The following is a 144,179-nucleotide window of genomic DNA, read 5'->3' on the forward strand; positions in this document are numbered from 1 at the left end:
CTTAAGAGATATGCAAATATTTTCAATTGATTCTTGTTCAGGGCGTCGTTGACTATGACTGAGTACAATTTCAAGACATTCCAACATACTTGGAATGTCCAAGTGCATGGATCGCTTTTCGGATTTTCAAAAATTCATTTAAAATATTCTTCAAGAGATATGCAAATATATTCAACATATTCTTGTTCAGGGCATGCTTGACTATGACTGTGTACAATTTCAAGACATTCCAAGATACTTTTGGGGTCTTTTTTGACAAAAAAGTTTAGTCACTGCCTAAGTGCATGGATCGCTTTCCTGATTTTCAGAAATTCTTTAAAAATATTCCTTAAACGATATGCAAATATTTTCAACGGATTCTTGTTCAGGGCGTCGTTGACTATGACTGAGTACAATTTCAAGACATTCCAACATACTTGGAATGTCCAAGTGCATGGATCGCTTTCCTGATTTTCAAAAGTTCATTAAAAATATTCTTCAAGAGATATGCAAATATATTCAACGGATTCTTGTTCAGGGCATGCTTGACTATGACTGTGTACAATTTCAAGACATTCCAAGATACCTTTGGGGTCTTTTTTGAATAAAAAGTTAAGTCACTGCCTAAGTGCACAGACTTTCATCATTTTCAAAAATTCATTAAAAATATTCCTTAAGAGATATGCAAATATTTTCAATGGATTCTTGTTCAGGGCGTCGTTGACTATGACCGAGTACAATTTCAAGACATTCCAACATACTTGGAATGTCCAAGTGCATGGATCGCTTTCCGGATTTTCAAAAATTCATTAAAAATATTCTTCAAGAGATATGCAAATATATTCAACGGATTCTTGTTCAGGGCATGCTTGACTATGACTGTGTACAATTTCAAGACATTCCAAGATACTTTTGGGGTCTTTTTTGACGAAAAAGTTAAGTCACTGCCTAAGTGCATGGATCGCTTTCCTGATTTTCAAAAATTCATTAAAAATATTCCTTAAGCGATATGCAAATATTTTCAACGGATTCTTGTTCAGGGCGTCGTTGACTATGACCGGGTACAATTTCAAGACATTCCAACATACTTTGAATGTCCAAGTACATGGATCGCTTTCCTGATTTTCAAAAGTTCATTAAAAATATTCTTCAAGAGATATGCAAATATATTCAACGGATTCTTGTTCAGGGCATGCTTGACTATGACTGTGTACAATTTCAAGACATTCCAAGATACTTTTGGGGTCTTTTTTGAATAAAAAGTTAAGTCACTGCCTAAGTGCACAGACTTTCCTCATTTTCAAAAATTCATTAAAAATATTCCTTAAGAGATATGCAAATATTTTCAATTGATTCTTGTTCAGAGCGTCGTTGACTATGACTGAGTACAATTTCAAGACATTCCAACATACTTGGAATGTCCAAGTGCATGGATCGCTTTTCGGATTTTCAAAAATTCATATAAAATATTCTTCAAGAGATATGCAAATATATTCAACGGATTCTTGTTCAGGGCATGCTTGACTATGACTGTGTACAATTTCAAGACATTCCAAGATACTTTTGGGGTCTTTTTTGACGAAAAAGTTAAGTCACTGCCTAAGTGCATGGATCGCTTTCCTGATTTTCAAAAATTCATTAAAAATATTCCTTAAGCGATATGCAAATATTTTCAATGGATTCTTGTTCAGGGCGTCGTTGACTATGACCGAGTACAATTTCAAGACATTCCAACATACTTGGAATGTCCAAGTGCATGGATCGCTTTTCGGATTTTCAAAAATTCATTAAAAATATTCTTCAAGAGATATGCAAATATATTCAACGGATTCTTGTTCAGGGCATGCTTGACTATGACTGTGTACAATTTCAAGACATTCCAAGATACTTTTGGGGTCTTTTTTGACGAAAAAGTTAAGTCACTGCCTAAGTGCATGGATCGCTTTCCTGATTTTCAAAAATTCATTAAAAATATTATTTAAGTGATATGCAAATATTTTCAACGGATTCTTGTTCAGGGCGTCGTTGACTATGACTGAGTACAATTTCAAGACATTCCAACATACTTGGAATGTCCAAGTGCATGGATCGCTTTCCTGATTTTCAAAAGTTCATTAAAAATATTCTTCAAGAGATATGCAAATATATTCAACGGATTCTTGTTCAGGGCATGCTTGACTATGACTGTGTACAATTTCAAGACATTCCAAGATACCTTTGGGGTCTTTTTTGAATAAAAAGTTAAGTCACTGCCTAAGTGCACAGACTTTCCTCATTTTCAAAAATTCATTAAAAATATTCCTTAAGAGATATGCAAATATTTTCAATTGATTCTTGTTCAGAGCGTCGTTGACTATGACTGAGTACAATTTCAAGACATTCCAACATACTTGGAATGTCCAAGTGCATGGATCGCTTTTCGGATTTTCAAAAATTCATTAAAAATATTCTTCAAGAGATATGCAAATATATTCAACGGATTCTTGTTCAGGGCATGCTTGACTATGACTGTGTACAATTTCAAGACATTCCAAGATACTTTTGGGGTCTTTTTTGACGAAAAAGTTAAGTCACTGCCTAAGTGCATGGATCGCTTTCCTGATTTTTTAAAAAATTCATTAAAAATATTCCTTAAGCGATATGCAAATATTTTCAACGGATTCTTGTTCAGGGCGTCGTTGACTATGACTTTGTACAATTTCAAGACATTCCAACATACTTTTGGGGTCTTTTTTGACGAAAAAGTTAAGTCACTGCCTAAGTGCACAGAAATTCCTCATTTTCAAAAATTCATTAAAAATATTCCTTAAGAGATATGCAAATATTTTCAATAGATTCTTGTTCAGGGCGTCGTTGACTATGACTGAGTACAATTTCAAGACATTCCAACTTACTTGGAATGTCCAAGTGCATGGATAGCTTTCCGGAATTTTAAAAATTCATTAAAAATATTCTTCAAGAGATATGCAAATATATTCAACGGATTCTTGTTCAGGGCATGCTTGACTATGACTGTGTACAATTTCAAGACATTCCAAGATACTTTTGGGGTCTTTTTTGAATAAAAAGTTAAGTCACTGCCTAAGTGCACAGACTTTCCTCATTTTCAAAAATTCATTAAAAAAATTCCTTCAGAGATATGCAAATATTTTCAATTGATTCTTGTTCAGAGCGTCGTTGACTATGACTGAGTACAATTTCAAGACATTCCAACATACTTGGAATGTCCAAGTGCATGGATCGCTTTTCGGATTTTCAAAAATTCATTAAAAATATTCTTCAAGAGATATGCAAATATATTTAACGGATTCTTGTTCAGGGCATGCTTGACTATGACTGTGTACAATTTCAAGACATTCCAAGATACTTTTGGGGTCTTTTTTGACGAAAAAGTTAAGTCACTGCCTAAGTGCATGGATCGCTTTCCTCATTTTCAAAAATTCATTAAAAATATTCCTTAAGCGATATGCAAATATTTTCAACGGATTCTTGTTCAGGGCGTCGTTGACTATGACTGAGTACAATTTCAAGACATTCCAACATACTTGGAATGTCCAAGTGCATGGATCGCTTTCCTGATTTTCAAAAGTTCATTAAAAATATTCTTCAAGAGATATGCAAATATATTCAACGGATTCTTGTTCAGGGCATGCTTGACTATGACTGTGTACAATTTCAAGATATTCCAAGATACTTTTGGGGTCTTTTTTGACAAAAAAGTTAAGTCACTGCCTAAGTGCATGGATCGCTTTCCTGATTTTCAAAAATTCATTTAAAATATTCCTGAAGCGATATGCAAATATTTTCAACGGATTCTTGTTCAGGGCGTCGTTGACTATGACTTTGTACAATTTCAAGACATTCCAACATACTTTTGGGGTCTTTTTTGACGAAAAAGTTAAGTCACTGCCTAAGTGCACAGAAATTCCTCATTTTCAAAAATTCATTAAAAATATTCCTTAAGAGATATGCAAATATTTTCAATAGATTCTTGTTCAGGGCGTCGTTGACTATGACTGAGTACAATTTCAAGACATTCCAACTTACTTGGAATGTCCAAGTGCATGGATAGCTTTCCGGAATTTTAAAAATTCATTAAAAATATTCTTCAAGAGATATGCAAATATATTCAACGGATTCTTGTTCAGGGCATGCTTGACTATGACTGTGTACAATTTCAAGACATTCCAAGATACTTTTGGGGTCTTTTTTGAATAAAAAGTTAAGTCACTGCCTAAGTGCACAGACTTTCCTCATTTTCAAAAATTCATTAAAAAAATTCCTTCAGAGATATGCAAATATTTTCAATTGATTCTTGTTCAGAGCGTCGTTGACTATGACTGAGTACAATTTCAAGACATTCCAACATACTTGGAATGTCCAAGTGCATGGATCGCTTTTCGGATTTTCAAAAATTCATTAAAAATATTCTTCAAGAGATATGCAAATATATTTAACGGATTCTTGTTCAGGGCATGCTTGACTATGACTGTGTACAATTTCAAGACATTCCAAGATACTTTTGGGGTCTTTTTTGACGAAAAAGTTAAGTCACTGCCTAAGTGCATGGATCGCTTTCCTGATTTTCAAAAATTCATTAAAAATATTCCTTAAGCGATATGCAAATATTTTCAACGGATTCTTGTTCAGGGCGTCGTTGACTATGACTGAGTACAATTTCAAGACATTCCAACATACTTGGAATGTCCAAGTGCATGGATCGCTTTCCTGATTTTCAAAAGTTCATTAAAAATATTCTTCAAGAGATATGCAAATATATTCAACGGATTCTTGTTCAGGGCATGCTTGACTATGACTGTGTACAATTTCAAGATATTCCAAGATACTTTTGGGGTCTTTTTTGACAAAAAAGTTAAGTCACTGCCTAAGTGCATGGATCGCTTTCCTGATTTTCAAAAATTCATTGAAAATATTCCTGAAGCGATATGCAAATATTTTCAACGGATTCTTGTTCAGGGCGTCGTTGACTATGACTGAGTACAATTTCAAGACATTCCAACATACTTGGAATGTCCAAGTGCATGGATCGCTTTCCTGATTTTCAAAAATTCATTAAAAATATTCCTTAAGCGATATGCAAATATATTCAACGGATTCTTGTTCAGGGCATGCTTGACTATGACTGTGTACAATTTCAAGACATTCCAAGATACTTTTGGGGTCTTTTTTGAATAAAAAGTTAAGTCATTGCCTAAGTGCACAGAAATTCCTCATTTTCAAAAATTCATTAAAAATATTCCTTAAGAGATATGCAAATATTTTCAATAGATTCTTGTTCAGGGCGTCGTTGACTATGACTGAGTACAATTTCAAGACATTCCAACATACTTGGAATGTCCAAGTGCATGGATCGCTTTTCGGATTTTCAAAAATTCATTAAAAATATTCTTCAAGAGATATGCAAATATATTCAACGGATTCTTGTTCAGGGCATGCTTGACTATGACTGTGTACAATTTCAAGACATTCCAAGATACTTTTGGGGTCTTTTTTGACGAAAAAGTTAAGTCACTGCCTAAGTGCATGGATCGCTTTCCTGATTTTTTAAAAAATTCATTAAAAATATTCCTTAAGCGATATGCAAATATTTTCAACGGATTCTTGTTCAGGGCGTCGTTGACTATGACTGAGTACAATTTCAAGACATTCCAACATACTTGGAATGTCCAAGTGCATGGATCGCTTTCCTGATTTTCAAAAGTTCATTAAAAATATTCTTCAAGAGATATGCAAATATATTCAACGGATTCTTGTTCAGGGCATGCTTGACTATGACTGTGTACAATTTCAAGATATTCCAAGATACTTTTGGGGTCTTTTTTGACAAAAAAGTTAAGTCACTGCCTAAGTGCATGGATCGCTTTCCTGATTTTCAAAAATTCATTGAAAATATTCCTGAAGCGATATGCAAATATTTTCAACGGATTCTTGTTCAGGGCGTCGTTGACTATGACTGAGTACAATTTCAAGACATTCCAACATACTTGGAATGTCCAAGTGCATGGATCGCTTTCCTGATTTTCAAAAATTCATTAAAAATATTCCTTAAGCGATATGCAAATATATTCAACGGATTCTTGTTCAGGGCATGCTTGACTATGACTGTGTACAATTTCAAGACATTCCAAGATACTTTTGGGGTCTTTTTTGAATAAAAAGTTAAGTCATTGCCTAAGTGCACAGAAATTCCTCATTTTCAAAAATTCATTAAAAATATTCCTTAAGAGATATGCAAATATTTTCAATAGATTCTTGTTCAGGGCGTCGTTGACTATGACTGAGTACAATTTCAAGACATTCCAACTAACTTGGAATGTCCAAGTGCATGGATAGCTTTCCGGATTTTCAAAAATTCATTAAAAATATTCTTCAAGAGATATGCAAATATATTCAACGGATTCTTGTTCAGGGCATGCTTGACTATGACTGTGTACAATTTCAAGACATTCCAAGATACTTTTGGGGTCTTTTTTGACGAAAAAGTTAAGTCACTGCCTAAGTGCATGGATCGCTTTCCTGATTTTTTAAAAAATTCATTAAAAATATTCCTTAAGCGATATGCAAATATTTTCAACGGATTCTTGTTCAGGGCGTCGTTGACTATGACTGAGTACAATTTCAAGACATTCCAACATACTTGGAATGTCCAAGTGCATGGATCGCTTTCCTGATTTTCAAAAGTTCATTAAAAATATTCTTCAAGAGATATGCAAATATATTCAACGGATTCTTGTTCAGGGCATGCTTGACTATGACTGTGTACAATTTCAAGACATTCCAAGATACCTTTGGGGTCTTTTTTGACAGAAAAGTTAAGTCACTGCCTAAGTGCATGGATCGCTTTCCTGATTTTCAAAAATTCATTAAAAATATTCCTTAAGCGATATGCAAATATTTTCAACGGATTCTTGTTCAGGGCGTCGTTGACTATGACTGAGTACAATTTCAAGACATTCCAACATACTTGGAATGTCCAAGTGCATGGATCGCTTTCCTGATTTTCAAAAGTTCATTAAAAATATTCTTCAAGAGATATGCAAATATATTCAACGGATTCTTGTTCAGGGCATGCTTGACTATGACTGTGTACAATTTCAAGACATTCCAAGATACTTTTGGGGTCTTTTTTGAATAAAAAGTTAAGTCACTGCCTAAGTGCATGGATCACTTTCCTGATTTTCAAAAATTCATTAAAAATATTCCTTAAGCAATATGCAAATATTTTCAATGGATTCTTGTTCAGGGCGTTGTTGACTATGACTGAGTACAATTTCAAGACATTCCAACATACTTGGAATGTCCAAGTGCATGGATCGCTTTCCTGATTTTCAAAAGTTCATTAAAAATATTCTTCAAGAGATATGCAAATATATTCAACGGATTCTTGTTCAGGGCATGCTTGACTATGACTGTGTACAATTTCAAGACATTCCAAGATACTTTTGGGGTCTTTTTTGAATAAAAAGTTAAGTCACTGCCTAAGTGCACAGACTTTCATCATTTTCAAAAATTAATTAAAAATATTCCTTAAGAGATATGCAAATATTTTCAATGGATTCTTGTTCAGGGCGTCGTTGACTATGACCGAGTACAATTTCAAGACATTCCAACATACTTGGAATGTCCAAGTGCATGGATCGCTTTCCTGATTTTCAAAAGTTCATTAAAAATATTCTTCAAGAGATATGCAAATATATTCAACGGATTCTTGTTCAAGGCATGCTTGACTATGACTGTGTACAATTTCAAGACATTCCAAGATACTTTTGGGGTCTTTTTTGAATAAAAAGTTAAGTCACTGCCTAAGTGCATGGATCGCTTTCCTGATTTTCAAAAATTCATTAAAAATATTCCTTAAGCGATATGCAAATATTTTCAACGGATTCTTGTTCAGGGCGTCATTGACTATGACTGAGTACAATTTCAAGACATTCCAACATACTTGGAATGTCCAAGTGCATGGATCGCTTTCCTGATTTTCAAAAGTTCATTAAAAATATTCTTCAAGAGATATGCAAATATATTCAACGGATTCTTGTTCAGGGCATGCTTGACTATGACTGTGTACAATTTCAAGACATTCCAAGATACTTTTGGGGTCTTTTTTGAATAAAAAGTTAAGTCACTGCCTAAGTGCACAGAAATTCCTCATTTTCAAAAATTCATTAAAAATATTCCTTAAGAGATATGCAAATATTTTCAATAGATTCTTGTTCAGGGCGTCGTTGACTATGACTGAGTACAATTTCAAGACATTCCAACTAACTTGGAATGTCCAAGTGCATGGATAGCTTTCCGAATTTTCAAAAATTCATTAAAAATATTCTTCAAGAGATATGCAAATATATTCAATGGATTCTTGTTCAGGGCATGCTTGACTATGACTGTGTACAATTTCAAGACATTCCAAGATACTTTTGGGGTCTTTTTTGACGAAAAAGTTAAGTCACTGCCTAAGTGCATGGATCGCTTTCCTGATTTTCAAAAATTCATTTAAAATATTCCTGAAGCGATATGCAAATATTTTCAACGGATTCTTGTTCAGGGCGTCGTTGACTATGACTGAGTACAATTTCAAGACATTCCAACATACTTGGAATGTCCAAGTGCATGGATCACTTTCCTGATTTTCAAAAATTCATTAAAAATATTCCTTAAGCGATATGCAAATATATTCAACGGATTCTTGTTCAGGGCATGCTTGACTATGACTGTGTACAATTTCAAGACATTCCAAGATACTTTTGGGGTCTTTTTTGAATAAAAAGTTAAGTCACTGCCTAAGTGCACAGAAATTCCTCATTTTCAAAAATTCATTAAAAATATTCCTTAAGAGATATGCAAATATTTTCAATAGATTCTTGTTCAGGGCGTCGTTGACTATGACTGAGTACAATTTCAAGACATTCCAACTAACTTGGAATGTCCAAGTGCATGGATAGCTTTCCGGATTTTCAAAAATTCATTAAAAATATTCTTCAAGAGATATGCAAATATATTCAACGGATTCTTGTTCAGGGCATGCTTGACTATGACTGTGTACAATTTCAAGACATTCCAAGATACTTTTGGGGTCTTTTTTGACGAAAAAGTTAAGTCACTGCCTAAGTGCATGGATCGCTTTCCTGATTTTTTAAAAAATTCATTAAAAATATTCCTTAAGCGATATGCAAATATTTTCAACGGATTCTTGTTCAAGGCGTCGTTGACTATGACTGAGTACAATTTCAAGACATTCCAACATACTTGGAATGTCCAAGTGCATGGATCGCTTTCCTGATTTTCAAAAGTTCATTAAAAATATTCTTCAAGAGATATGCAAATATATTCAACGGATTCTTGTTCAGGGCATGCTTGACTATGACTGTGTACAATTTCAAGACATTCCAAGATACTTTTGGGGTCTTTTTTGAATAAAAAGTTAAGTCACTGCCTAAGTGCACAGACTTTCCTCATTTTCAAAAATTCATTAAAAATATTCCTTAAGAGATATGCAAATATTTTCAATTGATTCTTGTTCAGGGCGTCGTTGACTATGACTGAGTACAATTTCAAGACATTCCAACATACTTGGAATGTCCAAGTGCATGGATCGCTTTTCGGATTTTCAAAAATTCATTAAAAATATTCTTCAAGAGATATGCAAATATATTCAACGGATTCTTGTTCAGGGCATGCTTGACTATGACTGTGTACAATTTCAAGACATTCCAAGATACCTTTGGGGTCTTTTTTGACAAAAAAGTTAAGTCACTGCCTAAGTGCATGGATCGCTTTCCTGATTTTCAAAAATTCATTAAAAATATTCCTTAAGCGATATGCAAATATTTTCAACGGATTCTTGTTCAGGGCGTCGTTGACTATGACTGAGTACAATTTCAAGACATTCCAACATACTTGGAATGTCCAAGTGCATGGATCGCTTTCCTGATTTTCAAAAGTTCATTAAAAATATTCTTCAAGAGATATGCAAATATATTCAACGGATTCTTGTTCAGGGCATGCTTGACTATGACTGTGTACAATTTCAAGACATTCCAAGATACTTTTGGGGTCTTTTTTGAATAAAAAGTTAAGTCACTGCCTAAGTGCATGGATCGCTTTCCTGATTTTCAAAAATTCATTAAAAATATTCCTTAAGCGATATGCAAATATTTTCAATGGATTCTTGTTCAGGGCGTTGTTGACTATGACTGAGTACAATTTCAAGACATTCCAACATACTTGGAATGTCCAAGTGCATGGATCGCTTTTCGGATTTTCAAAAATTCATTAAAAATATTCTTCAAGAGATATGCAAATATATTCAACGGATTCTTGTTCAGGGCATGCTTGACTATGACTGTGTACAATTTCAAGACATTCCAAGATACTTTTGGGGTCTTTTTTGACAAAAAAGTTAAGTCACTGCCTAAGTGCATGGATCGCTTTCCTGATTTTCAAAAATTCATTAAAAATATTCCTTAAGCGATATGCAAATATTTTCAACGGATTCTTGTTCAGGGCGTCGTTGACTATGACTGAGTACAATTTCAAGACATTCCAACATACTTGGAATGTCCAAGTGCATGGATCGCTTTCCTGATTTTCAAAAGTTCATTAAAAATATTCTTCAAGAGATATGCAAATATATTCAACGGATTCTTGTTCAGGGCATGCTTGACTATGACTGTGTACAATTTCAAGACATTCCAAGATACTTTTGGGGTCTTTTTTGAATAAAAAGTTAAGTCACTGCCTAAGTGCACAGACTTTCCTCATTTTCAAAAATTCATTAAAAATATTCCTTAAGAGATATGCAAATATTTTCAATTGATTCTTGTTCAGGGCGTCGTTGACTATGACTGAGTACAATTTCAAGACATTCCAACATACTTGGAATGTCCAAGTGCATGGATCGCTTTTCGGATTTTCAAAAATTCATTAAAAATATTCTTCAAGAGATATGCAAATATATTCAACGGATTCTTGTTCAGGGCATGCTTGACTATGACTGTGTACAATTTCAAGACATTCCAAGATACTTTTGGGGTCTTTTTTGACAAAAAAGTTAAGTCACTGCCTAAGTGCATGGATCGCTTTCCTGATTTTCAAAAATTCATTAAAAATATTCCTTAAGCGATATGCAAATATTTTCAATTGATTCTTGTTCAGGGCGTCGTTGACTATGACTGAGTACAATTTCAAGACATTCCAACATACTTGGAATGTCCAAGTGCATGGATCGCTTTTCGGATTTTCAAAAATTCATTCAAAATATTCTTCAAGAGATATGCAAATATATTCAACGGATTCTTGTTCAGGGCATGCTTGACTATGACTGTGTACAATTTCAAGACATTCCAAGATACCTTTGGGGTCTTTTTTGAATAAAAAGTTAAGTCACTGCCTAAGTACACAGACTTTCATCATTTTCAAAAATTCATTAAAAATATTCTTCAAGAGATATGCAAATATATTCAACGGATTCTTGTTCAGGGCATGCTTGACTATGACTGTGTACAATTTCAAGACATTCCAAGATACTTTTGGGGTCTTTTTTGACGAAAAAGTTAAGTCACTGCCTAAGTGCATGGATCGCTTTCCTGATTTTCAAAAATTCATTAAAAATATTCCTTAAGCGATATGCAAATATTTTCAACGGATTCTTGTTCAGGGCGTCGTTGACTATGACCGAGTACAATTTCAAGACATTCCAACATACTTTGAATGTCCAAGTACATGGATCGCTTTCCTGATTTTCAAAAGTTCATTAAAAATATTCTTCAAGAGATATGCAAATATATTCAACGGATTCTTGTTCAGGGCATGCTTGACTATGACTGTGTACAATTTCAAGACATTCCAAGATACTTTTGGGGTCTTTTTTGAATAAAAAGTTAAGTCACTGCCTAAGTGCACAGACTTTCCTCATTTTCAAAAATTCATTAAAAATATTCCTTAAGAGATATGCAAATATTTTCAATTGATTCTTGTTCAGATCGTCGTTGACTATGACTGAGTACAATTTCAAGACATTCCAACATACTTGGAATGTCCAAGCGCATGGATCACTTTTCGGATTTTCAAAAATTCATTAAAAATATTCTTCAAGAGATATGCAAATATATTCAACGGATTCTTGTTCAGGGCATGCTTGACTATGACTGTGTACAATTTCAAGACATTCCAAGATACTTTTGGGGTCTTTTTGAATAAAAAGTTAAGTCACTGCCTAAGTGCATGGATCGCTTTCCTGATTTTCAAAAATTCATTAAAAATATTCCTTAAGCGATATGCAAATATTTTCAACGGATTCTTGTTCAGGGCGTCGTTGACTATGACTGAGTACAATTTCAAAACATTCCAACATACTTGGAATGTCCAAGTGCATGGATCGCTTTCCTGATTTTCAAAAGTTCATTAAAAATATTCTTCAAGAGATATGCAAATATATTCAACGGATTCTTGTTCAGGGCATGCTTGACTATGACTGTGTACAAATTCAAGACATTCCAAGATACTTTTGGGGTCTTTTTTGAATAAAAAGTTAAGTCACTGCCTAAGTGCACAGACTTTCCTCATTTTCAAAAATTCATTAAAAATATTCTTCAAGAGATATGCAAATATATTCAACGGATTCTTGTTCAGGGCATACTTGACTATGACTGTGTACAATTTCAAGACATTCCAAGATACTTTTGGGGTCTTTTTTGAATAAAAAGTTAAGTCACTGCCGAAGTGCACAGACTTTCCTCATTTTCAAAAATTCATTAAAAATATTCCTTAAGAGATATGCAAATATTTTCAATGGATTCTTGTTCAGGGCGTTGTTGACTATGACTGAGTACAATTTCAACACATTCCAACATACTTGGAATGTCCAAGTGCATGGATCGCTTTCCGGATTTTCAAAAATTCATTAAAAATATTCTTCAAGAGATATGCAAATATATTCAACGGATTCTTGTTCAGGGCATGCTTGACTATGACTGTGTACAATTTCAAGACATTCCAAGATACTTTTGGGGTCTTTTTTGACGAAAAAGTTAAGTCACTGCCTAAGTGCATGGATCGCTTTCCTGATTTTCAGAAATTCTTTAAAAATATTCCTTAAACGATATGCAAATATTTTCAACGGATTCTTGTTCAGGGCGTCGTTGACTATGACTGAGTACAATTTCAAGACATTCCAACATACTTGGAATGTCCAAGTGCATGGATCGCTTTCCTGATTTTCAAAAGTTCATTAAAAATATTCTTCAAGAGATATGCAAATATATTCAACGGATTCTTGTTCAGGGCATGCTTGACTATGACTGTGTACAATTTCAAGACATTCCAAGATACTTTTGGGGTCTTTTTTGAATAAAAAGTTAAGTCACTGCCTAAGTGCACAGACTTTCCTCATTTTCAAAAATTCATTAAAAATATTCCTTAAGAGATATGCAAATATTTTCAATTGATTCTTGTTCAGGGCGTCGTTGACTATGACTGAGTACAATTTCAAGACATTCCAACATACTTGGAATGTCCAAGTGCATGGATCGCTTTTCGGATTTTCAAAAATTCATTAAAAATATTCTTCAAGAGATATGCAAATATATTCAACGGATTCTTGTTCAGGGCATGCTTGACTATGACTGTGTACAATTTCAAGACATTCCAAGATACTTTTGGGGTCTTTTTTGACAAAAAAGTTAAGTCACTGCCTAAGTGCATGGATCGCTTTCCTGATTTTCAAAAATTCATTAAAAATATTCCTTAAGAGATATGCAAATATTTTCAATTGATTCTTGTTCAGGGCGTCGTTGACTATGACTGAGTACAATTTCAAGACATTCCAACATACATGGAATGTCCAAGTGCATGGATCGCTTTCCTGATTTTCAAAAGTTCATTAAAAATATTCTTCAAGAGATATGCAAATATATTCAACGGATTCTTGTTCAGGGCATGCTTGACTATGACTGTGTACAATTTCAAGACATTCCAAGATACCTTTGGGGTCTTTTTTGGATAAAAAGTTAAGTCACTGCCTAAGTGCACAGACTTTGATCATTTTCAAAAATTCATTAAAAATATTCCTTAAGAGATATGCAAATATTTTCAATGGATTCTTGTTCAGGGCGTCGTTGACTATGACCGAGTACAATTTCAAGACATTCCAACATACTTGGAATGTCCAAGTGCATGGATCGCTTTCCGGATTTTCAAAAATTCATTAAAAATATTCCTTAAGCGATATGCAAATATTTTCAATTGATTCTTGTTCAGGGCGTCGTTGACTATGACTGAGTACAATTTCAAGACATTCCAACATACTTGGAATGTCCAAGTGCATGGATCGCTTTCCGGATTTTCAAAAATTCATTAAAAATATTCCTTAAGCGATATGCAAATATTTTCAATTGATTCTTGTTCAGGGCGTCGTTGACTATGACTGAGTACAATTTCAAGACATTCCAACATACTTGGAATGTCCAAGTGCATGGATCGCTTTTCGGATTTTCAAAAATTCATTAAAAATATTCTTCAAGAGATATGCAAATATATTCAACGGATTCTTGTTCAGGGCATGCTTGACTATGACTGTGTACAATTTCAAGACATTCCAAGATACTTTTGGGGTCTTTTTTGACGAAAAAGTTAAGTCACTGCCTAAGTGCATGGATCGCTTTCCGGATTTTCAAAAATTCATTAAAAATATTATTCAAGAGATATGCAAATATATTCAACAGGTTCTTGTTCAGGGCATGCTTGACTATGACTGTGTACAATTTCAATACATTCCAAGATACTTTTGGGGTCTTTTTTGACAAAAAAGTTAAGTCACTGTTTAAGTGCACAGAAATTCCTCATTTTCAAAAATTCATTAAAAATATTCCTTAAGAGATATGCAAATATTTTCAATAGATTCTTGTTCAGGGCGTCGTTGACTATGACTGAGTACAATTTCAAGACATTCCAACTTACTTGGAATGTCCAAGTGCATGGATAGCTTTCCGGAATTTTAAAAATTCATTAAAAATATTCTTCAAGAGATATGCAAATATATTCAATGGATTCTTGTTCAGGGCATGCTTGACTATGACTGTGTACAATTTCAAGACATTCCAAGATACCTTTGGGGTCTTTTTTGAATAAAAAGTTAAGTCACTGCCTAAGTGCACAGACTTTCATCATTTTCAAAAATTCATTAAAAATATTCCTTAAGAGATATGCAAATATTTTCAATGGATTCCTTTTCAGGGCGTCGTTGACTATGACCGAGTACAATTTCAAGACATTCCAACATACTTGGAATGTCCAAGTGCATGGATCGCTTTCCGGATTTTCAAAAATTCATTAAAAATATTCTTCAAGAGATATGCAAATATATTCAACGGATTCTTGTTCAAGGCATGCTTGACTATGACTGTGTACAATTTCAAGACATTCCAAGATACTTTTGGGGTCTTTTTTGACGAAAAAGTTAAGTCACTGCCTAAGTGCATGGATCGCTTTCCTGATTTTCAAAAATTCATTAAAAATATTCCTTAAGCGATATGCAAATATTTTCAACGGATTCTTGTTCAGGGCGTCGTTGACTATGACCGAGTACAATTTCAAGACATTCCAACATACTTTGAATGTCCAAGTACATGGATCGCTTTCCTGATTTTCAAAAGTTCATTAAAAATATTCTTCAAGAGATATGCAAATATATTCAACGGATTCTTGTTCAGGGCATGCTTGACTATGACTGTGTACAATTTCAAGACATTCCAAGATACTTTTGGGGTCTTTTTTGAATACAAAGTTAAGTCACTGCCTAAGTGCACAGACTTTCCTCATTTTCAAAAATTCATTAAAAATATTCCTTAAGAGATATGCAAATATTTTCAATTGATTCTTGTTCAGAGCGTCGTTGACTATGACTGAGTACAATTTCAAGACATTCCAACATACTTGGAATGTCCAAGTGCATGGATCGCTTTTCGGATTTTCAAAAATTCATTAAAAATATTCTTCAAGAGATATGCAAATATATTCAACGGATTCTTGTTCAGGGCATGCTTGACTATGACTGTGTACAATTTCAAGACATTCCAAGATACTTTTGGGGTCTTTTTTGACGAAAAAGTTAAGTCACTGCCTAAGTGCATGGATCGCTTTCCTGATTTTCAAAAATTCATTAAAAATATTCCTTAAGCGATATGCAAATATTTTCAACGGATTCTTGTTCAGGGCGTCGTTGACTATGACTGAGTACAATTTCAAGACATTCCAACATACTTGGAATGTCCAAGTGCATGGATCGCTTTCCTGATTTTCAAAAGTTCATTAAAAATATTATTCAAGAGATATGCAAATATATTCAACGGATTCTTGTTCAGGGCATGCTTGACTATGACTGTGTACAATTTCAAGACATTCCAAGATACTTTTGGGGTCTTTTTTGACGAAAAAGTTAAGTCACTGCCTAAGTGCATGGATCGCTTTCCTGATTTTCAGAAATTCTTTAAAAATATTCCTTAAACGATATGCAAATATTTTCAACGGATTCTTGTTCAGGGCGTCGTTGACTATGACTGAGTACAATTTCAAGACATTCCAACATACTTGGAATGTCCAAGTGCATGGATCGCTTTCCTGATTTTCAAAAGTTCATTAAAAATATTCTTCAAGAGATATGCAAATATATTCAACGGATTCTTGTTCAGGGCATGCTTGACTATGACTGTGTACAATTTCAAGACATTCCAAGATACTTTTGGGGTCTTTTTTGAATAAAAAGTTAAGTCACTGCCTAAGTGCACAGACTTTCCTCATTTTCAAAAATTCATTAAAAATATTCCTTAAGAGATATGCAAATATTTTCAATTGATTCTTGTTCAGGGCGTCGTTGACTATGACTGAGTACAATTTCAAGACATTCCAACATACTTGGAATGTCCAAGTGCATGGATCGCTTTTCGGATTTTCAAAAATTCATTAAAAATATTCTTCAAGAGATATGCAAATATATTCAACGGATTCTTGTTCAGGGCATGCTTGACTATGACTGTGTACAATTTCAAGACATTCCAAGATACTTTTGGGGTCTTTTTTGACAAAAAAGTTAAGTCACTGCCTAAGTGCATGGATCCCTTTCCTGATTTTCAAAAATTCATTAAAAATATTCCTTAAGCGATATGCAAATATTTTCAACGGATTCTTGTTCAGGGCGTCGTTGACTATGACTGAGTACAATTTCAAGACATTCCAACATACTTGGAATGTCCAAGTGCATGGATCGCTTTCGGGATTTTCAAAAATTCATTAAAAATATTCTTCAAGAGATATGCAAATATATTCAACGGATTCTTGTTCAGGGCATGCTTGACTATGACTGTGTACAATTTCAAGACATTCCAAGATACCTTTGGGGTCTTTTTTGAATAAAAAGTTAAGTCACTGCCTAAGTGCACAGACTTTCATCATTTTCAAAAATTCATTAAAAATATTCCTTAAGAGATATGCAAATATTTTCAATGGATTCTTGTTCAGGGCGTCGTTGACTATGACCGAGTACAATTTCAAGACATTCCAACATACTTGGAATGTCCAAGTGCATGGATCGCTTTCCGGATTTTCAAAAATTCATTAAAAATATTCTTCAAGAGATATGCAAATATATTCAACGGATTCTTGTTCAGGGCATGCTTGACTATGACTGTGTACAATTTCAAGACATTCCAAGATACTTTTGGGGTCTTTTTTGACGAAAAAGTTAAGTCACTGCCTAAGTGCATGGATCGCTTTCCTGATTTTCAAAAATTCATTAAAAATATTCCTTAAGCGATATGCAAATATTTTCAACGGATTCTTGTTCAGGGCGTCGTTGACTATGACCGAGTACAATTTCAAGACATTCCAACATACTTTGAATGTCCAAGTGCATGGATCACTTTCCTGATTTTCAAAAGTTCATTAAAAATATTCTTCAAGAGATATGCAAATATATTCAACGGATTCTTGTTCAGGGCATGCTTGACTATGACTGTGTACAATTTCAAGACATTCCAAGATACTTTTGGGGTCTTTTTTGACAAATAAGTTAAGTCACTGCCTAAGTGCATGGATTGCTTTCCTGATTTTCAAAAATTCATTAAAAATATTCCTTAAGAGATATGCGAATATTTTCAATTGATTCTTGTTCAGGGCGTCGTTGACTATGACTGAGTACAATTTCAAGACATTCCAACATACTTGGAATGTCCAAGTGCATGGATCGCTTTTCTGATTTTCAAAAATTCATTAAAAATATTCTTCAAGAGATATGCAAATATATTCAACGGATTCTTGTTCAGGGCATGCTTGACTATGACTGTGTACAATTTCAAGACATTCCAAGATACTTTTGGGGTCTTTTTTGAATAAAAAGTTAAGTCAATGCCTAAGTGCACAGACTTTCCTCATTTTCAAAAATTCATTAAAAATATTCCTTAAGAGATATGCAAATATTTTCAATTGATTCTTGTTCAGGGCGTCGTTGACTATGACTGAGTACAATTTCAAGACATTCCAACATACTTGGAATGTCCAAGTGCATGGATCGCTTTTCTGATTTTCAAAAATTCATTAAAAATATTCTTCAAGAGATATGCAAATATATTCAACGGATTCTTGTTCAGGGCATGCTTGACTATGACTGTGTACAATTTCAAGACATTCCAAGATACTTTTGGGGTCTTTTTTGACAAAAAAGTTAAGTCACTGCCTAAGTGCATGGATCGCTTTCCTGATTTTCAAAAATTCATTAAAAATATTCCTTAAGCGATATGCAAATATTTTCAACGGATTCTTGTTCAGGGCGTCGTTGACTATGACTGAGTACAATTTCAAGACATTCCAACATACTTGGAATGTCCAAGTGCATGGATCGCTTTCCTGATTTTCAAAAGTTCATTAAAAATATTCTTCAAGAGATATGCAAATATATTCAACGGATTCTTGTTCAGGGCATGCTTGACTATGACTGTGTACAATTTCAAGACATTCCAAGATACCTTTGGGGTCTTTTTTGAATAAAAAGTTAAGTCACTGCCTAAGTGCACAGACTTTCATCATTTTCAAAAATTCATTAAAAATATTCCTTAAGAGATATGCAAATATTTTCAATGGATTCTTGTTCAGGGCGTCGTTGACTATGACCGAGTACAATTTCAAGACATTCCAACATACTTGGAATGTCCAAGTGCATGGATCGCTTTCCGGATTTTCAAAAATTCATTAAAAATATTCTTCAAGAGATATGCAAATATATTCAACGGATTCTTGTTCAGGGCATGCTTGACTATGACTGTGTACAATTTCAAGACATTCCAAGATACTTTTGGGGTCTTTTTTGACGAAAAAGTTAAGTCACTGCCTAAGTGCATGGATCGCTTTCCTGATTTTCAAAAATTCATTAAAAATATTCCTTAAGCGATATGCAAATATTTTCAACGGATTCTTGTTCAGGGCGTCGTTGACTATGACCGAGTACAATTTCAAGACATTCCAACATACTTTGAATGTCCAAGTACATGGATCACTTTCCGGATTTTCAAAAGTTCATTAAAAATATTCTTCAAGAGATATGCAAATATATTCAACGGATTCTTGTTCAGGGCATGCTTGACTATGACTGTGTACAATTTCAAGACATTCCAAGATACTTTTGGGGTCTTTTTTGACAAAAAAGTTAAGTCACTGCCTAAGTGCATGGATTGCTTTCCTGATTTTCAAAAATTCATTAAAAATATTCCTTAAGCGATATGCAAATATTTTCAACGGATTCTTGTTCAGGGCGTCGTTGACTATGACTGAGTACAATTTCAAGACATTCCAACATACTTGGAATGTCCAAGTGCATGGATCGCTTTCCGGATTTTCAAAAATTCATTAAAAATATTCTTCAAGAGATATGCAAATATATTCAACGGATTCTTGTTCAGGGCATGCTTGACTATGACTGTGTACAATTTCAAGACATTCCAAGATACTTTTGGGGTCTTTTTTGAATAAAAAGTTAAGTCACTGCCTAAGTGCACAGACTTTCCTCATTTCCAAAAATTCATTAAAAATATTCCTTGAGAGACATGCAAATATTTTCAATGGATTCTTGTTCAGGGCGTCATTGACTATGACCGAGTACAATTTCAAGACATTCCAACATACTTGGAATGTCCAAGTGCATGGATCGCTTTCCGGATTTTCAAAAATTCATTAAAAATATTCTTCAAGAGATATGCCAATATATTCAACGGATTCTTGTTCAGGGCATGCTTGACTATGACTGTGTACAATTTCAAGACATTCCAAGATACTTTTGGGGTCTTTTTTGACAAAAAAGTTAAGTCACTGCCTAAGTGCATGGATCGCTTTCCTGATTTTCAAAAATTCATTAAAAATATTCCTTAAGCGATATGCAAATATTTTCAACGGATTCTTGTTCAGGGCGTCGTTGACTATGACCGAGTACAATTTCAAGACATTCCAACATACTTTGAATGTCCAAGTACATGGATCGCTTTCCTGATTTTCAAAAGTTCATTAAAAATATTCTTCAAGAGATATGCAAATATATTCAACGGATTCTTGTTCAGGGCATGCTTGACTATGACTGTGTACAATTTCAAGACATTCCAAGATACTTTTGGGGTCTTTTTTGACAAAAAAGTTAAGTCACTGCCTAAGTGCATGGATTGCTTTCCTGATTTTCAAAAATTCATTAAAAATATTCCTTAAGAGATATGCGAATATTTTCAATTGATTCTTGTTCAGGGCGTCGTTGACTATGACTGAGTACAATTTCAAGACATTCCAACATACTTGGAATGTCCAAGTGCATGGATCACTTTCCGGATTTTCAAAAATTCATTAAAAATATTCTTCAAGAGATATGCAAATATATTCAACGGATTCTTGTTCAGGGCATGCTTGACTATGACTGTGTACAATTTCAAGACATTCCAAGATACTTTTGGGGTCTTTTTTGAATAAAAAGTTAAGTCACTGCCTAAGTGCACAGACTTTCCTCATTTCCAAAAATTCATTAAAAATATTCCTTGAGAGACATGCAAATATTTTCAATGGATTCTTGTTCAGGGCGTCATTGACTATGACCGAGTACAATTTCAAGACATTCCAACATACTTGGAATGTCCAAGTGCATGGATCGCTTTCCGGATTTTCAAAAATTCATTAAAAATATTCTTCAAGAGATATGCCAATATATTCAACGGATTCTTGTTCAGGGCATGCTTGACTATGACTGTGTACAATTTCAAGACATTCCAAGATACTTTTGGGGTCTTTTTTGACAAAAAAGTTAAGTCACTGCCTAAGTGCATGGATCGCTTTCCTGATTTTCAAAAATTCATTAAAAATATTCCTTAAGCGATATGCAAATATTTTCAACGGATTCTTGTTCAGGGCGTCGTTGACTATGACCGAGTACAATTTCAAGACATTCCAACATACTTTGAATGTCCAAGTACATGGATCGCTTTCCTGATTTTCAAAAGTTCATTAAAAATATTCTTCAAGAGATATGCAAATATATTCAACGGATTCTTGTTCAGGGCATGCTTGACTATGACTGTGTACAATTTCAAGACATTCCAAGATACTTTTGGGGTCTTTTTTGACAAAAAAGTTAAGTCACTGCCTAAGTGCATGGATTGCTTTCCTGATTTTCAAAAATTCATTAAAAATATTCCTTAAGAGATATGCGAATATTTTCAATTGATTCTTGTTCAGGGCGTCGTTGACTATGACTGAGTACAATTTCAAAACATTCCAACATACTTGGAATGTCCAAGTGCATGGATCGCTTTTCGGATTTTCAAAAATTAATTAAAAATATTCTTCAAGAGATATGCAAATATATTCAACGGTTTCTTGTTCAGGGCATGCTTGACTATGACTGTGTACAATTTCAAGACATTCCAAGATACTTTTGGGGTCTTTTTTGACAAAAAAGTTAAGTCACTGCCTAAGTGCATGGATTGCTTTCCTGATTTTCAAAAATTCATTAAAAATATTCCTTAAGCGATATGCAAATATTTTCAACGGATTCTTGTTCAGGGCGTCGTTGACTATGACTGAGTACAATTTCAAGACATTCCAACATACTTGGAATGTCCAAGTGCATGGATCGCTTTCCGGATTTTCAAAAATTCATTAAAAATATTCTTCAAGAGATATGCAAATATATTCAACGGATTCTTGTTCAGGGCATGCTTGACTATGACTGTGTACAATTTCAAGACATTCCAAGATACTTTTGGGGTCTTTTTTGACGAAAAAGTTAAGTCACTGCCTAAGTGCATGGATCGCTTTCCTGATTTTCAAAAATTCATTAAAAATATTCCTTAAGCGATATGCAAATATTTTCAACGGATTCTCGTTCAGGGCGTTGTTGACTATGACTGAGTACAATTTCAAGACATTCCAACATACTTGGAATGTCCAAGTGCATGGATCGCTTTCCGGATTTTCAAAAATTCATTAAAAATATTCTTCAAGAGATATGCAAATATATTCAACGGATTCTTGTTCAGGGCATGCTTGACTATGACTGTGTACAATTTCAAGACATTCCAAGATACTTTTGGGGTCTTTTTTGAATAAAAAGTTAAGTCACTGCCTAAGTGCACAGACTTTCCTCATTTCCAAAAATTCATTAAAAATATTCCTTGAGAGATATGCAAATATTTTCAATGGATTCTTGTTCAGGGCTTCGTTGACTATGACTGAGTACAATTTCAACACATTCCAACATACTTGGAATGTCCAAGTGCATGGATCGCTTTTCGGATTTTCAAAAATTAATTAAAAATATTCTTCAAGAGATATGCAAATAAATTCAACGGTTTCTTGTTCAGGGCATGCTTGACTATGACTGTGTACAATTTCAAGACATTCCAAGATACTTTTGGGGTCTTTTTTGACGAAAAAGTTAAGTCACTGCCTAAGTGCATGGATCGCTTTCCTGATTTTCAAAAATTCATTAAAAATATTCCTTAAGCGATATGCAAATATTTTCAACGGATTCTTGTTCAGGGCGTCGTTGACTATGACTGTGTACAATTTCAAGACATTCCAACATACTTGGAATGTCCAAGTGCATGGATCGCTTTCCGGATTTTCAAAAGTTCATTAAAAATATTCTTCAAGAGATATGCAAATATATTCAACGGATTCTTGTTCAGGGCATGCTTGACTATGACTGTGTACAATTTCAAGACATTCCAAGATACTTTTGGGGTCTTTTTTGACAAAAAAGTTAAGTCACTTACCTAAGTGCATGGATCGCTTTCCTGATTTTCAAAAATTCATTAAAAATATTCCTTAAGAGATATGCAAATATTTTCAACGGATTCTTCTTCAGGGCGTCGTTGACTATGACTGAGTACAATTTCAAGACATTCCAACATACTTGGAATGTCCAAGTGCATGGATCACTTTCCTGATTTTCAAAAATTCATTAAAAATATTATTCAAGAGATATGCAAATATATTCAACAGATTCTTGTTCAGGGCATGCTTGACTATGACTGTGTACAATTTCAAGACATTCCAATTTACTTTTGGGGTTTTTTTTGAAAAAAAAGTCAAGTCACTCAGTGCATCAGGGCAAATGGATCGTTTCCTACGTCTCACCTGATATCCTGCTGTGTGATCCACGGTGTCCAAACGTTTGTTTCCAGCGACTGGACGACATGGATGAACTCCTGCAGCTTTAATTCTTTAAAAACAACCCAAAAACATCAAAAGTTAAGTCACTGCCTAAGTGCATGGATCGCTTTCCTGATTTTCAAAAATTCATTAAAAATATTCCTCAAGAGATATGCAAATATATTCAACGGATTCTTGTTCAGGGCATGCTTGACTATGACTGTGTACAATTTCAAGACATTCCAAGATACTTTTGGGGTCTTTTTTGAAAAAAAAGTCAAGTCACTAAGTGCATCAGGGCAAATGGATCGTTTCCTCCGTCTCACCTTATTTTCTGCTGTGTGATCCATGGTGTCCAAACGTTTGTTTCCAGCGACTGGGCGACATGGATGAACTCCTGCAGCTTTAATGCTTTAAAAACAAACCAAAAACATCAAAAGTTAAGTCACTGCCTAAGTGCATGGATCGCTTTCCTAATTTTCAAAAATTCATTTAAAATATTCCTTAAGAGATATGCAAATATTTTCAACGGATTCTTGTTCAGGGCGTCGTTGACTATGACTGTGTACAATTTCAAGACATTCCAAGATACTTTTGTTTTTTTTCTGTTAAATCAATCAATCAATCAATCATTTTTTGTATAGCCCACAGTTTACAAAACATAGTTTGTCTCAGGGACTTCACAGGGTTGGTAACATCCTCTGTCCTTAGACCTTCGACCAGGGTAAGGAAAAACTACCAGCGAAAAAACTCTTCTAACAGGGAAAAGGGTAGAAACCTTAGGGAGAACCACAGTTGAGGGATCCACTCCCTGGACGGACAGACGTGCAGTAGATGTTACCAAAAACATACAATACACAATGACAAAGAATAAAAAGTGAAAAGTCTTTAAATGCCAGGATCATCTGTCACAGCCTGTCGTGAAGGCTGTTGTGGTCAGAGACTTGAAGATGACGGAGTCCTCTTTCCTGTCCTGACCTCATGTCGTTCACTGGTGTCAGCAGAACTGTAAGAGATTAAACATCAGTTAGAGAAGGTCTACATGTGAATTTATGGTCTACATGTGGATTTATGGTCTACATGTGGATTTATGGTCTAAATGTGGATTTATGGTCTACATGTCATGGGGGACATCGGGTAAGTGGTGAGGGTTGAGAAATTGAGGACGGGGTAGAGAAAGTGCGGCTCGTGCAAAGTCTGTGTGCTCATCTAAGTGCATGATGGGAAATTCCTCCAGCAGTCTAAGCCTATGGCAGCATAAGATAGACTATTCTAATCAGGACATACCTGATCTAGCTTCGACTATAGTCTATGTTAAAAAGGTAGGTTTTCAGTCTCACCTTAAAGGCAGAGACAGAGTCAGACTGTCTGACTGAAAGCAGAAGTTGGTTCCACAGGAGAGGAGCCTGGTAGATAAATGTTCTACCACCGATTCTACTTCTAGTTATTTTAGGAATAACCAGTAGACCTGAGTTCAGGGTCTATTGGGTTGATATAAAGTGATTAAGTCACAAATATAAGAAGGTGCCTGATTATTCAGGGCCTTGTATGTGAGTAGAAGTATTTTAAAATCTATTCTACTTTTCACTGGGAGCCAGTGAAGAGAAGCCAAGACAGGAGTTGTATAATCACGTCGTCTGGTTCCAGTCAATATCCGTGCTGCTGCGTTCTGGACAAGTTGAAGGCTTCTCAAGGACTTACTAGGACATCCAGACAGTAAGGAGTTACAGTAATCCAGCCTAGAGGTTATAAAGGCGTGGATAAGTTTCTCAGAGTCTTGTCGTGATATAATATTTCTAATTGTCTTAATGTTGCGAAGGTGGAAGAAGGCTGTTCTACATATATGCTTAATATGTTCATCCAGTGATAAATCCTGGTCAAACAGGACTCCTAGGTTCCTTACTGTAGTGCAAGGGACTGAAGTGTTACTGCCTCGGTTTAGAGCTCCACTTAAAAGTGCTGCTCTTATATCTTTTGGCCCAAGGACCATGACCTCAGTTTTTTCTGTGTTAAGCATCAGAAAGTTCAGAGTCATCCACGTCTGTATGTCTATGAGACAATCCTGGAGTTTTATAGATGGGTTTGGGTCATCCGGTCGTACAGATACATATAGCTGGGTGTCGTCTGCATAACAATGGAAATCTATGTTGTGTTTCCTGATAATGTTGCCTAATGGCAGCATGTACAGGGTAAAAAGAATAGGTCCGAGCACGGAACCCTGAGGAACTCCGTAGTTGACCTTAGTGAATATGGAGTAGTCCTCGTTAACACTAACAAACTGAAATCTGTCCCATAAATAGGACTTGAACCAGACAAGTGCAGATCCTCTAATCACAACATCTTGTTCTAGTCTATGTAGCAGGATCTCATGATCTATCGTATCAAATGCTGCACTGAGATCCAGCAGGACCGATCTGGCGTTGTCTGGTAAACCAGCAGATGGCAGCAACTTTCAAGAGACCAGCTTCTCCATCTCTGAGCCCAGTAATGTTCAGGTAAGGCATTGGATATTTGAGATATTATTCAATAGAATCTTCCTCTTACTTCTAATCTTACTCTACGTATGTAGAAGATGTTTCTCCTGCTTTGATCTATTCTCTCTCATGCTCTGCTTCATCAATGAAGAACGAATTCATCGACAACATCCTTTCAGCTAATGTTCTACCTTAAAAACATCCCTACAGTTTCTTCCTTTCATCACAGTGACTCAATAATGATGGATTGTCATGAGTGAAAGTGGCTTCAGCTGCTTTTCCTTGTGTTTCAGGTCCGTGGAGATTTGAGGCCGAGGAGAAGCGAGCCTGGTGATGAGTCCAGAATCCCTCAAGGCTCCATCACACTTCCCTCCTCTATCACAAAAGTCACTTTACATGTAGAGGGAAAAAAAAGAAAACAAAGTCACACATTCATCCAACAAAGCAGCCTTTCAGCACCACGGACAGCGCCCGAAGCTCCACAGTTACCGTAGCGACCCGCCCTCACCTATTCCATTCTTACTCACACACACAGGGATTGGATTGGAACAGAATGGCTACTTGAACTTTTTAAATGTTAAACTTCAAAAAAACATATCTATATTATATATTTTATAAAATCTAAAATAAAATGCTTGAGGGGCTTAACTGGGGCTACACAGATGTTTGACGGTGTAGCGTGTTCGGTGTGAGTGAATGGGGCGATGGAGGAGGTCTGAAGGTAAGAAGGATTTGTAGGTGGTGAAGAGGATCTTGAAATGTGTTTACATGTTGAAACTGCCCTCTGGTGGACACGTTTGACATTACATGTAAGGTCACATGAGATTTAGAGCTGCTAAACTGGTGAAATAAATAGTAACTTTTGTGAGGGAAACAGTTTTATGTTTAAGACCCTGCCAGGCCATAAGTAATTCATCATAAAACAGAACTGCAAAAACCTGACCTCCAGTGGACAAAGGTGACATTACGTGTAGATGAAAAATGTATTCAAAGCTGCTGAATTTAAGTCACTGCCAGCCCATAAATAACTTGAGAAAACATTCAGGGTTCAGGCCATACAGAGTTTCACGAGGGCCAGACTGTGGCACACATTTGTTCAGCCAGTTCAGCAGAGTGAGTGTGAGTGAAAGAGCGAGAGACTTCAAATAAGTGACTTATTTATTTATTTAACACAAAAGATTCAAGATGGAAAAAACATCAACACAAAGCAGAAAAGAAACAAAACGGCATCAAAGAAACATATAAAGGTTAAGTAGAAATTAAAGTCAAACAATCACAGGCTCTTTTCTTCAACGCAATAAAACAATACAGAGAAGAAAATACAGTTAGCTTTAAATAACAATAAAAACAAGAACTTATTCTTCATAAACCCTGTTGGCTTTAAACCCCACTTACACTGTGAATTAGAAATGGAAAAGAAAAAAGACTCAGCTTCACCCACTGAGGCTGAAGTGGCTGTGACGCCCCCTGCTGGTTGGACTAAAACCTCATTTAATCAGAAAAAGGAAGGAAGCAATAAAGTCCATTAGAGAAGGAGAGAACACAGGGATGGAGGAAATGGCAAAAAGAAAGGGCTGAAAGACATGAAAAAGAATGGAAGGAAAGAGAAAAGGAAAGCAATAAAAGGACAGCAAGGAAATAAATGAGTTTGTCGACTCACAGGGAAACCACATCAAGTCCAGTCGGTGAAATCCAGTCCATGTTTTGCTGCCGTTTCTGGACACATGAAAACACATGAAGTGAAAATTAACTTGACTATCGTCACAACAATGACAAACATTCAAACACATTCTACACATTAACATTTACTCAAAAAGATCAACTTTTCAAATAAGTCACAAATGTCCGGGTAAACTTATCGTTTGCCGCCGTCGTTAGCGTTACCCAGAGTGCACCACGTGGAGGTGACAGTCGGACTTGCACTCCTTTTTTTTTTTTTTTTTTTTAATCATTCATAATATTAGAGAGAAGAGAAACCCAACAATTCACACAATGAGCAAGCAATCGTGGCAACAGTGGAGAGAAAAAACTCCCTTTTAACAGGAAGAAATCTCTGGCAGAACCAGACTCAAAGTGTGCGGCCGTCTGCCTCGACCGGTTGGGGGGAATGGGAGGGGAACAGAAAGGACAAGAGGTGGTAACTTTTGTTAGTCAGTGGTTTTGGTTGGACGACCACAAGGAGGCCATTTTGTGCAGTTCATGTTGGGTTTTTTTCAGATTCTTGTGTTCCGTTCCTCCAGGTTTTGAATCCACTGATCCCATTTCCTCAAAGATCATCATGCAGATCCATCCATTTTCCAAGAGTAGATTCACTGAGGTGAATGAATTCCTCCATTTGCTGCATCATCGTGTTGACAAAGTTGTCCAGAAAGTTACTTTTGCATTTCCAAGCCATGATTCCAGTTTGTCCATCCTTGTGAGCAGATTTTTGTTTTGCTGTCACGTATGGAGAGTTCCGTCCAATCAGAGTTATCAATCCTCCGACACCTGCACCCGTTTACTGTCAACTAAGTTTTGCTAAGTGTACACATTTGTGTAACAACGACAACACAGGAAGATGAAACGACAGACCAAAGTAGAAGTGCATATTGACACAAACAAAAAAACACTCATCTTGTTTTGACAGCCGGTGTTCAGAGTTCGTCTAAGTTGTCCAGGACGTAAGAAGTCCACCAAGTGTTAGGGTCTCAATTCTGGAACAGATTAGGAAAAACAAAACTGAAAAGCAGTAGCAAAGTGTCATTGATGTCAAAAGGAGTCTAATATACTCACCACTGTAGGTTCTTGTGTAGTGGAAGTGGTTAACGAGCTCTGCAGAACTCTGATAACCTGTGCACCTGAACCAGGTGTTTTGGGGATAACTAACTAAGGTTAGCTAACCCTAACCCCCTCATTTGTTCCTTGTTGCAGAAAACGGCCCCTTGCCAAAAACTGCTGTAAAAATATCTTAATATTTATTTCCACTTTAAATGAGTCAGTCTTTTGAAGCTACTTCATCCTGAAATATGCATATCAAATATTAATATTTTTAAAAGGTTCACCTTTTAAAAATAATATTTTTAAAAGGTGAACCTTTTAAAAATAATATTTTTAAAAGGTTCACCTTTTAAAGGCCATATTGTTTACGCACCTACACTGTTTTTATTGGGAAAAAAAAACTACAATAACTTTTGATTCTGATGCATTCTTATTTTTTGCACTGTCAGATTTTTCTAAAAACAGTCTCCTACAAAAATATTGTTCATATTTTTTTCAACTTTAAATTGTCACTCTTTTAACGCTACTTCAGACAGATATACTCATCAAATGCTATTTTTAAAATTCTAACCCTTTAAAGGCCATAATGTTTATGCAACTCTTTAAATCAACAAAAAAACTACAATCCTTTCCAATCAATCATAAAATACCTTTCAAGGACTATTTATTATTATCAGGCCCTGGGATGGGTCAGTGATTGGTAGAAACATTGATTTTGATGCATTGTTAGTTTCTGTAGTGACTTTTTTCCAACTAAATAATTATTACCCTGTTTTGTTTAAAGATAAATAGACAAGAATAGGTTCAACCTGAAAAAATATTTATTTTGCAAAGACGACCCTGAATGATGAAGACTGAAATATAAACATTGAATATGAAACATGGGGCAGTTGGGTGTGTTGTTGGAGATGGGGAGAAAGGAAGAGAGATGGTGAGTGAGTGCATCATGTGTGACTGAGTGAGGGAGTGAGGGAGTGAGGGAGCGAGTGAGCGAGCGAGCGAGAGTGAGTGAGCGAGCGTGACTGCGAGTGAACGAGCGAGATTTGGAGTCTCTGCTCCACCTGAGCTGAACTCTCACATTCACACATGATGAACTCACTCACCATCTCCATCTTTTCCCTTCTCCCCATCGCCAACAACACACCAAACTGCCCCATGTTTCATATTCAATGTTCATATTTAAGTATTCATCATTCAGTGTCCTTTGCAAAATAAATGTTTTTTGTACACTTCAAAAATAATGGAAAAACTAAATAATGAAAAGGGACGAGAGCAGCAGCAAACAAGTAACAATACTCATCTTCTTCTGACAGTTGGTGTTCAGATGTTCAAAGTTGTGCTGGACGTCAGAAATCCACCAAGCCTTGGGTCTCCATCCTGGAACAGATTAGGAAAAACGAAACTAAAAAGCAGCATCAAACAGTCACTGATGTCCAAAGGAATCTGATATACTCACCACTGCAGGTTCTTCTTGTGCAGTGGGAGTCACCGACCAGATCAGGGAAGAGGCGACTGTAGTGTAGAACGTCCACCAAGCACCACCTCGAGGTCGATCATGTTGGGTCTCCCTTCTGGAACAGATTAGGAAAAACAAACAGATAAAAGTGACAAAAGCAGCAGCAAAAACAACAATTAACAATACTCATCCTCTTCCGACAGCTGGGGTTCAGAGTTCTTCAAAGTTGTCCAGGACATAGGAAGTCCACCAAGCGTAGGGTCTCCATTCTGAAACAGATTAGGAAAAACAAAACTAAAAAGCAGCATCAAACAGTCACTGATGTCCAAAGGAATCTGATATACTCACCACTGCAGATTCTTCTTGTGCAGTAGGAGTCACCGATGAGATCAGGGAAGACGCGACTGTAGGGTAGAACGTCCACCAAGCACCACCTCGAGGTCGACCATGTTGGGTCACCCTTCTGGAACAGATTAGGAAAAACAAACAAATTAACAGAGACAAAAGCAGCAGCAAACAATTAACAATACTCATCCTCTTCCGACCGCTGGGGTTCAGAGTTCTTCAAAGTTGTCCAGAACGTAGGAAGTCCACCAAGCGTAGGGTCTCCATTCTGAAACAGATTAGGAAAAACAAAACTGAAAAGCAGTATCAAACTGTCACTGATGCCCAAAGGAATCTGATATACTCACAACTGGAGGTTCTTGTGTTGTAGGAGTCACCGATGAGATCAGGGAAGAGGCGACTGTAGACGAAAGTAGAGGTCAACAACGATGAAGCAAACACAAATAAGAAATATCACCATACTCCTCCTCTTCCGACAGTCTGTGTTCAGTCAATATGCATATCAAATATTAATATTTTTTTAAATGTTAACCTTTTAAAGGCCATATTGTTTATGCAACTACAATAACTTGATTCTGATGCATTTTTTTTTTGCAATGTCAGATTTTTCTAAAAACAGTCTCCTACAAAAATATTGTTCATATTTTTTTCAACTTTAAATTGTCACTCTTTTAACGCTACTTCAGACTGAGATATACTCATCAAATTATATTTTTAAAAATTCTAACCCTTTAAAGGCCATAATGTTTATGCAACTCTTTAAATCAACAAAAAAACTACAATCCTTTCCAATCAATCATAAAATACCTTTCAAGGACTATTTATTATTATCAGGCCCTGAGATGGTCAGTGATTGGTAGAAACATTGATTTTGATGCATTGTTAGTTTCTGTAGTGGCAGATGCAATTTAATAATCTTGTGATATGATGGATTTTGAATCGTCTCCTTATATAAGCAAACTTTTTTTCCTACTAAATAATTATTACCCTGTTTTGTTTTAAGATAAATAAACAAGAATAGGTTCAACCTGAACAAATATTTATTTTGCAAAGACGACCCTGAATGATGAAGACTGAAATATGAACATTGAATATGAAACATGGGGCAGTTGGGTGTGTTGTTGGAGATGGGGAGAAAGGAAGAGAGATGGTGAGTGCATCATGTGTGACTGAGTGAGGGAGTGAGGGAGTGAGGGAGCGAGTGAGCGAGTGAGCGAGCGAGCGAGAGTGAGTGACTGAGTGAGTGAGTGAGCGAGCGAGAGTGAGCGAGCGTGACTGCGAGTGAACGAGCGAGATTTGGAGTCTCTGCTCCACCTGAGCTGAACTCTCACATTCACACATGATGAACTCACTCACCATCTCCATCTTTTCCCTTCTCCCCATCTCCAACAACACACCAAACTGCCCCATGTTTCATATTCAATGTTCATATTGGGTTAGGGTGTCCTTTGCAAAATAAATGTTTTTTTAGGTTCAAACTATTATTGTATGTTTATTTATCTTAAAACAAAACCAGGTTATAATTGGGTTAGTAGGAAAAAAATGTTTTACTTGTAGTCGGAGACCGATTCAAAATCCATCATATATCACAAAATAAGATTACATTGGATCTGCTACTACAAAAAAGTAATAATGCATCAAAATCAATGTTTCTCCTAGTCACTGACCCATCTCAGGGTCTAATAACAACCAAATATTCCTTAAACCACACCAAACATTTCATTTCAAAAATGAAACAAACTTGAACCCTGAGTCTGTTTATATATCAAAAAACAACCTGTGTTTGAATCGTATTCAGTGCTTTGTGACTATAGTGATTTTTGTACACTTAAAAAATAATGGAAAAAACTAAATAATGAAAAGGGACGAGAGCAGCAGAAAACAACAATACTCATCTTCTTCTGACAGTTGGTGTTCAGATGTTCAAAGTTGTCCTGGACGTCAGAAATCCACCAAGCCTTGGGTCTCCATTCTGAAACAGATTAGGAAAAACGAAACTGAAAAGCAGCATCAAACTTTCATTGATGTTCAAAGGAATCTGATATACTCACCACTGTAGGTTCTTCTTGTGCAGTGGGAGTCACCGATGAGATCAGGGAAGAGGCGACTGTAGACAAAAGTAGAGGTCAACAACAATGACGCAAAGAAAAATAAATATCACCATTCTCCTCCTCTTCCGACAATCTGTGTTCAGAGTTCGTCGAAGTTGTCCAGAACGTCCACCAAGCACCGCCTCGAGGTCGACCATGTTGGGTCTCCATTCTGGAACAGATTAGGAAAAACAAAACTGAAAAGCAGTATCAAACTGTCATTGATGTCCAAAGGAATCTGATATACTCACCACTGCAGGTTCTTCTTGTGCAGTAGGAGTCACCGATGAGATCAGGGAAGATGCGACTGTAGGGTAGAACGTCCAACAAGCACCACCTTGAGGTCGACCATGTTGGGTCACCCTTCTGGAACAGATTAGGAAAAACAAACAAATTAACAGAGACAAAAGCAGCAGCAAACAACTACTAACAATACTCATCCTCTTCCGACAGCTAGTGTTTAGAGTTTGAAGTTGTCAAGGACCTAGGAAGTCCACCAAGCCTTGGGTCTCCATTCTGAAACAGATTAGGAAAAACAAAACTGAAAAGCAGTATCAAACTGTCATTGATGTCATAAGGAATCTGATATACTCACCACTGTAGGTTCTTCTTGTGCAGTGGGAGTCACCGACCAGATCAGGGAAGAGGCGACTGTAGACGAAAGTAGAGGTCAACAATAACTCAAACAAAAATATCACCATACTCATCCTCTTCCAACAGTCTGTGTTCAGAGTTCGTCGAAGTTGTCCAGAACGTCCACCAAGCCCCGGCTCGAGGTCGACCATGTTGGGTCTCCATTCTGGAACAGATTAGGAACAACAAACAAATTAACAGAGACAAACGCAGCAAACACAACAACTTACAATACTCATCCTCTTCTGACAGCTGGTGTTCAGAGTTCGTCAATGTTGTCCTGGACATACACCAGGCGTGACCGTTCCATCACAAGGTCCATGTCGGGTCTCGATTCTGGAACAGATATGAAAACAACAAAAACTAAAGCAGCAGCAAACATCAGTGTCTCATATCAGAGGAGGAGTCTGGTTTACTCACCATCTTTGGAACTTGGAGATTGAAGCCATGTTGGGTCCTTGATTCCAAATTAGTTCACCTTTTTATGTACAGCAGGAAAAACCTCACACCAAAATACAAACACTATACAGCACAGTGGTATTTATCCCCACTTTGTCCCATACCAGTGCCCTCTTGTGTTTAAAACTTTAAATACCACACATTTGACACTCAAACCAAAGCCCCTCAGTACGCCATGTAATCAAACACCAAAAGTAAGCAACCTTAAACCAAAATACCTTTGAGATGATAAATCCCATTGAGCAAAATGGCTTTAAGTTGTTTTTTCTAAACCTGGTTTGTACAAACACCAAAAATAACCAAAGTACACCACACATATCAAACCTGTTTGAATGTTATCAAAACCATTTCATTCAGCTTTCAGCCATTTTAAGTTGGTTTACCCAGAGAAAAACCCAGAAAGTAAAAACACACCATTGACACCTTTTGTCTTGAAGACCAAAACCTGAGACCTTTTAGATTTGATGAAACCACTTTGTAGTTTGAACCTTTTGATGCACAACAGGAAAAACCTCACACCAAACCAAAAAGACACAAACCTTTATATACAGCACAGTGCTAAGTCAAACACCACAGTTAAAAAAAACCTTTCAACTCTGGCAAAACCTTGTTTTCAACACCGCACATTTGGCACTCACAGGACACCATACAACATGTTTTATGAAAGAAGTTCAGAGTAAAAACCTTCGTAAACCTCGTTTGTACAAACACCAAAAATAAAACCAAAGAACACAAATCAATGGACCCAAACCTGTTTGACTTGAGGGGCCCCTCTACACACACCTTTGAAATCCTTTCATTGTTTTTAAACCACACCAAACATTTCATTTCAAAAATGAAACAAACGTGAACCCTGAGTCTGTTTATATATCAAAAAACAACCTGTGTTTGAACCGTATTCAGTGCTTTGTGACTATATTCACGTATACAGACACACAAACGTATGTAACACATATACATATAGAGACAGAGAGTATTATATATAGAGATTTTTGTACACTTACAAATAACCTAGAAACTGAGCTTTCTGTTGTACTTACAGCAGAAACCCAAATCCAATCCAGTCCCGTCCATCCATGGAATCCGTTCCGGGTTTTGCAGCAAAGAGCAATAAGCCTGTTCTGGTAAACGGACGATAAGAATGAGAGCAGGAAATAAGCTGAAAAAAAAGCAAATGTGATGTGATACCACAGCACACTGTAAAAATGTTTTAAATACCAAACATCAGTGAGCTAATGCTAACCTGAGCCTGTTTAGAGCAGTGTTTCCTGACCCCGGTCCTCAGGGAACTCTGTCCTCCATGTTTTACATGTTGTCCTGCTCCAACACCTGATTCAGATCAACAGCTCGTTATCAGGCTTCTGCAGAGCTTCATGACGAGCTGAATTTACATGTTTTTACAACATGAAAAAAGTGCAAAACGACAATCTCTGTAGAGTCAAATTCTAAAATGTCACATAACTGGAGATTAGCACTTTAATAAGAGAAGAGAAAGTGCAGAGCAAACACTTCACTCACCATGTGTTGCCTCCCGCTAGCGTTAGCTACTGCTGCAGCAGGTGTGAGGACTGCAAACATCAAAGGTTTTTCATCAAATTCATCTCTAAATTAAGAACATTGTCGCCAAATTGTTAATTATATTTAAACAAGCCAGTCTCAACAGGCTAACTGAAAATGCTAACAAACTAAAAGCTAGTGAGCTAACATACAAATGCTAACATGCTAACTAACCATAGGCTGACATAAATGCTAATATACAACACAAAAAGTTAATGGGCTAATATACAAAAAGCTAATGGACTGACATACAATTCTAAAATACTAACAAACAAAATGCTAATGCTAACATACAAAAACTACTGGGCTAAGATGCTAACAAACAAAAAGCTAATGGGCTAACACAAATGCTAACATGTGACAGTCAGGACTCAAAGTCAAGATCAAACAAACCTCCAAACTGGTGAACTGCTCCAGACTGAGTGAACTGAGTGGAGGCAATCACAGTAACATGCAGCAGGTGAGTTAGAGGGAAACCAGGGAAAGGGGTTTCTCTGGCCAACCTGCAGGGGCAAAGACAAGCTGACACACCCACCCACGGAAAGACACACCCACAGACACACACACCCACAGACACACACACCCACTGACAGACACACCCACTCATGCAGCCATTTAACAGGAGGGGAGGGGGCGAGCACCAACATGACTTTTAAATGCATTTAAATCTTTTATTTCATGTATAAATTCAGTGAACATCTGCTAAACAAACATGATTGTTTATGTTGACTTAATGCTTTTCTTTAATGTTGATGATATTCACTTATCTTGAGTTTTTGTAAAGTCAACATAACTTTATAAAAAGAGCAGAAAAAACATCCATAACTGATAAAAAAAATACAACCTATGCACAACCTACACTGTAATAAATGCTCAAAACATTAAAACTCAACTGTAAAAAATACTTGTCAGATGACCGCACTGATGCCGCGTTCACTGACCATGCTGATGCTGTATTCATTGACCACACTAATGCTGCATTCACTGACACTGTGTTCACTGACCACACTGACGCTGCATACGCTGCATACACTGATCGCTGCTGTTATTTATGGTTGCCGTTCCCACTGGTGGACAAAACTAACATTACACATAAACTGTAATTTACAGAGAATTTGAGATTAAGTTCTTACTCATTGACAATGAAGTCTGGAACTATGTGAATTACAATAAACACATATAAGGTTAATCTTTGACACTGCCCTCCTGTGGGCAAACCATGACAAATCATGGTGAGTTTTCAGCCAGTGCTGATACAGTATTTAAACTGTGCTGCATTGAACTACATTCACTGAAGAATGACAGAGTATTTAACATCCACTAAAGTCTTATCACTTATGGTGCTGGTAAAGAATTAAATGATAAAACTTGAATTATTACAAAAATATGTATCACAAACTTTTTGACACTGTTTTACCATCTTTTGTCAAATGTTTCACAGTCAAAATGTGATTTATTTTAGACAAAAGACACTGTTTTCTTCACTTTAAAGTTTTCACAAAGCATTATGGGTAATGGATTGGTTCACATGGTGTAACAGCTTCCTGGTGAACCAATGTGTTTTTACAAGGAGGGTCACATTTGATTTATGGCTGCTGAATTATTCAGACTGCCCTCTATTGGACAAGTTTGACATTACAAGTAAGGTCAAATCTGATTTATGGCTGCTGAATTATTCAGACTGCCCTCTGGTGGACAAAGTTGTTATTACATGTAAGGTCAAATCTGATTTATGGCTGCTGTGTTCTTCAAATTGCCCTCTAGTGGACAAATTTGATATTACAAGTAAGGTCAAATAAGGTGTTATTACATGAAAGGTTAAATTTGATTCATGGCTGCTTGATTCTTCAGCTGCCCACTAGTGGACAAACATGTCAATTACATGTAATGTCAAATTTAATGTATACATACTTAATTATTTAGACCTCCCTCTGGTGGATAAACATGTCATTAGAAATAGGGTCAAATTTGAGTTATGGATACTAAATTATGTAGACTGCCGTCCGGTGTACAAACATGTCATTACATGTTATGTCCAATCTGATTTGCAGCTGCTAAATTATTTCAACTTCCCTCTAATGGCTAAATATGACATCACATTGAAGGTGTAATATAATTTGAAATCTGAAAGTATTCACATAGAGCACTAGTGGACAAGTACAAAATTAATTGAAAAACATGTAATATATTTATATATATAATTGATGTTGAACACTGCCCTTCTGTGGGGCAAACCATGACATATCATGGTGACTTTTCAGCCAGTGCTGATACAGTATTTAATCTGTGCTGCATTGAACTACATTCACTGGCGAATGACAGAGTATTTAACGTCCACTAAAGTCTTATCACTTATGGTGCTGGTAAAGAATAAAATGATAAAACTTGAATTATTACAAAAATATGTATCACAAACTTTTTGACACTGTTTTACCATCTTTTGTCAAATGTTTCACAGTCAAAATGTGATTTATTTTAGACAAAAGACACTGTTTTCTTCACTTTTAAGTTTTCACAAAGCATTATGGGTAATGGATTGGTTCACATGGTGGAACTGCTTCCTGGTGAACCAATGTGTTTTTATAAGGAGGGTCACATTTGATTTATGGCTGCTGAATTATTCAGACTGCCCTCTGGTGGACAAAGTTGTTATTACATGTAAGGTCAAATCTGATTTATGGCTGCTGTGTTCTTCAAATTGCCCTCTAGTGGACAAACATGTCATTACATATAAGCTCAAATTTGATGTATGGACACTTAATTATTTCAACTGCCCTCTAGTGGACAAGTTTGACATTACAAGTGAGGTCAAATCTGATTTATGGCTGCTGGATTGGTCAGACTGCCCTCTGGTGGATAAACATGTCATTACATGCACGCTCAAATTTGATTTATAGCTGCTAAATTATTTCAACTGTCCTCTAGTGGACAAGTTTGACATTACAAGTAAGGTCAAATCTGATTTATGGCTGCTGGGTTCTTCAAACTGCCCTCTAGTGGACAAACATGTCATTACATGTAAGCTCAAATTTGATGTATGGATACCTAATTATTTCAACTGCCCTCTAGTGGACAAGTTTGACATTACAAGTAAGGTCAAATCTGATTTATGGCTGCTGGATTGGTCAGACTGCCCTCTGGTGGACAAATGTGTTATTACATGTAAGCTCAAATCTGATTTATGGCTGCTAAGTTCTTCAGACTGCCCTCTAGTGGACACACGTCATTACATGTAACGTCAAATTTGATTTATGGCTGCTGAATTCTTCAGACTGCCCACTAGTGGACAAAGGTGTCATTACACGTAAGGTCAAATTTGACTTTTGGCTGCTGGATTCTTCAGACTGCCCTCTGGTGGATAAACATGTCATTACATGCACGCTCAAATTTGATTTATAGCTGCTAAATTATTTCAACTGTCCTCTAGTGGACAAGTTTGACATTACAAGTAAGGTCAAATCTGATTTATGGCTGCTGGGTTCTTCAAACTGCCCTCTAGTGGACAAACATGTCATTACATGTAAGCTCAAATTTGATGTATGGATACCTAATTATTTCAACTGCCCTCTAGTGGACAAGTTTGACATTACAAGTAAGGTCAAATCTGATTTATGGCTGCTGGATTGGTCAGACTGCCCTCTGGTGGACAAATGTGTTATTACATGTAAGCTCAAATCTGATTTATGGCTGCTAAGTTCTTCAGACTGCCCTCTAGTGGACACACGTCATTACATGTAACGTCAAATTTGATTTATGGCTGCTGAATTCTTCAGACTGCCCACTAGTGGACAAAGGTGTCATTACACGTAAGGTCAAATTTGACTTTTGGCTGCTGGATTCTTCAGACTGCCCTCTGGTGGATAAACATGTCATAACATGCACTCTCAAATTTGATTTATGGATACTAAATTATTTCAACTGCCCTCTGGTGGACAAATATGTCATTATATGTTATGTCAAATATGATTTATAGCTGCTTAATTATTTCAACTGCCCTCTAGTGGACAAGTTTGATATTACAAGTAAGGTCAAATCTGATTTATGGCTGCTTGATTGGTCAGACTGCCCTCTGGTGGACAAATGTGTCATTACATGTAAGCTCATATCTGATTTAAGGCTGCTGGGTTCTTCAAACTGCCCTCTAGTGGACAAACATGTCATTACATGTAAGCTCAAATTTGATGTATGGATACTAAATTATTTCAACTGCCCTCTAGTGGACAAGTTTGACATTACAAGTGAGGTCAATTCTGATTCATGGCTGCTGGGTTCTTCAAACTGCCCTCTGGTGGATAAACATGTCATTACAAATAGGGTCAAATTTGAGTTATGGATACTAAATTATGTAGACTGCCCCCCAGTGGACAAACATGTCATTACATGTTATGTCCAATCTGATTTGCAGCTGCTAAATTATTTCAACTGCCCTCTAGTGGCTAAATATGACATCACATGAAAGGTGTAATATAACTTGTAATCTGAAGGTATTTAAATTGCCCACTAGTGGACAAGTACCAAATTGATTGAAAAACATGTAATATATGTATATATATATAATTAATATTGAACACTGCCCTCCTGTGGGCAAACCATGACATAACATGGTGAGTTTCAGCCAGTGCTGATACAGTATTTAAACTGTGCTTTGTTGAACTACATTCACTGGAGAATGACAGAGTATTTAAAGTCCACTAAAGTCTTATCACTTATGGTGCTGGTAAAGAATTAAATGATAAAACTTGAATTATTACAAAAATATGTATCACAAACTTTTTGACACTGTTTTACCATCTTTTGTCAAATGTTTCACAGTCAAAATGTGATTTATTTTAGACAAAAGACACTGTTTTCTTCACTTTTAAGTTTTCACAAAGCATTATGGGTAATGGATTGGTTCACATGGTGGAACTGCTTCCTGGTGAACCAATGTGTTTTTACAAGGAGGGTCACATTTGATTTATGGCTGCTGAATTATTCAGACTGCCCTCTGGTGGACAAAGTTGTTATTACATGTAAGGTCAAATCTGATTTATGGCTGCTGGGTTCTTCAAATTGCCCTCTAGTGGACAAACATGTCATTACATATAAGCTCAAATTTGATGTATGGATACTTAATTATTTCAACTGCCCTCTAGTGGACAAGTTTGACATTACAAGTGAGGTCAAATCTGATTTATGGCTGCTGGATTGGTCAGACTGCCCTCTAGTGGATAAACGTGTCATTACATGTAAGCTCAAATTTGATGTATGGATACTTAATTATTTCAACTGCCCTCTAGTGGACAAGTTTGACATTACAAGTAAGGTCAAATCTGATTTATGGCTGCTGGGTTCTTCAAATTGCCCTCTAGTGGTCAAACATGTCATTACATATAAGCTCAAATTTGATGTATGGATACTTAATTATTTCAACTGCCCTCTAGTGGACAAGTTTGACATTACAAGTAAGGTCAAATCTGATTTATGGCTGCTGGATTGGTCAGACTGCCCTCTGGTGGATAAACATGTCATTACATGCACGCTCAAATTTGATTTATAGCTGCTAAATTATTTCAACTGTCCTCTAGTGGACAAGTTTGACATTACAAGTAAGGTCAAATCTGATTTATGGCTGCTGGGTTCTTCAAACTGCCCTCTAGTGGACAAACATGTCATTACATGTAAGCTCAAATTTGATGTATGGATACTTAATTATTTCAACTGCCCTCTAGTGGACAAGTTTGACATTACAAGTGAGGTCAATTCTGATTCATGGCTGCTGGGTTCTTCAAACTGCCCTCTAGTGGACAAACATGTCATTACATGTAAGCTCAAATTTGATGTATGGATACCTAATTATTTCAACTGCCCTCTAGTGGACAAGTTTGACATTACAAGTAAGGTCAAATCTGATTTATGGCTGCTGGATTGGTCAGACTGCCCTCTGGTGGACAAATGTGTTATTACATGTAAGCTCAAATCTGATTTATGGCTGCTAAGTTCTTCAGACTGCCCTCTAGTGGACACACGTCATTACATGTAACGTCAAATTTGATTTATGGCTGCTGAATTCTTCAGACTGCCCACTAGTGGACAAAGGTGTCATTACACGTAAGGTCAAATTTGACTTTTGGCTGCTGGATTCTTCAGACTGCCCTCTGGTGGATAAACATGTCATAACATGCACTCTCAAATTTGATTTATGGATACTAAATTATTTCAACTGCCCTCTGGTGGACAAATATGTCATTATATGTTATGTCAAATCTGATTTATAGCTGCTTAATTATTTCAACTGCCCTCTAGTGGACAAGTTTGATATTACAAGTAAGGTCAAATCTGATTTATGGCTGCTTGATTGGCCAGACTGCCCTCTGGTGGACAAATGTGTCATTACATGTAAGCTCATATCTGATTTATGGCTGCTGGGTTCTTCAAACTGCCCTCTAGTGGACAAACATGTCATTACATGTAAGCTCAAATTTGATGTATGGATACTAAATTATTTCAACTGCCCTCTAGTGGACAAGTTTGACATTACAAGTGAGGTCAATTCTGATTCATGGCTGCTGGGTTCTTCAAACTGCCCTCTGGTGGATAAACATGTCATTACAAATAGGGTCAAATTTGAGTAATAGATACTAAATTATGTAGACTGCCCCCCAGTGGACAAACATGTCATTACATGTTATGTCCAATCTGATTTGCAGCTGCTAAATTATTTCAACTGCCCTCTAGTGGCTAAATATGACATCACATTAAAGGTGTAATATAACTTGTAATCTGAAGGTATTTAAATTGCCCACTAGTGGATAAGTACCAAATTGATTGAAAAACATGTAATATATGTATACATATAATTAGTATTGAACACTGCCCTCCTGTGGGCAAACCATGACATAACATGGTGAGTTTCAGCCAGTGCTGCTGCAGTATTTAAACTGTGCTGTGTTGAACTACGTACACTGGAGAATGACAGAGTATTTAAAGTCCACTAAAGTCTTATCACTTATGGTGCTGGTAAAGAATTAAATGATACAACTTGAATTATTACAAAAATATGTGTCACAAACTTTTTGACACTGTTTTACCATCTTTTGTCAAATGTTTCACAGTCAAAATGTGATTTATTTTAGACAAAAGACACTGTTTTCTTCACTTTTAAGTTTTCACAAAGCATTATGGGTAATGGATAGGTTCACCTGGTGGAACTGCCCTCCGGTGGACAAATGTGTTATTACATGCAAGGTCAAATCTGATTTGTAGCCTGCTTTAACCAGACAACATTGTCTTCCCTCTGTTGCGTTTCAAAACAACTAATTTCCAATGGAATAGAACTTCTTTGAATGAAGAACTACATCTCCCAGCATGCTTTGTACACCGGCTAGATTGGTCATTACAGAGCAACATAAGCTTGTTCTAATTAGAGAAATTGGAGCAAATGTCAGTAAACTTCTTAGCCCAGATAAACTCACCATCATAAAAAACTGACCTATAATAAATCATGAACCCTTTACATCAAATCTGTTGATCATAATATTCAGCATCACTAAAACAACAATTCATTCTTCTCTGAATAAACAACTTTGTTTAAAAAAAAAGTTAATTCTATTTAAACAAGACAATCTCAACAATCTTACTGCATATTTTTTTCCAGCAAAAAACATTTTTAAAAGTAAATTTTAGAGCAGGAAAAAGTGCAAAAAGAAATCAATGATTGGAGTGTTGAATAATAACATGTGTCCAAAAAAAACATCAAGTTTAAGCATTTTTTTAAAGAAAGAAAGAAAGAAAGTAGAGAAACATTTCACTCACCGAGGGTTAGGGGTGACCCCACTGTGGAGCCAGTGAAAGTGAGTGAGTGAGTGAGTGAGTGAGTGAGTGGTAATCACAGTAATCTGCAGCAGGTGAGTTGGCGTAAACCATGTAAGGGGTTTCTCTGGCCAATTTGCAGGGAGAAAGACAAACAGACACAGATTTACAGAATTACAATCCGTATATTAAGGTTAAATTCACCATGGATCTAAATTCTGTAGATTTTTTGGACACAACCACATTTAAAGGGCCCACTTTTAATCAAACTAATCGATTGGACATCAGAGTTTTTTTCAAAGAGACAGAAACACATGAACTATTGCATAAAACCAGCTTTCACCAAACATACGTACGCAGGTCTAATTAAATCGTTAACCCAGTTTCATTTCCACAGGATCTGCACACAGAAAGAAGATTTTCATAAGGTTTCTCGAGTGCTCTTCACTGCATTGGCCAGCAGGGGGCACTCGAGGACCTTCCTTAGAAATTGTTATTAGAGGTTCCTTCATATTAAACCTCAACCTTGTGTCCTCTGTGGTGCCTTTCATCACCACATATTCACTCCACGGTGAAGCTGGTCAGAGAAATTAGGAAAAACTTTTCTTCTATAACAATAGAACTGTTCTATATTATAATCACAGGATCATTGGATTGTTCTAAAATATGAATCTGGAAACACAATTGTCACCAGACTGATGCGACATAGACAGAATACCTGACGGAGACGCTCACACACTCACACACTCACACACTCACACACTCACCTGATTCACAGAGTCTGATTTTAATCCCACATGTTCTTAATGAAGGATGATTGTGATGAAGTCTAACGACCTCTAATCTCACAGCTGTACATAAATCATCATTTGTCAGGTTTTATTCTTTAATGTTCTTTATTTGTTACTTACACTTAGACATAATGTGACCTTTTTTCTACTGTGACATTTCTCCTTTTATTGCATAAAATGTTCATGCTGGTCAGAAATCAACAATAAATGAAATTCTCTCACAAAGAAACACGCGCACACACACACGCACACGCACACACACACACACAACCATGTCACAATAATCAATAACTGTGATTAAACAGCGATGATGTCACTTTACACTGAACACATTTGAATCACAACACAAAGGTTTCCTGTTTGTTTTTGGACAATATTCAAAAGATAAAATGATACATTTAGTTTTTAACATTATCACCCCATGCTTTTATTTAGAGATTATTTACTTTGACTTTAATCTACCAGACAAATGACTGAGGACGACGTTAGTGTTTCATCGTTAGTGTTTCACTCCAAACGCTGAGTAAAGTTTTCTGGGAAAAGTCCTTTATGAGCAGTAGCTCCGACAGTTAACCACTCACTTTCTTTGATGCCTGTGAGCCAACCAGCATCCTGCAACAACAACAACAACAACAACGTTAACACTGTTCTTTACTTTGTTTCCAGAAGAAGAAGAAAACACCTGCTGCTTTCACCTGATCCTCCACTGACGCTGTAGGAACAACCAGAACGACGTCACCTCTCTTCAACTCAAGCTCGTCTGGATTCGCTGCTTCAAAGTCGTGCATCGTCTCCACCTGCAACACCAACAACTGTCACTCAAAGCTGCTTCACTCATTCACTCATTCACTCATTCACCCATTCACTCATTCACAAATTCACCCTATTACTTTCACTCATTCACTCATTCACCCATTCACTCATTCACTCATTCACACATTCACTCATTAACCCATTCACTCATTCACACATTCACTCATTTACACATTCACCCATTTACTCATTCACACATTCACTCATTAACCCATTCACTCATTCACACATTCACACATTAACCCATTCACACATTAACCCATTCACCCATTCACCCTATTACTCATTCACTCATTAACCCATTCACTCATTCACACATTCACTCATTTACACATTCACCCATTTACTCATTAACCCATTCACTCATTCTACACATTTACACATTCACCCATTCACTCATTCCCCCATTCACACATTAACTCATTCACTCATTAACCCATTCACTCATTCACCCATTCACACATTAACTCATTATATGTTTGAGCTCTCTGAAGCAACGTCAGAGAACATTTAGACCAGCTTTGGTGACAGATTCTCTCCTTCATGCATGAAGTAAAGACACGATTTAACCAACACCGATGACTCCAATGAAATTTCTTTCACACATGTAATAACACCTTTGTCCACCAGAGGGCAGTCTGACCAATCCAGCAGCCATAAATCAGATTTGACCTTACTTGTAATGTCAAACTTGTCCACTAGAGGGCAGTTGAAATAATTAAGTATCCATACATCAAATTTGAGCTTACATGTAATGACATGTTTGTCCACTAGAGGGCAGTTTGAAGAACCCAGCAGCCATGAATCAGAATTGACCTCACTTGTAATGTCAAACTTGTCCACTAGAGGGCAGTTGAAATAATTAAGTATCCATACATCAAATTTGAGCTAACATGTAATGACACCTTTATCCACTAGAGGGCAGTCCGAAGAATTTAGCATGCCATAAATCAGATTTGAGCTTACATGTATGAGTGAATGGGTGAATGAGTTAATGTGTGAATGGGTTAATGTGTGAATGAGTGAATATGTGATGAAAAATCCCAAATCCGGATCAACCTTTATGGAGTAAATAGTCTGCATTTGTATCGCGCTTTTCTCATCTTGATGACCACTTTATACTACAGTTTTCCCATTCACCATTCACTTACACTTTCATACAACACCACTATGTGCAACAAATTTTCTGTCATACATCTTTCATACCTATTCACACACTGCCAGCAAAGCCGTCAGGCAAGTGTCTTGCCCAAGGACACATCGGCAAGTAGAGCCGGGAATCAAACCCACAACCTTACAATTGAAAGAAGGCTTTTATAGAATTAACAGTTTAAGATCCACTCTATTTTAAATACTCAAATTGTGTAAGCCGGATTGTTTGCGGTCAGCTATGTGTATTTGTGATAAAGCTGGGGTTTTTTCTGCTTCCAAAAAAAAACCACACAGTCACACACGCCGAGCATTATAATGATTCTCAGTAAAAAGATGGCAGGCTCTCCAGCACTGCAGAAAAATCTTTGATATGGGACACTAACAAGCTAGGTTTGATGTGATGAGGGGTGTGTGTGTGTATGTGTTGGTGGGACTGGGGAACAGGGGGTTAAAGTACTCCAGACCAATGTATATAAGTATGTACAGCAAGAAACTGGTGGTTCTCGCATAAATACGTGTATACGGCAGAACAGCAGTGACACAAAAAAGCGCAAGTGGAATTAGATAGTGCCTGCGTGTACATAGTTTTTTGTTGTTGTGGTTAGTTCCTTCCATTGATGGTGTTTGTTTTTCAGACTTGGATAACAGCTGATCTCTAACTTCTCAGGTCAAGCTCTGATCTGGTGCAAATTTCACCAAACCGACCAGCTCATCCATCGAAGAAGCAGGTAAGTGGCCAATTAATTGAACAACTTGTATTTTAATTTTATGAAATCTCAGATTTTGCTTGATAGGTCCCTTTATGTTCCAGTATATTGTGCACGGAATGAGTTGAAGGGTGGCTTACACAGAAATGGGATTATGTGTAAAATATACATGAAAAATCAGTCTTGCTTGTTTTGAGAATGAGAGCTTTTCATAAAATGAAAGAAAACTAATGTAAAGATTATCCTCATGCATGTTGTTATGGGTAAATGTCCTATAAAGCAGCAATAGAGGCATATTTATTTTACCTAAATTAATGGCATAATTTAAAAAGACACTTACATACACAATTCAGTCATTTTAAAATGAAATTATATCCGGGTTATTTCTGACTAATGAGAACTACACAGTGCACCCATCATTTCTAACAAGACAAAAAAAACACAATCACACTAGCAGTCAAGATTCACTTTCAGAGGGAACTTGAGGACTCACAAGATCAATAATTATATCAATGAAATTATAACAGCAAGACCAATGTTGGCAGTCATGCTGAGAACATGAACACTGTTGAACCAGCACCTTAGATATGTAATGAAACTGGAATGTTACCGATTTGTTTTTTGTTGGTTTGTATTTTAGGATGTGTGAACAGTTGGTTTTCCCCCGTAAGTCCTTCCTGTTGCTTTATATTTTGGGTATGACCTTGGTGACATCCGCCTTCCCTCAGCGTCGACTACCTCTCAGGTGATTATTCACTATATCTTATAAGTGCAGTTATTATTTGCTACCTTCTTTCTGTGTTCTACTTATTTTTGTATCTGTGTAGAAAACATAAAATGAGCATTTATTTTGTCACCTTATTTGATTCCAGAAGAATGGATGAATCAGAGGAGTCTAAAGAACATGACTGGGAAGTCCTCTTCCCCTCCATCGCCCTCCGTGATTGGAGCATTCAAATGGTGTCGGTGCCCAGCCTCAGATCAGCAGCTGACAGCAAGGCAGGACTGATGAGGAAGGCATGGCTCTTTGCTCCTGGGAGGGCAGAGGCAGGGTAACTGTTTTATTATGGGGGAAATACAGTGTGTTCAGACCTGGTATTAGTAACACATGTCCTAAGAGAACAAAAGGGAACAGGTCTAGGAGCTGGTCTATTGCTGCCTCATTTGGTAAGATATAGAGATAGATATAGTAGAATGAAGCAGACAGATTTTATTAGGTGACCCTTTTTAAAATAGCTGTTTTTCCTTCCGACAAGCACAAAGAAGCCAGCGTAGACTGTGTCCAGAGTCGACCCAAAGCATAAGCAAACTAATTGGCTGCTTGGGGCCCCCTGGTGGTGTGTGGAGAAAAAAACATTTAACATTTCTCATTTAGTGCACATCGGTTCTAGGTTTTAAAAATGTTCAGTATCACCAGTCTAACCCTTAATACAAGGCTTTTGTGATTTTACTGCCCTCTAAGGTTAAACAACTACATCAGTGACACTGTTTTGAAGTAAATAAAACAACTAAGATTAATGCAATTCATAATGTTAACTCTGTAACAATAATAGTCAAACACCAGCTACTCTGAAGAGGTGGGAGGGTAGCCCTTATCAAATTCAGCTTAAAGCCCAATGACCAATGGGCCAGCACTGTGTCAGCACTTCAGACGACATTTCTCAAAACCTGAACAATCCCTTTAACAACATGCATATTAACTATTTCATGTTAAAATGGCTACCTGTGAAAAAAAAGGTCTCTAATTGGACTTTGTACAAGTATGTTCCTTTCTAAACTATGTCCAGTTTGACACGAGGACTCTCATCAGGTCATAGTCACATCTGAAAGAAACTTACAGCAGTAATAGATCTACCAATTTGATATGATATGAACTGTAATGTTATCTACATCAAAAAGGGTGAATATTTTCTGTAATTGTGTTAGTGTGGTACCTGGGTTGTTTTCTGGTCAATAATCTCCTGGTGTTGGTCTGCACGTCGCCAGAATGGCAAAGGCGTGGCCTTCCGAGTGGTCGTCTTAGGGAGTCGGGATGGTGAAGAGGAACATGGTGGTCGCCGACGACGCAGCCTTCAGAGAGAAGAGCAAGCTCTTCACCTCCATGGAGAGACAGAAGTGGCTCAACTCCTACATGCAGAAACTACTGGTGGTTAATTCTTCAGGATGATTTAGTCTTTGCAGCATTTTTTTTTTACCTTACACAAACCAATTCTCTGGGTGAACATACCCAACATACCAAACACATAGAGCAGACATTATATTTTCAAAATTGTTTCCAAGAAAGCTAAATGAACACAACAGAAATATGAAAATAAATGTGTTTCAGTGTAAGGGATAAATAAAGATGCACATTTTAAATGGTTTTAACTTGTGTTTGGGTCCAATCACCAATTCTGATGTCCTGAAAGTAGGGATGGGCAATAATTCAACAACATACTGTGTATCACAATATATTTTCATCATCACAGATATGACAAGGGTGAAACATTCATATAATGTACGCACTGTGCAAGCTAGACAGACAATTGCAGTGAATATTTTCCTTCAGATGTGTGAAAAGTTTCTTTGAATAAATAAAATAAATCAACTTCTTTCTGTCATTCCATTTCCCCCTAATGTCTGTATATAAATATTGTTGACATGACAGCTGCCAAAAGATTTAAATAAAAAAAAAAACCTGCCTCCTTCATATTGGGTGGGATTTAATAAACTAAGTACATGTCATTTTGCAGCATTCTGTATTCAGGATATTTGGCTTTATCTTTTTGTATACATTGTTCATCAGCTTTACCTAAAATCACAGCTCTGTACCTATCACACAAGGATATTTACTATGGTGTCAAACTATCTCTTAAAAATCTCTAAATACATTATACAATATGTCCACACACAAACCAGTGATTCATGCTGAAAGAGTCATATTGTATATAAAATAGAAACACACAATAGTATATGACAGATGTGTCATATACTATTGCAAAATATATAAGTTCAAGTAAAAACAAAACAAAAAGTCTATGGTGGTATCAGCACCAGTCCCTCCAGGTCACCAATCACTTCTTGCAGCTTGAGCCGGTTTTCAAGTCTCAGCCTGTCCCTCTTCTCCAGCAGCTGAGCCTCGGTCTGAAGCAGCAGCTGTGAAGCCTGAGATGCTGGCAGCACGTCTGAAGGTTCAACACCACCGTGGAACTTCTCTGCTGTGTAGCTGTGGCCTCTGACTGGACTCTTACACTGGAGCCTGACTCTGCAGGTCTGGGAAAGGGAAGGCAGGAAGGAGAGAGAAGAAAAAGAGGACGAGCAAAGGAGAAGACATCTAATCCAGTCTTTAAGAGGTTATGCAGGTCAGCTGAGCAAAGATCTTGAGTCTAAGTTGTGTCAATTATGTGAGGATGAACAGATGGAGAAACACTATAGTCTAACGTTCATCTGCACACATTTTGCCAAATGACAAATTTTCTGTGCTATTTGACACACAAACGATGGATGTCTGTGTGAATCACCTGTGCTGTGGGTAGTCTCATTAGCATCTCCTCACATGTCCCTAGTCTTTGGCTGTTGTGATGATACACACTGGGTGTATGTGGAGACTCCTTGGCAAAAGAAGGTATCTGATGGCAGTCCATCACACTGTCCTGCACATAACACACACACACACACACTTCATCAACAAAAGCTTCTACCAAATGAGGTGACACTAAGGCTACGTTTACACTAGCACGGGTATTTTTAAAAACGGAGACTTTCCCCTGCATTTGTGCTTTTCGTTAACACACAAACGGCGATCTCGGCTCTCAAAACGAATATTTCTAAAAATTCCAGCAAAAGTGGAGATTTTGGAAAACTCTGTTTTCTCGTTTGCATGTAAACGGAGAAAAATGGTGGAAAACAGAGTTTTAGGCAACCTACGCTCCAAAAATACGACCTTTTTACATTTGGTTATGATCATTTTTACATGTTTGCATTTGCAAATACAGCTCCTATATTACACAGAGGAGCAGAGACGTATTAGGGCTCGGAGGTGAGCCAGACCGTGTCACCGCCAGCATCGCCGGTTTTGGGTCCGACCTGGGCGGACTGCTGTCTGGTGGGAGAACTTTGAGAATGAGGTTATTAATGAGGTCATGGAGGAGTGGTGTGACAATTTTAGAATGTCACGATCATCGCTGCTGTCACTCTGTCACCTGAATAGTTTCGTTCGTACATCGAGGGTGAGAGGTCAGTCGTTGTTGTTGTTGTCGTTGAGGATTCTGATTGGCTTGTATGGCTTTCTCCTTCCTCTTACACTGCCGCCCACAGGCTTGGCGTTATGATGGCTCTCGACAGCATATTTATGCAGGTTAATATAAACATAAACTTTTTTGAAAATGACGATGTGTGCACAAAGTTATTTAGGAAATGGAGGGAAGAAAATATCCGTTTATAAAAAATATCCAGCTAGTGTAAACGTAGCGAGAAACTACTTCTGTGTTGATTTGTGATCTAATTTTCCTGTGCTGTTTTATCTCACTCACCATCCAGGTCCAGAAGACATTCTCCACCTGTTTCCAGTTCAGATATGCCTCTAGAAGGTCACACAGCTGCCGTATACGAACATAGTCCTACAGGACATACACAAATAAATTTAAAAAAATATATATATACAATTAAAATGTACTCATTCTAACCATAAATCTGGGTCAACTTGCTTCAACTTTAATTATAATAATTATAGTTAATAATTATATGTCAACACACACACACAATTACCTCTTTTAGTGCTGTCGAGCTTTGATTTGAGGAGGAAGACACAGAGGGGGAGTGGCTGGCAGCACAAATCTGAGAAGTTAAAATTTGACAGTCACTCTGTTGCTCTACAACCATATTTGTTCATAATGTTTTGCTAGGAAATAACAGAGTAGCCGCTTGTGGACATGGAAAAGACGAGACTTTCTCACAGTGTGAAGTAACCGAGTCCGCTCTTCCAGCATGGACAGCAAGATCCGCCTTTGGTGTCTCAGGCAGCCGACGAGCCACTGAAGTCTCCGCAGCGAGGAAGAGTCGAACTGGAGCTCATGAGGGACCAGAGAAATCACCTAATACAGACACAGAGAAAAATATGTTTTACAGAATTAACCTTTCCAATGCACTATAGTGGTGTTCATGTTATACCAATGTTACTCACAGGTAAAGACGTGAGTAGAGTCTTGTCGAGTTGTTGTACTCGCTGTGTCAGCAGTGTCTCGAGTGTCCCTGTAGCGAGCAGCCAGCCTAGTGCCAGGAGAAGATCTCTGCTGGAGAAACTCTTTGCCTCCTCTTCTTCTCCCGTCTGCCTTCCGTAATATGTCCAGTCAGCACGGCAGCCAGTCTGCCTGAGGCCAGCAGCCACTGCCTTCCTGTGCTCTGATGCAGACAGGCAAAACCATACACTGTCAGTTACTTTTACTTAATGCAGTTAGAAAACAATGTTTTTCATTAATTATGTGGTACTATTATTGCTGTTGTGCACTTCATTCATTTCTCACTTCAGTTAATGTTTTTCCTTTATTCATTTATCTATAGTGACCTGCTATGATGTATGGCTTGAAGACAGTGACTGAACAAACAGAACAAATACAGCAGGTACGAAAAATCACAGCAGTCCAGGACAAGAGGCATCAACAACAATACACACATCTACAAAAGAACCATGTTACCCACTTCCTCTTGGCTGTCCACCTGCTTCAAGGGAAACAACACCAGTTCTCTGAAGGATGTCGGTGAGGAGCGGCCAAAACTGACCTTCCTAGAAAACAACAGCAACCACAAAGCCTATAATATACAAGCATATTTACAATATCACACAATTACATTTGCCACAGGAATTTTTTTAAATTATTATATATATATATATTTGTTGTTGTTTGTTTGTTTGTTTATGCTATATTGAGAAACATTGAGATTTGTGTGGAGCTGACAGACTCAATCCCCACTGTCTCTTGTGGGACATTTGTTTATATTAAAATGCTAGTACAAACTACACCATTACGTTATTGCAGGTACGACATTGACAACAACAGATATCCAAACGTACCACCTCGAATCCACCACCGAATTTTGCCCGTCTGAAGGTCTCAGGAGTGGGGACAGCGTCCAGGCCGGTGGCGGTGAACAGTCTGCACAGAGTCCCAATCACCTGCTTCACCTCCACATTCACTGACGCTTTTTTCCGCTGCATTACAACCGCGACAAACTACACACACTAGTTACATTACAAACAGCATGATACATGATGTTCCCGTACACACATACAGTCAAATTCCACCTCCTTTATTCTGCGTTTAAGCTCATGGTTTAGCTTAAACTTTTGGTATTTCGCGCCGGTGACAACTTCCGGGTACGACGTCGCGCATAATAACAACGTCACAAGCATGACGTCATCACTCCGCGTTCTACCTTGCTTCCATGCTACTCATGATAGAACTCCAGTTTGGGAATTAAACTCTCGTTTTGCCCACTTGGAGGTTTTTTTTTAATTATTTTTTATTTTTATTATTAAATTGTAATTTGACGCTTTTGTTTGTGTCCACCAAGCTTTTACCTTTGTCACAATGAATTCGGACGCGGAGGACTTAATGCCGAGGCTTCTGCCTGTGGAGTTTGAATCCAGCACAGTGCAGCTGGACCTGAAAGGACCACCGAGGAACCCACAGGAATATCTGCGACAAGTCCAGTGAGTTCCCCTCAGCCACACTCCCCTTTGTCTTTGTATGGACCGTGGACAGCATTTGTCTCATACAGGGGTTGTGTGTTACAGTTAAAATGTTTTCTTGGTCAAGCATTGCTGCATGTATTTTTGTTTTACATGCGTCCTTTATCATCAGGTTGGAGGCATCATTATGTCCAGAGGTGGTAGTTGCTCAGATCGACCCCAAGAAACTCAAGAAACCAACAGTGAATGTATCAGTGAGTAAACAAACATATTAAGGTCTGGTCTTAAAATGGAGAAACACGTATACCACCAATTTGAGGTGTTAAGGAGGCAGGAATTTAACTGCTGCCCCATGTCTGAGAAGCATCTTCTCTGTGTTCCAGGTTCCAGGCTGCCATGCTGCTCCCACAGGTCTTTGCCCCAGTCTCAGTTGGCAGCAGCAACAAGTCGGTAACTTCTCAGAGCTCAGACAGGTAAAAGAAACTAACTCGAGCCGATTTAAAAACCACCACAACCTGAAATTGTTCAGTTAAGAATTTGTTTTCATTTCAGACAATCGCAAAGAACAGAATTCACTGGAGCAGCCAGACTCTGGACGACAACGTGCAAATGGTGAGGACATGACATTGCGAACCATTTCTTTCTGTGGTTAAAACTGTGAAAATACATTATTAGTAGTGACAATAAGAAAAGAGGCCTGTTTGTGTGTGTTTCACAGCCAAAGCTGACAGATGAAGAGGGCTGGAAGCGGTTTTGTTTAGGGGAGAAGATCTATGCGGGCACATCATCCTGTGACACAGAAGTGGAAGCAAAGCCTGGACTGGACTATAGCAAGGTTGTATAGCTTGAGTATGTATATACCACAGAGCCTTGAATGTGACTGGACTAGATCACTGATGGATGCATGTGTCTGTTCAGGTGGGCTTCCCTCCCTTCCTCACCATCGTTAGCAGACTCAACCAGGTAAAATCACCTCCCTGTTTCAGTTTTACTGGATCTTGTCACACACATACATTGTCTGATGTGTTTGTTTTCTTTCCTCCCAGACGACAGTGTTGATGGTGTTGGAAATCCTCATCGGTTGGTTTGAGGAGAGAGAATTTGTTCCACAGCTGGTGAGTTTGGTCGATGAAGTTGTCAATCCTTCTTCTGTGGGTTGCTCGGTTTAGTCATCTACACTTGAAAACACCTGAACTCCACAGGAGTGTGGACACAGAGCATGACAACAGTAATTGTTTGCTGCAGGGTTGCTGGTTGTATGCTTTATTGGCCTGTCTGGAGAAGCCTCTACTGCCTGAAGCACACTCCTGCATCAGACAGCTGGCCAGGAGATGTTCTCAGCTCCGTAGCACACTGGTAGGACACTGATTTGTTGCTTTTTTTTGAGGGGGGGTTCTGTGGATCTCCTTTGCACCAAACTGACTGAGGTGATGGCTTCAGGTGGTCACAAACCCACATGATGACATGATTTTCTGCTCCCATCTCCCACAGGAGAGTCAGGAGGACGAGAAACTGCCTGCCCTCAACCTGCTAATCTGTCTTGTTGCCAGGTATCTATCAAGTCCACACAGGTTTACTTTCAATAGGTTAAATAAAAATAAATCCAGAATAAAGACAGGTTTGTTTGTTTTTAATTTACTGGTCTGACTAAAACCTTTTGAATGGCCCATCAAAAGCCAAAATGTCACATATACAGCGAGTTAGTTTTGTTTTATAATTTACTTCTGTTTACTTCAAACTGACCTGAAAATTGGTTCCTAATGTTTTTTTTGATCCGCAGATACTTTGAGCAGAATGATTTGGCAGATCAACCTGAGTGAATGGTTTAACTGCAACTGATGAACCAGCTGTTACAACCAGGAAGCTCTGACTGATGCTGCATGAAGGAAGCAAACTCAGCAGTCACATACAAGATCTAACACTGGAGAAGTGAAGATCCAACACAGAGAAAGGTGACCAGCCAAGAAAAACCCATCAGTGGAAATAGAGACTTTTACAACGGACTGTGGCTGTACTGTAGGTTAGGGTGAAAGCACAGAACGAGGTCAGAGTGCTGTGATCATAAATCACTTCATCTTGAGTTGTTTTTTTAAATTGAATATTTCAGTGAAAGGTAATTGAATGTTTTGTCTAACGAACCGATTTGTATATATGTTGGTCTAAGTGTTTTAAAGCTGCCACAATAAAGATGCAAAAATTACATTGAAGTCCAACTTTTGATTTCAGATCTGATCATTAGATTCAGTGCGACATCAGCAGCTCATGTACTGACAGACTGACTCCACTGGCCATTGACAAGCTGCAGAAAATGCACTAAAGCTTAATTCATCATTGTAAGCATTTAAAACAAAATCGAAGGTCCACATGGTGGTGTAGTGGCTCTTTGCAGAAAGATAAAGGTCTTTATAGAGGTTTGCATGTTCTCCCGGTGTGGGCATAGTTTTTTTTCTGGTTTCGTCCCACAGTCCAAAAACATACTGGAGGTTAATTGGACACACAAAATTGACTGGGTGCGAGTGAGAGAATGGATGGTGGTTTGCCCTGTGATAGACTGGTAACCTGTCCCCATGTCAGCTGGGACTGGCTCCAGACCCTCATGTGAAGGTCTGACACCAAACAGATCAAATGACACAGATTTCCACCAATACCTCACCTTTATTTTAAAGTAGATCAGTCAATACAAAAAAAATTGAGCGTTTCAAAAAGCATTTTTAAGCATATCACAGACATGATGAAAGACCATGACATCAAACAGTATCATTTTAAGTGTTGTCACATCAATTTGAAAACATCTAATGCTCACAGCTACCGTAACTGCCAATGTTTCAACCAGTAGCACTGTGATTAGGATTTAAAAACAACAAAACATTCAACACTTTCTTTTCATACTCGCGTCCCACAGACCTCTGTAAAATCCAAATGTCAGATCATTTGATTTTAAAATGACAAACAAAAGTGTACAGTATGCTTCTCCTACCTCAGACCTGTTCAGTCAGGAGCCCAACTAGAAATGGCCAGATGCACCACAGTGACTAGAAAGTCAAGTTTACACTTCAAAAAGTAAAAAAAAAGTTGTAATGAAAAACAGCCAGTCAGTAAGGTTTTCAATTTTGACATGACCATTAAAGCTACACAAAATCCTCCTGCATTACAACCTTCAAGGGCCTTATGTGAAAACTAATTTTACGAACAGTTAAAACTGCTGTCATTGAGCGAATGGCTGGAAGTTTTTTTTTTAACCAAATAAACAGAAGCTGGATTACAACCATATTAGCGTCTCTTGTCTTTCCTGTCTCTATCTTTATGCGCCCTGTCGCTCCGGGACGACCTTCCCCTTCCTTCCTCACTTCTCTTCCTCCTCTCTTTCGATCCCTTCGAGTCCCTTCCTCCTCCACCACTCCCTCCTCTCTTACGATGACTTCTGTCTTCTCCTTTCTTCCTGTCCCTGTCTGACGGCCTCCTCTTGCGCTTACTGGCATCGTGGCTGTGACTTCGGCTGCTGTTAGATGACGAAGATGATGAGGACGATGAAGACGAAGAAGAGCGGCTCGACCCAGAGGACGAAGACGAGCTGCCGCTCGAGGATGAGCCAGAGGTAGAAGACGAGGAGCTGTTACTGCGACTGCTGCTCTTCCTTGAATGCTTTGCCTTCTTCCTCCCTCTCACACCGTCACCCTCCTCCTTAGAGGGAGCAGCAGAGATGCTGAGCGCCTCCTGACTATCAGCCAGTTTTTGTGGAGCTTCGGGCTCTGATTTCTCTTCTGCAGGCTGGTTCTCTGCTGCAGAGTTGTGAACCTCTAAGCCAGGAACGACGGGATCTTGCGCTAACTCGGTGGAGGCAGGTTGGGGTTCTGGTGTGGGAGAAGACCCTCGAATCTCTGGGGATTTTACGGACTGTGGTGCTGGTTCCCCTGCAGTGGGACTGGGTTGGGGTGGCTCACTGGTGTCTGGTGCCTCTAGGCTGGTTATGGCTGGTTCAGAGGCCTGCTTGTCTTGGGTCTTTTCATTTTGGAGGTCTGCGGATTCCTGTTTAACATCTGTTTCTCCCACATCTTCTACTCCCTTATCCCCCTGCTCCCCCTCAACCTCCATCTCTTCTGAACCTGGACTTGCCTCCTTCTCTGCCTTTTCCCTCTGCTCCCCACTGTCCTCAACTCCCTCCTCCTTTTCCTCACTAACCTCCATTCTCTCTCCCTCCTCACCTGCCTTCTTCAACCCTTCCTTCTCCTCTTCCTCCCTCTCCTCCCCCTCCTTCTTCTTCTCCTCTACCACCAGTCTCTCCTCCTCCTCCTTCATCCTTTCCTCCTCATCGTCCTCATCTTCCTCCTCCTCCATCTCAACATCTATCCTGTTACCTGTCACCTTGACTATCTGACCTGCTGGCTTACCCTCCTCTGGGCGGTCCATTCCTGTTGTCTTGCTGTCCTGGTCGCGGTTTTGCTGTCTCCGGGGGCGGGACTCCATTTTACTGAGGTGTTCGGCAAATGCCTCACGCCTCTCGTCAAACACAGCTGAGAAGAGGAAGAGGTTACATTCGGTTACAGGGGTGATTAACACAGATTATTTTCATTTTGTAATGACAAACATGAAATTTTAACTTCAATTTCACAGTTTTGACAGTTTTCATGCTCTCGAGAGCACAGCATCTTTATGTTCAGTGTGCAAAAAAGAACCCACAATATCAACAATGTTGTCCACCACAGTGAGCTAACAATTTCTAAGTCATGTCCAAATATTAAGTAGGGGTGGAGGATTCAGAAAATCTCCCAATTAATGTCTGGTATTTTCCAGCCATCTTCACAATAGAAGTACAATTAGAAGTATTTCAACTAGTTGATATTTGTCATGAACCACCAGCACAGATAAAAAGTAATGACAGTCTTGCATAAGGAGCTCTACTAACCGTTCAGTTTCTTGTTGGAGTCGTCATGGAGCTTTTGTGTAGCGGAGCACATTTTTCCAGGCAAATAGAAGATGGGAGGCTTTGTCTTGGTGCGGATGTATTTCACCAAACGATTATTGTGGCTGGTCCACTCCTCTTGCTGTAGATGGATGGGTGAGAGGGTTACTTAGAAATCAGGGCGGTACAAAGTTTCTTTGGCTCTTCTGTAAATATACTTTTTAGAACCGAGTCGATGAAATGACTGTTGGTACAGTATACTTTTGAGGTGGCTTACGTCACTGTACGTATTTTTGAGGACAGGTTGAACCCACTAAAATGTGGCACCGATAGGATTAAGGGGTGGAGACAGGAACACTTTAAGTGTAGGTATGACTTGTCTAACAGCCAACACTTTGTTTAAAAATGAACAGATGTATCATATGCAAACATTGTTTTAGTGTGTGTATTTATATGTATATATTTTATTTTCTCATGGTGCACGGATTGAAATGTGTGTGCAACTGCGTCTATAGAAGGCTTCCTTTTTTTCCCCTATGTTCATGAACACAGCATAGCAGTCACTGTACGAATGATACAATGTGAAAATCGTTTGAAATATTCCTGAGTAGTGACCTACAAATAAATAAAATACAGCAAGACTGAGATTCCCACAAATTCTTATACCAGATTCCTACTACGATCTCTAGCGATAATGTTCAAGTGACGAAATATTAAAACGCAGCAGGAGAATCTAGAGATAAGTCATGTGACAAGTGAGTGTCCTGCTTCCTGGACACTCTGGACAAGCTCCACCCCCCTCACACGGAACCTCGGGACATTTGAACATGTGTCAGTATGACAATCCCCTGCTGTGTTTTTCAAGTGTATGCCAAACAACAGAGGATGTCCAGACTGCTTTCTCCAGACATTATCCTGAGTTTGTGGTTGAAAATGGCCCAACGCTGTTCTGTTTGGACCGTCATTTTAATCACGTTGTTAGAACTTTCTTACCAGCTGGGCTAATTCCACCTTCTGTTCCAGTAGCCTCAGCTCAGTCTGTTTGGCTCTCCTCTCCTCAAACAGCTCCTTCTTTTCATTCTCCACCTTCTTTCGTTCGGTCTCCGCCTGAACTTCGAGCTTCTGCTCAATCTCTGAACGCCGCTTTTGCTGCGAGAGGGAAAAAAAAGAGAGACAGATGAGCCAAAAGATCCCGCTGCACATGGAAATACATGATAAATAATTAATGTTAAGGTCACCATTTAAACTTATAACATTGTCATATGCAAAATAAATAAATCAAAAGGGCATTTTCTACAACACATGGATTCACAGGAGGGGCCTTTTTACATCCATCACATTACTCTTCTCAATGTTCAGACAGATTAATGAGAAGTTTTAATCCATCAGTCTGGTCCCAGTGAAATTATCGCCATATTCAAATATTTAGGGACATTTTGCAGTATTGGCCTTGTATCACACACAGATGGGGTGAGTCATTTGGAGGATCAAGTTTTGATATTTGAAATTAACAGAAAGAAGGAAAAAAGGAAGAAAAAAAAGCTTGACCATCAACATTCATATAGGCAGCATGAATACAAGCCAGTTTTTTCATCCTCTAATCACATCATACATCAAATCTTAATTGTGATGTAATACGATGTTTTCCACATGGGTGTTCTGGTAGCATATGCTGTTTGACCATTAACATGAAAGTCAATGTTTTCTGGCTGCCCAGTTCCCCAACCAATGCCATGTGGGCAAGCATGAATGGCCCTGCTGCTGCAGTATTGACTGGATCTGCTCACCTTGTCTGTCGAGATGTTGGACTCCTGTTTGAACTTTTGCAGAGTCCCCATCAGCAGGCCGAACATACGCCGATTCCTGACCAAGAAAACACAAACCCACGGTCACTCATCAGTCTCTCAGTGACAACATAATCTTTATTCCAGACACAATGGCGGTCCATAGAGAATACAATAAAAAATATAAACATAGACATAGTATGGATAGTATAGAACACAACCAGATAATGTTGTGCCACCCTGGTCAAAGCCCACTTTTCAAAAATAAACTTCATAATTCCACAAAGGTGGCAGCCACTTATTGCATAAATAATGACAAACAAAATGAATACATAAAATGATATTGATACTTTGCTTTGTGCCACCTGTCTTCCCCACCACCCCAATTTCTTTGATCACATTAATAATTAAAATATTCAGTTTAAATGTATATCCGAGTCAAGGCAGGTTTGACGTTTCTGTTGACAAACCTTTGTTTGCCCTTGTCATCCATGGTCTGATCTTGAATGAGGTCTCGGCGTGTTCGCTCCTTGGAGGTAGCTACTACAGACGACTGCAACGCCGGCTGGAGTGGAGACAAGACAAGGCAAAACTGTTAGGTTGATTTGTCTAAGACCAAATAATCACCATTATATAAGAATAGGTTATCTCTTAGCATAATGTGTGTACAGCACCAGAGCTACACAGTTGTGCTTGTATTGTTAAAATAAATACTACAAGTGAGTGCAGCTTTCAAACAGCATTTGTTTAATATTTGGATTATGTTGAATTTCTATTATGTTGCAATAGATTTTAAAGTCTTGGTGACAATAGAATTGGTAGACAATGACGTATAAACTGGAAAAAGCACACAGAGCGTAAACCTCTGCCAAGTCACCTTTCACAATCTCCAACCTTGCAAGGTTAATTGTTCAAAAAAACATATCAATTCTGATCTGCACCACTAAATTTAGAATTTAAAATGTCTTGTATGGGCCATAAACTACATCCCCAGAAAATCAATTCTGAATACATGATTTATTTATATCATGTTACTCACAGGTAAAGGCTACCAAAAACATAACGATAAAATCACCCACACAGACGTGTTTCCAAAGGTCACATGAATAACAATGAGCGGACAAACCCCGTCTTACCTTTTTGACATCATCATCATCCTCGGCGTCGCTGTCGTGACGCGCGTCTCTCCTGGCCCTCTGGTCCCCTGCCAGCCTGCACATACACACAAGAACTTAGATACTTCCCGATAAAGCTTATAGTTAGGGCATCTCTTAGTTAGGCTGCTATAGACATGACATTTACATCTGCTCCTGGTCTCTCTCTTATGTCTCTACCTCACCTACTTTTTATTCCATCTCTCCGGCCCCCATTTTTCCTTTCACCCCAACTGGTCGAGGAAGATGTCTGCTCATTTAGGAGTCTGGTTTTGTCAGATTTCATGCTGTTTTTTTGTTTTTTAAGAGTTTTTTTTCTCTCCACTGATGCCTAGTCGTTTTTGCCTTACTATATACAGTGCCTTGAGATGTATGTGTGTCATGATTTGGAACTACACAAATAAATACGTCACAATATCTAATAGCAATTGCAGCGTTCCCTGACTTGACTAAAATATTTGATAGAGGGAGATTTTGGATTAATCTACATTAAAAAAAAAAAAAAGATCTCACCTCAGCAGGGCTCCATCGATGTCCCTCTTCTTGACAGGGGGGCCGCCGCTTCCTATCTCCGAGAGACTGCGCCTGTAAAAACACAGAAGTATATTCAGACTGTAAGAATGCCTTGAACCTTGAGGAAATTAATTCCATTCATACCTAGTGAGCCAAAAGAATTGACAGTCAATTCCTACATAAATGCATTTTACAGTGGTGTAAACTTTATTATGCCTCTTCCAGGCGTAGTGAGTTCCAAAATTTTACAAGACTATTACGAATCTGTGGATCTAAGAAACTTGGCATAACCAAGTCTGATATATGTTAACTGAATAAAATCAATACATCACTTCATGTTGGACAGCCAGTGGACATAGATTGTAGCAGAGCACATGATGTAGCCTGATATATTAAAACGGTGTATAATTTTGAGTTGCCACTGATAAAGGGTGATCAAAATGAAATTATCAAGGTGGCACCAAAGTGGTGAGGCTACGTTGTACTGTGTCATGGGTTTTAAGAGCCTGCAAAAATGTTCTCACCGACAGAAATTTGAGTTGACCACCTCACAGTAGGTGTGCACAACCAACTTCATTTTTAACTTGCTTTGAAGACAAAACTAGATTTCATCATTTGATCAACATCTTCTGACATTTTATGGATCAGACCATTTCTCAGTTAGCCGAATAATAATCATAATCGATTATGAAAATAATTGTTACCGACTGTTTTCATAATTAAATTTTCCTAAATTTAATGAATTTTCATCAAATAGCTAATATCAGTAAATTGTTGATCTGCGTTGCAAAAATAATTATGTTCACAAAAGCCTTGTTTAGTCCTAAATTAATTTATTTAATTAAATTAAATATGTAACCTTTTTTTCCAAGCGGCCAAATCGGAAAAATATTTACATTTAAGGAGACATAAATAAAATCCGACTATTCATTTAGTAATCGCTGCAGACCTAATATTTTGTGTATCCTTAATTTTATGAGCTGTGGTGCTTTGTCTTTCACAGAGAAGAAAACCAACTACTAAATGCAATAATAAATCTAATTGTTTACATGTTACCATTTTAGAATCAAGTCTCACCTGAGCAGGTTGACTCCTCTGCCTCTACCTCCTCCAATGCCTGCCGTGGGGCCGCCGAGTCGACGGATTTGACCCGGCCTAAACACACAAAATATGACCAGTTCAACATCAAACCATGATCGTCACCCATTCCGTAGTTACAGAAAATGTTGTTTTGCATGCAATACTTCATTTAATTTCAGTCATTTTGTTGCATGTGCCTTACATTACCAAACCAAAAGCGATACCGCCTACTGCGAGGCCTATGAACAGGCGACCGACGTTTACATTTTAATAAGGCTTAACGTTAAACATTCGTCTCCGAGTTGTTCAGTAGGTTTGTGTGCACATGTAAACAGTTTGTAAATGTTTGCTGACCCGGCGAGGACATTCCCGTTTTCCTGGTCTGCTAGCTAGCTAAACAACTGACGCTAGCATCGTCATTGGAACGCTAGCAAAATGGTTAGCATATCCCTATAAATAAGTAAAACGGTAATTTGGCAGTGGGTTTTTACCTTGACTCATTAGGGTCGCGTCCCGTTAGTTTGCGAATATTATCGTCCACATTTTTCAAGCCTTCTTTTGCCTTTTCGAGCTGGTCTTGCAAGCTCCGTACCACCACCGCCATCTTGCTTCCAGTGAGCGCGAATCACGTGTTCCTTGTTCGTCTCCGAGTTTTTTTTCTTCTATCTTCAATTAACACGTGCTATCGCGCACCAGCGCCACCTGCAGCTCTGGAGTGGAGCTAAAAAAATAATAAACTGACCTACAAATAAAATAAAATGTTGTCACAGCCTGAGGTGTTATTATTATTCATATCCACAAAAAATAAACAAAAAAAACGTGTATTTTATGTTTTTAAAAAACAAGTACAAAGAAACAAACTGCACAAACCATATATGACAAAAAAAATAATATTTAAATACATTGTCAAAACTTCTACAGCTGTCAATGAATACATTATAGCTCTTCTGTCATCTTTTTTTGATGCCATCTTCCATTACTTCTTCAAAACATGATAAATACATGATATGGCTGTTCGTTATTTACATATTGTTTCCAGCATCAGCATGTAAGTATCAAATATCAATATCAAATTAATTTATTTTCTTCTGTTCAAGTGTTTCATATACTTCAGTGACATGGAGCACGGCTCCCTTGTGTTAAAGCAAGATGATACTGATGATAGAAGGATAGAAGTTATTATAGGTTTACATTTTAATATACCTTTACACTACACCTTATCTATATCCAGGGCCAGCCCAAGCCTTTATGGGGCCCCAAGCTGAATTTGATTTAGCTAACATGTAATTACTATGAGGACTGAACATAGCAGGGACACCATAACTGTTCTCAATATCTCCATCCACCAATCAATCATTTCCCTGTTAATTCCCACTGTTGTGTTGTCATGGCGACAGTGATTGAATCAGTGTGTCATGTCGCTTCCTCACTAAGGATGTGTGAGCAAACCCTTCTGTCGTGATGGAAGGAGTTCATGTTAGCGTCTGCTCTTCATCGGTGACCAGGAGTGATTCAGGAGACTTTAGGCCTACAGAAGTTAGGGGGTTTTACAACCATGATGTCAATGCAGTCTCTTGTACAAATCTCTTTTAAATGGTAATTTAAAGGGAGATCTCTCACAAGATTCAGCAGGTAACGTGGTTAACCCTTTAAGGTACTACTCAACCATTTGGTCGACCACACTTTCAGTCATCTCATTGAAAAATGCATCAAGCTGAACTCACTAACACAAAATTAATGTGACTTGTTCTGTATGTTGTACTTTATGAATTATGCAAACCAGGTTTATTATGAAAGGACATCTCAACCGTTTGGTAGAGGCCTGTAACTAAAATACTGTAAGGTCTAATAAAAAAAAATAAAAAAAATATGTAGACTGTCATTATTGTTATCATAAGTAAATAAAATAAAATAATAAAAAATGCAAATAAATCATTTTTCCATAGCTTTTTTCTTGGTGTGTACCTTAAAGGGTTAAGGTGTTTTTAATATGCTTTAAATAGCTTTATATTCAATTCAATTCAGCTCAGATTTGTCAGAGAAGATCGCGGTTGTCATGGTTGGAAACACATCTTTTAAATGCCAGTAAGTGAGAGAATGACACTGCATTACCCACAATGCCTATGAAGTTGAAAACAGCAAATAAGACAATAGAATCAAATGACTTTTAAATGCTTTTATTCATTGATTAAAAGAGAAGCATTCATTCAACATCAATTCAAATCACTGTTGGGCAGGTTGACTCCACACATGTACGCCACCTGTCAGTTAAGGGGATTTACATGGGTTTGTAACGTGTCCTCCCTTTTCTCCACAACTAAACTGTTATCACTGATAAAAATCGTTTTTCCGACAAAACTAATCCAATAAAGAGCCGGGGAGATTTCAAGTCAGACTTCTCTGTAACTCTAGTCCTCAATTCACATTCATGTTTTCAACACAGACATTAATCCATGCTGCTGGAGAGGAACCACGCCTTAAAATGTGCCGAGGTGACTTACAAGCGAAGTGTTTTAAAAGCTTAGTACACATCAGATTCGGGGTGTTTTACAGAGAGGATTAAAAATATATATATATATATATATTTGACATGGGGCTTCATGTCACGCGAGATGCAGTCCAGCTGTATGTTGGGTTACGTCTGGCTCGCTGCTTACACAGAGAAGGTAAAAGCCCCTGCTATGTGCTCACTTTAACACCCACAGTCACACAGGAACATAGCAGTCTGAATATTCAACATTAAGGATGATAAAACCATTTTAGCAAAAAAAAAAAACACAGAAACAAAACAAAATAAACACGCATAACAACACAGCTGCTGATTTACAAAGTCTGTGTGATTCCGTTAGATACTTCATGTTCATAAATTGAACCCGGACACGTGTTGCATAAGAGAATACCACGGTAATGCATTGTTGATACCTATACAAATATGCACTATGTGTGTTTATATATCTATTATATATATATATATATATATATATATTTTTGATATTTCTTCCTCTATGGTTTTCTAAAGATGCAGACGGGCGCCGTCAATACTGCTTGTGCCCCCTTGTGGCCACTAGTAAGACTGCTGTTATTGCAAACTGCCCTGATTTTACACAAATGCACAACATTCGTACCACGATAAAACTGGGGCCATCGAGCCAGTCTCACAGAGACCAAGAGTGAGCCCGCCGTCACCGCTGCTGTCGCTAGGCTGGCTGACCAGAATCAAAAGATCTTAAAAATAAAAGAATATTTCTGAAATCATCATAAGGCCAAGTATTGTCACTGCAAGTTCTTATTAGTTCACATCTTCATTTCAACTGCCCGACAGTGAGAAAAAGAAAAGATAAATATCTCTATATATTTTCTTCTTAAAAAAAAGAAAAAAAAAAAAAGAGTGTAGATTATATGCATTCCTCTTGCATAGTTGTGAGGCTGGACTGGGCAGCGGGCCTGTCTGCCTGGCTCATTAGGAGGTTTGGATCTCCAGACTTGACAAGAAAGATTTTGTTTGCTGGCCAGACGCGTCAGAACCACAGTAGCTGAGATCTAAAGCTATGTCTTTACACAACTGTCTTTGTCCGTCTCACAGGACAGACTTCATACCAGTGCCACGCACATCCAGTGTTTTCCTCCAGGAACATAAACATACATCAGGATGTTCATCGGCTTCTTCACATTCTTGCCTGAGTCCAGCCCCTTTGTGAGCTCATTCCATGTCTTGCATGTACCGATCATAGTCTGCGATCTCAGGAATGAAGGATTTAAAAAAATAAAAGACAGGAAGTATCTGGAATCTCATGGTGTGATGATAAAACCCCGTGTCTATATGTAATTCCTTTCATAAACATTTAACCATTTCCAGAATGTCTTTCAGGGAAACCTTTAAGCTCATGACCACACGACAAACTCTCTCCTACACCAAGATTACGTCATGAAGCTTTGTAAACATCCTGAAAGACTAAATCACAAACTCTCAAGTCTGAGCAATGATGTGGAAATAAAAGTGCTCCAAGTCCAGAGCCATACTTTTCGCGTCCGCAGAGGTCAGCATGACGTAAATGTCACCTCCCGCCAATATCTGTGATGGTACATGCAGACCATCACAGACACAGCTCTCGTTTTGGTCAAAGAAGATGCAACGAAGACGTTCGCCATGGATGCTTGCTTGAGGTTATGCGAAGAGGTCCACCAGTATCCACACATACACATCTCGTCACTCAGAGGACATACAAATAAGCTTTCTGGCAAGAAATCGGTGCAGCAGAAATGGAATGCGAGATCGAGTACGCGTGTGTGTGGAAAGTTAGGCTGAGGTGGACCCTTCCTTCAGCATAAACTGAACTGCAGCAATGTATGCACAAGTGGAAATATGCGGGGGATCCTCTGCGGACATGGAATTCGAAAAATATGGTCCTCGGCCTGTGTTTAGACAGACGCAGATTTAACACAGTCTGCTGCTTTGGTATTAAAATAACAAACACAAATGACCGTCTTTGCCAGCAGGATTAGTTCTGGCTATGGAGTACGAGCTCAGAAGTGGCAAAACCAGCTGTATATGCCCTGCTATCTTCCAGGAATTCTATACAAATGCATTTATAGGATAAAAATAATAATAATAAAGAGACAAATCAAACTGGCTGCAACCACGTGAATGTGCAGTGACTGCTGGTAATGGCCTCCTGAATAGCTGGCGCCACATCTCGCATCGAGAGCCTTGAAACTCGTCGTTTTTTTTTTCCCTGGAAGAACTCATTAAAATAAGGCTCTGCCGTCCGTGTGTCAGTCTGTTTACACAGTATAATATATAGACAAACGCTTGTCTGCATGTAGCATATAGAAATATGTCAAGGTGTCCCTCTCTGCATCCGACATGTCACGTGACTTCTGTGTGTTTAAATGTGTGCACTAAACATGCTGACTTAGTCCACTTCACTGTGCCGTGTCCCGACTTAATGAGTAAAATCCGCAGGTTTCACAGGAGCTTGTAGCTCGTCCTTACACTATATTTAGCACACTCTGTGTAGACTGATGTGCTTTTGCTTGTGACCTTTTGTGTACCGGACACATAAGGCCCTTCAGGGGGGGGCCTCGGGATGCCGAAGCATCGAGTTAAGCAAACCTTGGCGTTGATCGAACTCTGACCAAGTCGCTTCTAAATGGTCTCACACCTCCACTCTGCTCAGACCAGCTGGTAATCTGGGTTAGTACTGTAAGTACTAGCTGCATCTCTAATCCCTTCAATAACAGATGATTCAAAAGTAACAATAAGCAAAGTCTAATTTTCATACAGACACGAGCCACTTGGCAAACCGTTTGCTCGTCAGACGGCCCGAGTGGTGCCCTATGTGGAATGTTCTCTACCAACCAATCTCTAGCAGCAAAGCTTCAAAGCTCTAAAAGCTCAGGATTTCATACTCCGCATCAAATCTGACCTTGGTCATAGAAGATATAAACATCGGAAGTTTGAATCGGTCAGAAGTAGCTGTGGGAAGTACGTGGTCTGCCAAAACTCCTCCACCTCATCACCTTCACTCACCCGTCACACTGAAAGCAGGTGATGGAGCAAAGAGCAAAGAAATATGGTGGTGGTGAGAAAATAAGTGCTGATGCAGCATCAGCTCTGGCCTGCTCTGCCTCCATCTCACTGCAGGACCGTGCACTGAAAGGCCTTACTCTTTGACGCCACTGTATAGATCCTGAGTGCCATTCAAGTTGTGCAACAATGCTGCTAACCCCTCTGAGTAACATATGCTGGGCATAAATGTCATTCAACTCTACATATGTGAAGATAAGGGACAGCCACTTACTTCTGCTTACAGGTAACGCTTTTGGTTTGCTCCATTGTACAACAACACCACAGTGTGGACAAACAGACTTGTGTCTGCGTTAACCTTTGACCCACTGTCTTCTTTGGCAGATTGACACGCATCAAGGGAAGTGAGCACATCCAGTGACTGCAAACGTTAAGGTGAGTGAGCTGGTGGCCTGAGCTATTGTTACTTTCCTCTGCTTTTTGAGAACCGACTGTACCCTGAGAACGAACAATTTCTGTTCCTGTTTCCTGCTGCAGTCAGTGATAAGACTACACCCTTTAACACACACACACACACACAGAAAATATATACGACTGCACTGCTGATATCCACGCACACTCAAAAACATCTTATTCACACATTTCTACTGTAAACACTTGGGTGAAAACTTGCAAAAAGAAATCAAACGCGTGCTCAATTCTCGACTCGTTATAGCACAAAAACGCCGGCTCCTAAAGAGCAAACAAACTTTTGTTATCCTCTGGTTAAGCATAGAATGGTAAAAGCACAGCCCCTCCTTTAATTCTATGAAGAAACACCGTCATAAGGGCCCAAACTGGACTGCCCAATCAGTGAAATCTGACGTCTGGGGAGCCAATAACACGTGGAGACAGCAGGAAACGTAAGAGTTAACGTGTGTGGTGAGCAAGGGTAGAGTCTGTAAAAACAGTCTGTCAATATCTGCCATTTAGTTAGTTTAGTCCACTTGCTTCTTTTTTCTTTTTACAATATATCCTACATAACTGCTGACGACTACACACAACACAAAGCTACATAAAGAAAGAATCAGCAGCTCTAAAATGGGGAATGAAAGGAAGAAATAGAGGAGGGGAAGAGGAAGATAAGATAAAAACCAGCATATTTTGGCCTGAATGTCTGATGTTGGTCTCATTGTCCCCTCTGAGTATACAGCTTGACATAAACACAATACAGACAGCCTTTAAAAGTACACTTGGTACCAAAGTGCATTCATCCTGAGATATGGAACAAGGACGAGAGAGATGATCGTAATTCAACCATCAAGGTGACAAACAGATGACCAAACATTTGGTAACCACAAGCCCATCAATAGGACCAGGTCATTCAATCACAGGCAAAGTGCTGGCATGCTGTCTGGCATTCGATTCCTTATCTGTCAACAAAGAGAAGCAAGCCGCTGTTTAAAAAAAAGAAGAAAAAAGTGGCCTTGATATGGACCTTCACAGTCTACGATGCCACTGCACCAACTTCAGACTGAACAGAGCTGCAAGTCATGTGAGAGGGTCACCTTCCCGACAGCAGGGGGCCCCCTCAACCCAGCACAGGAAATGTTTTCAACAACACAGCTGTCACAACACTGCAGGAGCATCAGATGGAATCATACTGGTTCCACTTCCAACTCCATATTCAGCCTGTGGCTCAGGATCATTTGTCCACATTGTTCGAGCAAAAGGCATTAACTCAGTGATTATAAACAGAACTGGACAATAAAAAGAGACTATGATCCGGTCAAAGTCACACTTTCGCTCTCGCTATTAAATGCCTGATGAACAAGCCAGTTGCACAGTCAGACAAGATCAAATGTTGCCAGACAGAAATGATATCACCCAGAGTATTGACCACATTCAGTCCAGACATTTCTTTGGCCCAGCATAACCTCCATCTCCGACCTGCTTCATCCACTGGAGATGTAACGCGTGCAACAAGCAGATATTTTGCCATCCGTTTTTTTGTCTTCATCAAACTTAATCTTGGAAAACAAATGTATGATTAGGTTTGCGGACCCTCAGACCAAGGTGGAGTGGGAGTTCATCAGATGGCAAGAGAAACAACATCGCTAACAACAACAACAACTGTATCCAGAAAACAAGGGGCTGTTTCCAAGGCAACTGTGACTCAAAAAAGAAAAAAGAAATTCCTTACACCGATTGTTTGACACACCCGTGCCACATTAATCACCACGTGGTCATAGTGATGTTAAAAGCCTTCCTGAGACTGAAGAGAGTGAAGATGCTTTGCCACAAAACAACATTGTGCTGCAGGTGTCGACGATCAAGAAAAACAAAAACGTAGTCTTGGCTGTCAGTGAGGCCAATATTAAAACTCACGTATTCACTGTTGACGGTTGTGGCAAGACAACGCTTCCTGTGCCAAATGCAAATAATCAGTAAGCCCCTTATAAAAAAAAAAAGACAACTGGCCATCTTAAACGAAAGTTAAGTTACATTCAGTGTTTCTCTTCTCATTTCCCTGTTCTTAATCATGAACTCCACCACTGTTTCCCGACATAAATTAACGCTGGTTTCTGCCACCTTTGGAAGCGGTGCATACAGGCTACTGGTGTTGTTCGAGCACGGCCTTTGAAAGTAGTCGCAGAGGTATCTCAAAACACAGATATAACTGTACGTATGTTGTCATGGAATGATACGCCATTTTACGCTCTCTTTAAAACAATAAAGACCTGCTTAAAGGTTTATTTGACCTCAGAGCCCTTTGTATTTTTTTTTTTTTTTTTTTTTTTTTTTTACACACATCCCTGAACTTTTTCTCGATTGACTTGATGACTTGGGACACTTTCATACAAAGGGCCTCTGGAACCAGTGATACCAGCTAGAACACTTGAGGAGAACAAAGCAGCGATATTTCTGCCGATTACAGGAAAAAAACAAATAATTTATGACCAGGTCACCACAGGTCCGAAGACAACACAGTAGGAGTGTATTGTACTGTAACAGGCTGAATATTCATAGTTTGGCTCTGAATGTCAGTTAGGGGATGAGACTCCCTTTTCAGTCAACTAGCAGCGTTTTTTTTTTTTTTTTTTAAGAAATGTTGAGCAGGATGTTCAGTGTATTGGCAGCAAGCATGTAACACTACTCTCCATTACACCAACAGCAAGGTGCTCAAAGGCCTGAATAAAACCACTTATCTCTCAACGAGGATGTTCTGAGTCATGGCACTGACATGGCTGCTGCTGTTGCAACTGCAATAAGACTAATTAGCACCAGCCACAGTCAGCCATTTTGTCGTGGGGATTCCCACCTTGCTGGCATGGCTCTGGTACAAGGTGCTCTTTCAAAGCAAGAGAAGTGGTAATGGTGGCTTTACACAAGATGTAATCGGTCATTTTTGTCTTAACGTCTCTCTAAGGGTGGGGGAGTCAGATGGGAAAAAGGGCAAAGGGCTAGAAAAAAAAAACAACTAAAGCTATTAGCTTGTGTCCGAGTACACACATTGCCCCGAAATCCCACCTCTTCATCACTCAGCCTGCCTGCCTGTTCTAGCTGTGAGCAGGATAATATTGATTCAAATACACACAAAGCCTATACAGGCAACACGGTAACGCCCACAGAAGATTATACACTGCGATGAGAGATGGGAAAACAGTTAAATAAAAAAAAAATAAAAATAAAAAAAAAATCAACCGTACATTATACAGAGGCTCTGAAGGTTATTAAAGTGAAGAAGAGACATCAAGCTCTGATAGTTGTCAGCAAGACCAGACCAGACTGGACCGTGCCACACAAGAGGCTAGAGATCAGGGCTAAAAGATCAGATGGACTCATTAAAGCTGAATATGTGACCTTAAGAATATTTTAGTTTTGTTTGGTTAATATTTAATTTATAATAAAAAACAAAATAAGATGTCAGTGAAACAGCTAATCAAGATGCATCGATTGTGAACTAAAAGACCCAATGATAGAAACACAAACAAATGAACTAAAAATAAATTCCAAATCGAAAATCAGCTCACACAAATTTACTTTAGGTTTCTCACTTGGCTCTGGCTCTTTTGGCCTGGTTTGGAGGCCTGAGCTGACAAGTGGCCTGCTTGGGTCTGGCCTGGTCTTGACAAACACCTTAGGCTGTGAAGAGCTGGAATTGCCATCCTTGCCTACATGCCCATGCTGAAGGTGTGCAGCTCGCGATGGAAGTGCTGGGAGGGTTCAGGCAAAATCAGGCTCGAATCCAGGCAAGGGCGCCAGACTCGTCCCAGGCCCAACGAGACCTCCTTGATCAGATTATGGCCCGGGTCGCCTTCCATGCACACCAACTGGTCAGGGTCAAAGTCGATGCTCTCCTCTGAGACGCCGAGGACGCGGAGACTGGAGCCTCTGAGCCGAGAGATGGCCACCAAGTTGTGAGACCACACAGTGTAACCTACAGAGAGAGTTGTGGTGAGTTGGTGAGTTAATATTGCCAAATTTAAAAAAAAAATAACAGTCAATAATAGAGCCACAAAACACACGTTGATATGAACAAACCACTGATCATTTTTCTTGTGAATTTACTTCATTGTGCTCTTTACTCCAAAAATAGGGTTATATTTTTCCCCATGTGGGTCTGTTTTTTGTGGGTTACTTTCTACACAGCATAACCTAAAAAGTTAATAACAGATTTTGATGACAGTTTCTGGGGATGCTCCAAAAGGTGCTCCTCTGAATTTTTCTAACTTTGTTGGCTACAGCGCGCACCAACTCTTCATTTTCAATGGAAGGCTGGCAGCAGGTCCATTTGTACATATATTTCTATTTGTATACTTACATTCATGGAAGGAGACTGTTATAACGTTACAAAAAGACGATGGTTTTCGCCGAGGACGTGAAAAAAAAGAGGGGGAACGCTTTGTGAAGGGCAAAAGACAAGCCCATAGAAAGAGTGGTGACCCAGGTGGAAAAGCCCTCCCGGTGATTCTGGTGCACTATGGGATGTTTGTCCAAATACGTAAAACACAGAGAGACGGACGGTCATTTTGAGACCAACGTATGCTTTATGCAAAGTTGTTGTTTACTACTTTTGCTAGGCAGTGGACGTTTACCGGCAGTACAAGTTGAATATTCTGGTTGTACGCCCTCTGTCGTTGCAGCGAATACTGCAATGAACAACACGCTGAACGCGCCGAGTGTAAACGCCTCCGTACATACTTATATGGTCACCCGCAAGTACTAACAAGGCTTTAGGTTGCTTAGTAACAACAGACACGACACAAGGGCAACCCGTAACAGCCTTCGTTAAAAACAACTCTGGCTTCTTCTATTTTCGAAGGATTTGTAGACGCTGCACGTCTGATATCACAGTGGTATGAATGGTTTGTCAAATTTGAGTGGTGTGAAAAAACAAGTGTGACCCAGAAACCTCCAGGTTGACTCACCATGTATTACTAGAACAGCTAGCCGAGTGCACCTCCATGCTAAAAGGACCAATGGGTCTTCATTGCGATTGACACTGAGGTCAGGGAGGTCAGGGTCATCCCTCAGGAGCAGGAAGTGAGTCAGCGTTTTGTTATACTGCTGAGAGATGAGCTCCAATGTGGCATCAGTCACCAGAGTGATGTAACTGTCCAGGTGGAGGCGCTCCAGGGGAAGGCTGGGTTTTAGGACCCTGAGGAGCACAGAGCTGTCAACCTCCAGGGCCATGATGTACACTCGCAGGTTGGCGCTCACGCGAACCTGAGGACAACCATGTTCAAGGATTATTGGTGCTTATCAACAAACAACCACAGCTCGTTATTAAAACAGTCACTGCAACACAGATAATCACAGTCTTTGTATTACCAGCGCCTTCCAATTGTCCTCTGTTGCCGTCCCATCTAATGGTTTGAACTCCAGAGCGGCACCGTTGAGCAGCAAGGAGAGGCGATGCAGCGGAGTACGGCGCGGAGATGCCAGCAGACCACAAAGCTCAGATGTTAAGTCAGAGAAATCCAGACCCAAAGAAGTAAGATTAGAGAGCCGATCCATCTCTGATGGTGAGATGAGAGGACCTGAAGACAAGACAAATGATGGGTTACTACATTTTTGATTATTGAGGGGTAGGGGTGTCATGATTCAATTTTCAATTTTAAGGTCACAATTCCATTCTCAATCTTTTTTATGTTTTATGTAATGAGGGATATAATGTCCATCAATTGTTTGCAATGTACCACAATAAGACCTTATTGTGAAATTTAAATATTTTTTAACAATAGCCAGTCAACTGGAAACCAAGTGTAAAAGGAAGTCATAGAGAGTCAGGCAGCTCTGTTTTGCTCTGACAGTCCAGCAAACTGTTGTTAAGGCCACTAAATTGAGATCGTGATCAGGGCTCCTCAATAGGGCTGCAACAATTTGTTGACAAAAATTGATGATAAAAGTAGTTGCCGATGAATCGAATTGTCAATAATTGACGGTTATGTCATCACACAGATTTTTCTTAATGATATTTCCTTGGTTTACAGAAACATTTATACTTTTTTTTATTTCATATATCAGCATTTTGCCAGTCCTTAGATGAACAAAGTATTTTGATTGCTTTTATTGATAGTGCCTCAAGGTAAATTAAAAAGATTTATTATCTGATTAGTCAACTAATGTTTTAATAATCCATGACTCGGCATTAGTTTCAGCCCTACTACTCTATCATGCTGTGTGCAACTGATTGTGATATAGGACTCAAGGATTTCTATGTGTCACATGCCCTCAGATACAGAGTAAAAGATGCAGTAGAATGAGGAGGTTGCTTTGTATCAAACAGAACAGATAAAGTAAAGTTCATACTAAGTTCAAGGACACTGGAAATGTGTCCAAATCCAGCCTGAATTTGTGAAGCTTTATCCTGGCATTATACGCATTCAGCTGTTGGAACATGTCAAAGCTATTTAAATGCTATAAAAATCCAAATATACATACCTAACTGGTGTTCCAGTAAACTGAGGTGCTGCAGGGTCTCAGCAGAACGATTGGACAGGTAAGCTAATGAGCACGGAGTCACCAGGCCCAGCATGAAACTGCACGACAACCACCTGAGCTGCCTGCTGTTTGACAGCAACTCCATGAACAGCTGCTGGATTCTAAACAGAGCAGAGGGGAAAGGTTAGCAGACAAGGTCATTTTACCAGCAATTTACAGCTCGATGTACTTATTCAAAAATCCAATTTAAGATACATTAAAACAATAAACCTTGGGTGTACAAAAAGAAAAGTAGGGTTAAATTTTATAGATAAATATTGGCAAATGGAAAGACACGCAACACTGAGGAATATGTATGCCTTGATTTGGGAGTAAACAACCTATTAGATGTAAATCTACCGTTTTTACACCTACATTAACAAGGTGTAAAATTAAAGTAAAACTAAAATACATTTAGCAAAAATTAGTTTGAGATGTTTTTTAGGAGATCTGGATGTCAGACTAGAGAGCTTTTAAGCAAAGATGTTAATAAAAGTATTTAACGTACAGCAACTTTAATGTTAATGGCTAAAAACTAGCGCTAAACGATTTTGAATAAATATCTAATTGCGATTATTTAAACAGGAATTGCGATTGCGATATGATTCGCGATATCGGAGGGGTTGGAAATCTTGACATCATGATTCCTCATTTCATTCGAAAAACATATGTAAAATGATTTACTGTGTGATGTTTGTGCAGATCTGTGAGAAACGAAGATGTTCCCTGCAGTCTGAAGAATATAATGTGTATATATCAAGAAAATTATTAATCTAAAATGATGTTTTGACACACATTTTGGCTTTAATAAATATTGCACCTCCTGCGATTTTGAAAAATGCAGTAGGCCATATTGCGATTTTTATTAAAATTTGATTGATTGTTCAGCCCCACTAAAAACAATGAGGGGAGCAATACCATTTTGCTGTCTTCCAGGTCCAATGTAAATTAAAAAATAGAAAAATCATTCCTGAAATGTGCAATCACCTGATTGTGTTGCTGTTTTTCATGAGCCATGTCAAGGTTTGGACCACAATGTTTTTACAATAGCACTCGACCACACTTGGGAGGGGAGCGTGAGGTGAGGAACCTGCAAAATGCAACTTCTCCAATTTGGATGTCGCTTAATTTTCCATATTGTACATTTAAGTGCATTATTTATTTTCATAGCAGGTAAAACTAGTTCACATAGACATCTCTCCTTTAAAGGACGATTGATAGCGCACTGCATCGGTTTGATTCAGGAAAATGTGTTTTTATTATGGAACCATAATGGCCATCGGGCATAGCCAACGGTCAAAAACGACCTTTACTATGCCAAACCGAACTTTACCATGATGGAAACGCGACATAAAAGTGCTACAGGCTCCTTTGAGGGCCATGTGTTGTGTCTGTGTTGACTGCCACAAGACACCACAAAAATGACCACAGTGCATCTAACAATATACACATAGACAATGTCATATTTGCAGTTCTATAAAAAGAAACGGCAAGAAAAATGTGATTATTAAATTGGATACAGTATTCTGTTTTTACTCATATTTCCTATAAATCTGGTTCAGGCATAGATCTCATTAACCAACGTAGCATTTCACAATCAGAGACTAAATAAATCAGGGTTTTCCCCTGAAATTGTTCGAAATAAATTTTCCTCTGCTCCGTGTACATAGGGCGTTGGAGCAGAAAATGTAATTAATCCTCAACAACATTCAAATCACATTACACACATAAACACTGCTCTTCAGAGATATCCTTATACCAGTCTGTTTCAACTGCCAATTAATTTGAACACAGCATCTGAGCGTTGGTTTGCTCCAAATCTCCACTATCCAATGACGTGTCTGTATGTGAAGCAATTTCTCTTTGACTGTATTCACTTCACACTGAAGTCTATTCCTAAAAATGGATAACTATCTTTTGGCACACGCCTGTAAACAAACAACCACTGATCGGGAACTCTTTTCTGGAGAGGATCGGTGTTACGTGAAATGTGCTTACTCGTTGATCTTTTTGTCCCCCTGGGGAATTTGGTGCCGGTTGGGGCTGTCCAACAGTCCCTCCTGCTGGAGAATACAGGTGTCTCCATACAGACTCAGCTTCTGCAGGTTTCTAAAGAATAAGAGAGGATCAATGTAAGAAACACAGTCAAAAATATGGGACCATCATCACAGGATGTTTTTTTTTTAAAGAACCCAGTAGTTATTTCTACATTGTTAGAAAAGCATTCTATGCCCATGGGTCAGCTGTCACGCACCACATTTGGTATCGATATATATCACAATATAAATCAAATCAAGATTTCTGTAAGGCTGTGCGATATGGCTTAAAAAATTATATCTGGATCTTTTTAGGCTATAACCCAATATAGCGGGATATTAAGCTGGAAACAGGTTGTTTCTCTGGACTTGTGAAAAGTTTTCTTTTGAGGCGTTTGTGCTTCTCAAAGGAGAGACAACACAACACAACCTTATCAAGATATGACGATACCCAAAACCTAAGACCATATCTTGTCTCATGTCATGATATGCACTCAACAAAAATTGAGTGTACTGGTCACACATATTGACCACCACTCTGCCATGCTCCATGACTCTCGTGAGTTGAAATACTCAATCTGAGATTGTAGTCAATAGGAGTGGCCAAGTGACACTGGACTACTGAGTTTGAGCAAAACAAATCATTCCATAAACAAATGCATCAAGAATGAATATAGATATAATATCGATATATTGCATGGTTCTCGTCTGCATACTATTTCCGCGACAACACAGCAATTATGATAAAAGAATGGTTGCATTACCTTTCCACATGGTTGCTCTGTCAACATTTGCTTTGAGTTGTTAGACAGCTTAGTGCAAGCTGTGTATCTGCCCATGTCAAATCTGGTAAGGCAAACAGCAGCCATTTTGTTGAATCTAATCTGTCTGTGGTTCCCTTCTGTTAAATTGTTTGCACTGAATTATGGCTGCCTTGCACTTTGCTGTTTGGAGCCTTTTGTATCAATGCACACAGTCGAGGTGAGCGTCGTTTAAAAAGCACTTAATGTCCTGTTCTTCTGGGGTTAGTATACATCTGCTCTGACAATCATGTGTGTTGTTGGAAAGGCTTATCAACTGCATGTGTGCCATGCAGGACACACATAACTTCGGTCTGCATGTGTGGATTATGTTTGGTACAAAGCACTTCCTGTAAATCAGCTAAGAACCAAGCTTCACAAAGGTCTTCTGCAGTGAAACCAATGGCAAACTCATGTGCAGCTACTTATTAAGCAAAATCTCTTTCTATCATTATTTTGAACATATACCAGCAGACTTAGAACCAAACATTTTTCACAACCGTTAGATAAAGCCAAATTTGGATATGGTAGTTTTTGAGTGATGTGTCTCAATCAGTGGTCAGTGTGGCTGGGTTGAAACAAAAAAAGATCCAACATCAAATAAAAAATTGATTCGATGGACAGTTTCATGTGATCACAAACTTTTAGCTCTGCTGTAGTTCACAGCTAAGCTGGCAGCTGAGCCCGCTGTTATTTTTCCATCTGTGACGTAGAACCAGAAATAATCTACACAGTGCTTTTCAGATGCCTTGGTGTCGTGATTGTCTGTTCAGGAGGACAGTTATGTTTGTTTTTGTCCTCCATTACAGCACAGCAACATAACTGTTGTCTTCTTCTGATGAGCAAAGAAGGCATGGATGCAGGCCAAGCTGCGCTCACAGTACCATCTGCTGGACAACTCTATTGCTACTTATCCACCACGACATAGTACAACCTCACCTCGGCACAGCTCGACTCTACGCGGTTTGTTTGGTTTTCCATTATAATATATTACGTCCCCAAAATGGGCGGAGTCATCACTGCACGGCTCCATGGAGCTGCAGTGACTCTGACAAGGAGGTTATGTTTTCGTCGGAAGTTTGTTTGTTTGTCTGTTAGTTGGCAACCTAACTCGAAAAGTGACAGACGGATTTAGATGACATTTTCAGGAAATGTCCGCAATGGGACCAGGAACAAGTGATAACATTTTGGGCATGATCCGTAACTTGCTGTCTGACCCAGGCGCTGAGCTGCCTTGGCGGAGGTCTGAGCTCTCCGAGTGCTTTTCCAGGTTTACATGCAACAAACACAAACTAGTGACTTGTAAAGCAGTTGTTTTCAGTGTACTGAATCATTAGAATCAGTTTGTTAAAAAGATTTGTTCACAGAATCGAGCACAGACTCTCTCTGACACAGTCACTGAATACAGCGGCAGGGGTTGTGATGCGGATCGCTGCTCGCGATTTCCGGCTTTCGCCAGTGCGGTCGCTAAATAAACCAGACTCCTCTGTTAAATATTGAGATTTTACAAATGTCCTTGCTAAATTTTGGAGATCGTGTCAGATGTCGTGCTCATGACTCTTCCAGTGATGACACACTCTGATCAGTGGCCAGCAGTCTGACGACTTCACGCATAGTATCGGCTCAGCTCGCTTGGAACCTAGCTAGAGCAGGTACTAAAACAAGTACCATGTGTCATCGCTAATGGAAAAGCAAACTAACTGTGCCGTGTCGTGTCGAGGCAAGACGCGCAGGGACTATGAGGTGGAAAAGTACCATATTACTAAACTACCTAATGTGTTTCTAGGCTGGATAAGTTGAGCATGAACACATTTTAAGGATTGAGTTTGAATTATCGCCAACTGTACCACTCAGTTGCGGTATGTGCAAAGCATTCATCTAGATTCTAGATGAATCAATATTCGCTCAAACGAATGAAATTGTAAATCAAATCGGGACCTTGTGGTCAGCTGCTACTTCCAATCAAATACAGAATGACAAACGGTACTTGAGGATGAAATGTTTAAAACAAACACAATAAACTGTCATCTCAAGTTACAATCTGCATACTGTAATGTACTACTCCATTACATGTACTGAATACTAATGCTCACAGCATATTCAGAGCACAATTAACATATTTTAATGGCGATTACTATTGGCAGAAATTGGAAATAAATATGTTATGTATTACATCTGATTGTGATGACTATGTTTTTACAATGGACAAACTAGATGTTTTTAGCGCTTTAATGTTAACTGAAGGCTACATAGGTTCTCCAACACACTTGGAAGTGAAGGGTGAGGTGATGTACATTCAGCTGTGACGTGCAACTTCACCAAAAAGCCCCCTCAGCAGTAGTGAAACCTAAACTGCACAGCTTTGGTTAGCTAATTCAATACTACAAAGCCCTGTAGAGAATAATAGAGAACATGACAGAAGGTACCACAGAGGTTCTGCACTGAAATCAGAAATCTGGACATTCATAGTAATGTTTTACATCCATGACAGAAAGTATCCAGGTGGCCATGCTTTTTTCTGTTAAAAAGCAGTTACAGAAAATCGATCATTGAGATATTTCAACATTTTTTACCAAACTATTAATAATCTTTAGGTTCTATTTCACTTTAGAATGTTAACTAAAATATGTTTCCTTGGATAACCCTTCGCGAGTGTTCTTGTCTGGATAATCGTGACATGAAATGTGTATTTTCTGTGCATCAGTGCTGATAGCAAGTGACAGCAAAGCAGCAGATCAGCATTGTATCTTTCAGCTGACATGTAAAGACCAATTACCGGAAAACAAAAGTGGCAACAAAGGAAACTGTGCGCTGACATTGATGCACACAGCATACATACATCAATATGTGACGTGTGTATATTTAAAGACAAACTGTAAACCCTTTAAATGTGTAAATGTAACATTGGCTTCTGGCTCCTCCGTAAAAACATGACCTGATTACGTAACTGCAAATGTCAGTGTTTGTTTATAGCTAACTAAGCTGCTAGCTTAGTGCGACGCACCACATAGAATTAAATGTCAACTAAAGAAAGGTGTGTCATTTGAATATCCTGGAATAGAGTAAAAACAAAAAGTCACAAGGACTTAGTTTTGAGTGGGCTGTAATGTTACCTGTTGTTGTGGATACCAGTGAACACACACAACACTTGGTCCAAGTAGGTGGCCATGGCGTCCTTCCATCTGTTGGGGACCTGCGGGTCGCTCTCGGGAGCCGGAGGCTGGTCCGTGCGAGCGGCTAACGACGGCTCGTTGTTCAGGGAGCTGACGTAGCTTTCAATCGGTGCGAGTTCCAGCTGCAGCTCACGCACATAAGAACCAAACTTCCGCATGAGGAACTCCAGCCGTAGGGTCTCCTCCGAGCCAGGGCCGCCGCCATTACATCCATCGCCTATCCGCAGTTTGAGCTCGGTCCACAGCGCGGGGTAAAAGAGACACTCCCTCCATCGCGAACACACGGCCGAGGCCCGGAGCTTGTCTCGGTCGGACAGAAAGGAGAATATATGGACGATAAGCTCGCTGGGCAAAGCCATGGCTCCAACACCCCCGCACAGAGCCATGGCGAGCAAGAAATGTGCTGCGAAGAAACGAACCAGCTGTAAACGAAATGTTATAACCGTTTCGCAGCTGCAAGAGTGAACGGCAAAGGTCCTTCCTCTCGGGGTGAAAACAATCAGTTTTTCAGCGTTGCCTTCGATACTATTGGACCGTACCACTTTCCGTCAGCGCACGGGGAACAAACCCATCCTTGTCAATATCATAACTAATATATTCCATATGACACGTGCTTGTGTTTGTATGTGCTAACATTTAAATGATAGTGTTTTTACTTCCGTCAATGATTTACTGATATGTCTGTCAAGTTTTCAGATCTGCGTGTGTACGGCTGAATTGTCAAATGAATGGTTTAGTCCAGAGGTGCTGTTATTTTTGCCATACTGCCGTGTCCCGCGGGAGGGCGGTATTTCTCCACTGACAAAACACGAGCCACGTGATTTTTATTTTGGACCCCAGACACACCCCCTCCACTCTACACACACAAACACCACTCCAGAGGGAGCTCAGAGGATGAACCCTCGAGAATGAATCACCTTCAAAACAGAACAGGCTTTGTGTTAGAGCCATTACACAGCACCAATTTTATTGGTATATAGCTAAATGTATTGTATGTTTCTGAATATATTAGGATTCGAAGTGCTACCTACAACTATGATGTAAGCACCACGGATGCTGTAATAATGAACAACCGTCAAAACAAAAATAAATAGCTTTTCTCAATCACTTCATGCAATTAACACGTAAGAAACGTTAATGTTAATGCATTTCTCATCACAATAAATCACGTGAAACAACCTTGTAAATACATGTATGCGAGTATGTAACATAAATATGTAAATAATTACTCACAACAACTAATTACTGTATGTATGTTTTAATAAAATACTAATATATATATATGCATATTTATTTTGTATGCATATATATATATATATATATATATATATACATATAACTATATATACATATATAGTTATATATATATACATATATATATATGTGTATACATATATATATATATACGAAAAACTGAAAAAAATGGGGATATATTCAGTGCACAAAGACATTTCTACATCAAACAAATCATTGGTTGCATAGTATTAATGGTGGCATAAATAGTTTGTTATTACAAATTAATATTTGCATTCTCTTAAAAAACCAAAAAAAAACATTATTGTTTCTTAGTACTGTGACAAAGGGCAAAAATGCTGTCTTCAGAACTCCTGGCCAATAGGGGGCAATATTTGTAAACGCTTCGCTTTTTACTGAGTGCACAGGCAGCCGTAGATTCAGGCGGCTACGCCATGGGCTAAGCTTTTTGAAATATTAATATAATATATATATTAATATAATTTTATATTGATTACTGATTATGTTGTCCTACTTTCATATGTTGTATTGTACTGTACGTAAGAAATGTTACTACACATTTTAAGTCAGAAACGAGCCGCCTAAAACATCAGCCTCCGGTACATCCAAGTCATTAGGTGGCGCTGTTAAGGAAAAGTGTGGCCGCCTGAATATGCGGTCTCCGGTACTGCAGACACATGTCGTGGGAAAATCGAGCGGTAACGGAACTGGCCACTGTCTCCAATGAGTTTTCAGTGTTTTGTGCTTTTTCTCGGTGTAGCCTGACGTCTCTTCACCGGTGGAGGAATGTCAATAACGGCGGTGAGAGCAGCAGCAGCGGCGGCGGCTGCGGGGGCCCCAGCGTCTTTGTCCCGGTTTAGGGGAGCGCTGGTCGCCGCTGTCGTCGGTGACTGTGTCGGCGGTGAGTTTGAAGGCGCAGAGGAGGTTCCGATGGAGAGTGTGTTGAAGCACCTGAACAGCCTGGACGACGAGACCAAAGGAGATGGTTCGTAAATGCTTTCGTTTTATTAACAGTCGGCGTAATAGAAAGACTCAGAATACACAGCGGTATTGATGACCGATGGCTAATCTCTGAGCCACGGCCTAGCAGAAACTAGTGAAAGAGACGGTTTGGTTGCACAGCATAGCATCAAAATGGGCCATGAGTGAAATCGTTCAAAACCAGGGCGGTTCAAAGAACTTGAATGGTCTAAAATGGGCCCCACCTTCCGAAAAAACAATTGTCATTATTAATGTATTCAGAATACAAGGTGGGTTCCATCAGCCTAACTATGCGCAATGTTTGATTTGCGCAAAAAACGGAACGTTAAAAAATAAAACTCTAGTTATGTTGCAGTAAAAGTCATTACACCTGAAATGGGGAAATGTGAATAAATCCAACGTACACAGATTCAACAAAAGGTAACATTTAGAAATAATATGAGTGAAACCTCACTTCACCTTCACGAAAGAAGCCAGTGGTGTTTCTAATCAATTGCCTGTGGGCTGGTGCTTTTGTGGCTTTTGTCGTTACTAAGCAACCACACCAGAGAGCTGCTGAGATGCTTGAAGATTTAATTAACACCGTGAATGGATATTTTTATAGAAACCAGCTAAAATTGTGAATAGTTACAAGGGCAGAGGTCCTCAGGTGAGTGTTAGTTCAGGAAAAGCCCAGGGTTGTGATCAGCTCAACCAGGAACCTGGGATTCAGTCGGCTACTCCAGTGATTAACGAAAGCAACACATAAAGGACTGGGAAAGGCAAAAACAGACCTTTTTAAAAAGGTAAGTCTGATACAAACATGCATGTGTTTGTGCGTTTTAGGTATTCTCGAGTACAGCGACGACACAGCCATGGCCCGCTGTGTTGTCCAGTCTCTCCTCACTCGTGGAGGCTTCGATGAGCAGGACATGGCTCGCAGGTAAAGAAACACAAGTTGTAATGTTGTGCAAATAATGGGGATGAGCCAGTTACATTACAATACTGGTAATATTGATACCAGAAGAGGAAAAATGTGACATGCAATATCACCCAAACCCCCCTAAATTTCACATAAATGCTTTATTAAGCGCAGATTGTAATATCTTGAAAAGATCATTGAGTAAATTAGGGACAGCACTGACTCACAACAGCACACTGAAGCGCATGCATTTCTCTCTCTAGGTTTGCTAAAGAATATAGTGAATCTCCCGGTCGTGGCTATGGTTCTGGAGTGATCCAGGTGCTGAAGAAGCTTTCTTCCCCCCAACTCTGTGACGTGTACCAGCCAGCCAGGAACCAGTACAATGGTCGGGGCTCCTTTGGGAACGGGGGAGCCATGAGGGCTGCTCCTTTTGCACTGGCTTTCCCTGGCCAGGCTGATGTGAAAAGGGTGAGCAGATGGCATCAATGTGTGTGGACCCACTTCATGTTCTTGATAACGTATGTACATATTCCACTTTGGGAAAGTGATGATGTCCCAGCCCCACAACCTCTCTCTTGCTCTGGGATTCGCTGTCACTGTCTTAGTCATCATTCTTTTTCCCACGCTGCAAAGAAACCTAAACATTGGAAAGTCTGAAGGGGAAATTGAAAATGGCTGCAATAAAACATGTCAGTATTAGCAGGCAGTTTAAGAGATGGAGAAGCTACATGAAACACGTACATCTCAGAGGAGCTCAGCACAGAGCCACAAACGCAAAACGTGAAATTAAGCTGGATGAAACTCAATTATTACCTACATGAATGAAAAGTATGTTACTGTCGCTGTGTTTAGTTCACCACAGGTTCAGGGTTTTATTGTAGATCTCATGTGCTCAGCTAACTTAATAAACCATGTTTCTCTTCACTTTTTACTTTTGAAAAGTTTTGGTCTAATTTCTCAATTTCTTCCCCCCATATCACTCAAGTTTGCCTGTTCAGGTGCCATGCTGACCCACTCATGCTCTCTGGGCTATAATGGAGCAGTGCTCCAGGCGTTAGCTGTGCACCTCTCCCTGCAGGGGGCGCTAGAATTACCTCAGCAGTTTATCAGCAAGCTCATCACAGAGATGGAGGAAGTGGAGGGAGACGAGGCAACGCGCAATGATGCCAGAATGTGAGTATTGCATGTTTAATATATCAGTGTCGGGTCATCCACATGTCTGTTGGATCTAGAGAGACATTTTGCAGACCTATTCTTTGACAAGTGTCAGTCAGTGCAAGTGATTCACATTGTGTGTGTGTCTGTGCAGCCTCAAAGAAGCAGAGAAACCATTTTGTGAGCGCCTCCACAGGGTTAGAGACCTGATGGATAGGAGCAAGGTCAGCATCGAGGAGGTCATCTCAGAACTGGGTCAGTATCTGTTGTCAATTCCTCTGAAACTTTTTTTCTGTTCGTCTGCTGTGTTTGTGGTTTTATGAGATACTGACACATGACACTCACCCCAGAGCCAGGAATCAGCTTAAGGCATGGTCTCACTGAAAACACAAGACATGCAGACTTTAGCTACTTAAAATCTAGCAGGAATAGACCTTGACGCATGTACCGTGCCGTAAATGCTGACTGTGTGTCACTACCCTGTACGGACATATTATGCACAATCAACTTTTTGATCATCAGTCCTCCTCAGTCCAAGTACAGGAGATGAAACACGTGATGTTGACTTCTGCACTCATTGGGACGTCACAATGTGCTAAATTCCTGGAATTGTTGTCTTGCGGAGCTCTGCTTTGTCCGTAAAACGCGGAAGAGTGCTGATGAGGGCAACCGTATCCGAAAACCGGAAGTCCGCAAAAAGTTATATTCTTGGCTCCACGGTGCAGCACAGAGTTCCATCCTCAGAAGATTTATCTTATCTTATATGACGGCAATGTGCCTGCTAGAGCCTGCAAATGATCACTTTTCCAAATGCTAACTGCTGTTAGCTCCCAGTAGCCTCTGTGGCTGATGTCATTTCCTGTCCCTTAAGTTTCATTTTACTTTTTTTAAGGTGGACCTAAAGAGATACTACTAAACGGAGTGTTCTGAACAGGGCTGTTTTGGCAGGGTGATTGAACTGCTGTGGTGCTTCATCCTTATGGTATTTTGACCAAAGTATGACACAGACATGTTCATTAGGACACCAGGGAACTAGGTTAACTTGGAGAAATAGGACATGATATGGCTCCTTTAAATATCTTGTTGTGGGGAGATTGGGGGTGTCTCCACTCCCTTCACTGTCTGCTTGCGGGAAATCAGCCTTGCAAGATCAGGGCCGCCGACCTGGAGTCCCCAGATTCAGGAGGTCTCGCGAGAAACATGAATTGCTTCACTGCACCACACACACCCTAGTGAGGATAAGGTGGTAGAAGATAGATGGATGTTTACGGTGGTGTCTTAAAAATATGTACTTAAGTCTTACCAGTTTTTATACTTCTCTTTCCTTTCAGGTAATGGAATTGCAGCGCTCCACTCAGTCCCCACTGCCATCTTCTGTGTCCTCCACTGCCTGCAACCACGTGAATGCCTTCCAGAGAACTACAGTGGCCTGGAGAGGACAATAGCATACAGCCTTGCCCTTGGAGGGGACACAGACACCATAGCCTGTATGGCTGGGGCCATCGCCGGGGCCCACTACGGCATCGCGGCCGTCTCACAGTCGTGGATAAAGTGCTGTGAGGGGACAGAGGACGCAGACGTGAACGCAGAGCGTCTTCACATGCTCTACCACCAGTCGTTACAGAGCAGTGCGAGCGTGGCCGGGGAGCAGAGCCATGAATTCAGACCAGAAAACAAGTCTAATGGTACAGAGAAGAAAAAATAAGGCTGAGTGATTCTTCAAATAACATTTTTAAAAGAGGACACTCACACATTAAATAAACACTTTTGTCGGCATATACATACGCAATACATCCAGGCTGCAACGATTAATCAGTCATAGATTATTAAAGTAACTGCCAATAATTTTGCTAATCAGTTTTTTTGTCTCAAATAAACTTCTTTGGTTATAGACTATAATATAATTTCTTTCTGGGTTTCTTTTGCTTCTCTGGGACTAAAAGTGTAAACAAAACAATACAGAAGATATCGGAATGTTGTAATTTTGAGTTTTGTCAAACACTCGTCCACATTTTCACCCTTTTCTGACATCTTATGTTCAAAACAAGTAAACTCTACATGGAGAAAAGGATGATTATTTTCATCCATAATGAAATAATTGCAGCCCTATAATACTGTACATGTCTATTCCCTTCCTCTGTCCTGTTCAGTGATGGAAAAAAAAACTTTTGTGAACGTTGCACTATGTGTTTGGTCATGTCTTGGTTGATCCTCATGGTGGAAAATTATTTAATAAATGTCTTTATGAAATGTATACATCTGTATGAGTGGGTACTTTGATTCAGGGAGGTAATTCGAAGGAGAATGTCTTACAGTCACACACACATCAGTCTCATAATATAAACCATCATTATTACACACCTGTAGCAGTAAACACACATCACATCTGCACCCAGGAAGCAATGGGGATTTGGTGACCTTGGTCAGGGCCACCTTAGATAATTCTTCTGGAATTATACCTTATACCTACCATAAAACACATTTTTAAGATGTGCATTATAAAATAAATCACTCTTATCAAGCCAAAATTATGTTTCTCAATGCCATTAAAGGAATACTTCACTGATTTGCATTTGCTTTGTATTATTAGAATAGAGGTATTATTTTTGAAAAATTGTGCTTCCTAATCTCAGTTTCCCATGAGTTGAGAAATATCTTTTTTTTTGTTATGTGCCCACCAGTGACCCTTGGTCCTGTTAGCGTAACTGTTAGCAAAAATGGCGGACACTGTTTACATTGTAGTAATGAGGTCCCATCCCTCTATGGGAGGGTCTACAAGATTGCGGAATTAGCGTTGCAGTTTCAAGATGGAGACAAGATGTCAAGCTTTGTAATGAGAATATACTTATACTAATTTTTCAAGATCTGAACTCTCAAATACATACTCACCGGACATGTCATGCTCTGGATCGGCGTATACGACAGCGTGTTCCAGTTCCTGCAAATATCCAGCAACTTCACACATTGAAAAGGAGTGGACCAACATTCCACAGGCCACAATCAGCAGCCTCATCAACTCCATGCGGATACTGTCTGGTTTTCTGACCAGACCCCCCCAATAAAGATAAACTGTACATTTCAGAGTCGTCTTTTATTGTGGCCATCCTAAGGCACTCACCAATAACCCTAACCCTACAACACATCCTAACCCTCACCCAACCCTAACCCAAGCCACTATCTCGGCAAAGGAGAAGTGCTCACTAACACAGATTTAGACAGATTTGTGAACAATATTTGAGAGAAATGGTGACCAAACCGAACTGGTCTACTTGATGGAAACACGGCAGTGGTGTTTTGGTGACAGAAGTTACACATTGGATCTTTAAACAGACAGATTTTATTAAGCCTTGGCTAAAAAAGTTTTTCCTAAATTTGACAGCCGTATAGACATATAATAATTAACAAGCAACACCTGGAAATCACAGGTTTTTGTCTGCTGGGGCAACCTCTAAGAACAGCTGCAGGAATAATGTTAACTTTGTCAACAGGCCTGGGCAGAGCTTGTAATGAATGAAGGGTATATAGACAAGGATTCCACTGAAAATAAATAAAGATACATAGAGGTATTCAATCTGAGGACTATCTATGATGGGGGCCAGCACAAGGAATACTGCTGCGACAAGGACCAGGATGGGGAGTATGATGGGAACCTGTGGACAGAGGAAGAAATAAGCTTTACAATATTCTGTGTTTCTACTGCACACATGAGTTTGTACTCACCTTGTACGGCCTCGGGAGTTCTGGCTTCTTGATCTTGAGATAGAGGAGTCCACACATGGTGATGGCATAGAAAAACCAGGCAGTGAAACTGACAACAGCAATGAAGATGAATGTCAAACAACAATGATGATTAACTTAACAAATCAATAAACAAATGCAGAGCCAGCCTTTACCTGAAGTAGTTGACGATACTCTGGAAATCTCCAGGGATCAGCACAACCAGAGAGATGATGGTGGTGAAGATCAGAGCTGGGGATGGAGTCAGTCTGTGCACGTGAGCCATGGAAAGAATGTCCGGCTACAAAACAAACACAACTCTGTGACAACCACATACATCTAACAAGCTCAGAACTTAAAAACATTCTTACCATATGTCCTTCTCTGGCAGCAACAAAGCACACACGACTACCACTGAAGAAGGTGCCGTTTAACGAACCAAAAGCAGATAATGCTGCAGCCACAGACATGATCCACCCCCAGCTGCCTAACACCTTATTCCTGTGTGGGAAAGTGGAAGCTTTCACATTAGCTGCAACAGTAACCTTCAAAGCAAAATCAGAAACCTTGGTGCATTTTATAGATTTAGTGAATTCCAATTCCTTGCTTAACCCTCAATCTCAAAAATGCGAGCTCCCGCTAGTGCAAGTGCTGTCCCGATTCTCAGAAAAATTAAGTTGAGAGGCAAGTTTAAGGGCTGTATCGACCTCAATAGTGAGATTTTCCGAGACCACCCTTGGGAGCAAGGGCTGCCCAGAATGCATTGCGTGGTTTGACAGAACAAAGATGGCGGCGAAAGCATCAAGACGAGTAAGCTATAAATTAAGTATTTTCTTTGTTAATAGAGATATAAAAAATATGGAAGCCATTGTATTATCTTAGTTTAGGCCCATTTTATGGATTAATTACATCATTGTTGCAAAAACGTATTTACGATCTTTTGTCAATAGCCGGCCGGTGCGGACAAACGATCATTGGCTATTATTTACTTTTCAATAAGCCGTGGTGTGTGGCAACTTTTCAGCTGAATATGTCCGTGGTTGTGGTATTTGTATGAGTATCATCTTATAACTAACTAGGTTATTACGAATGACATAAATGTGTTCTTCTTCTTCTTTTTTGGAGTTGACAGACTGGACGCAGCTTTCGCGTTATTCTGCCCCCCACAGTCTGAAGACGTATCTGCATGTAAGGGGTGTCCCATTTCTAAGTGGCAAAATAACCCTCAACACTTGGTTTTGAGGGACAGTTAAGATTAAGGGTTGAGCTTGAGGGTTAAGATTGAGGGTTAAGATAGGAATTGGAATTGGCCCTAAATGTCATTAGTGATTTCTAAAAATGTGTGCAAATGAAAATGAAAGCCCCTTTGGTGTTGCTTATTGTTTTTGCTATGACATAAATATTATGTCAGACAATTAATCTTGACCAGAGGTCTCAAACTCAGCCCATGGGCCATCTTCGTTCATATCAAAACAAACACTTTTATTTAGAAATTATGCAAAAATAGTGTCACAGTTGTCGTTACTGCTTTATCATGATGTAGTATCACCCGAATAGTTGTTTCCCCCCCCACACAGTTGGACTTAGTTTCATATGACCGGCCCCCTCTTGAACTCTGATCTAGACCAATCAACCACTACGTATGTGTATGATCAGCATCGAGCACTCACTCACCCCCAGGTAACTGCTACTGCGTTGGACGACATGAGCTCTTTCGGCGTCATTACTGTCAGATAGCTCACATTCACCAGCAGATACAAGCCAGTCACCAGAGAAATGGCTATCACAACAGCCCTTGGAAGATTGACCTGGGACAAAAAAACAATGATAACAGACTTGGATCAATATATGCAGGTTTGCATGATGAGTGAACCTGTGTTGCCTGAACATAGTGTAGTGTAAACATTCAGATTAAATATATCATAATATAATATCTTTTTGATAAGAAAATATTCATGAAGAACTACAAAAATAACAACAAACACACTGTTCACACAAGACTGTCAGCTCCATGCAACTGTTTTTAAGCATAGTAGTGTTTTAAGAGCTTGTGTCGCCCGGTGACATTCCCTCAGTCCACACAGGAAGTTATTCATTCACAAGTGAATTCTACGGCTGGAGTTAAACAAACTTTTGGTAAAGTAACAGGTGGATGTACGTGAACCGGCCCCTGCTTTGTTAAGAAAACACAAAGGAACAGATTGCAGCTAAAGTTAGCCAAACTATAGCCTGTGAAGTACACTCTTATAAATAAGGGTTCCAAAAGGGTCCTTCTACAAGGGCTGAGGTTCTACCTGGAACCATTTTCTTTCCCGAAGAAAGGGTTTTTCAAGGGTTCTTGGTAACATTAATGGTTCCAGTAAGAACCATTTTGATCCAGAGAACCCTCTAAAACCCCTTTCCTGAATAAAGGATTTCAAAAGGGTTCTTGGTGGAACCCTCCAAATTTCTCAGATTAAAAAAAAACCTTATATGGTTCTACTTAGCACTTTTATTTCTACGAGTGCAGTGGTGTGCTCCATTTGTAGTTGGAAAGCCGAATTTCTGACGTGTATTCCTTATACAGGAAACATCCCCAAAGTTTGATCTCCAACTTTTAAACTCAACCTTGCAACCTCACCAACTCCGACATGGGATTCCAAGATAGCTGCCACCATGCAAACGCTGATACTTTGACCATTAATAGCATTTATTCCACTTTTAAAACACATCATAAAACCCATTTTAACGCTTTGGCTTTTGACCCAATATGAGACGTTGGTTTTTAATCTTTTTTTATAGTTTTATTGTATGACTTGTTTATTTGTGTTGTTTTATTTTCTAGTATTTTATTGTTTTATTGTTTGTTCTTAGGTCTATTAGGTCACACATTTTTATGTTTTATTTGTTTTATTTGACCGTAGGTGTTAAGAAGAAGAAACCGGCTTGAATTTTCTTTTCTCACAAAAACCAAATACAATGTAATGGTTCTGCACCTTCCTCTTAAAGTCATAGTCCACATTTAAGTCCCTGTTGCCTTCATGCATTCAGCTCAAGCTGCTGACTGTGTGACAGCTACGAACAATAACCAACTGACAATTAAACCATTGGAAGTCAATTATTTACCTTGGTGAAACATTTCAGACCAAGGTTCTTATTGTCAGCACATCTCAGAAGTGCAGACACAACACAAGTGAATAAACAGTTGTTGTTTTTCCCTACGAAATGCAGCCAAAGTTACAAGGATGTCAAAAATGAACCAAAAGACTGAACATTTTCTCAGATTGTTACACTTAATTTGTTCTGTAAGATGCACTTTACACGTGCACTTGAGCAGAGGTGTTGCAACAGGGCAGGTAAGCTCTGCAAATGTCTGGGGTTCCATATAAAGAGCAGCTGAAACAAACCAAAATAGATTTTGAAGTACAACGACACCAGCGGCAGGCCTCACAAATATCAAAGAGCTGAAGACCACTGGACCTGAGGTCATAAGGATGTAGATGTACTCTCCCACCCAACTCTTTTATGACAGTGCCCAGCTCAGCATAGCAGAAAGAGGCCAGGATGACGAGCAAACCACAGCATGCCCACACCACCAGGCTGGCTCCAGGGCTGTCGATGGTGTAAAGCACCATCTGTGGGGACATAAAGATCCCAGATCCAATCATTGTCCCTCCAATGAGGGACACAGCTCCTGCCAGGCCAACCTCTCACTTCTGTGCCTCGTTGTCCATCATCCCAACTGTTCCAGACCATGTGTTGTCTCACATGTTAACCAGTGGAGAAAGCACTATAATCCAGCCAGAGAGTTAATAATTACGAGGCTTGATCATGGACCCAGTAGTTCAGATAACAGGCTACAAATGACACAAATGTGAAAAGGAATTTTCTTTTCTCACAAAAAACAAAAATGAAGAATATTCATGTTGCTATTTGATCTTGTAGGATTGGACTGGTGTGCAAACATAGTGTATGTCTGGTTTACCTATTCAAATAATTGTCAATGTTATAATGACGAGTTGTATAGTGAGTAGATCCCTACACAAAAGGTGTGGGAAACACAGATTCTAAAGCATTTATTTCAACCTACCAAAATAAAACCTCTCCAAACCCTGACTTAGTAGGTGAGACAACTGTGAAGCACAACTTAATGGTTCTGTACCTTCACCTTTAAGTCATAGTCCACATTTAAGTCCCTGTTACCTTCATGCATTCAGCTTAAGCTGGTGACTGTGTGACAGCTATGAACAATAACCAACAGACAATTAAACCATAGGAAGTCAATTATTTACCTTCTCATTTCTCTATGAAGGTGAACCATTTCAGAACAAGGTTCTTGTTACTGTCAACACATCTCAGAACTGCACAACAACACAACTGAATGAACAGTGACTCCACTCTGATCACATATCTTGGTATATACAGAAGAACAGTCAGATTTTCTACCAGAGGAAACTCAAATACCACAGATGTGAACTTACATCTTGTGGTATCTTTTATTGACTCAAGATTTTCATATTTTAGGGTTTAATTATGTAGTAATACCGACAGACCTCATATGAATAAGGGGATTACTGGTACTCATTTCACACACTGATGATCAGTGATAACAGAATGATGAATCCTGGATGATGATTGATCTGTCAAGTGACTTGAGGGACTGCTGCATACAATTGCAGACAAACAAAAACGCACACTTCAACTTCATATGCTCACCTCTGGTCTCTTCAGCTCCTCTATAACATAGTTCAAGTTGTTCCAACCAGAATAAGACCAGAGTCCTTGATAAAAAGCCATTCCTAGAGTGCTCAAAGAGACCTGGGTCCCTTTAAATGCATTCTCAATGTTGAGATTTTCTACGATGACGGTACTGCTGTGGGTGAGCTCGACTAGCCCTCCGATTACTACGAGTGTCAATGTCAGTACGTTGCCCACCAGGAAGACCACCTGGATTCTGACAGCAACACGGACACTCAAACAATTGACTATGGAAACAACCAGTATAGCCACAGCAGCCACACACTTGACTACCTGCTGTGGAGGAGGGCAGTCCATGTAAAGAGGCGCTGTGGCATATTCTGCGATACTGATTGCCAATGCTGAAACGGCGAATGGCTTCACAACCAAGGTAAAAGTGATTGCTGCAAAGAAAGCAGGAAATGAGCCAAATATTCGCAGAATGTAGATGAACTCCCCACCAGATTCAGGAATGACAGTGCCGAGCTCTGCCAAGGACAGTGCTGCAAACATAGCTACAAATCCTGTCAGAGCCCAGATCAGCAGACTGGCTCCAGGGCTTCCCACATAGGCCAGTAAATACTGCGGGGACATGAATATACCAGATCCAATCATTGTCCCTCCAATGAGGGCCACAGCTCCTGCCAGCCCGACCTCTTGCTTCTGTGCCTTGTTGTCCATAATCCCAACTGTTCCAGACCATCTGTTGTCCCAAACTTTTACCAGAGGAGAAAGCATTATAATCATGTGGCCAAAGTCACTCTAACAACAAGCCAGAGAGTTAATAATTACGAGGATCGGTAATACAATAGGCACCACACGGTTGGTGTAGTGGTTAGCGCTCTTGCCTTTGCAGCAAAATGACCCGGGTTTGAACCCCGGTTGGAACAAGGGCCTTTCTGCATGGAGTTTCCATGTTCTCAGGTTATCCAGCTTCCTCCCACAGTCCAAAAACATGCAGATTTGGGGATTAGGTGAATTGACCTAATCCCCAAATCTGCAATCAAAATTGACCGTAGGTGTGAGAGTGTGAGTGAATGGTTGTTTGTCTCTATATTTGGCCCTGCGATGGACTGGCAAACTGTCCAGGGTGTACCCTGCCTATCACCCTATGTCAGCTGAGATAGGCACAGGACCCTAGGACAAAGGATAAAGTGGTAGTTAATGGATGGATGAGGGATGGTCATACTATGGACTATATTTAAGTCTGTTTTGCTTTGCATCTGATGTGTTAGTAGGATTACTGGTTGCTGTGATGGCCCTGCATCTTTCTTTGAATTTTCTGCTCCTCTCATGTTTCAGGAGAGTCAGAAGTTGAAGCTAAAAGCCTGTTAAAGATACGGTAGCTTTGGGAAATCTATCCTCACACACTAACACTTTCACACAGAGGAATAACAGGTGGACATGACCCAGTTGTTCAGATTTTTCTGTGTATCGTGAATCACTGATCGATACCCATCGGCCACTATGTGTATGTAAAAATCATATACAAAATGCCTTTATAAACACTCAGCTATGGCCTCATTTAATGCTCATATAAAATGAAGCTGTGATTCATTTGTCAAACAAACTGTATGTCTGGTTTACCTTTTCAAATAATAAGTAATGTTACAGTGATGGCACATTCAGCAATGTTAGACTAGAGTTGATCCCTACATAAAAGGTTTGAGAAACACAGACTCTAAAGCATTTATATGACCCTACCTAAATAAAAATAAAAACCTCTCCAAACCCTGACTTAGTAGGTGAGACAACTGTGAAGCACAACTTAATGGTTCTGTACCTTCACCTTTAAGTCATAGTCCACATTTAAGTCCCTGTTACCTTCATGCATTCAGCTTAAGCTGGTGACTGTGTGACAGCTATGAACAATAACCAACAGACAATTAAACCATAGGAAGTCAATTATTTACCTTCTCATTTCTCTATGAAGGTGAACCATTTCAGAACAAGGTTCTTGTTACTGTCAACACATCTCAGAACTGCAACACAACTGAATAAACAGTGACTCCACTTTCATCACATATCTTGGTATATATAGAAGAACAGTATGTCTGATGTTCCAATAGAGGAAGCTCAAATACCCCACATGTGAACTTACATCTTGTGGTATCTTACTGACTGAAGATTTTCATATTTTAGGATTTAATTATGTAGTAATACCGACAGACCTCATATGAATAAGGGGATTACTGGTACTCATTTCACACACTGATGATCAGTGATAACAGAATGATGAATCCTGGATGATGATTGATCTGTCAAGTGACTTGAGGGACTGCTGCATACAATTGCAGACAAACAAAAACGCACACTTCAACTTCATATGCTCACCTCTGGTCTCTTCAGCTCCTCTATAACATAGTTCAAGTTGTTCCAACCAGAATAAGACCAGAGTCCTTGATAAAAAGCCATTCCTAGAGTGCTCAAAGAGACCTGGGTCCCTTTAAATGCATTCTCAATGTTGAGATTTTCTACGATGACGGTACTGCTGTGGGTGAGCTCGACTAGCCCTCCGATTACTACGAGTGTCAATGTCACTACTTTGGCCACCAGGAAGACCACCTGGATTCTGACAGCAACACGGACACTCAAACAATTGACTATGGAAACAACCAGTATAGCCACAGCAGCCACACACTTGACTACCTGCTGTGGAGGAGGGCAGTCCATGTAAAGAGGCGCTGTGGCATATTCTGCGATACTGATTGCCATTGCTGAAGCGGCGAATGGCTTCACAACCAAGGTAAAAGTGATTGCTGCAAAGAAAGCAGGAAATGAGCCAAATATTCGCAGAATGTAGATGAACTCCCCACCAGATTCAGGAATGACAGTGCCGAGCTCTGTGTAGGACAGTGCTGCAAACATAGCTACAAATCCTGACAGAGCCCAGATCAGCAGACTGGCTCCAGGGCTTCCCACATAGGCCAGTAAATACTGCGGGGACATGAATATACCAGATCCAATCATCGCTCCCGAAATAAACGTTATACCGCCAACTAGCCCAATTTCTCGTTTCATTTTCACACCTCCGGGTCGTTTGCTCGCCATTGCTACGCTAAACCGAGAGAACAAAATCCAGGCAACGAACAAGAGCAGACACTCATGTAAAGAAGTATTCAGACAATGATGAGGGCAAAGGGAGTAACACATCATAGATGATTTTAATCAGTTTATGGGTCTGTAAAGTGTTTATTGTAGGTGATTTAAGTTTAAAATTAACTTCAGTGTGGTTTGTCCAGCTCTTTGGTTTACCTGTGCGACTTACACTACCGTTCAAAAGTTTGGGGTCACTTAGAAATGTCCTTATTTTTGCTTTAACTATTCTAGCTGCAAATGTTTGGTTTTAATGGAATATGTACATAGGTGTATAGAGGCCCATGTCTAGCAACCATCTCTCCAGTGTTCTAATGGTACGTTGTGTTTGCTAATCGCGTTAGAAGGTTATTGGATGATTAGAAAACCCTTGAAAACCCTTGTGCAATTATGTTAGCACGGCTGAAAACAGTTTTGCTGGTTCTTTGACGAAAGTTTGAAGGGCAAAAGTATTATTTTGAATAAAAATCATTATTTCTCATCTTGCCAATGTCTTCACTATATTTTCTATTCATTTTGCAAATCTTTTGATGAATAAAAGTGTGACTTTTAATGGAAAACACAAAAAAAATTGTATAGGTGACCCCAAACTTTTGAACGGTAGTGTATGTCCACTATATACATAAAAAAGGATGTATGACCTCAAAAATAAAACATCTTTGTGGGAGTAGAAGGAGCGATTGCACAAACAACAAACAACAAGAAAAATAGGATTTTTATAGTAGAAAATGTAACTTTGTGAGTCTTACTTCTGGGTGTTTCAGCTCTTCAGTTAAATAATTCAAAGTGTTCCAGCCATCATAGGACCACAGTCCCTGATACAAAGCAAGACCAATGGAGTTGGCATCAAGGTTTGTTCCCTCAAAGGAGTTCTCAAAGTTCTGTGTGTTGCCCTGGAAAAGCATCACAACACCTCCAAGTACAATCACCACCAGTGCCAGCACTTTGACCACCATGGTAACCACCTGGATGGCAGTGGCCATGCGCACGCTCAGACAATTAATAATGGCAAGCATCAAGATAACTGCTGCGCTCACACATTTCACCAGCACTTGTGGAGGGGTGCAGCCAGGAAAAAAAGGGGCCACAATATATTCCCCACAGGTCAGAGCGATTCCTGTGGCACTGGCAGGCCTCATGGCAGCAATAAAGCTGAAGACGTACATGAAAGCCACCACTTGCCCTACTGTCCGTAGCATGTAGATATACTCGGCTCCAGATTCTGAAATCACTGTGCCCAGTTCAGCATAGCAGAGCCCCCCCAGCATGGCTATCAACCCACAGCAAGCCCACATAATAAAGAACGCCCCAGGGCTGCCAATGGTGGATAGCAAATACTGGGGACTTATGAAGATCCCAGATCCTATCATGGTTCCAGCGATGAATGACACAGCTCCAACAATCCCCACTTCCCTCTTCAGATTGAGCTTCTGCTCACCGCTCTCCATTGTTTTGAGACGAGCTGCTTCCCAAAAAACTACTCACAGTTTTTCAGCTCTTCAACTATTTATTGACATAAAAGTCATTACCAGTGCCAGCCCTGATGTCACTGGTACACAATTTCTACTACAGGGACCCTCCTTCCAGGCCTGTTAAATGATTAACATACAGACCCATGAGTCCTGAAGGCTTTATTTACCAACTTAAAGGAATGAATATAATCATATCTATTCCATCCCAATCTTTATGGTTGTATGATGGAGTCCACAGTGATAAAAATCAACTCCTCCAAAGAAAACCGATATAACTATAACTTTATATTGTTTGACAGAAAGAGCAGCTGGTGGACAGACAAAGACAGCGACTGTTCATTCAGCAAGCAGACTTTTGGCCGGTAGTTTTTTTCCATATTTAGCTTTTTATTGTGTTGTGTAGTAGCTGTGTCATGTAAACTTGGCTATTCTTCTTTCCAGTGAATTACTGCATTCCTTTACTTACCTCTGGACGTTTCAGCTCTTCAGTCACATAATTCAGATTATTCCAGCCATCGTAGGACCACAGTCCCTGGTAGAACGCAATACCAATGGAATTGATGCCCACATTTGTGTTCTCGAAAGAGTCTTTGAAGTTTTCATCATGGCCTCGGGCGAGCATCACCAATCCTCCTATTATAATGACCACCAGGGTTAAAACCTTGGTGACCATGAAAAACACTTGGACTGACATTGAAAAACGGACATTGATGCAGTTCACGGTGGCGAGAGTTATAATTGCAGCTGCAGCCACACACTTCACCACGATCACTGGAGGGGGGCAGTCTGGGTAGAAAGGAGCCACGACATACTGAGCAAAGCTCAATGAAATGCCAACGATACCAGCAGGCCTCACAAATAACACAGAGCTGAAGATCAACAGGAAAGCGACCACTGGACCTGAGGTTCTGAAGATGTAGATGTACTCTCCCCCCGACTCCTTTATGACAGTGCCCAGCTCAGCATAGCAGAAAGAGGCCAGGATGACGAGCAAACCACAGCATGCCCACACCACCAGGCTGGCTCCAGGGCTGCCGATGGTGTAAAGCACCGTCTGTGGGGACATAAAGATCCCAGATCCAATCATTGTCCCTCCAATGAGGGACACGGCGCCTGCCAGGCCGACCTCTCGCTTCAGACTGAGATTCTGTGCCTTGTTGTCCATAATCCCAACTGTTCCAGTCCATCTGTTGTCTGACACTTTTGCCAGTGGAGAAAGCACTATAATTCTGTGGCCAAAGTCACTTTAACAGCTAGCCTGTGAGTTAATAATTACGAGGATTGGTCATAAGATATGGACTATATTTAAGGCCGTTTTGCTTTGTATTGGTTGCCGTGATGGCTCTCCATCTTTCTTTGACTTTTCCACTTCTCTCATATGTATAAAGATAAATAAATAGTTTGTGGCAAACTATTTTCAAACACTAATATCCTTCACACAGAGGAATAACATGTGGACATGACCCAGGAGTTCCGATTTTTCTGTTTATCATGTACCAAACCATTGTGCATTAATGTAAGAACTTTTCTTTTGAGTCAGTAACATCAAACGTCAGCTGAGCATTAGCATCTGAAGTACGACTTTAAATTCTTTTGGCTTAAAATACCTTAAGTGCTTCAGCTGGAAAACAACACATCACACCTTTGTTTCATTGCAAGACTAATTACTTGTTAAATCAGGATTATAGCATTTTCAAAGAAAAATATATAAAGTGAATCACAGTTTGTGCACTGTTCACATCATCTTAATAAGTAACAGTTTTTTTATGATCTTCCTAATAAAACACTTAAGTGTTTGTTGACATCTAAAAGATATGTCACATAAAAAACAATAAACACTTTCCTTCCTCATTCAAGCCTGAATATCTGTCGCAATTGTGTAATTGAAGCCTCAATTCAGGGTCATCCTGACTTTCCTCATACCTGGCATCCAGATGTGGACAGCATTTATAATAAAGATATGCGATCCAGACAATGAAACTATATTCAGAGGATGCTTGAGTCACAATCTTCTTGCAATAAGTCAGATTACTTTTGTCCTTTGGGGTATTTTGTTCCTTGCAAAATAGCTCAAGTGCAGTCAGATTAGATGGACAGCACTTTTCAAGTCTTTCCACAGATTCCCAATTGGATTTAGGTCTGGGCTTTCACAGGGCCATTCTAACACATTTATATGCTTTGATCGGAAACCATTCCATTGCAGCGTTCCAATATGCTTATTAAACAGCTTTTCAGATTTTCAACATGTTAAAGGTTTTTTTTTTTTTTTTGATCATAGACAATTCGTTTTAAAATTCTAATAAAAAGTGCAAGAAGCTCCCAGGCTCAGCAGCATGTCTTATTAAGTTAAATGAAAACTTAAACAAATAAATAGCTCCCTAAAGTTATCGACAGTAAAAAATGTTGTACTATAAACATTTTTTTTTTTTACAGTAAACAGTTTTGCAAAATGTCACTATAACTGAAATGTTACTTTATCTTTCACTTTGTTTTAAGTTCAAACAAAGACAAAATGTGCAGGGAGTTCCCTGGGTCAGCAGTATCTCTTATAAAGTTAACTTTGATTTTAATTAAATAAATAAAACGATCTCTTATCAGCCATCAGATTAAAAAAAAAAAAGGCAGATAATCCGATATCTACCGATATGTGTAAAAATGCCGAATATCAGCACTGATAATCGGCCGGGCGATAATCGGTCTACCCCTAGTCAGATAAAAGCCCAGAGATTTATTAAAAGTGCACAAAACATCTTAGGCAAATTTTTTTCCTGGAACATGCAGAGGAACAGCCCACCTGTGTAGATTTAACATGGGAGGTCTGATCCTTCCTCTGATCAGTAAAAAGAAAGAAAAAAACACTCTCAGTCTTGCACAATGGAAATACTGTATACATTTATTTTAATAGAAAGCATGGAAGAGAAATGGCAGTTATGAGCTGGGCCTTGGAGTAATGTCACAGACCTCATAAAGATTTACATGATCTGTAAATATATAACATGAATGTAATTCCTCTGTCATGTGTCCAGTTGCATCACAAGGCTTTATCTTCTCCTGTGATAAAGAGGTGAACGCTCTTACTGGAGTGCAGCATCTGTCCGGCTCGCTGGGCTCCACAGATGGCAGACAACTTGTGAGCGTCATAGCGGGAGTAGAGGGAAGTGCAGGTCCAGCTGGCCTCTTCCCCCTGAGCCCCCGCTGCTAGCATGTTACACATCTCACTGTAGAAGTGAGGGAAAGAGGGCAACCCATAGAAGATCAGGTTGCGGATTCCTTTGATTGTGTACCTGAATAACAGAAGTCAGATCAGGGTTTGCCATTTTAGGTGACAGACATTGAATGCATTTTAATTTCCTATTTTGCAGACATACAAACACTATGGCCAAGCATTTACTTTATCATTGAATCAAAAGTTTTCAGTTTACTCAACTTTTCAGCACTATATTGAAATCATTTCCAACAGCCTCTTGTACACATAACATACAGACTCGCTATACGCAACACTTTCTGCATATCACGGTTTTTATAATGTGATTGTACAAGTTACACATCGTCAGTGTCTTACATAGAGTAATATAAGACAGGTCGGCACAAGTGCCAAACATGGCTGCCTCCAGGAAGACAAATTTCCTTTCCACTCATGCATGTTGTAGTTTATTTTGTTTAGTTTGGTATTTTATTTTAAAATACATTTACATTACGGCACACAGGAGATGTCCATAAGATGGTTTAATGTGTGTTTTTTAGTGTATAAAATCCCATCTTAAATGCTATAATTCGATACAGTTCACCTTGACATTAAGGGAGACGCAAAACATACTGTCAGGAAAACATTTTCTACGTTTTTAAGTATTCTTGGAGAAAGGATCCACCAGAACTTATTGGAAGACTCAATGTTTTGAGCAGAAAAACATGTGCCAAAAGATCATCTTAACCCCGTAAAAGTAATGGAGTGGCTTTGGATGGTTATCAACACAAAGGGGAAAAAACATTCCTTTGTAATGTTTTTCCAGGAATAAGGAGGAATTCCAAATAACACACACACATCCTCTCGCACACATTCCCCAAGCAGTGCAAAAGAATCACATGGAGTGACGTCGAGTGCGCACATGCCAGCAAGTGTATAAAAGATGGTTTGATCAGAGTCTGAGAGAGGCTGAATTTGATTTGCATCCATGCTCCGTTTCTGTTAACTTTGTAACTCTGTAAACTCAAAATAAAGCTTGTTGCGTCGCTAGGCTGAACCTTTACATCTGCCTTCATCATCTTTATTTTCTCCACAACATGAGATAGTGCAATCGGCATATTCCTAAGATAACATACAAGTATGTATGCTATCTTAGGTGGTGTAGATGTTGTAGATTATATGGATATATATTCTGATATCCCTGCTGGCAGCCATGTTTTCAGTGGCCTTGTGTCTTCCTCTCTCCTGCTTCTCAGCACAGTGAGAACACGCACATACAGCACAGTCACATGTATGTAAAATGCTGACTACATGTTAAGTACCTCAAACAACTATACTTCAAAAAAGCTGCTCTATTCCATTAAATTCTTTTTTTCATTTCACCTTAAAAGGGTTTTTTGAGGACACCGGACACGGGTAAAGCAATTAGAGCAAGAAGATTGCGAGGTCTAACGTGAACACAAACAGATAACTTATCATTGATGATAAGTTGAAAGGCAATAAAGATCTTAAACTCCTCACTTCTTGTTCAGAAACTAAGCATCACATTTAGTCCCATTGAACAGTCTTTTTGTCTTTCAGCAGGACAACACTCCAGCTACACCCAACCCAACTTTTTTTCTAAACCAGGCAACAGGGGGCACTGCGCCATCTTACTTTTCTCATACACCCTCCAAAATGTACTTGTGCTCGTTTACAGAGATGTAATAATTTCCCCCTCTTTCATGAGCCTTAGACTGCCCATCTTTTCACCTCAAAGTTTCAAAAGCTCTGTAAAGACCCCACTTCCACATTATCCCCACAATAGGTCTCTACGCTCTCTTGCTAAGAGTTGCTCTAATACACCTTTTTTCTCAAAAAAACCCTGATGTGGAGGATTTAAAACAACTGACCTCTTGTAGAAGTGGAAGCGTTCAGTGAACAGCACAAACTGCTTCTCTCCTTTCTGGAAGAAGTGTCGAACCCGCGACACCTCCGATTTGCTGGAATACTCGCAGATGGTGCCAAAGTTGATATCCTTTTTCTTCATATAGTTACGCAATCGGATGTAGTCGAAGTAAGAGGGGATGTAGATCAGAGTGTGGGACATGACTGAGTCCCTGTACTGAGGCAGCACTTTATCTACAAAGAAGTTAAACCTACAGGCAGGATGGGAAACATAAGAGAAAGGTAAACAAATCTTAATAAATATTGTTGAGAATAACCAATCATTTGTCACAAAACCTCATAAATACAAAGTGTAATCGCATTTTCTTTTGCATCGGACAAATGACCACTAAAGAGAGTTATTGTTCAGTAAGATCACACGTAACCCTGAAATATGGGATGCACAGACACAGTAAAACAAACAAATCAACAAATGGAATATCCTGGTGTACAAATGCAAAAAAATCAGAATGGAAGTTTAATTTTAACATGCTTTATAGTAGCTAACTTTGTATTAAAAGTCTGGAAAATGCAGTTAATTTGATAACATGGAGAATTGCACAGACATTCTGTGCACATGTACTTAGTCCAACCTGGAGCATGTGTGCAGTCAACCGGCATAGTCTGTGGTTGCACACTCACACATTTTCTGATGACTACCATAGGGTCTGAGCATGCCGCTGCGAAATTGGGCAGGTGGTAAAACATCACGCGAACCACAATAGAACAGATAGACGAATGAGGAAAGCGTCTCTCTAACAGCGTCGACGTGATTATTGTTCACCTTAGGGAGGGATCTTACCTTGTATCATGATCAATGAAGCTGTGAGAGGAGAACATTTGAAACACATGAGGCAGCTGAACCAGCACTTGGCAGATGGAGCCTGTTTTTGGAATGTTCTTTGTGGCAATCTGAGACAACGAAAAACCAAACAAAAATAAAATATAGTTCATAACTGGAAAACTGACAGTAGAAAACAATACCTGAATTAATTATATGAAATGTAAGCATGTAACTGTGGAAGGGGTTATGTGTGATTGTATCCTGATTTATTTGCTATATCACATAACCCATTGTCTAATCCCATTTCTTATTTTTACCCCTTACCACTAGCCCTTGCCACTTGGGGTCGAGATGGTAAATGGCTAAATGGTAGGGGTGAGGTCTGAAATGTGATTGAGCCCATGTCTTGTGTTTATATTTGTACTTGTACAGACCAGATTGATAAATAACACATTAATAAAAGAGTTAGGGTTAATAAACGCTCAACCTCAAAATAGGAAATGGGAGTGCAGACAAACATATGTAACTGCCAGTGACTTTGTGTCTTGACCTTTTAAGATTCAGTGTGATAAAAAGGGTTATCTTGGGGCAAATACAGCAGCAGACAACAGTTGCAACAACATCTCTAAGTGTCACTTCTGTTGCAGCCACTGAGTTTTAACATTGTGAGATCATGTCTGCCTCTTAATGACAGATTGATCTAAAAATGTAGTCCGTAATCATTGCTCAGCCTCAGGGGGAAGTGGAGTGATGTCCAGGTTGAAGAGCATGACTTGCAGTACCTGTCCACGATAGTTGGCACAGTGTTTGGTGAGGATGTTGTTGATCTGCGGCTCTTGGATGGAGCTGAACACCAGCGTCTGTCTGTAGTGTCTGGTCCAGTTGTTCAGGTTCCACATCCTCACTCTGGAGAAGTCCACACCATGAGAGTCAAGCGGCTGCAGGTTCATGTGGTTCATCACATGCTGTTGGGAGGGAAACTTTATCAATACTTTATATGAAATCACATACACATGTTACATCGACTCAAATGCACATTCAAGGCTCAAGAAATCCGCAGAAAAATACTTTTAAACAGGATACGATGGAATATTTAAACACAAATTTACTACTGGTCTGTTCGCAAGGGATGAATATTCCCTGGGGTTATTATTCAGGACCTTTTTATTCAAGGTAAGAGTCGCTGTAATCTTTACTTGTCCCATTCATTCGTCCAGTAGTGTTTACTGACATTACTTTACCCCACCTCCATGCACAATTAACCCCACCCAAATAGGACTTTTCCTGCGTACAGTTTGTAAACTGCTCACTCCCCATCCCAGAATCAATTGAGTAACTCGGCAATTTTACATTACACCTCACTAGTGCAAACATATGTAGATTTTATGAGAAGAGCCTTTTGTTAAGTTGTTTTTCCTTCCGTCTCTGCTGTTATACATAGTGAAAGTAAGAACCAATCTATTATGTTTAATGGTCAGCAGATGGTGCTCTATCTTACAATTTACACTCTGAAAGGGAGACATAATTACAAAGTTAAAGATCATTTCTGTCACTATTCTTACCAGAATATGTTCCCAGTTCTGCATGAGGAAAACATCTGCCTGGTCCAGCACCAGCAGCTCAATGGAGGACAGGAAGTCATAGTCTCGCTTACTTTCTCCTTCAGCTCCCAGCACAGTGCGCAGGCCCAGTGGAGACGCAATGATGATGTCTGATGAGTAGAAGGGCGAGTACAGACGCATGCTGCTTCTCACAATGGAGATGCCTGGTGACAAGAGAGGACACCAAGACGGTCACAGACAGAAAATCTTTGGATTTGGTTTGCCAAAAAGAATTGTTCCATTTTCTTTGCAACTGCACCTATCCTGAAGTGATCGTCAACATTGCCAGAGAAGGTAGCGTGGTAATCATCTGGTCTCTGCAGATTTGTTGGTTCTGCCTCTTCCCCAAACTCTTCCTTGAACCTCTTCTTGTTGCTGACCACAATCTTCTTGCCTTTGGTCTCCAGAAGGCTAATGAATGTCTGGACCACGTGCAGAGCTGTGCCTCGAAACGGCACGAGAATCAGGGCCTGACAAAGTCATAAAAATGTAGCTGTCAAACCATTTGTCTTTGTCTAGAATATGTGTTAAGTGGGGGCATTTTGCTTTATTCGACTAGAAATTTAATTTAAGTTTTAAGTAATTTAAGTAGCTTTTTTAGCTAATGGGATCACTGGAGACGCTGGTCTACTGCTGCCTTGTTTGGCAAGTGAGTACTGTAATGTAAAATCTGTGATTTTCTCCATGGATCTTGGTGTGGGAAGTGAGCGGTTAATAAACTGACACAAACTTCCAATCAATAAACGTTGATACGAGCAGCCATGTTTTCAGTAAGGACAAGTATTCATCTCTCAAGCCAGTTCTGGCTCTGACTGGGAGTCAATACCTCATCCTGATATTTCAGAAAACCTCACCTATACCTTTAAAGTAATCACATGTATACAAACTGAGAGGATATCAGTTTTTCCTGAAACCACTGTAATCAAAATCTTGTTTACTATTGCTCTTGTTTTAATATGTGCGACTAAAACTTGTCAAATAAGTAGTTCATACTAAACAAAATCCTTTGTAATTGTTAATTCCTTCTAATGTTTAAAAAAAATGACAGAGGTTTTGTTGAGCTACAGAACATGAAGCACACAGTGGTTTACCTTGGGCCGGGTCAGACCCTGGTCTCTGGGTTCATCCTTTGGCTCAGCTCCAGGTTGAGTCTGAATTGTCTTCTCTCTTAGCTGAGCATTGTGAGCTAGGACGTGGGAGTTGGCCTTCAGTACGTGGTTGAGCACATGCACACAGTATGCACTGCGGACCTGAGAGCCCTTCTTCAGAGGACACGTCTCTGGATAGTAAAGGTCCTTATAGGAGCCCATGAGGGACAGTAATTCTAACTGGAAAGGGCTGATTTCCTCAGTTCCACCCTTAGTATTAGAGGTCTGGTTAAGATCCTTCCAACTGGATTCCAAGAGCTTGTGGAAAACAGGAAGGCTTGTGCCTTTCTGAGGACCAACAGCTCCATACTTCTCCAGGGGATTGGTACAAAGCAGGGAACCCAATTTTGGCCACTGAGGAGGACAATGGCAAACATATATGAATCAACTTCAGTGTCAAAACCTAACTGGTAAATTTAATCAACTAAATTATGTCATCAATACCGTGATCTGAGTCTTGGCTTTGCTGCTAGATGTTATCGTCTGTACATCTTCTTCACTGAGATCAGTTTCTAAATGCTGTAAAAACATGTCTGCAACAATACAACACACAATATAGTCACGTCTTAGGTCTCAAAACTGCTAGTGCAGTAAGAAGTTCATGTAATTGAAAAAATAAAACCAAAGATTTTATTTTGGAGAGGTCACGCCTTCCTTACCTGTACTGTCATCTTGCTTCACAGTGCTTTCAGTGTCCTCTTGTTCCCCATCGCCCATGAAGTTGGTCTCCAGACAGAACTGGGACTCATGCTCCTTATCTACAAAGTCTCCATCTGCTTTCTCCTGCTCCCCCTCCCCTTCTACCGCCTCAACTAGGGCTTCTTCTGGATCTGCGAGTTCCTCCTCTCCCCCTTTATCTTCATCACCATCCTCACCATCCTCACCATCCTCACTGTCATCCCCATCTCCATCCCTGTCCTCTGTGATAAACAATAACACAACAGTATTCAGTCACATTCAAATACAGTCCTGGGACTCCAGCAATGAGCTCACCTGTTGTGGAACTAATGAACTCACCTTCACCAAGAAGCTCTTCTTCATCCTCTTCCTCGCCACTGCTTTCCTCATCTTCACTGTTGCTGTCCCCATCACGTTGGCTGAGAGTAGAAAGAAGTTTCTTGTAGGCTGTTGTCTCCTCTGGCTCATCGTCCTCCTCTTGTTGCTCCTGCTCCTCGGGCTCAGTGTCAGATGTTTCGGGGCTTGCGAGCTGTAGCAGAGATGAGGACACAACACATTAATATCATACAATACTACTATAATTATAATAGTAATGTTAAAAAATATATATATATATATATATTAGAGCTGTCACTAGTGTATCAGTGAGTGACGTGGCTTTTACAATCATCATCAACTGTAGGTCGTTGAAATACTCACCAGTTCCACTATTTCAGTTCTTCCTGGTTTATCATTGACTCTGTATGGGGGGTAAAAAAAACTTATGATAAAAAGAGACGCTCTTGCTTTAGGTTGGCTTATAAACACTTAAACCTCCCGAACATCACATTTAGAAATAATTTAGTTGATAAAAGCTTGTGCATACAACACTTTAAGGAGGCTACATGGAGAAGATAGCTCTTAGAAGTGCTAGCAAAAATGTATTAATTTCTGCTGAAGCCACAATTTCGAAACCCCTTATATGTACACGTTAACACGACCTCAACATACCAAAATAACCGTTATTAACAAGTGAACACGTTTGCTTTATTCTAACTAATAACAACGTGTACAACTATACTAGCTAGTTGGCTAACAAACAAAATGCCTGAACTATTCCTTAAAGAAAGCCCGCGGTTCGCTGTGATACTCACACATCATGGAATGGATGCTCCTCTCCAAATTCCTTCAAGTGTTTCTTCTGTTTTTTGGATAAATTCGTGAAAAGTTGCTTATTCTGCCTCCTCTTTCCCATGTTGACAATGTGCTGCTACACATGTGTTTGTACTGATTCGCTGGTGGTCGTAGTTTGGGACTGACACTGTTCTACTACCCTCTGCAGGACCGGAGTGGTAGTACACATTTGCAGTATACTTTTTAGGTGATATGAAAGGAGGGAAGTGATCCTCTCATTTTGCAGCACAAACAGTTCATAACAAAAAAATATTTTAACAGCACCTTCAGTAATATGTTCAAAACAATTCAAGACTGACATGTGAATTTATGCAAAACAAACCAACTAAAAAAAATGTTCACAAGTCTTTTCAAAGTCTGATATGACGAGACATATGAAGAAGCGCTATATACAAAGTTACTGCAAACACAGACCAAACAGCCGAGTTTAACTCCTCATTAATAGCATTTAGCTAGTGAAAGACAAACAGACTTTTATTTTGAAATTGTCACAGGAAAAGGAAATTGGTCAGTGAGGTTACATGTCACAACTCAAAATGTATGGTAGCTTTTACAGCATGTTTACTTTTAAAAATAAAATATATGCAACATGCATATAAAGATGGGTTTAAAGATTATTATTTATTTTGAAACCTTTTATTTGTGGCCTTTTGCTTACTTCAGTTGTGTCAGTAGTCAAAGATTAGGGTCAGATGAGGGTGAAAGCGCAACAAAGGTCATCAGCAGTGCTTGTTAATGTTCAGTCAAACCTGTCACCTAAAGAACAGCCACTAAGTTTGTCATCTATCTGCTGTTTAAAAGTAACCTTGATCAATTATTGAGCACAGTAATATCAATTTACTGTTTGCCTCTTTTAGCTGTTACCATGGCAGGAGCTCATCCATTGTTAACCATTTGGGTGTCTAGTTTTGGGACGCCGGGTATTTTCAGCTCCTTCTCACACGTCACTTAGGATATTATTGTGTGATAATTGCATTCCCACGATGGCGTAGGCTAAACGAGGGTGTCGGGCTTTTCTGAATGGGACAAGAAACATGTAAGACATTGTTGTGTTCAGATGGAGAGGCCAAAAGTGAAACAGGAGAAAGGGAAGGCTGCGAAAACAGTCAGGTTTAGAGTAGCATCTGCCAACAGTGGCCGGGTGCTGACCGAGGTGTTCAAGGATGAAACGAGCTGGTGCGGCTCAGTGTCTGTGGACTCAGTGGACTCTGACTGCACCAGCACACCAGAGGCAGAAAAGGGGCGCTCACTTCCCACCAGCAAGGCCAACAGCCACCTGAACGGTCTGCCCGTGGAGACTGCTGTGGACGAGGGCGGCTCTGAACCCGACGAGCTGCTTTTGTACGCCAGTGCCAAGAGAGACATGCTGTTCAGCAACAAACGCGTCAACATCTGCAGCAAGAATGGGACCATACGAGGAGTGAGGAACAAAGTCAGCGCAGGCCAAGTGCTTTTCAACAATCTCTCCAACATGTACTCTGTAAGTAGATGGAACTCGGTTTATAAAATCTATTCTTGACTACTTGATTTTTATCAATAATCAGACGATGTGCCTCAAAGAAACTTAAAGCTGTAGTGCGTAGCTTTTCATAATAAACATGACTCTCTTCTCAGTATAGCCATGTTTAGATCTTCCTGTGCTGCATACAGGAAGTGATTTGTTTTATGTCAAGACAGATGCAGGCAACAATAGTGCCTTTTATTTGCCTTTTATTTATTATTCTGTACAGCCAGAGGCGATTCTAGAGTCTGTAGGGGCCCTAAGTAAAAATTCCCAGGGGGCCCTTTCAACCAGTGTTCATCACCATAATGTTACAAATAATCTGACACCAACGAAAAATGTATGAGTACAAAATATTTTATTTTTTTTCGAAATGACATGGAAAAACCTTGTAATTAAAAAGTATGTGAAAATATAAATGTAAGGAACAATAAAATACTGTAAATAGCTTTAAAAAACCCAATATAAATGTAGTAAAAAAAGATATGCATTACACTGCAAATAATCCTCATTCATTTTCTAACTTTCAGAACGATAACTTCACACAGGTTAACGTGAGGTGGGGCCCCTTTAGGGGGGTTTCCTACTGATATGTCATTGCAAATCGGCCATTGTTTTTTTAAGGGGGACGGGGATGCAGCTGGTCACTGCACATTTCAGTAAAAACAGCCCTCAGGCTCCGAGTGTCGGGGGCCCCCTATCAGCTCGGGGCCCCAATCAGTTGCCTGCCTTGCCTGTTCACAAGCTGCACCTCTGTGTACAGCACTTTGGTCCACTGAGGTTGTTTTACAATGCTTTACAAATAAAGTTGGATGTGCTAGGGCCACACGGTTGGTTTAATGGTTAGCGCTGTTGCCCTTGCAGCAAAAAGACTTTGGTTCGCGACCAAGTCAGAACAACGCATGTGTTTGGGTTTTTTCCTGGTTCTTGCGCTTCCTCCCACAGTCCAAAAACATGCAGAGGTTAATTGGACACTCTTTTGGCTAATTGGCACGCCCCTATGCTGATGTTGATGTATACACACAAATGCTCCCTCAGTCAGTTTTGATAGTTTTGCTTGACAAAGCAATTTTTCTGAATGGCACGGCATAAAAATAGTTTTGGCCAAACAGAGGTAGAATAATAACAACAACAACAACAACAACAAAAAACACACCAAAAGTTACGCACTGCAGCTTTAAAGTCTCACATTAGTTTGTTCAATCACGTTCCATGTTGTCTTTCTCTTTAAGACTTCCTTACGTCATCAGAAAAGGAGACCGTGGGAGAAGGAGTGAAGGAAGATTGGAAATAGCAGTTTTTATACAAGAAGAAAACATCTGCCCAGCTTCAGTGTGGACTTTGTATGACCATCTATTATTGTGACAATAGTCCCAGTCCTGTGATTCAGGGGATTAAAAACAATGAAGTTGTAAACATTGCACAAGTGGTTTCTTTTAACCACGTATTCAAAAATGTGGAACACAAGAATGGGTTTTTGTCAAAGTATTTTCTGGAATCTAAGCAAACTAAACTATTCCTCTGGGACCCATTGCTGAAATGATTTTTGTAACTGTTTTTCAAGAAAATGCATAATTATAGCCCAGAATTTCAGATAGTTTTGTTTTCATGATACATCCATGTTTTTGTATTCATCTTTCAAAGATATTCATAGTAGACTGGCTATTCTTCACATTAAATCTCCTCCATAATTCCAGGTATAAAAGTTAAACATATAAAGCCTTTGGTAAATTTGTATTTCTGTCCCTTTTCTGCTTTTCGGTCAAATTCGTTGTTTGGATCATTGAGTTCTGGTAACAGTTGCAGCCCTTTTTTGGGGGGATACATTTATTTCAATCAACATCACACAACTGAAATTCAACAGCTGTAAAACAGTAATGGAAACTGTGCCATTATTTACTTTCCCTCTTTGTTGGCTATCTATCTATCAAATATATTTCTTCTTAAAGGTGCATTATGTAATAAATCTAAATCAACTGGCCATAAAATCCTCCTAATATGTCACAGAGACTCAGGAATAATGTTCATATAACAAACTGAACTCATCAACAACAACAGTACAGGCAAAATATTTGCATTAAAAAATATATTTTGCAGACTGCAAATCATGTTTATGTTTTGAAATCATGTTTTGTGGCTACCAATCATTGCAGTCAGTAGAGTCTCAGCTGCCGAGAAACCACGGATTGCCAGTTACGTCAGAAAACGAAACCTAAAAGACCTTGGTATTTTGAATTTGAATGTAGTAACCGTTTTTGGCCACATTCTTACATATGGCAAGCCATGAAACATTGTGGGGAAATGAAACTACACATTATTAATTTTTCCAGAAATAATTATGTCAAAACAATCTAGGAATACCCATCATAAATGATGGCCATTGAGATATTGACACTTTATGACTTTGTCCAAACAAATGTATAATTACTTCACTGCATAAGTCCGTTTTTCGGCTGGACTTTCCCTTTAATGAACTCGTTCATGCCTCGGCCTCTCACCGTGCACCTGTCTCGCTCAGCACCATGGACAGCGACACCCCCTGCCGTCCACGGATCACCCTCCTCACCCGCGCGCACACAGTGGTCACACACTGAGGGGCAGGGCATGTTCGTTTTTGTACTGACGAGCAGCAAACACAGCACAATCTGCGATCATGTTACTGCGGCACTGACAGCAACACCTCAGAGAGCAGCAGGACGCAGGCGTTCCTGCAGACACACCCCCGCTGCACGCTCATTTTCACCCGGAGGAGGAGGAGGAGGGAAAAAAGAAAGAAAAAGATCCCCTTGAATTGTTTTTTTTGGGGGGGGGGGCTGTTTCACCGATCAACATGTCTCATGTTCGGGTGCAGAACCTATGAATGACAAGTACCGTTCATGTCGCCGTGGTTAAGGAGAAGCTGCAGAGCGAGGCAGTGAAATATCTTCCTCTTCCACCCCCTGTCATTATTTTTGTTATTTATTAACATCATCATCATCAGTATCTGGCCACTATAGCACCATGTCTCCTCCAGCATCGGCCGCGACAGCGAGTGAAAGCAGCACGACCACTGTTCTGGAGGAGGACAACACCAGAGAGGAGGTGAGACTGTCTAACGCGTCTTATACTGTGAAGGGAAAAACGCCTTCTGTCATCATGCGTTGAACGAATCCATGCACGATGTGTGTCGGCTATGATACGTTACTGAACACTGTAGCCTGCGGTCATTATTTTATGTTAAGTTGCATGCAGAGTGTGATTGGTAAACATCCCATTTATCAGCATTTTCACCTGTCTGGCATTTCTCATATAGGCCTATTGCTCAGTATATTATACACATACACACAATATACACACCTGGCGACTTTATTAGGTATATTTGTTATATTGTTTTATTTTAATTATTATTATTAGAACACCTTTGGGGTAATTTTGTTGTAAATATGGGAACAATTCCAATTTGGGAAATATGGGGAGAACATCACCCTGATAGAATAGCACTTTATTATCCAGTCTGGTGAATGTCTTCAATCAGGGTAGTCATGAAAATTGTTAATCTGTCCGATGAGTGACTTGAAAAGGCTTTCTATCGTGCCACCATACAGTCCTAATGATTTATTTGAAGTGCCACGGGGGGGAGCTTGCATTTTCATTGCATACTTGATAGTTCTTGTTTTTTACTTTTAAATCACACATTTCTACTACAGGCTGACTTTCAAACATTTTGTAACATTTTAGTAAGATCATTAAAGTTTTTGTTAAATGTTTTAGGTAATCTATTTTCTCTGCGATAAGAACCTAATGAAGATAAAAATGCAGACAGAGGGCTCTTCCTATTTTTTTTTAATTATATTTCCCATGCCTTGTTGTGTGTGAATTCCCAGCAGATCAGCACTTTCTGAAACTGTCCGACTCAACAACCTTGTCACGTTCAAAGTCACCTTTCCTGCTCATTCTGAAGCTCCGTTTGAATTTCTTGACCATATCTACATGTGTAAATACATCACATGCTGCCATGTGATTGGTTGATTAGATCAGTTGAAGAGGTGTACCTAATAAAGTGGCTGGTGAATGTATTTTGTAGACATAATAACCAGGCTTTTAGCTCCAGCTTTAGAATTAAAACATTCCTAGTTGTTGTAATTTTTTAGTCCAGCTCTGTCAGGATTCAGCCTGTGCTGCAGATGTTGCAGTGATGTGCAGATGTGCAGCTTAACATGATCGATCACACCTTTTCTTTGTGTTTCTTGCTTGGACAGCAAAGACCCCTGAAGCAGTCTCTGAGCAAGTCCCTATGTCGGGAGAGTTTCTGGAAATGTCTTCTCCTGTCCATCCTCATGTACGGCTGCATGGGAGCCATGGTGTGGTGTCATGTGACCAAGGTCACCCGCCTCACGTTCGACAGTGCCTTCAAAGGGAAATCCATGATGTACCATGACACCCCCTGCTCTGATGGCTACATCTACATCCCCCTGGCTCTACTGGGCATGCTCTATTTAGTCTATCTGGTGGAGTGCTGGCACTGTCATGTGAAGAATGAGCTGCAGCACAAAGTGGACGTGGAAAGCATCTCCGAGCGCACCCAGAGGATGCAACAAGCTAAACCGTGCATCTGGTGGAAGGCCATAAGTTACCACTATGTTCGAAGAACTCGGCAAGTCACGCGCTACCGCAACGGAGACGCCTACACGAGTACCCAGGTTTACCATGAACGTGTCAACACCCACGTGGCAGAGGCTGAATTTGACTTCAGCCACTGTGGTGTGAAAGATGTTTCCAAACAGTTACTGGGTTTGGAGAAGTCTGCACTGACAAAGATGCGCTTCACCAAGTGCTTTAGCTTTGCCAACGTAGAGTCCGAGAATTCCTACCTGACACAACGAGCACGTTTTTTCACTGACAACGAAGGCCTTGACGACTACATGGAAGCAAGGGAGGGCATGCACCTGAAAAATATCGACCTGAAGGAGTACGTCCTGGTGCTGTCGGACCCCGAGCACAGTCCCTGGTATCTGTCCCACTACGTCTTCTGGTTTGCCTCGTTCCTCACCTTCTCCTGGCCTCTCAGAGTCTTCACAGAGTATCGCACTGCTTACGTCCACTACCGTGTGGAGAAGCTCTTTGGCCAAGATTACCTCCCACTCACACCGTGTGATGAGCGGCCGTATTGGCGCCGTATCCCTCGCGTTAACACCATTGACAGCACTGAACTGGAATGGCACATTCGATCCAACCAGCAGCTTGTGCCCAGTTACTCGGAGGCCGGTCTCATGGACCTGGCCCAGGGGCCGGCCAACTTCAGTGGGATTCGTCAGAATTGTGAGCGCTGCCATCGGGCTATCAGCTGCTCCTCTGTATTCTCCAGGAGCGCCCTCAGCATCTGTACCGGCGCGAGCTCACGCATCCCTTTCAGCGGCAGTCGCTTCTCCCTGGCCCGGCGCTACGGCTCCCAACGCAGCTGCTTCTGGAGGAGCGGCAGTTTGGACGACCAAGAGAGCCCCAGTGAAAACACCCGCTGTCTCTCAGAGCGTCTCGCCACAGATGACGAGGGACCTCCGGAATACGAGGACGCACTGTGCTACCCGGTGCTGATCGTCCACTGCAGCGAGAACTGCCACAACCACAGGTCGTTCCACAGACACGGGTCGTGTGTGGAGACCTCTTTATGATCAGTGACAAAACTCAGAAGCGTACGTCTGTAGCATACAAACCATGTGGACATCGGACAAACAGCATGCAAACATGTCAGATTCATGCTATTAGAAACAACGCCCAAGGCCCGGGTCATACTTTCCATGTCCATGCATCTGTAGAGGTCTGCTACAGTCGCGCATGATGTAAAATTCATCATCTTATCATTTCTGTGATGGCCTGTGTGGAGCTCAGGCAGACCAGTGTGAAGATTGTAAGCACAGGCTGTGCACGATCCTTGTAGCACAAGACTTTCCAGTCCCGTTGTTGTTGGTGCTAACGGGAACCAGGGAGAGTTCAGAGGTTATATGAGGAAGTCTACTGGTACCCATACATATACAAACTCAGCACAAAGTACAAGGACAAGTCTCATGAATGAAGCCGCAGCCGTGCCACGGACATGAAAGTATGACCCAGCCCTACATCGTGAATGTGTGGATCACCAAAGCAATAACATTGATTAGTAAGTGGGGAACATGACAATAATCAGTGAGCCAACTATGACACACACACACATAGAGAAATATATCTGACTGGCTTCCGATGAAGATCGAGCAAAGACTGTTACACTGTACATCATTGCCGTAGCTTTTAAAGATCTCATATGTGCAGTCCATATGATACTGAAACTAAAACTGCAGTTACCTCATAAGACCTTTTTCACAGGCCACGGATCAGACGGACAGGTTTTTAACATCTCATCCAGTTAAACACAAACAAGTAACGACAGTGAGGGATGAGGTTATGCAGATGGAGCAGATTTGTTTTAATGTATTTTAAGTTTACTCTACAGCAATAACTGGAATTCAACGTCACAGGTATAATTTTTGACATGTTCTATTAGACAAAAACAAAAAATCTGTTCCCTTTATTCAATGCAAACCTACTGACTTTATTCTGGTATGGAAACTTGACTATGATTCCTTTAGAGTGGATTTCTCCCTGTTTGACTATCGACTGTTTGAGCAAATGGCAGCTGCTTAGAGAAACCTCTCTGACCTTTTGGACGATGACGGACTTCATGTTCAAACATTAGGTTTACAGTTGATGCTTTTGAAATGTGTCCAACCACGAACCTCCACTGTGGATTGTGGAATTGGATATCTGCAAGGGAACATTGATTTAACATGGATGTTGTTAAAGGGATAGGTTAGGGTTGTTTTTATTGAAGTGTGGTTGGATAAGGCATTGACACCTTGAGTCAGCCCCAGGCATCAGCAAACTAACTGGTTGTTTGGGCTGCCAATAGTGTGTGGAGATAAAAACATTCATCATAACGAATCTACATAGTGTATCTTTAATGCCGCTTTTCCATTATACAGTTGTAGCACTACTCGGCTCAACTCCACTCTACTGTTTTTGTGTTTCTTTGCTTTTCTATTTGGGATAGTACCAGGTACATGATGCTTTTTTCACTGGAAGAGTCATAAGCATGACGTCCGACACGAGACTCAAACCAGCGAGCATACATGGCTGCAAAAATACACCGTGGTCCATTGACGATGTTCCTGTGTTGTGGTCAACGGGAGGATCCGGTGGGTTTGTGTCACGTAAAATATATACTGCACGAAACTGCCGTGACGTCGTTGGGGAGGTACTATGAAGTAATGGAAAATGATGCGTCCGATACCAAACTGAATAGAGTCGAGTGGAGAAGTGCTAGAACCGTATGAAAAAAGCGCTGTACAGTAAATAGTGCTGAGCTTAACATTTGCGCATCTGTTAAAAAACAAAGTCATTAAACTAGTTTACTTGTTAAATTAAAACATTTATTCAGTTTCACTACACTTAGTGGTGTAAATAACACAACTATAATGAATAGTGTTACTTAATCAAATTCAGCTAAGGGCCCCATAAAGGCTTGCCCTGGTAGAACCCTCATAAGATAAACAATCCGTCGGAAAACCGACAGATTTTAGCCCCTTGACAAAAGCCTCAGTCTATGAAATCCTAAGAACACGTTTGTTGTTTTATCTCACTGTTTGGCAGCATTTTCCACCAGGAAACTGAAGTTTGTAAAGCACTCACTCTGCTGCACCAACGTCCATAGAGAAAATCAGCACGTTGAGCTTGTGTTTTTCTGCTGCCTGGAGTAATATTCTTGAGATACCATAGAACTGAAATAGGGGTAGATTTATAAAGTGAGTCTTTGCTAAAGTGGCAAAAACATGTGTTCTTTGATTGTCTGTGAGCATCCATGTCTCAGATTGGCAGCAAAATGAGCCTATGTGTCAGTGCCTCATACAACCACACTGTAAAAACACATGTACTATCCTTCTAAATCAGAGGTGTCACACGTGACCCCCCCCAGTTGATTGCATGCGGACCGCTATTTAATATCAAGTATAGTGAGTTATTTCTGCCAAAAAATGGTTTCATTTACGGATTAATTTTGCATTTATTGTTTTCATTGTAAACTATACATTCCGACACTTTTATTTTGAAATGTAAAACATTTTTTCAAAAAGTTGGGACTTTTTTTTTTAACTTGACCGACCACTACTGACCAGACAGAGTTTGAGAATCCTGTTATAAAGGGTTTTCAGAGTTAATGGGCCATTAAAACCGTCTTGTCATACAAGCATTTTCTATGAACAGTATAAGAATCCATCGTCCATGATCTTTGATCCAGTGCTCCTTATATTTTTACATAACCTGGACTTTTTTTTATTTTGCTGCCTACTGCCACGACAACACCTGCCGGCAACTGTGGAAGCGAGCAAATGAACATGTCATGAATCAGCCAAGATAAGGACAGGTTTACACTGAGGCTACAGTGTGTTTCATCATCACATGGATGGAAGGAAAAGTCACGTCCTTTAATCTTTCGGTCAAAGGACAAATATACGCTGTGAGGAATCAGCGACGCAGCATTACGCTCAAATTTGCACGACTCCCCTCCAATATGTTACAAACTATAAAACATACCAGAATGTTCACCAGCATACGTGACTTCACTGTATTATATGTCTCTTATGTGTCCACAGAAACTCTAATACTGTATTGAATGTGCTCCGGCAAGTCAAAAATGTGTCTCCATGTTTTTTGTAAAGAGAGTTTGTGAAATGAGATGCAATTATATGGAGTATTCAGTATATGCAAGGGTTGTATATGCACTTATGTTTACACACAAACACCTTTATAATACTGTCTTTTTTATAATATCCAACAGGATCATACTTCATTGTACACATCCTTGCACCATCTTGTTCTTGTGTTATTTTTTTTTAATAATGTGACACCAGTGTTATGCACTTGTAGTGACAGTATGGACGTTATGATTTGTAGTGAAGCTCGAATGTTGATGTGATAAGTAATAACGTTATGGATCTGTAACAAGTACACAACTGCTCAGACATGAAACAGTACTTCATGTATAATGTAAAATGTTGTAAAAAAAAAAAAGAGTCACTGTTATCATAAACACACATGGGCTGTATATATGACTTTATTAACTTTTAAAATATGTATTCAGATATATCTCATGCTGGATAAATTATAAAAGTTGCAATAAATGTCTGGGGTCAACCCAACTAGTATTTAAAAATGTGCCTGACTGTGTGTTGTGGAGGAGATGCTGCATTTTTTGTGTGTTATATTTGTATTAATAATATACAAGTACGGGCAACAATGAGGAAAATCAAATCAAATTCAGCTTCAGGACTGACCCTGATCCTGGATGCACACATGACTTTGTTTTATATTCAGTTTAATGTTGCATTCTCATGGTGCTATAGGCAACTGTTAATTGCAGCAGCTTATCAAAGGGATAATTGAGGCCTTAATGAAAATTTGGCTGTTTCAGTAACTGTCTGATGCCTGCTGCCTGAGCTGTGCACGCACACCCCCTGCTGGCTGCTTACACCTAGTACCAGCATTGGATATGAAAGAAAAACAGATAATTCTGATAAAAATCTAGAACAGGGGTCTCAAACTCAAATGACCTGGGTGCCAATGCGCATCTATTGTGGTCAAGAGGGGGCCGGCTTAACCTAAAAGTGTTAAAGTGTTCACAATATTGCATCATGATATCACATGTATACTTAATAATACTATTTATGATGCAAAATTAATGTATTAATATCAAATACAGACATTAATTTAAATTACATAAATAAAAGTGTGGACAACTGTGATTAAAATTTGTGCCAGGAGCTGTTTCGGCCACTGTCATTCCTAATTATGACCAAATGTCTTATTATTACTGTTATAATAAACATTAAACATTGCTAGGAAACATATTATATTCTATCACCTCGCTGGCAGCTGTGCCTCAGCTACACACTGTGTTTAAAAGACAGTCATGGGCCATGTTTTCATTCCATGTAATCGATTGGGGGCCACATGTGGACCCCTGATCTAGAATGTTTGACAACATTTTTTATCCTTATAAACTGCTCACTCGCTGCCTCAAACCCACATTGGCGTTTAATCAAAGGTGGTCTTATCAAAGGAGCAGGCAGTAGACCCCCCCCCCCCCCCCCCCCACAAGGTAAACAATGCTGTGGACTTTGGTGCAGGACAGTGAGTGGTTTTGTTCATTATGGATGTCTGTTTCCACCACATGAGAAAAGAAAGAAAGAATGCAAACCCAATTCATTACTATCAGATACTAATATTCCATCATTTTAAGATAATATCCCATCATTATTATATGCTATGTCATAATAATGAGAGGAGATGCTAGGCGCCCGGCCTGTGTGTGTTTACTACTGGTGTGGAAAACGAATACAGAGGTCAAATCACTAATTAGTTAGAAAACAATAAAGAAAAAACAACCAATTCGAATTCTATATAAATGAGGTGTTGCTGCGTATGTTCAGAGGGGAGACAAAAACATTCATTAAGACCAATTCTACAACCGTTTTTTTCTTTGTTTTTACCTCGTCTGCTGCTCGGTTGAATGTCGGTGTACTTCTCCTCCAGTGCGATAGATGGCAGCATATTAACGTCGTCTCATAGGCAGAAAACATCTAGCACCAGCGACTAAACAGGAAGGAACACACACAGAACATTCTATAAGAGGTTATTTCACAGGTGAGTTGACTCGAAACAAGGACACAATGTGCGTGTTTAACATTTAACAACTAACTAAGGAACACTGGTCACATGTTACTGTTTGTTGGTAAAAAGAGGGCGGCACGACTCCATGTACTTACTGAGGAAAAGTAAAGCTAGCTAGCAGCAATGGCGCTTTCAACATAAATACAGTTTCAGCTGCTGCCTGAAACATGTCAAGCTGATTCACTCACATTAGACTTATATATAATATATAATATACAAGAATGCGACTTATTATCATCATCATCGGCGTGCTTGTAAAGTAGCACAACGGACTATGCTAACAGGAACAAACGCGATTAAAAAAAAATCACTGCTGAAATGTAATGTTAATAAATAAAGTATAAAGTAATTTGGTTCCGGTTTGTGTCGGTCAGGTTATCACTATGATGATGTAATTGGTACCAAAGTGTTCAATGTGAAATGCATCAGATAAATATTGCACTCCCATGGGATATAGGTAAAGCGAGGCTTTTATTTTGAAAGTATGCTTCGACTTTGTTATGTGGTATTATACTATTAAACGGGTATTTAAGCCATAGCCGAGACACTGTGTATTATTGAAATATGACTTAATGCAACTGCAAATTTAAAATGGTAAACTTTTAAGCTTGTTCTTCAATAAATAAAGTGGTCTGAAAATTACTAAATTCCCAAATCCAGAAGGGGGTGGGATGTATAAATTTTTTTTCAAAGTGCAGCATGCTGTTGCTAACCCTTTCAGCCCCTTACATGCCCAAGCTTTAAATTTGTTTTCCAGTGTCTGGTGGGAGCACCAACATGCAGAATCTGGTGGTGCAGGCTCTTACCATGAGACAGCTCGGGAGGCTGCACCCCAGCCACCTGCTAGCTGCTGGTTATGGACTGAGACAGACAAAATGGTGTCCCAGGAGCATCCATACACGCCAGCTGTGGGGTAGCACAGCATTCCCCACACTGGGCTGCCACAGACTGACGTCTCATGGCAGAGATGCTGTCAGGAGTTGGTCTGTCCATCATCTGAGGTTCAAAAGCAGCAAGAAGAAAGGTGCAGCAAGGACAACGCAGGAGGAGGATGAGGAGGAAGACGAGGCGGCGAAAGATCCAGAGGACAGGGATTATGAAGATGCGGTGGAAGAGGACCCAAATCAACCTAAAGATTATAAAGACATGGAAAAATATGTGCAGTCTTTTCGCTATGATGTCATCATGAGAGCTGGCCTGGACATGGGACACGCGTAAGTCAGTCTATCCTCACTACTGTCCAGAGCAGTGCTTTTAAATCCTGGATTTGGGGACCCAAATGCCTTGCATGTTTTAGATATTTCCCTGCTCCAACACACCTGATTTAAATCTAAATCACGCAGGCCATTGTCTCCCCAGGACCAGGATTGAGAAACACAGCTGTAACTCGTAAACAATAGCAGCACCTTTAATCCCAGAACTGAACAGAATGTCCTTTAATTCTGATGCAGAAAAATTGAAGATGCCTTTTACAGCGGCACACTCAGGCTAAATGGGAAGACACTTATCAAGAAAAGTAAAACAGTAAGTGAGAAATTCAATTAAAAGTTTTGTATTCATCCAATTGATCTAATCTGACCTGCCAATCCTATGATTCCTTTAACATAACTCATATTTTGTTCTGTATGCAGGTGAAAGTTGGGGACACTTTGGACATGGTTCTGTCCGAGAAGCCAGAAGACAACACTGTTACTCTAATGAGAGTCACCATCAGAAGAGTTTTTGGGGAAACCAGTAAATCAGAAAAGTGCAAAGTTGCCTTAAGGCGGTGGAAAAATGTTGAACTTCCCAAGAATGAAGTCTTTAAACCATGAACTTGAAAAGGACAACACAGATTCTAATACAACATAGAAATGTTATAACTGGTAATATGATTTGTCTCAGACAAGCTGGCTGTAGAATCAGTTATTTGTTATGACTAATACTTTTCAATGGTTGTAGTCAATAATGTTCACAGTACTTAGTGACTTTCTCAATAAATGTGCATTTTGAAATTTGAAAATGATGTAATGATATCACAGGTTCACAGGTTTTCCTCAAACATGTTAATTTGCATATGTTGTCCTATGGTTCCATTTAGCCTAGCTCAAAATATAAAGAATAGAATTTGATGACATTTCTATAGATTGCAGGCAGAGACAGCCCAAGGTATCAGTGAACTAAGTGCCTGCTCAAGGCCCAGTGACCACCAGGGGACCCCCTAGAGCATATTGTGCATGATGATATACCCAAGGCATGGCATTGTTTAAAAAAAAAAAAAAGCACATAAGGCTAGATATTATACATAATACTGCTATTGGAGTAGTGACTCCCATATAGCTTAGGTCATGACAACCATGACATGTATGTGCATTTGCACACTGCACTACGCATAATTGCTTGTTATTAATGAAAGAGGAGTATGCACAATATCTCAATTGTGTTTGTCACTCTGGAGCTGAAAAAAAATAGAGGGAGAAAGTAGAGCATGACAAAAAAGAGCAAGATAAAGCTTTAGTCATCAGAAACATCATGTTATTTACTGTGTGCTAAAGAAATAAAAAAGCTGACTAGATACCTCAACAGGAACGGCTACATTTAATAATGTAAACTTGTCAAGTCGTATATTTATATTAAGATTTTATTAGAAATCATGAGTCATGTTAAATCGTCTTTATAATATAAATTTTGATAAGAAGGCTTAACATAAGCACATTGTTATTAAAACTGTGGTGGCACAATGCTACATCAGTAACTGTAATGGCAATACATACAGGCAACAAATTACAGGAATAACCACCAGGACATCGTCACCATCTCCTGTAGGTGTTTTAACTGAGGTCTGGTGACTGTATGGTGTTCACAGTCGTCGTGTTTCTCCACTCCTTTATTTATTTGGGTTTTTCCTTTAATTTGTCACCCATCTCTACATCACATCATTATGAATTCTATCTAGCCATAGAGCAAATGTGTGAACGATGTTATCAGCTACTGTCATGGTTATTGTTGTTAAGGCTACAACATTTAAGGACAAAGAATGTTAGATAAGCTATGACAGTTTTGGCTTTTAAATAGAAGCAGTTTTTTTCCTGCTTTATCGAACATTAATAAGACTACATTAAAATAGATAGTTGAGGTTTTTTGAAGTGTGGTTTTATAACGTACTGACAAAGAGTCAGTGCTGACTTCACTGTAAGTGTCTCCATTGGCAGGAACACGGACATACACCCTGACTGAAAACATGGCTGCCTGAAAGGAAACTGATGTTAGCCACAGCACACAGTAGTTGTTGACCTAAATCTGACTCCATCAGTAAGTTCACCAAAGTAGTTTGTGAATTTAATGTCAAAAGATTTACCTACGTGACACAAACTTAACAAATGAGGCAACAGTTGCCCAGCAGCTGACAAAATGATCAAAGCAGATTTCCTCTATGACCTTTGGTGCAAGAGTCAGTGGTAGATTAAAGAGAAAAGATAACATCTACTTTAAAGGTAGATTTTAAAAGGCAAGTATTTTGGAAGATCTGTCCTGGGTGTACCCTGCTTTTTGGCCAACAGCGCCCCCTGCGACCCTTATGTGGAGGATAAAGTGGTAGAAGGATGGCTGGATCTTGTAAATTATGGCGCTTTTCCATTCACTTCTAGCAATACTCAGCTCTACTCTTTTGTTTATACAGAACATAAACACAGAAACAAGTGATGGGCAAGGCAGTTCTTTTTGGTGTACCGAATTATAAAAATCAATTAATTAAGAAATGAGTTCACACAATCGTTCAGTAGTTCCTGCATGACTGGAGCGTAGACACTGAACTGAAAGACGATGGGAGTGGTTGTGATTTGGATGGTTTTTCTCTATATGTGTCCCTGTGATGGACTGGTGACCTGTCCAGGGTGTACCTCGCCTTTCGCCCTGAGTCAGCTAGGATTGGCACCAGTGCCCTACACGACCCTCATGTGGAGGATAAAGCGGTAGAGGATGAATGGATGGATGGGCTGTGATTCAGCTCACAATCGCCGGCTTTTGGCAGTGCTGTCACTAAATCCACCAGACTCCTGTGCTATATATGAAGATTTTTTAGAAATGTTCTTCCTATATATTGGAGATTAAAGCATGTTTTAGGGATTTTTAAGTCTTTTAACTGATCTACAATTCAGCATTGATTGGTTTGATTCTTGTGTCACGCAAGCATCACAGTCATGACTCTTCCAGTGACAACACTCTCTGCCAATCAGTGGTGGGCAGTCTGTCAACGACACATTTTTAGCATCGGCTCAGCTCAATTGGAACCTTGCCAGAGCAGGTACTAAAGAAAGCACCAGGTACCAGGCAAATCGCTAATAGAACCGTATCATGTGAGGGCGCCATTATTTTTACCTTGTGTCCACACTGGCAGCCATGTTCTCATTGAGTGCAAGCGTCTGTGTCTCAGACTGGCTCATGGTGATGCACTGGTGGATTTCAGCGTTGACTGTGTCAGTACCTTATACAAACAAACTTTAAAAAAAACTCAACAATAACTTAAACTACAACATCAACTGCTGTAGTCTAAAGGTAAAATATGACCAAGAACATGACTGAATAAACTCATAACAGCTTGGCTTCATCCTACATGGACATATTGTAAAAGTTCAATGATGTGGTTTCAGCTTGTATAATGTGCAATCATTTTTTGACAAATAAGTGTTGCCGAAACAGCAAAGTTCTGTAACTAGGACACAGTGCTTGACCTCTTGGCCTTCTTAAGAATGTCACACTTCTTCCGATTAGGGCGCCGGCAGCGTTCGTCAATGCTTGGCACACATTCATAGTGCCACACCTCCTCCATCTTATCCACAGGATACACCGCTTCCACATAGTGACGGATCAATCTGAGGCGCACAGGGTCAAGCTGCTTCTTGTTGCAGGCCCCGGAATGATTGTATTGCAGCCTCAGGTTCTCCGGAGTGAAGAGTTCAGGGAAGAGGCGCACGAGAAGGCGAGCAGCAAAGTTCCCAACAGAGAGACTCTGCTGTACGATTTCCCGTACCTCAGTGTCTGAGAGCAGGTAGAGAGAAGGTACAGGGAAGTCGGGTTTAGATACAGTCAGTTCATCGAGGGGGATTTTGCAGAAGTCTTTGCTGCTTTTCTCAGGAGGTAAAGAAGGGATATCGAGATCCTCTCTGATATCTGGATGGAGCTGGTTGAGCTGACAAAGAAAGTCCTGCTCTGACTCTGGACCGTACACTTTGCGTTGCTGCAGGTAGGATCTCCTCTGCTCCGTGTCACGTCTCCTACACCTCTCATCAAGTTTTCCCACAAATTCTAACATCCACACTCTGTCATTCTTGGCCTGCGGGTAAACTACCTGCACATAATGACGGATCAGGTTTACGCGAACAGGATCAAGCTGCTTTTTTCCAAGAGAACCACTACAGTTGTACTGCTTCCTTGTGTTCTCAGGGGTAAACAGCTCAGGAAACATGAGCACCAGCAGCCGGGAGGCAAAGTTTCCAATGGACAGGGAACATTCATAGTTTTTCTTCAGCTGCTCCCTGGACAAGAGGTACTCCTGGGGGATGGTAAAGTCTGGTAGAGGAATGTCCAAATTGTCAAAATCCATGGGTGTGAGCAGTGACTTTTTGGCTTTGCGACTGGGTCTTTCATAATCTGCCAAGTCTGGTACTTTAATATTAGAAATATCTTCTGAAAGGCTGGTCAGTTCATAGCCCTCATCGTTCATATTATCAGGTTCACTCCCATTGCCATTACTGTGCGGACCCTCAAGTGCATCCTCTATAAGCTGAATGCAGACCTGGAGCCAGCTGTCCTCAGGCACATCAGGAAAATTTGCCTCCATATACTTTCTGATTACGTCCATCTTGTCAGAGTCCAGAATTTTCTGCCCCACTCTACTGAAACTGCTGAACCCTTCAGGCATTTTCCCCCATTCAAACACCTCAGGGAAAAGACGATGCATTAGAAAAACTATTAAGTCCTCAGGTGAAGAGAACTCGTCCAGCTCCTCCGAGGCTTGTGTTTTGAAGGAGGTGTCTGAGACAGCCAGGCTGCCTTGCTGATCATCCAGAGCAAAATGCTCTTCCTGACCCTGCTCGTTAATGAAATGATATGTTTGAGGATGCTCAGTTTTTATCCCAGCACCAGTGACGGTCTGCTTCCTGAGCAGCCGAGCACCCTCGACTTCTCTCTGCGTCCAGAAACGATTGAAGAAATCATTGATCTGGAGGAGACACTCTTCCTCCCAGATACTGTTGTTCTTAACTGAAGGGTAACAAACCTCGACGTAGTTACGAATCAGCTGCAGATGTAAAGACTCAAGTGTTCTCTTGCTCGCCATGCACTCATGAGAGCACTCTCTGGCTTTGAACAGCTCCGGGAAGAGATGCACCAGCAGCCGACAGCCAAGCTCCCCAGGACAGGACGTCTGCTCCATTAGCTGATTCAATTCATCACTTGTTAGTAGATATTCAGGAGGAGGCTGGAACTCTGTCGACATCTCAGCTGGTTTGACCTGCTTTTTGATCCTCATGACTTCAAGGGTCAACAAGTCAACTTTGCTGTGAAGCTGAGTCATGCTTGAATTGAGGGTATTGAGAATGAAAAACATTTTCTCAATCAGAGGATAAAGGCTAGAGTTTGTTGTTGTTGAATCTTGGCCTGAACTGTCTGTGCTGGGGAGGCTCTCCACTTGGCCATTTTCCTCGGGAATTTGGAGCTTGGTTGAGAGGATGCTGTTGAAGTTGATCTGATTTCCGGCGCCATGACTGGCCTGCTGCTCCACACCCGGAGTGTTACGCTTCTCCGAGATCCTGTGGGAGATGCTGAAGAGAGGCTTTCTGTAGGAAATTCTGGTCGTCTCCTGAATGCAGTCCTTCTTCTCTTCAGTTGTGGTGAGGCACAGAGGCTCATGTCTGCTGCTCACATCCATCAAGTGCCTCCTCATCTAGAAAGAAGACACAACATTCAAATCATGTGTACATAAGAGACACCTTAAATACATAGTTTGTTTTCTTGAGTGTTGCTCTCTCCCTCTCTGTGTGTACAGTCAGGCCGACACTCTGACTCTCTTTTGAGTCGTTTTGAGAGGTTTCATGAGGATGAGACATTTCCTGAAACAATGCCGTGTTTACAGGAAACCTTTTCAAACCGAGAAAGAAAATGACTGTTCACGTTTCGTTCCGTTTCTGTGTGGATAGATAGAGTCATAGCTTCTTACATACAGCTGACCGTGCTCTGTGTGGTCCCTGTGCTGAGAAGCAACAGAAGACAGGTAGGCACATGCTCAGTCGGAAAAACAGATGTTAGCCACTTAACAAAAGTCTCACTTCATAAAATATTTACCAGCGTAAGTGTACCCTATTTAACGTTTAGGGTTAACTGCTTTATCTCACCAGCCTTTTGCAAATGGAAATTGAAGTTTGGTTCACTCCGTAAAACACACTCTCCAGCACCAAAGTCCATATAGAAAATCAGTGATTTCACAATGAGCCACACAGGAGTTGTTAATCCACTGCTGCCTCCATTACTACATTAAAATGTGTAATTTTCTGACTTTGGTGTTTGAAATTATGTGTTCAGATTTACACAGGTTATACAAACGAGGCAGCAGTATACACGCAATACCCATACTACATATACGACCTAAAAATGCTTAATTGCTATTTGGACTTTGGAGCAGGGAGTGAGCAGTGTGTAATCTTAAATCTACTGTCAGAAAAGGCAGTTTATCTGTGAGAATAAAGCAACAAACATATTAAGAAAAATAAAATGGATAGATACATTTTAGATGTTGTCCCCACTGGCTGCTATATTTTCCACTGAGCATGTGCTTGTCCGTCTTCTGCTTCCCAGCATAGCGAGCATGCTCTCAGCTCTGTGTAAGACACTGACACTGTGCCAGTACTTCAAACAAAGCACAGCACACGTCAAAAAAAAGTTGAAGCTTCACTTTAACCTACTTAATAAAAAGATAATATGCAGATTTTCCCTGGATAAAAACGGTTTTAAGTTAGCTTACCTCACCAGAGACTCTGGCTCTCTTGCTGCTGTTGGGCTGGTTTGTGTCAGGGTCCATCTCTGCCGATGTTCGTTTACCAGCCTCCGAGGCCTCATGAGATCCTGCTCCAAGTCCTTCGGGCTGTTTGCAAATAGCACGGTCCTCCGTCTCCCCCTTAATGTCCCGGACATGCTTGTGTTCTGTAAACAATGAGAGATGCACATTTTCTGAGTGAAACCACCTCATTTTTTCCCCATGTGATCAGCTTTTTCCCCCACTTTAACATTACTACATTCCTTCTAAAAAGGTGCAGATGACCCACATTCAGCGTATCATTAGAAAAAAAAGAAAGAAAAATGCATGCAACATAATCAATACGATGTTGCTATGTTTATGTTATCAATGCATGCGCTGTTGTTGATAGAGTTCAAGAAACTTGCCTTTCTCAAGCATTGCTTCATCTGAAACTTCCCCATGCTCAGAGAAATTCATAGCCTGGAAAAATAAATGACAAACATGAAAAAAACTTCACAATGTAGTCACAAATTGTGTCGTTCCTTTGTTGACTAATGTTGGTCTAATAACACAGGACATTTAAAGGACATGTCAACAGACCAAAATCATTGGTACATTAATACGATTTATCTACCACATTCAAATACATCCAAGATTGAGTGTTACAATATCATTATTGATAAATATGTATGAGTATTTTTTCTGAATAATCACGTTGTTCAGTGCACTAAATGTAAGAAGATGATGGAAAACGTCAGTATTTGTTTAACAAACCTCTGTCACTCACACACTAAATTATTTAAATGTGTGTGTGTCTGTGTGTGTTGCAGCTCTAACAGTCAGCATGTGACATGCTGCCTCCAGGCATATTAACTGGAAACAGGAGTGCTGGTAGAGGTGGCCCAAGGCAACAGAGAACTAATCAGCTGCTTTGTGTGCGGAGAAAAAAAACACAACATTTTTACACATTAAAGAAATCTAGATAGCTTTAGAAATATTTAGATATCTAAATACTGTTAAGCCTAAGTTATTTGTGGTGTGGAACGGATCAGTTTGGTACGTATTTTTTTCCATTTCCATTAAGAATAATACCAAAATATCCAGCCCCAACTGGCCCATTCTTTGGCACCCCTCCCTTGGGGTACCAGAGTAAAGCGGTACGGTATGTTTAAGGGTATAATCTCATACAAAGCTTGACATCTTGAGATGTCCTCCAGTGTTGTCTATTGTGTCACATTCAATGTTATTATGACATCACGCAAAGGGCTCTACCGGTGGAATAGTAGTCAATAATAATAGTCAAGCACCGGCTACTCTGAAGTGGTAGGAGGCCCCCACCCCCCGAATTGAATTCAGCTTAGGACCCCATAAAGGTTTGGACCGCCCCTGGGTGTTGGTGGTAAAACACGTGAAATGTGAACACACGGTTTTAGAAAATAAAGAGATTCTCTCACATACACACACGCTAAGCTCCTCTCCTCCTCCAGCCTTCACTGTTCATCCACTTCCTCATTCTTCCGCCCATGAACCCAAACAACAGTAACATTAGTGCGCGTGTTGTTACATCGTCATAACCCTCCACTCACTAACCCACTCAACAACACTCCTCACTCAGTGGCTGCCGTTTCTCTAAGCTGCTCCATTTACTGAGAGATTTAATGACGCGGCAACGTTTGCGTGGACGAGCCACACAAGCCCCCCCAACCTCCCCTTTTCTCCCACTCTAAATTAACGGTAAAGGCGCGTGACCAGCGGTTAGAGCTCACCTTCACGAGTCCACGCGAGTCCTCGGTCGTGTAAACAACATGTCGGACATGTCCGCGGCCCCAAGGCGCTGCTTTATTTGTGGGAAAGTATTGTTCGTGTTGTTGACATTTTCTCTCTCTCTCTCTCTCTCTCTCTCTCTCTCTCTCTCTCTCTCTCTCTCTCTCTCTCTCTCTCTCTCTCTCTCTCTCTCTCTCTCTCTCTCTCTCTCTCTCTCTCTCTCTCTCTCGCTATGCTTCTGTGCTTTCTCGCGTGACGTGACCACGGCGCGCGCCCGCTGTGTCACTTCCGCACAGCTGTGGGAGAGAGGCAAGTACTGGAGAGTACACGGCCCCACGGGCGTGACAACGACGCGCTATTGCAGTTAGCTGTTAGCTATTTGCTATTAGCTGTTAGCAGCAGAGGTTAATAGTAATTATTGATTCTTATTTCAGTATAAACTCAGTATTAATTACAAACTGAGCCCCACGTGGTGACTGTGCTTCAGAAGTAAATGACAGCTACATTTTTAAAACTTAACTTTCATGTAATTTGCTGCAAATACTATTTTATTGTGTGCACTTGTATGCAGGGCCGGACCAAGTCTCTGTGGGGCCCGAAGCTCAATTGTGTTTTGTTGTTGTTTGATAATGATGTTATTGATCAATAGTGCCATAATAATACTATAATATAAATAAAAAAAATGCACACATCCCACAAAACAGGAATCTAAAAACTAATCAGCTATTACATTGAAATCATAACAAGAAAGTATAAGTAATACATATGCATTTCTACTTTGATGAGCTGTATTTGCCCACAGAGCAGAAGTCGATAGAGGAGAAACATCTCTCCACCATGAACTGTGGTGCTCACATTACAGGGGCAATGCTGCCCTCATGTGGTGAGATGCTGTAACTGCGTGAGAATCAGCAACACCAGTGTCAGACCACACCATCTTCTTGTAAATCCATGTATAATGTGTTTACTTTAGTGTTGATATAAAATAATAATAATAAAAAAAACGACATTATATTTAAAATTATCATCAATATTTGTATCAGTGCTACTATGATGAATATAGATATATAAATATTTCAATAATATAGATAAATATAAATATTTATCTATCTATATAATATAGATAGATAAATATTCTAGTTACCTGTAGTTATCTATCTTCCTGCTACTGTTTATATTACTTTCTTATTTGTATGCTAATATCTTAGTTTCTCTCCATATATTCTACATATATTGACATATTTGTGTAGATATATGCATTTTTGTTTTAACTGGAGAGAGAAAACTCCCACAACTTTACCTGTTGTAGGATAATACCCTTCCAGATAACCCTAATAAATAATAACGGAGATCAATATAACCACAAGAACAGAACCTGACAACTTAATGAGGAATGTGTGTGTGTTTGTGTGCATTTCAGCTGTTATTTCCCTTACTTTGTTCAAACGTACAGTACATACAGAGGCTATAAGAATGAAGAAAGTGCAACATTGAGTGTCTTATATCCTTTTTTCAGCACAAACTAGGCAATCTGTTGAAAAAAATTCCAAATTTCTTTTCAACTTTATAAACACAGTTCAAAGTTCACTTGGGCGGTTTTTATGAACAAAAATAAAAGTCTATAAATGGTCTATTTTGTGACTTCTGCACAATTATTACATTAGAAGCTGCATTTAAAGCCTGAATATGTGACCTATAAACACCCCCCCCCCCAGGATGTCCATATAAGGAGTTGTGTTCTGTCAAATCAAATTCAGCCCCATAAAGGCTTGGGCCGGCCCTGCAGATGACTGTCAACAGGTTGGAGTACGAATGAAAACACATACGCACCCATGAAACATTTCAGAAGTGAACTCTTGTGCTTGATAAAAGCAGTCTGTCCTTGCCCGCCCACTGCTCTGCTGCTGTATACACACAAAAGCTCCCTCAGTCAGGTCTGATAGTTTTACTGAGGACACAGCATACACATGTCGTTACCCCAATCCCTTTTTATAAAGGCAGAGTAATAACACAATCACTAACAGCTCTGCAGCTTTAAGCAGATAAATCCCGAAGAACCGAGGTAAACAGGAAACAATTACATCACACACACACACACACACACACACACACACACACACACACACACACACACACACACACACACACACACACACACACACACACACACACACACACACACACACACACACACACACACACACACACACACACACACACAGGAGCGCTGCCACAAATATTTCAGTCCAGAGATGACACAACAATACACAGTGTGGCTCTCATTACTGGACTAATGAGCTGTCGCCATGGCAGTCTGATCTGTCAGCCAACAGAGCGAGCATGAACCTGTACAGGGGCTCAGGGTCAGCCAGGTACGGATTATTATGACGAGGGGCCTGAGCGTGGCACTTAACACGGTGACGAGCTCGTTAAAGTGTCATTTTTGGCCAATATGCTCGTCTGTGTCATGGAAACCAATCAGCCATACTGTTCCCATCTCAGGAGAATGACTTTCATCCATCACCATCAGCTATATGATGACATTAGCAGGTGTTTACGGGCGGCTCTTTGAAAGGAAGACAAATGGAGATCGGCGAAATCGCTCTGCACTCAAATGTGTGAAGCCATTTACATACAGGCTTATTCCTAATGGGGTCATTGGGGCCAGAGTGTGCACTGAGAGCAGAGGCAGTGAAACGCCATGAGACATCAGGCCATCACAGGGGTTTTTTACTAAAGGAAAATCACAGGCATTCACATAAAATGGGCTCTGATGTGCACTGAACTATATAGACTGGTGTGTCCTTAACAATAAATCAAAACAAAATGAATTAGGTGTTTATTTAGTACGTTAGTCTGTCAAAATTAGTGCATTCTCCTTATAGAAGACGAATGTGGAATATTGGAGTTCCAATGGTAATATGGAAGTTACTAATGATTTAGACCAGGGGTGTCAAACTCTTTTTCACTGAGGGCCACATCAGCATAATGGTTACCCTCAAAGGGCCAGATGCAACTGTCATACATCTGGAACTAAATGGAACCAAATATGATGTAAAATAAAGGTAATTACTCCGTAACATATTGCTAAATAACTTTCTGTATTTATTACTTATTCAAGTTACAAATATGATGCATTATAGATGTAACCCTGTCCGCGACGGTGTTTCTTGACAAACTAAGAGTTTTAAAAGTCTGTATCTGGTCAGAGCAGACCTGCTCACACACCTTCAGCGTGCACTGCTTCAAAAACGCACCCTCAGAAAAAGACTTTGAAGCACGGGTGATTTCTACAGCCACAATAAAGCTAGTTTTCACTGCCACATCGTTTTTGGTTGTGGCTTTTGTGAACACATTCTGCTGCGATCACAGTCTCAATCTCAATTTCACTCGTCGCATGATGCATATACAATTATACACTGTGATCTAGTGGCAGGATGCCATCACTTTGCGGGTAACGCAATCGCCATGCATTGTGGGAAATGTTGTTTATGGCCAACACACACCTTAAAGCAGCATAGACCTATTTTAACACAGATTTTAAGACTAATTAATCACTCGCGGGCCACATAAAATGATGTGGCGGGCCACATCTGGCCCCGAGCCTTGAGTTTGACACGTGAGTTAGACGATTTCTTTCCTTGTACAATGAATATTACACCAAATTACTTATTTTGCTTCAGCAGATGTTAGATAGTTTGAGTCTGAGGAAGCGCCTGTTGCACACCAAAAATGACACACTGAAGCTTTAAGGTCACTGATGTTTTCTGACAATAAAACCTAAAAGAAGTAAAAAAACACAGTGAAAAAAAACAGGTCCAAGAACACAAACTTCATTGTGTAAATCGAGGTTTTATAATTCACTGAATCTTTGTTTTCAATTCGAAAATGAAGCATTTTCTTTTCTTCTTTTCTGTCAAACAGGGTGACAGCTGCTGTCTCACCGGCTTCCACAGTGCTGTAATGGAATCTGTTGGGATGGTGCCGACTGACCCCATCCACCAGACCCTGCTGTAATTACACCACTCATCGTCTGGCCTGGCCTGGACACACTATGACGCCGTTACCTGCTTCATGTTTGACTTCAACTCTCAAAGACTTCCAAAGTGGAAAATATAAGCAAACACAAAGTCAGATTTCTGCTGATATAAAAGTGTCAAAACCTCATCCCCTCCTCACTCTGCTCGTGATTTGCTTGAGATCTCAAAAAGATTAATGCTGCAGTTGTAATGCTGTCAAGGAAGAAAAAAAAAAGGCTGCAATTTCTGTCCAACATTAAACAAAAAACTATGTTTTCCTCAAAAAAAACCTCATCCCATCAAATTCTCTGCTTACTGATTTCCATTGGGAGCATCTGTGCAACACTGTTATAGCTTAGAGACATTTAAAGTATAATATTTGTCAAAAAAAAGTTTTGTTCAGCAACTATATTTGTTATTCCGGCAGTGCCTCGGTCTCCTTTTTTTTTTGGTTGGGTCGTTTTAACTTTCCGTGCAAACTTTGCTCATGTCTCCTCACAGCGAGGATAAATATTTCATGAAGAGCCCGAGGCTTTCCCTGGTACACGCCGTCCCCTCTCTGTTTCCAGGAGGAACGAGCAGCGGAAACTAAACTGAAGAGAAGGTGGACGACACACAACACACCAGCAACAGACGCCGGCCTGTTGTTCAAATACTGCACATACGTCAACTCCACTCCCATCGAGGGGCTGCACAAAGTCCAGGAATTTTCAAAATTGGGAACTTTCCATGAGAACGTATGGGAATAAATTGGGAAAATTGTTAATTACAGGATGAGAACTTAAATGTCGTTAGTAAAATAATATATTGTAGCATAATTTTGGCTAAAACAACCAGATTTGATGGAAATATAATTGCTAGATTGCTATTCCTCAATCAGAGGCACATAGCACACTACAGGGCTATTGAGGCTGATATAGATCCTCTCCCTCTGGGTTGCAGCTCATTTTTTCCAGTGGCCACTCGTGGTACTGCAAGAAAAAAATTACTCATTCAGCACAAGCAATTTTCCCATAGACAAATAATAGTAAAACAGACACCTGTAAATCACGTGACACCTCGAAACATTCATCGATCTTCATATTCTATATTTTCAATTCACAGTTTAATTTTTTGTAAAACCTTACTTGTTCCTATATGTACGAGCCACGCAACGGAAACTTATAATAGTAACTTAATAGTAGTTTGTCCTATTATTTTTGAGCTCCTGAAAATGTACAATAATGTATAAAATGCTTATCATTTCTCAAAGGTAAATGCATATATATATATGCATATATACGCATATATATGTATATACAGTATACATATATATGTATATACAGTATACATATATATATATATACATGGGATGGCCACGGGAAGGAAACGTATAACTCTAACTTAATAATAGTTTGTCCTATTATTTTTGAGCTCCTGAAAATGTACAATAATGTATAATATGCTTATAATTTATCAAAGGTAAATGCATATATATATATATGCATATATACATGTATACATATATATGTATACATACACATATATATATATACCGTACATATATGTATATACATGTGTATATGTATGTATACATATATATATATGTATGTATACATATATATATATATATATATGTATACATACATATATGTATACATACATATATGTATACACATATATGTATGTATACATATATGTGTATACATATATGTATACATACATATATGTATACACATATATACATTTACTGGGAGATTTCCACCCCTTTGCAACCCACGTTCAAAGGATGTACCTGAAGGCCATCATTACCAAAATCCATATACACACACGCATATCTATATCTATATATACATATATATACACATTTACTGGGAGATGTCCACCCCTTTGCAACCCACGTTCAAAGTACTTGAAGGCCATCATTGCCAAAAGGAATGACTTCACATAAGTCTTATGACAATAGCATGACTTCATCTCTCTTTACAAGTCAAACTGACCAATATTTTCTTACCACCACCTTCTGCTCATCCAAGGCCCTGTGTGGCACCACCATGTGCTACAATGAACCCTCTTTGTGTACTGTGTCCTTCAGGTCATGATGTGACAGACAGCTGCCAGCGGTGGCCTGGTTTCACACCTTGGCTACCCCCCCCCCCCCCCCTTCACAGACAGCAGCCTGGGAAACCACAGGCCACCAGGCTGGCGCCAGCCTGCACAGCTTAGAGCAGGGCAGCCGGCCCAATCAATACCTCTGCATTTCCTGTCCATTTGCTCAGGTCTCTTCATTAATAATTACTGCCTGGCGGAGCTTCAATGCACTGGCTGGCCCGGGCCAAGGGGAGAGACTGTGTGACCTTTCCCCGCCCCTGGGTCGACTTGGATCACATACACAGACATGGGGACAGACATAAGAAGACAAACATGGATGACATTACTCCCAGATTCCTCCCTCTGAAGAGACAGAATCATGCCAAACTCCATTAGAAACACTTTTGTGCAGCAACAGAGGTACATACCTGCAAGAACGTGACTTTGAGACCGTACATCTGACACCTTTGATTTCAGCATCACCTCAGATGTGCAGATGTGCAGCAGTTGTAAGCAGGGCCGGCCCAAGCTTTTATGAGGCCCTAAGCTGAATTTGATCCCACCACCTCGGAGTAGCCGGTGCTTGACTATAATTGATACAAATTATTGATATAAATTGCATTAATTATAGTTGTGATATTTAGAAGGTATTAAAATCACAATGTTAAATAGTTTTTTTCTCCACTCACTGTTGGGGGGTCCCCCTGGTGATCTGGGGACCCCAAGCAGTCTCTTAGTTGACTTATGCCGTGTGCCGGCTCTGGTTGTAAGCAAGGTGAAGTGATTTTAAATAAATAAATAAATAAATGCGAGAGTAAGTGCTGCTAGGTGCATCATTTGCTGTTCATGGTACATTTTCCAGATGACAATAACAATCCTTCAAAACACCTTAAATAACGTTCTGCCTGGTATGTGCCTTTGCTGATAAGCAAGGTAACAGTCAACTGCCAGGTTTGTAAATGGCTGCTTGGCGTGACGTTTTCTCCACACAGGAGAGGAAAGGGACACATTAGAGGATGCAAAAAAAAAGATGTTTTTATTTCATTTTCTAGTTACGGCCATTATGTATCTGACGGTTTGTCCAGACATGAGCCAACACTTGGCTCAGACTAAGTTCATGTGTCTCTGAAGTGTTGCCCTGCTGCCTCTGCAGACAAAGACAGCTCATTTTAAAAATGCAGTCTCTGTGTATGTGTGTGTGTGTGTCCAGGTCAAAATTTGGTGATGGCGGAGGCGATGTTCTCCAAGGCAGACCGAGCCTCGGATGAGGGGAAAGCCTGGATGGCCTCCAGAGCCTTGTTGCCATGGTAGCAGCATAAGTCGACCGCTGAGCTCATGCCTTTCTCCGACTTAACTGCTGCCAAAAGCTGTCGAGGGATGAAAACACACACATTAGTTTGTCATGTTTGTGTCACTGCTATTACTACTACAGCTCAGCGAGAGCCAGAGAAAGTTTGCTGGCTCGTTGAGAGCACTGCAACGGTCAGTGTCCTTCATCAAGAGGGGGGGGAAACACTGTGGAACTCAAGCGCATGCATTAGCGCGCAGCTCCTGGTGCCACTGGAGGCAGCTTTCCATATTTAACTACAGGGGAGAAAAGTGAGACTGAGTTATTGTAAGGTTTGTTACCGACAACGACACTTTTCCCTTTTAACAATAAGAGCAGAGAAATAACATAAATTTATATACAAACTCAGACATTTTCTGCAGCCAGTAAACAGCAGGAAATTTAAAACCAGCGCAAATGCATGTAAGGCACACCAAAAAGTGCATGAAAATAATACTATACCTGAATATAATCTGGGGTACGAGCAATGTTTTTCACTTTGAAATACAAATATTTTGGTCAAGTGCATGAAAGCAAAAAAACAAATGTGTCGCAATAGTTTCTCTTAATAATGTAATGAGTGTTTAATGAGTTTGTGAGCATAATATTAGCAACAGCATTTGTTTCTCTTTGAAATAAGTAGTGCTGGGCACGTTGAAGTGTTGCGTGTAGCGTGACGTCATGTTTACGTGACTCCCCATTGTTAAAATTAATCTCAAAAGTCACACTAAACTTTAAAAAAAGGAAGCACACATACACAGTACACATGTACGCTGGTTATTTGTAATGCTGCTCTTTCCGTTTAATAAACAGGCCGCTCCAGTTGGACTGTAGGCACGCTAACGGCGCTAAAGGAGCTAATGCAGCGAACTGATAAATGGTGCCTGGACTCCGGTGCCTCGGCACGTAAACATGAGCATCTTTTTCCGTTCAGTCGTCATGGAAACGTGCCATGTAAAAAAAACCCGAGCTATCTACGGTATCAAACATATTAGGCTACGCAGAGGGCTGAATTCATGGTCGGTACTACTGTAGGAAATGTTTGTCTCGTTGTTTTTTTCCTCATTGTTTCTGGGTGGGACAACTGGCTGGCCCACAAATGAGGGCTCAAATGAATGAGGGAAACTTGGGGCAGGAAGAAGAGAGAGTTTACATCTGGATAATGGCAGAGAAAGCTACGTTAAGAGATGCCCCATCCACATTTAATATAGACTTTATGTACTTTGTTCTCTATGTTGTGAATTAATAGAGAAATCCTGCACTTTTAACTTTTCACAGACATTTTCTTATCTACAGTTAGACAGATGAGATGTATCATCACTAAATTATTGTCTTGAAATATATTGATGATCACAGAATCGTTGTATCGTCATGTTATTGGTATAGTATCAAGTACCCTGTGATTCCCACCAAAACATTTCAATAAGGGAGTGTCCGTGTAAACACTGTCTGGACATTTCTCACACAATATATTATTCACACAAGAGAAAAACAGGAGGCAAATAAGCTCCAATCTCCAGATGAAGTTTTACAGAGAGTGAATACGACTCCATCAGCCTCACACTCTTGCTGTGTCGGAAAACATCTTTCTGCTGAGGGCGTTTTACCTCATAAATTCTGTAGTTAGGAAGCCCTGTAGGCTTTCCACTTTTTTTTTTTTTTACAAATACAGAAATAAAAAGCTGTGGACGTTGACCTCAACATCACCCTGGCTACTTCTCTCCTTATTTCATTTTAAATATCCATATATATTTCTGTCATTTCCATATTCTGTACCTTTTTTTCTTCTGCCTGCGTCTGCTGTCCTTTCAGCCTCACATTCGTCTTCTGGCCTCATCAATATTCTGCTGCTGTACTCAAACTGTGACACATTTCAATTGAAAATAGAAATGCTACAGAAATGTAGAATCATACGTTTGAAAAAAAAAAAAAAATTAAATAAACACTAGTGTCCTTTTTTTTTAACTTTCTGATTCATAACTTTAGTGTTTAACTTTTGAATATGATAAAATGTCAGATTGTGTTTCGATCTGCCTGGCAACATTCAGACAACACTGGTGTTTGACTGAAAACACAAAGAAATGCACACGAAAAAGAAAAATGTACTGCCCAAAAAAGACACTTCCTGTCACCGTCACACTGCCCCTTTGCTGCAGCTGTATACACACAAACGCTCCCTCAGTCAGGTCTGATCGTGCGTCAAAACAATTCCCAACAAAGACAACGCAAAAGACTATTATTACTCGTATTATTATGTTTTCCTATCGTTGTGCTCAATCAAACTTTGACACTTCAGTGAGGGCCCAAGGTCTTTGTTTTTTCTCGCCCAAAATTTCATTCCTCTGTGTCCCACTCTCAGCTTTCCCTCCCTCCATCCCCTCGTCTATCCCTCCTCCCTTCTAACTTCTCTACACGTCCTCTTTTCAGCAGGTCTGCTGAAGGAGATTCTCTCACAATGCCACTGTCTCAGAGCCTCAGTGTCTCCTCCACAAATAGGCCACGGTAACTAATCCCTCCTGCTCTGGTTTCAGACGGGTCCAGATAACCCCCCTCCAACACCACCAGACCCCTCCTCTGAGCTTCAGTCTCTCCTCGCACCCCTATCTGTCCCCTCCTTCCCTCACACGTTGACTTTGGAAAGCTTGTTTCTCAACTTTGATGCGAGTTACAGTGAAACGGCGTGTGTGTCACTGAGTAAACGAATGACTAAAACTAATAAACTTGGATCATCCTTGTCTGAAAGATGTGAATGAAGGCTCCTGTGAATGGAATAGGAGCAAAAGAGTTGTGAACATGATATATTTAAAGCTGTAGTAGGCAGGATCACTGGAAAAATAGATGACTGTTGTGTTTTAGCCACAGGTTTTAAAATACACATTTTGGAAATGTGGCTCTCTGTCTCTTAAGCCCATCCCACACTAGAGAATTATCAAATCACACTTGATTTAAAACCTGGAAGATTCTGATGTGTAATAGTGTGTGTTAACCCCACACATTATTGGATAATTTGGCCAGATAATCTGTTCAAAATCTGTAATCGTAAATTATTCTCCAGTGTGGGGTGGGGCTTTATCAGATGAGCATGGACGGGCACACTTGTTTCATCACTCATCTCTGGAACTCTCTGCTGACAGGAAGTTAGAGGAAGCACAGGAAGTTTTAGCCAGGCCTCTATGCAGAGGAGGTGTAGTGGAAGAGCCAATCGGAGAACCTCCCTTCTGTCTGACATGTCCTGTGATTAGTCAAAGCCAACCTTGATGCTACATATTTCTTTCTCAGATCTCTTGATTTATATCATGCTGAAAGAGCATTTCCGAATTAGTAATCATTAGCACAAACAAATCTTGCCGACTGTACCTTTAAAAAGTTTATTGCGCACTGGAGCACATTTGATTTGTGAAATACATAAAGCAGTGTTCTTACCTTGGAGTAATCCAGCTGGTTTCTCATAGTTTTAGCCTTGTGAAGAGAGAAAATACAGTGATTATCAGCTACATAATCCAGGTTGCCTCGCAACTTCTTCTATAGAACATTTGTTGATGATATTAGAGAAATTGCAATCGGCACATTTGAGGTAGCAGACTAAAAACATAATCTTTGACTGACGAAAAGCCAAATTATACATCTTCATGAGTTCATGTGACTCATATGATGTAGAGTCCCCAAAATCCTCTCCAGCCTATTTGATCCTTTGACATTTACAACATGTAATTAAACCAAACATTCAATTTCAGACATTGTTACAAATATTCACACAGCACAACATGAGACGGATCTGCTCGACCATCATCTCATCCAATTGTAACTGTCAAACCTCCAAAGACAGATGTCACTTTTCATTTGAAAAAAAATAAAAAATTCAGTAAAAGAGAAAACTTCAAGATCAAATGGTTTGGTCTATTAGCTCGTTTGCCATAGTCACTGGAACACAACACCACTTATTATACTATTAAATGTGCTGTAACTCAGACTACACTTGTTCTACATGACCCATAAGCCAGCTATGGTCAGAAATGAGCATGGCCTCAAACCAAAATGCTCTTAAAATTCACAAAGTTGCCCTTGACATTCACTCAACGGTAAAGTTTTATAAATCCCCAGTTGAGATGAAACAGATAATGTCATTGAGTCACTGGCGTTGGTGCTCGTTGTCTATAAAAAGCTGTCAAATATGTTACTATCAGTGGTTGTAAAAATGGACTGGATCAGTGACTGATCTGCTACTTTTTCCTCCATTATTTCCTTTAAACTGCTATAGTAGTGCAATTGGATTTAAATTTCACTCAAAGTAGAAAAATTTGACTTGAAGAACCCACAACGGTAATCTGATAAAAGTCTTTTCTCAACATTTGATGGAATTGTGCTGAAAGTCTTCCAGTTTGCTGGTTGAGACCAACCTGGATGTAAAAAAATATATAGAATAGCCACCAGGTGGCGACTCCATAATATTGTCTTAATTGGCATGTGTTGTGACATCTGTCATATTGTAAATGACATGACTGTAAGCTACTATTTATACTTGTAAGTGATGATGACTGAATAAAAATGCATAACAACTGTTTGTGTTTTAAATTACATTCACTTGTATGTGATGTTTACTGAATACATGTATTATGCATAATACTAATACATCTCCAATAAAAAGTAGATTATGCATAACAATACATTTAAAAAATGCCTTCAAACTCATCGTCGTTATCGTCGAACTCGTCGTCTTCAAACATACGTCTTAACCATAAATCCCGGCCGATTGATTCAGCGCGTTCAAAGTCATGAAAATCATCAGCAATAATGCCATCAAAGCCGAGAAACTCCTCAAAATCACTGCCTTCCTCGAGGACATTTCAAAACAATGTCACGAGTAACCCTTATACCCCCAAAATTGACGTATACGCATTCCTGTTCCACTTGGTAAAGACTGTTTCTAGCAACCTGTACCTGCTGCAGCTGCTGATGCCACCTCTCCTGACCGACGATCTGACGGTGGAACATGACCGGAGCGGCGCTTAGACTGAATGACAGCGGCTCTCCCACGCTGCTCCTCACAAACGGTTGCAGGTCAGAGTTCAGCTGCAGAGCACAGAGACAGATAGAGATCAATTCATTTCTATTACTTCTTGAATTAAAGGCACAAACTAAACCAAGTCAGTGGTTTAAGCAGGGGGAGCCTGTGTTGTGTCTACCTGCAGACTGAGTCAGTCTGTTAATAAGCAGCTTGACTGTCTGCTGAAAGACACCTAGAGCCTGATGCTTGTCCTTCAGAGACCTCATTCCTGTTTCCTCCCATGCTGAGATTCCCTGCAGCCAGTGAGGCCTGCAGACAGACAGCGACAGGGAGCCACAGCAGGAGAGGACTCACTAATGCTGCACTGTGAGTGCATCATTATCAACGACGAGCACCACTTAGACACACCTGAAAACCACCGAACCTTGAGAAAAGACTTAAACATATGCGTTAACATTAAACGCTAATGGCATTTTAGAGGATCTACCTTCCTCCCGATTCCATGGTTTTACAGAATGTGTTTGTCTCTAATGAGAAAATAATACGACACTTAAACTTTAATGTACTGGCAAGGCAGATTTACAAAAGTGCTTCATCCACAAGAGGATGATTAAATAAAATAAAAAGTGTCAGATTTACAGGTTAAAATGTTTTAGAGCTCTTTTATCCATTTTCAATTTTCAAC

General features: G+C 39.7%; 12 protein-coding genes across 12 annotated transcripts in view; 5 read left to right on the forward strand and 7 right to left on the reverse strand.

Annotated features, from left to right (window-relative positions):
• Positions 1-47,336: 47,336 nt before the first annotated feature.
• Positions 47,337-48,862, forward strand: LOC310942388 (tuberoinfundibular peptide of 39 residues-like; the record flags this gene model as incomplete). Its single annotated transcript, XM_083907768.1, is given in 4 exon segments — positions 47,337-47,440; positions 47,568-47,747; positions 48,682-48,715; positions 48,719-48,862. Coding segments are annotated over 4 exon segments (462 nt in total).
• Positions 48,863-49,710: 848 nt separating this feature from the next.
• tedc1 (tubulin epsilon and delta complex 1) lies at positions 49,711-52,888 on the reverse strand (the record flags this gene model as incomplete). Its single annotated transcript, XM_083908117.1, has 7 exons — positions 49,711-49,947; positions 50,196-50,327; positions 51,207-51,293; positions 51,630-51,767; positions 51,857-52,074; positions 52,372-52,456; positions 52,745-52,888. The coding sequence occupies 7 exons, from the start codon at positions 52,886-52,888 to the stop codon at positions 49,711-49,713; spliced, it is 1,041 nt and encodes a 346-aa protein (XP_083764243.1).
• A 285-nt stretch (positions 52,889-53,173) lies between these two features.
• gemin2 (gem (nuclear organelle) associated protein 2) lies at positions 53,174-55,492 on the forward strand. The gene is made up of 10 exons (XM_083907831.1): positions 53,174-53,383; positions 53,535-53,616; positions 53,746-53,835; positions 53,915-53,974; positions 54,081-54,197; positions 54,281-54,325; positions 54,409-54,477; positions 54,608-54,718; positions 54,854-54,912; positions 55,143-55,492. The coding sequence occupies exons 1-10, from the start codon at positions 53,262-53,264 to the stop codon at positions 55,180-55,182; spliced, it is 795 nt and encodes a 264-aa protein (XP_083763957.1). The 5' UTR covers positions 53,174-53,261; the 3' UTR covers positions 55,183-55,492.
• Positions 55,493-56,061: 569 nt separating this feature from the next.
• Positions 56,062-63,413, reverse strand: pnn (pinin, desmosome associated protein). Its single transcript, XM_083908217.1, has 9 exons — positions 63,285-63,413; positions 62,791-62,868; positions 61,714-61,785; positions 61,183-61,258; positions 60,517-60,611; positions 60,050-60,125; positions 59,256-59,411; positions 58,266-58,404; positions 56,062-57,873 (listed from the first exon to the last, which is right to left on the reverse strand). The coding sequence occupies exons 1-9, from the start codon at positions 63,395-63,397 to the stop codon at positions 56,633-56,635; spliced, it is 2,046 nt and encodes a 681-aa protein (XP_083764343.1). The 5' UTR covers positions 63,398-63,413; the 3' UTR covers positions 56,062-56,632.
• A 7,209-nt stretch (positions 63,414-70,622) lies between these two features.
• fbxo33 (F-box protein 33) lies at positions 70,623-81,763 on the reverse strand. The gene is made up of 6 exons (XM_083907641.1): positions 81,236-81,763; positions 77,285-77,395; positions 75,248-75,408; positions 74,135-74,343; positions 73,732-74,029; positions 70,623-72,740 (listed from the first exon to the last, which is right to left on the reverse strand). Exons 1-6 carry the CDS (start codon positions 81,679-81,681, stop codon positions 72,475-72,477), a joined length of 1,491 nt encoding a protein of 496 aa, XP_083763767.1. The 5' UTR covers positions 81,682-81,763; the 3' UTR covers positions 70,623-72,474.
• Positions 81,764-83,241: 1,478 nt separating this feature from the next.
• On the forward strand, positions 83,242-87,829 carry adprs (ADP-ribosylserine hydrolase). The gene is made up of 6 exons (XM_083907467.1): positions 83,242-83,534; positions 84,356-84,452; positions 84,695-84,902; positions 85,420-85,607; positions 85,744-85,844; positions 86,921-87,829. Exons 1-6 carry the CDS (start codon positions 83,336-83,338, stop codon positions 87,292-87,294), a joined length of 1,167 nt encoding a protein of 388 aa, XP_083763593.1. The 5' UTR covers positions 83,242-83,335; the 3' UTR covers positions 87,295-87,829.
• A 1,179-nt stretch (positions 87,830-89,008) lies between these two features.
• Positions 89,009-99,755, reverse strand: LOC310942761 (b(0,+)-type amino acid transporter 1; the record flags this gene model as incomplete). Its single annotated transcript, XM_083908192.1, has 6 exons — positions 89,009-89,239; positions 89,310-89,397; positions 89,483-89,607; positions 89,678-89,807; positions 90,981-91,114; positions 99,057-99,755. The coding sequence occupies 6 exons, from the start codon at positions 99,753-99,755 to the stop codon at positions 89,009-89,011; spliced, it is 1,407 nt and encodes a 468-aa protein (XP_083764318.1).
• A 1,866-nt stretch (positions 99,756-101,621) lies between these two features.
• utp25 (UTP25 small subunit processor component) lies at positions 101,622-109,145 on the reverse strand (the record flags this gene model as incomplete). Its single annotated transcript, XM_083907442.1, has 12 exons — positions 101,622-101,874; positions 103,667-103,912; positions 104,503-104,612; positions 105,267-105,449; positions 106,047-106,249; positions 106,345-106,555; positions 107,177-107,587; positions 107,678-107,766; positions 107,893-108,153; positions 108,251-108,440; positions 108,611-108,650; positions 109,045-109,145. The coding sequence occupies 12 exons, from the start codon at positions 109,143-109,145 to the stop codon at positions 101,622-101,624; spliced, it is 2,298 nt and encodes a 765-aa protein (XP_083763568.1).
• A 4,440-nt stretch (positions 109,146-113,585) lies between these two features.
• Positions 113,586-116,233, forward strand: LOC310942730 (transmembrane protein 151B-like; the record flags this gene model as incomplete). The annotated part of the gene is made up of 2 exons (XM_083908158.1): positions 113,586-113,666; positions 114,824-116,233. The coding sequence occupies 2 exons, from the start codon at positions 113,586-113,588 to the stop codon at positions 116,231-116,233; spliced, it is 1,491 nt and encodes a 496-aa protein (XP_083764284.1).
• Positions 116,234-121,253: 5,020 nt separating this feature from the next.
• Positions 121,254-123,295, forward strand: mtres1 (mitochondrial transcription rescue factor 1). Its single transcript, XM_083907513.1, has 4 exons — positions 121,254-121,292; positions 122,077-122,533; positions 122,771-122,843; positions 122,951-123,295. The coding sequence occupies exons 2-4, from the start codon at positions 122,097-122,099 to the stop codon at positions 123,131-123,133; spliced, it is 693 nt and encodes a 230-aa protein (XP_083763639.1). The 5' UTR covers positions 121,254-121,292; positions 122,077-122,096; the 3' UTR covers positions 123,134-123,295.
• Positions 123,296-123,967: 672 nt separating this feature from the next.
• bend3 (BEN domain containing 3) lies at positions 123,968-131,168 on the reverse strand. The gene is made up of 4 exons (XM_083907919.1): positions 131,076-131,168; positions 129,735-129,789; positions 129,316-129,494; positions 123,968-128,241 (listed from the first exon to the last, which is right to left on the reverse strand). The coding sequence occupies exons 2-4, from the start codon at positions 129,784-129,786 to the stop codon at positions 126,010-126,012; spliced, it is 2,463 nt and encodes an 820-aa protein (XP_083764045.1). The 5' UTR covers positions 129,787-129,789; positions 131,076-131,168; the 3' UTR covers positions 123,968-126,009.
• A 7,055-nt stretch (positions 131,169-138,223) lies between these two features.
• Positions 138,224-144,179, reverse strand: part of pdss2 (prenyl (decaprenyl) diphosphate synthase, subunit 2) — a 34,922-nt gene continuing 28,966 nt past the window's right edge. The window contains exons 6-8 of the mRNA XM_083907946.1: positions 143,428-143,559; positions 141,913-141,948; positions 138,224-138,529 (exon numbers count right to left, since the gene is read on the reverse strand). Coding sequence (XP_083764072.1) covers positions 138,374-138,529; positions 141,913-141,948; positions 143,428-143,559 — 324 coding nt within the window. The 3' untranslated portion in view covers positions 138,224-138,373. The remainder of the gene's footprint in view (positions 138,530-141,912; positions 141,949-143,427; positions 143,560-144,179) is intronic.

Source organism: Microchirus variegatus (assembly GCF_963457635.1).
Source record: "Microchirus variegatus genome assembly, chromosome: 21".
Classification (NCBI taxonomy): domain Eukaryota; kingdom Metazoa; phylum Chordata; class Actinopteri; order Pleuronectiformes; family Soleidae; genus Microchirus; species Microchirus variegatus.

Coding starts and splice junctions, on each gene's coding strand:
- mtres1 (XM_083907513.1), top strand. CDS start 122,097: ATGCAGAATCTGGTGGTGCAGGCTCTTACCATGAGACAGCTCGGGAGG. Junction 122,534..122,770: donor GGCCTGGACATGGGACACGC/GTAAGTCAGTCT, acceptor ATTCTGATGCAG/AAAAATTGAAGATGCCTTTT. Junction 122,844..122,950: donor TTATCAAGAAAAGTAAAACA/GTAAGTGAGAAA, acceptor TTCTGTATGCAG/GTGAAAGTTGGGGACACTTT.
- pnn (XM_083908217.1), bottom strand. CDS start 63,397: ATGGCGGTGGTGGTACGGAGCTTGCAAGACCAGCTCGAAAAGGCAAAA. Junction 62,869..63,284: donor CGCGACCCTAATGAGTCAAG/GTAAAAACCCAC, acceptor TTGTGTGTTTAG/GCCGGGTCAAATCCGTCGAC. Junction 58,405..59,255: donor AGGTGGAATTAGCCCAGCTG/GTAAGAAAGTTC, acceptor ATCCATCTACAG/CAAGAGGAGTGGACCAGCCA.
- fbxo33 (XM_083907641.1), bottom strand. CDS start 81,681: ATGGCTCTGTGCGGGGGTGTTGGAGCCATGGCTTTGCCCAGCGAGCTT. Junction 74,344..75,247: donor TTTACTGGAACACCAGTTAG/GTATGTATATTT, acceptor TCTTGTCTTCAG/GTCCTCTCATCTCACCATCA. Junction 74,030..74,134: donor AGGACAATTGGAAGGCGCTG/GTAATACAAAGA, acceptor GGTTGTCCTCAG/GTTCGCGTGAGCGCCAACCT.
- gemin2 (XM_083907831.1), top strand. CDS start 53,262: ATGAATTCGGACGCGGAGGACTTAATGCCGAGGCTTCTGCCTGTGGAG. Junction 53,836..53,914: donor ACTTCTCAGAGCTCAGACAG/GTAAAAGAAACT, acceptor TTTTCATTTCAG/ACAATCGCAAAGAACAGAAT. Junction 53,975..54,080: donor TGGACGACAACGTGCAAATG/GTGAGGACATGA, acceptor TGTGTTTCACAG/CCAAAGCTGACAGATGAAGA.
- bend3 (XM_083907919.1), bottom strand. CDS start 129,786: ATGAATTTCTCTGAGCATGGGGAAGTTTCAGATGAAGCAATGCTTGAG. Junction 129,495..129,734: donor TGAAGCAATGCTTGAGAAAG/GCAAGTTTCTTG, acceptor CATTGTTTACAG/AACACAAGCATGTCCGGGAC. Junction 128,242..129,315: donor GAGCCAGAGTCTCTGGTGAG/GTAAGCTAACTT, acceptor TCTTCTTTCTAG/ATGAGGAGGCACTTGATGGA.
- adprs (XM_083907467.1), top strand. CDS start 83,336: ATGTCAATAACGGCGGTGAGAGCAGCAGCAGCGGCGGCGGCTGCGGGG. Junction 84,453..84,694: donor GAGCAGGACATGGCTCGCAG/GTAAAGAAACAC, acceptor TTCTCTCTCTAG/GTTTGCTAAAGAATATAGTG. Junction 84,903..85,419: donor GCCAGGCTGATGTGAAAAGG/GTGAGCAGATGG, acceptor ATATCACTCAAG/TTTGCCTGTTCAGGTGCCAT.